We start from the raw sequence: 144,179 nt of genomic DNA, 5'->3' as shown, positions 1-144,179 counted from the left end.
TGCATAAGGTTGGCACAGAAGTTGCAGTTTGCAAATTGCCATTCATGATTGCATTTTGATTTTTTTTTTTTGTCCATCTTACATGCTGAGCAAACATGGCAGCTTTTGATACTTGCTGATTTGGATTTGCCAATTGGCTCCACCAGCTGCCAGTTCACCTTTTCCAGTAAGCTCCCGAAAACATTCTGAGTAGGATCAATCAAGGAAATTGTGCTTGCTCTCCATTATGGAAGACTGGTGTTCTCAAGTGCTCCTGTGCTATGGAATCCAAGTCTAGGCAATGAAACTATTGTTCATCTAACATTACTGTTATCAACAAATATTTTAATAGTAATTTTATTACAGTTATAATTACAATTGTAAAATCTAAAACAAACTAAAAAGGGATGGAAAGAAAGAATAGGAAGAGGAACTTTCTGTAGCTTATGGGTGATCCAAGTCCTCTCTTTGCTTCAAATTATTAAAGAACCAGTCTAATTGTTGGCTCTTCATTTCACTGTGGTAGTTTTGTCCCTTTTTTTGAAGAGCTATCTTCAGACCTCCATTTCTTCCTCCAGAGGTTAGGGGCATCAACAAATATTTTCAGGTTATAGATAAAAAGAAATAAAAAGACCTCCTCCCTCCAATGTAGAGAACACTCTGCAACAATAACTGAGATTCAAAGATTCTTTGAATTCGGTTTTGTGGTTCACCAAACAGCAATCGGAGGATAAAAACCAAGATCATGTTATTTTCTTTCTTTTACATTTGCACAATATGTATATCATACTTATGAGTTTTTATTAATAATTATTACAGTCTCAAATTTCTACATATGAGGTGGAGGAATGGAAAAGGTGTATTGCCTTTTGGCGTCACAGAAAATGTCTAAGGGCAGGTCAAGCCTTGTTGTACTCAGTTTCCAGCAAAGCAGATTGTCAGAACAAGGTGAAACTTACCTATCTCCCCTCCCACTTTGTGTTTAGGCATGTCTCAAATGTAATTACAAATGAAGAGTATTATATATCCATGAACAATTTTATTTATTTTTATTTATTTATTTTCTACCTTTATTATTTTTATAAGCAACTTTAAGCAGTGAAGAAACCTGATACTACTACTTCCTTCTATTTTCCCAACAACAACAAACTGAGAGATAGAGTGGCTGGCCTAAAGTCACCCAGCTGGCTTTCATGGGTAGCAGGATTTGGTCTCTAGTCTGATGCCTTAATCAAGTTAGATCAAACTGACTGCCAGGTGTGCCTTCTTCAATAACCAAGAAAGAAAACTCCCAACTCAATTTTTGTAGAGATAAAGATACTTTTACTGGTTATGAAAAGAAAGCAGCAAAAGGAAAGCAAGATCTGAGCCAAAAAGGCACAAACATGTACATATCAAACGTTGGTGTACTTGGTGAGCCGCAGCTAAGGCCTTGCAGGTCACAAGCCAGAAACATTGAAGCTGGTCACTCCACTCGGACAAGAACAAATTCTGTGGCTTCTCTTGAGGCATTTCAAGAATGGCCAAACACTACTTTAAAAGGGGTCATTCCAGTACTGAATTGTACTGAATTGTTGTATGCCACCTCTGCATGGGGCAAGAGGTCAGCCCAATTATTTTGCTGATAATTGACATAGCACCTAAGATACTTCTCTAGAATAAGGTGACCAGATTTTAACATTGGTAAAGAGGGACACCATTGATGGGGGGAGGGGGGGTTTCTTGATTAAAAATTAAAAAAAAGATTTTAAAAAATCCTATCCTTCAAATTGTCTTCTGATAACATTATGGACATGTTCACTAGTTTTCTAAGCAGAAGTAATGGCTTCTAGAAGTAATTTGCCAATTGTCTTCTCCTCCTCCTCCTCCTCCTCCTCCTCCTCCTCCTTCTTCTTCTTCCCACCATCTTCCCCCCCCCCCAGCTTCACTGCCCCAGCTTCCAATCTACCCTGTAATCCTGGGATTTTGCTCCTAGTCTTTTCTAGATATGGTTCTGCTCATTTTTCAAGACTAACCAAAGTTTGTTGACTTAGCATCAGTAAATGGAGGATTATGTTTGAACCCCCCCCCCAATTGAAAGGGATTGCTTTTAAATAGCAAGAAAAAAAACTAAAATCTCTCCCGAAGCCCTTGCTAAACTAGCTTTGATCCCACATAAACCACCAACGCAGTTTCCATGTGAAAATAATCTCAATTACAAAGAATGTTTCTATTGGCAGATTATACTGTTTACATGTTATTCAGTCTCAGAACATCCATTCACACAGTTATCATTCATGATATCAACCACATTAATCAAATACTTCTGCCGAGAGGTATATACCAAAAGTCATTTAATCACATTTTCGCTGGCAGAGAGAGGAAAATTTTTCTTTGCTGTTCCTTATGGTTTAGCTGAGACAGCAGCTTTTGATGATTGTTTTTTGAAACTTTTATATAAATGGGAGGGGGAATAAGGGACATTCTCTCCACCCTTTTTGCTTACACTGGGGCTTGGGGAGCTTAGCAAAACTGTGTTCTTCTTGCCTTGCAAAAATTTAGCCCCAAAAGGATGTGGGGGAGGAACGGACACATTAGCATTCTAATAATCTAATAACCCTCCCCCTGACTCCTGCTAGTGCTCGGCAGCGCATAGCCGACGCACAGCCTCCAACCCCGCAGACCGCCTTCCCGGCTCAAGTCTATAGACAAAGATAGACCTGGAAAAATGGGTGAAAATGTTTGCAAGAGGAAGCCATGTGGTGGAGCCAAAAAAGGGGCGGGACACCCTTTCTACAAATATCAGGACTTTTTAAAAACACCGCGGGACGTGGGACAAATTATTAAAAATCGTGACTGTTCCACCAAAAGTGGGATGTCTGGTCACCTTACTCTAGAACCAAGTTAGCCCTTTCACAAGCCCCATTAGTCTGTGGATGGTGGGTGGAGTTTAGCCCCTGAGTGGAGCCTATTAACTTTAGGAACTCTTTCCAAAATAGAGAGATGAATTCCCCCCCCCCTTATCTGAAATAACACATTGAGGAACCCCATGTAACCTATACACATGTAAAATAAACAGTTTAGCCAATGTCTTTGCCAATGGGATCTTGGAACAGGGGACAAAATGCACTTGTTTGGAGAACAAATCAGTGATCACCCAGATGACAGTATTTCCAAGACTTTCTGGCAGCTCAACAATAAAATCCATTGATATCTCCTTCCACGGTGCACCAGGACGGGCAACACTCTGAAGTAGACCTTGAGGTTTCCCTGGTGGTCTCTTTGTTGCTGCACAAATGGGAGAGCTAGCTACGTAGGATTCTATGTCTTTTTTCAAGGAAGGCCACCAAAACTGCCTTTTAACCAAATGCAATGTTTTCACAAAACCAAAGTGTCCCGCCATTCTTGAGTCATGGGCCTATTGAAGGACAACAATTTTCAGGCTGGCAGGAACATACAACTCAGCTCCTACCCATGCAAGGCCATCTTTCATAGTGCACTCATCTGAGTGCTGCTTGAACCAGTCATCAGATGCGAGACCTTCCTTCAGTTTTTCCATCAGATCAGTAGGTACCTCTAAATCCACTGATCCCTGGCTCCTAGTGACCATCAGGGCAGCTAGGTGTTTAGCTGGGATGACATGATGAATCACCACCAATTTGGTACTGTTGTACTGGGGAAGTCTGGACAAGGCATTGTCCATAAAGTTTTTCTCCCAGGGATGTATTTTAGAGTAAACTGAAGTCAGTTAAAATGTTGTGCCCAGCATATTTGTTTTGGTGACAGTTTTCATGGGGTTTTTAACTCTTCAAGGTTTTTATGATCAGTCCATACCTCAAATGGGTGTTTAGCCCCCTCAAGGAAATACCACCAGATTAGCAAGGCTCACCGAACAGCAAAAGCTTCCCTTTACCATATTGCATATCTTCATTCTGTTTCCGTTAGTTTTCGGGAGGTGTAGGCACAAGGTTGCAAGTTTCTATCTGCATTTGTTTGGAGCAATGCTGCCTCCACGGCTACGTCACTTGTATCTGCTTGAACCACAAAAGGGTATCCATGAAAGGGTTTTTAAAACTGGTTCAGCTGCAAATGGTCATTTCAACTTCTCAAACACTGCTTGACATTCCATAGTCCAGTTTAAAGAATTACCAGGACTAGGCTTAGCTTCTCCTTTTGATTGTAGGAGATTTGAGATGGGCAGGGCAATGCTAGAGAATGAGGGAATAAATTGGTGGCAAAAGTTAGCAAAATCCCCAAAAAATTGCAGCTGCTTGTGGATGCAAGGAGCTGCCCATTCAGTAACAGCCGGACTTTCTCTGGATCCATTTCGATGCCCTCATGAGAGATATGGTAACCCATGTAATCAGTTTTCTCTTGGTGGAATTCACACTTAGTCAATTTGGCATAAAGGTCAGCGACTCGGAATTTATTCAGTGATCTCCCATCTACATCTCTACTGGTTTGGTTATAAAATGCCCCCCCCCCCCCCCAGCCACTGACCCATCCAACTGGCAACCACTTCTGGGCTAATCACACATCGGGTGCAGCCAGAATCTAAAAGGGCCAGCATCTTCCCCTGGGCTCCAGTCGAGAGTACTTTTAATTCTACTGGAATGGCCATGGGGCCCGACCAGGGACTTACCAGGTGGTCGCCATCGGAGTTGAATTCACTTTCTCCTGGCTTGGAGGAAGGACATCAGCAACTTCCACGCCTTTCAGGACGGTTTCACAGCATTTCCCTAGCTGCCAGTCGGGTTTCTTCTCTCCAGCTGTGGCTGGTTTGGGGACAATCTTAGAATAGCAGTTGGCAGCCCGATGCCCCTCCTTCCCACATCAGAAACAGGCAGTTGATCGGGGATGACCACCCCTTTCCTGCTCTTGGATTCTCTTTTGGAGTAGGTGGGGGGATTTTTGGTTCTGCTGCTGCCTCCACAGTATTGATTTCTGGCTAAGTCAATTTCCACATCAGCTGTTAGTTCATACCAGCATTGCAGGTCATGGGGGGTGGGTACTATTCACACACCCCTGATATACATTATCATTCAGGCCATCCATGTGTACTCAGCCACAGACCTCCTCCCCTGGGTTAAAGTTCTCATCCTGGTTCTTGCCTTCCGATTTGCAAGGGGGTTATCAAAGCGCTTCCTCGGGACTGCCATAAACACATTGTAATGTCTCAACAGGGGGAAATCATCATTATGCAAAGTGACCATCCAGGAAGCCACTTTGTTCTCCAATGCCATAGTAACAGCTCTCACTTTGGCCTCCTCAGATGGGAAATCCTCCCCATATTGCTGCATGTAATCCCAAACCTGAACTAAAGAAATCCCAGATCTTTAGGATCTCCTCCATACTTCACTTCAAGAGGAGGGATTTTTGGAGTTTGGCGCCTTCTCCAAAGGAAAAGAGGACCCAGTCTCTCCCATATCCTCCTGGTCGCTGCAGGGGTTAGACATTTCTGTATGCACACCCCCCATGGAAGTTTTTAACTCTGGGATGGGTGTGAAGGAGAGATTTTGCTTAATGTCAGGCGTGCCTCCTTCAATAACCAAGAAAGAAAACTCCCAACTCCATTTTTGTAGAGATATAGATACTTTTACTGATTATGAAAAGAAAGCAGTGAAAAAAAAGCAAGATCTGAGCCAAAAAGGCATGAACATGTACATATCAAATGTTTGCCCAGCACTCTCCCCCTAATCACCCCAACCCAATGAGCAATCCGCAACTCCTTAAGGTGTCATGTGGGGTGCATCTTCAAAAAGCCTCATTCAGTTGGTATGCAGACAGTTCACCTTGACCAAGTCCAAATACAGGCCATCAGCATGCACAGAAGATGGCAAGAACCAAACTCCCTCCTGATAACTCCTCCAGCATCATAAATTCCTCATCCCAAATACCTGTAGCCCCCTCCCTCCCTGTATCCGAAAGCAAGCAAAGTAGAAGATGACACTGGCTTTTTATGCAAATCTTCTGATTTCTATCTATATGTTCTATATGCATGCATGCAGTTTTATACAGCACACATGAACCTAATTATTTCATTAATTATAATTTTTCTTAATTGTCTTTTTGTTAATTTGTTACTTCTGCAATTATAAAGAAAATCTAGAAAATAATATAATGAAGAAAAATAGATTAAAAAGAGATTTTCAAACATAATGACATTAACTAAAAATTCAAAAGGATGTTAATATAAGTCGACAATTTGAAAATTTGAAAGCATTGATATGCTGTTATATAAATGGGATTATTATGTAGTGAATAATAAGTATAGCTCAAATCCTAAATTATAAATTGCAATATTTTCTGCCTGACTTAAGATGTTTGCCATAGGCTAAGCCAAATGAGTATACTTTTATGGTAACATAAAAGTTAGTTATTTTTTTAAAAGGCAGCCACCCGTATTATTGGATTTTATAAAATTTATAACATTGCCGCAAATATGAAAAAAAAATACCATCCACCCTGGTTATTTTTATTTCTAACAATGCAATATAGGATGAATTGTTTAGTCTGGAACCAATAGCAGAGAAATGTACTAACAGTACCAGTAGCAATAGGACTTAGGCTTATGAACCGCTTCATGGTGCTTTACAGTCTTCTCTAAGCAGTTTACAGAGTCAGCGTATTGCCCCCAACAATCTGGGTGCTCATTTTACTGAGGGTCCTCAGAAGGATGGAAGGCTGAGTCAACCTTGGGCTGGTGAGACCCAAACTACCAAACTGCTGGCAGCTGATGATCAGCAGAAGTACTCTGCAGTACTGCATTCTAATCACTGCACCACCACATATTATACCAATCTTTTTCTGAATATAACATTGAGTGCAAATTTGATCAATCCAGCCATCAGAGGTTCTAATTCAATCTTTTATCCCAGTTGAACAACTAGCTTGGTAACATAACAGGCCACCTATCGTTATTTCAATGTTACAAATTGTTGAACTTACTCCTTGTTGGACTGTATAAAATGTGTTGCCAATGGCATAATGTCTTTTCTTCAATTTTCATTGGGATTCTTTGGAACAAAAATGTAAATCTTAGCAAGATGTTCATCCAACTGGAACAATTACAGCTTTTCCCAAGTTGTAACATCTGTCATTCTATTTCCACAAATCTGGGAATAATTGTTCCCAAATAAATCTTCTTTATTTTGCATGGGATACATTCCTATTAATATCAAAGCTCATTGTTTCTTTTTGGTATTGATTTTTAATTTCAGATAAGTTGCACAACAACTAATTTGTTTAATTATTCTTTCTGGGTTATTATTGCAATCAATGATTTCTTCAAACAAATAAACAAACACACACACACACATACATATATACATATATATATAAGTATTATAGAAAAAATAATATTGCTTAAAATGAATTAAAGTAACTAAAAGTTTCAAACAACTTTTTAAGCTAAGACCATACAGAATCGCATTATCCAAGACTGAGAAGTGGTGTTATGAACATCTTATATTTTATGAACGTGGAATGGCACAGGTTTTATAGGGCATAGCAGATGTTATAAACCCAGTTGCTGGGGTCAGGACTAGATCATCTTTAGATATTCCTAGGGGTGTCTGGAAGGTAAATTTCTGCAGGAGGCTGGTAAAGAAGAGGAAGAGCTCCATTTTAGCGAGGTTCTCACCTGCACATACTCTCCGACCTGGAAGAAAGAATATGTGGCAAAAATGTGATTTATTGGGTTTTTTAAACTGTTTTACATAGTTTCCCAATGTCATATGGCCATGAAGAGATCAGCAAAAAGAAACATTATGACAGAACATTGATACGAAAACAGACAAAAGTGGAACAATAAAATAAGAATTGATAGAATCAGAATTGTGCTAATCTTAAAAGAAGGACAAACTTTGATAAGTACCCTTCTACACTGATGCCCTGAAATGAAGTATCTCACTGTAGATGTCATGATTACAATTACAGGAATACATTTGTTTAACAGATCATTTGAGGTAGGGATTAGGGGAAAACATCTGTAAGATCCAAATGGCAATCAAAGTCACTAACTGTAATATATTTAAAGTGATGGAAATGTTGCAGTAGATAGGAAAAGATGGATTAAAATTCCATTAAATGGATGGGGTAAAATAATAATAATAATAATACTGATTATAAATTGCGGCACAATTCAGTAGCACAAATGATCCATTGGAATTTGTGCAAAAATTATAATATCAAAACAGCAACAAACTGGTGGGAACATCAGCCTGAAAAAGTCACTGAAAATCAGATGGTCAAGATCTTGTGGGATTTCCGTATACAAACCGACAAAATACTGGTGCATAATACACCAGACATCACACTGGTTGAGAAAAATAAGGTCACAATCATAGACATCGCAATACCAGGTGATAGCAGGGTCGCCGAGAAGGAACATGAAAAAATCGCAAGATACCAGGACTTAAAAATCGAAATTCAACGACTATGGCACAAACCAGCAGTGGTAATTCCAGTGGTAATTGGCACACTGGGTGCTATTCCAAAAGCACTGGAATTACATTTAAAACAGTTAAAAATTGACAAAATCACCATCAGTCAAATGCAAAAAGCCGCACTGCTTGGATCTGCACGCATATTACGAAAATACGTTACGACGTCCTAGGCCCCTGGGTGGGGCCCGACTAGTAACCAATGCCAAATCCGGCGAAACAACTGGCCGCTGTGATACAATTGTACAACAACAACAACAATTATTATTATTATTATTATTATTATTATTATTATTATTATTATTATTATTATACAATTGTATCACAGCGGCCAGTTGTTTCGCCAGATTTGGCATTGGTTACTAGTCGGGCCCCACCCAGGGGCCTAGGACGTCGTAATGTATTTTCAGATCCAAGCAGTGCGGCTTTTTGCATTTGACTGATGGTGATTTTGTCAATTTTTAACTGTTTTAAATGTAATTCCAGTGCTTTTGGAATAGCACCCAGTGTGCCAATTACCACTGGAATTATCACTGCTGGTTTGTGCCATAGTCGTTGAATTTCGATTTTTAAGTCCTGGTATCTTGCGATTTTTTCATGTTCCTTCTCGGCGACCCTGCTATCACCTGGTATTGCGATGTCTATGATTGTGACCTTATTTTTCTCAACCAGTGTGATGTCTGGTGTATTATGCGCCAGTATTTTGTCTGTTTGTATGAGAAAATCCCACAAGATCTTGACCATCTGATTTTCGGTGACTTTTTCAGGCTGATGTTCCCACCAGTTTGTTGCTGTTTTAATATTATAATTTTTGCACAAATTCCAATAGATCATTTGTGCTACTGAATTCTGCTGCAATTTATAATCAGTCTGCGTGATTTTTTTTACAGCAGCTGAGTATGTGATCAACAGTTTCATCAGCTTCTTTGCAAAGTCTGCATTTGGCATCATCAGAGGATTTTTCGATTTTGGCCTTAATGGCATTTGTGCGGATAGCTTGTTCTTGCGCAGCCAGGATTAGTGACTCTGTTTCTTTCTTTAATGTACCTGTTGTTAACCATAACCAAGTTTGTTCACTGTCCACTTTATCTTTTATTTTTTCCAGAAATTGGCCATGCAGTGCTTTGTTCTGCCAACTCTCCATTCTTGATTTTATCACATCTTTTCTGTATTCTTGTTTCGTCTGTTGGGCCTTCAGTAAATTTTTGTTCTTTACTTCGATTAATAGATGTTCTTGACTTTCTTTTAAATAATCAGCCAGTGCATGTTTTTCTTCTTCAACTGTTTGCTTCACTTGTAATAATCCTCTACCACCTGATTTTCGGGACAGGTAAAGTCTATTAATATCACTACGTGGATGTAAACTGTAGTGCATTGTCATTAGTTTCCTGGTTTTTTGGTCCAAAATGTCCAAATCAGCTTGTGTCCAGTTAACTATACCAGCTGTGTATCTTATAACTGGTATTGCCCAGGTATTTATGGCCTTGATTGTATTTCCACCATTCAATTTAGATTTCAAAATTTTCCTAACTCTGTTGGTGTACTCTCGCCTGACAATAGTTTTTACTTCTCCATGCTTGATGTTATCCAACTGCAGAATGCCTAAGTATTTGTAGGCTTCATTTTCATTTTGTTGTTGTTGTTGTTGTTATTATTATTATTATTTTATTTATAGTTATATATTATATAATATTATAATTATTATTAATAATAATATTAAATATAGATTTTGATTTACACCCTGTATTCTTCCCAGACACCACATGGTCAAGTCTTTTTTCTCCTCAGGCCAATTCTTCTTTTCAACCTGACAACCCTAATAACCTTTGCAGGAATTGCAAATAGCTAAAGACTGATACCTTTTACTATCCTCCTTTGAATAATTTAAAACCAGTTCAAGTCTTGTACCAGAATCATCAAAAAAAAGCCAAAATTATATCAAACTTTGTTAAATGAAGACCATTCAATTAAAGTTTTATTGTTATTGTTGTTGCTCTTTAAATGTTCCATGATCTTTTGTGAAGATTTCTTTCCAAAAAAAAGGCTGCTTATTACTAGACACAATCACACATGTACAAAGAATCTGACCTGCAGAGAAAGGCATGAATGCATCCCTTTTCACAAATTTTTCTTCAGCGTCAAGAAAATGCTCAGGGTAGAATTCATAGGGTTTCTCCCATTGGGATTCATCATGGAGCACTGATGACAGCAGTGGAACAATCTGCATTCCCTAAACATTGAAAGAGAAAGAACTATATTAAAGGTGTGGCTATTTAATACATTCCTTTAGAAATTTTAGAGGAGATATTGCAAATGAATCAGAGGTGGGTTGCTCCCGGTTTGGCCTGGTTCAGTCGAACCGATAGTAGTGGCAGCAGGAGGATCTACCCACTCACGCAAGCACAAGTGAACTGGTAATAAACCAGTTAGCAACCCATCACTGAAATGTATGGATTTTTAAATAATGAGGGGTGTATGCTAGTCACACGTTGAGAAGATTTTAACTACCATAGTTAGTAAAAACTGCATAGTACAAAAAACTACCTCACACTGTAAAAAATAGGCTAAATCTTGTATTATGTAGTGATTTCACACTGATCACCTTGGGGATGAAGAAGCCTTTGAAAGTTATGTCCATGGTGGTTGCATGTGGCAAATTGCTTGGAACAATATCAGCAAATCTTTGAACTTCATGAATTACTGCATCAGTGTAAGGCATTTTGAGTCGGTCTTCTGTCCTTGGCTGACGAATCCCAATCTCTTTTGCAATTTCTTCTTGGACCTTCTCTGGCAGAAGAAATCAATAATATAATGTATTTAAACAATCAGAATTGTGGACAACTTTTGATACTGGTTCCAAAATATGAATAAACGTGATCATATATCAAAGAAAAAAATAGAAGGTATAAAATGTTATTGTTAGTGACGATTTCTAACTATGGTAAGGTCTTTTTGTAGACATTTTAACCTGCTTTAGTGCAGTCAGAAATATTTCTTCTGCAACGTTAGAAGAGAAGGCTATGAATCCAGGAACTTTTAGTAGAGATTTGGTGATACTAATATGTGATCTGTGTTGATTTCTTTTTATTTATTAGAATTTTATCCCACTGTTATCATTTCATAAGTAATTCAAGATGGCAAACATTCCTAATACTCCTTCTTCCTCCTATTTGCCCCAAAAGGACATCTTATGAGGTGGGTTGGGCTTAGAGTGACAAGGTCACCCAGGTGGCTTTTGTACCTAAGGCAGGAATAGAACTCACAAACTCCTGGTTTTTAACTTGGTGCCATAACCATTGTACCAAACTCTAATTCTCAAGCCAGAATGAAATCTTGAGTGGACCATGTAGAGATGTGCCTTGATCATAGCTAAAATACATTATTGTTCATAGAAAAGTCTATCAGTCTTGGTTCATTGTAGGATGGAAACATAATGGATGCAGGATTTACAGGTAGTAATATATATGCAAACAATGAAAATATCAATAGAAAAAAAGAGCATCACATTTGATGAATGTGAATACAGAGAGAAACCTTGTGTTAGATGTTTTATCACTGGATTTTCATTGTGCCCCCAAAAGCTAAAATGAACACTTACTTCAAATTGTTCAAAACTTAATGATCAAGTCAGATCATTTTTCCATATTTAGTGACAATGCACTAAAGCAACCAATAATTTTTAAAACTAATTTATATTACAATAAAACATTTCAAAAGTTGAATTTCCTTTTCAAACTATGATATTTTTATTAAAGTTTCCAAACCATAAATTCCCATAAAGATTTTTGAATTAGTTCTGTATATGATAATTGCTGCAAACATATTTTATGTTTTTTATTGGAAAGGATACTTGATCCCATTTCCAGAAGTATCACTATTTAAGTTGTAGGAAATCATGTGAAAAGCAATAAAATAAAACATACTCTGAATTTCTGGGAATTTCATCATTAGGAGTATGGCCCAACGCAGAGTATTTGAAGTAGTTTCCGTACCAGCAGCAAATAAATTACTCACAACACTTCTAAAGTTTTCAAAGTGGAAATATCCCTCAGTAGTCCTCTTCTTCTCCTAAGAAAAAACACCAGCAAGGAAACTTAGTGTATTGATGTGATGTAAATTCCAGATGGCTGAGAGGCTACTTCTTGAATGGATAATATATTGCCCGTCAGGACAAAGGGTGAGTGATGGAGAAGATCTTTAAAAATCTTGGCAGTAGCACCTCATAAGGGCACCTTTCCAGGGTTACAGGAGAAGACGGTCAACAGTTTTGAAGGCGGAAGAGGGCTCTACGCCACAACGGCAGATAAAGCGGCAGAACCATCTTCTAGGAGAAAGGAAACTCTGATTACAAACCTCCACTGCCTTGTGGCTATTTCCACTACTGGAAAAGGCTTCAGGAGTCAACCTCGAGACAAAATCTGGAGCCGGAATCCCAGAAGCAGTTTGTGACCGTGTACACGTTCTGATAACTCCTACAACGCAGCTGGAACCAATTGCATCGGCTCTGCCATTCCATTGGACTATTTCAGCAATGTAAAGAGGGTGGATCTGCTGCTTGGGTAACTGTCTATCCTCCATATTAATCTACCCAGGCCTCGTGCTGGAGAGGACACTCCAACTTTGACCTCTTTCCAGAACACGTTACCATAGTCTTTTGAGATTGAAGGATGTCAGTGCAATACAAATATATTACTCTCCAAATCTGCTTCCTTTTACAAAATGATAAAGGGCTATTGAAGTTGTAGTCCCAAAACAAATTGAGAGACATGATGTTTCAAACATTAACTGGAATAAAAAAATTGTGAAGCTCTAGAAAAGTCATATTTTTAAAGGCAAAAATGTTCACATACTGCACTGAAGGGTTGACCCTAAGAATCCAGAATAGACCCTATCGTTCTGTATTGAGGATATTTTAATGGGGAAATTTAATTGGGTTTGACTTTAGTGCTGCAGACCATAAAACAAGAAAATGAAGCAAGAATGAAACTGCCAGAAATTAGTTTTTTCTACTTTCCTAAAGCAAGGGTCTTAAACAACCTGCATGAAGTACCTTTTTTAAAATATGTAAAAACAGATATCAATAATCAGAGACATTTATAAATGATCCATTACCTCTCTATGCCGAACAAGAAATGAATCAATAAAACTCCTCTGGTCATTTTCATCAAGATCATTGAGATGTTCTATAAAAGTGTCCTGTAGGAAAGTATGGAGTTCCTTTCTATTGTTCAGTCTTTTCTTACGAGAACCCAAAAGGAGCGCCAACTTGGGAAACATATTAAATATCTGAAACAATAATAGAAGAAAAATATATTAAGGAATTTGAAAACTTTGAGTTCATTTCTCAGGAGGACATCGAGTGAATACATGTGGTCCATATGTCTATAAAAATAAATCACAGTAATAAAAAACACATGATTGAGAGAGAACTATGGATAGTCAGTATTTCTAATCCATTGAGGCCCAAATCCCAATGACTGAAATTCCACACAGTTATTGGAAGAGGAAATGCATATTTTTAAACATACTATTGAATGAGCTACCCTTGCTCATATCCTTTTGATTCCCCAACAAGCAATGGGAATGTTCCAGGGACGTGCAGTCAGGGGAGACAGGGGAGGCAGAGCTTCACCACTGTCATCATGAAAAGAAAAAAAATGTAAAAGGAAAAAGGCAAGGCTGAGCTAGTTGCTGCCAGAGTCACCGTGGATGACTCTCCTTAACTGTTTAAAAAAGCCTCTAAAAAGCGCCCTCTACAGGAGGAGGCAGGAGAATGATGTGCCTCATCTAGTCTGGCTTTAAGTGTTTTATGATCACTCGAGCAGAGTTAAGCAAGGGTTAAAAGCCTAAAAATTCCTGACATAGGTGAGGCACATTGTTCTCCTGCCTCCTCCTGTAGAGGGCGCTTTTTAGAGGCTTTTTGAAACAGTCAAGCAGAATCATCCATGGTGACTCTGGCAGCAACTAGCTCAGCCTGACTTCAGCTCTTGCCTTTTTCCTTTTACATTTTTTTCTTTTCATGATGACAGGCAAGAGCAGAGTTGAAATCCTCTCTGAAACAGCTGGAAAAGGTACGTGTGGGTTGGAGGGAGGGGGAGGAATTCAAACTTCATCCTCAAGTGTAGATTCCTCCCCAAGTGTAGTTTGATTGCAGGCAGAGCCATGTTACCTTTTCAAACACACACACACACACACACACACACACAAACATGGATAAAACTATATAAGCCCAGCTTCACTGATTACAAGTTTGAAAAGGCAACATGGCTCTGCCTGCAATCAAAGACTCAGATCGGCTCCAATCCAACTTCTGTGTTTGTGTTTGTTTGAGAGAGAGTGAGTGAGAGAGGGAAGGGGGTAGGAGAGATAGTCCAATCCAACTTCTGTGTGTGTGTGTGTCAGTTTGAGAGGGGGAGGGAGGGAGAGAGGGAGGAAGGAGGGGGAGGGAGAAGAAAAAGAATGAAGGAAACTTTTTTGCAAAGGAGAAAAACAAATGCTGTCACTTTAAATTGGAACTGAGCATGCCTGGCTGTGGAATTCTGGGAGTTGAAGTCCATAAGTCTAAAAAAATTTGAACCCCACCACTGTGTCAGTGCCTCACCAGCCATAAACCTCACCGCACGTCACTGGAATGCTCAATATAAGAAGCCAAATTAAGTTCTGGTCTGTTTAGTACTTTTAAGGTTATGCAGTATAAAGAAAAAAAAAGATGGAGAAACTATTTTCAATGAAGGCTCCTGTCCTTCCCATCTGAGTGTATTCATAAGCAGGGAGAGGAAATGTTGAAGTGTGCATCATGAAGTTATGATGGTGAAGTTATTTGCATACTTCACTGAGAAATTTGCATGCAGCTACATAAGAGCGGAATTTGAATCCTGATATCATATTCATATCATCCTTTGGATGCAATTTTGCTGCAAACATCCATGACAAGGAATATGCTTTGTAATAATGAGATGATATTGTTATTTGCTTTATGATCTGAGTTCAAGGTAGCAAGCACTTAAGCATATACAACTAAAACGTATGCATAAAAAATCACATGAAACCAAAACAATAAAAGAAGAAGAAACCAGTCAGGCTAAAGGCATAGATAGAAATGCTGCTAGCAGATAGAGGTTCTAGCATTAATGCATGTAACAAAATAAAAGCAGTGATTTCTTCATTATGTGAGAGGAATTAAAATTTCTTAGAATTGGGGTTATGAATTCTTATTGCCTATGTGTTTATAGTGGATGTGTGATGTACAGGTATCTTTTTCATATGAGAGATTGAAATATACTCTGGGAGTATGGAATCCATTTGTTGACTTGCAACAAATATAAAAAATTATTAAAACAAACTTTCTTTCAACATGTTAAAAAAAACAAGAAAAAAGCAAATTATCAGTACAATAATGGAAGAGACTGGCAAGGAGGTGACAGGCAGCAGGGAGAAAGCAGAATTGCTTACTTTGCATTTGTCTTTCCAAAAAAAGTGGTGAAGGGGAATAGTCCAATCTGTTGAAAGCAGTTGTCTGCAAGCCGGAAAAGATGGTTTGCAGACCTGACAGCAGTACCATAAACTTACTTCTTGGTAATATAGAAAAATAGGGATAGACAGCATCACCACCAGATGGGGTCACAACTGTCTCTCAAAATCAGCATATAGTTCTCAATGGAACTACACCTATATGGAGGGAAGCATGCCTTGGCCTATTCCAAGGTTCTGTTTTGGCTCAGTACTCTTCATAAGCAAGTTAGATGAAGGAATAGGAGGAAAACCATTTAACAGATTATAACATTTCATCAGACAAGTGGTGGGTTTTAATTTTTTTTAGAACCTCTTCTGTAGGTGTGGCCTGCTTTGGGGGAGTGGCTTGCTGGCCATGTGACCAGGTGGGAGTGGCTTGCCAGTCATGTGACTGGGTGGGAGTGGCTTGCTAGCCATGTGACTAAGTGGGTGTGGCCAACTTGCAAAATGTGGTAAAACTCACTTAACAACGCTCTTGCTTAGCAACCAAAATGTTGGCTCAGAAACTCTGGCATTTGAAGCATGCAAGTCTTAAAGCTATCAAGTTACAAGACCCTTGCATCCCTAACCTTTAGGGAAAAAAACCCAGGAATGTTCAAACTTGACAGCTTTAAGACTTGTGGACTTCAACCCCCAGAATTCCTCCTCTCGCTCTTTATCTTGATGATGTGCGGTTGGGCGGGGGGAGGGAGCTAGAACCAGTTCTAAACAGCACTGTAGATTTCTGAAACCTCTTCTATAAAAGAGGTTAGAATTGGCAGGAACCTAGCCCTGCATTAGACCATAGTGTTCAGACACTGACGGCATTTGAGCACAGTCTATAAAAAAACATGGTATAAATATCTGCCATATTCTATAGTTTGCTATTTACTCGAAGAAATCTAATTAGATGATAATTAGAAGGTTCCACTTATCTCATTTTTATATATTGAGAAAATAATGGAATTAAGCCTTCTTTATGTATACATATAGAAATATATATGGGTGAAGAAAAGGGCTCAATGACACACATTATGCTGCCTCTATGTCACAGATTTGTTCTTCAAACGACAAATGAGATTACCAGAATATCAAGGGTTCTTGAAAGTTGGATATTTTCACTGAACAGCTTCAGCAGTCGTAGAAATGTGGCATCTTCATAGTCATATCGCTTGCCAAATAAAATAGAAACAATGATATTGGAAACAGCAGCTCCCATTATTGCTGTGATATCAATTGGTTTTCCTGAGCAATGAAAAATAAGTTAAAAGAGGACTGTGAAAAAAATGCCAGGATTAAAGTTGCTCTTCACTGTATTTAGACTCAGAGTCAGATTACAAAAAGGAAACATTCGCCATAAAAGCTTATAGCTGGTATTGATGAAATTAGAAATATTAGGTTAAGAAATGGGAAAAAGTATTTGAATGGCAACTCATTACTACAAAGGTACAATTGTAGTTTCTGAACATAGATTAGTAACTCTGGGGTCCTTAGTGTTGTCTAAGTATGGTTTTCTTGTAAACAATTATTTACCAAACTAGGTAACATAATCAGTGCTATTTAGGTCCTATCCTGACTCCAAACCAATTCTGGGCAACTTACCATATAATAAACGTAAACACACAATTCAAAAAAACCTGCACCAAGGTACAATCTGGTTGCTCAATATAAAAACACATTCCAAAAGAGACTCTATCCACTTTCATTCAAGGTCTGAGAGAACCAACCTCAAGGCCTTATGGAACACCAACAAGGTAAAACACACATGGATTTCAAGGGACATCTTGTTCCAGAGGGCAGCTGCTACCATAAAAGGTGTGCTTCCTGCATCCTAACAAATGGCACTGCTTCATTGAAGGAACTTGGAACACACCAACTCTGCTAGCACAAACTGGCATATAAGCAGCCCTTTAAATAACTATGCACTATACCTTATATATAGACAACCACTTCTGCTGATATCTGATATGAGACAAGCTTTTTAGAATGTTAACACCTAGAAGGCAGCTGGACCTGATGGAATCATGGGACAAGTTGTTAGGGACTGCAGTGCAGAGTTAGCTGGAGTGTTCATGGATATTTTCAATCTATCCCTGTTGCAATGCTCTATCCCTACCTTCCTAAAGACATCCATTATAGTGCCAATCCCTAAGCAAACAGTAGTGGTATCTCTTAATGATTATAGACCAATAGCTTTAACATCTCTTGTCATGAAATGTTTTGAGAGACTGGTGTTGAACCACATTAAGGCTAGTCTTCCATCTACTTTGGACCCATATCAATTTGCATATAGACGTAATAAATCAACTAATGCTATGTCCATTGTTGTCCGTATTGTATTGAATCATTTGAAACAATAGGGAACATATGTAAGGTTGTTATTTGTGGATTATAGCTCTGCCTTCAATACCATTCTACTCAACAGGTTGTTTCTTAAAATGTCCAATTTGGGTATAAATCAGAGGATTTGTTTGTGGATGAAGGATTTTCTGACAGATAGGCCACAGTCAGTAAGGATGGGATCTCACCATTCTTCTACTCGATAGTAAGCACAGGAGCCCTCAGGGTTGTGTGCTAAGCTCCTTCCTTTATTCTCTGTACACACATGACTGCACCTCATTGTATAACACTAACACAATTATTAAATTTGTGGATGACACAACAGTGGTGGGGGGGGTCATTAATAAGAACAATGAGTCTGCTTATAGGAAGGAAATACAAGGGCTGACAATGTGGTGTAAAGAAAAAAATATTATACTTAATACCAAAAAAAAACCTAAAGAACTTATAATTGACTTCAGAAGGAAGAGAGATGTACATTTACCTTTGTACATAATTGGCGAGGAAGTGGAGAGGGTTGGTAGTTTTAAATTTCTGGGCATTTATATCTTGGAGGACCTCTCATGGTCTATGAATGCTAACATGCTTGTGAAGAAGGCACAGAAGAGGCTGTACTTCTTGAGAATGCTCAGCAAGATATCCAGCAACTACTTCTGTTCTACTATCACAGCACCATTGAGAGTGTCCTGACATACGACATTCTTGCATGGTATGGGAGCAGCTCTGCAGCAGACAAAAAAACTCTACAGAGAATCATTAAAATTGCCAAGAATATCATCAGGCTCCAGCTACTGGCTCTGGACAACATCTTCACATTTTGCTGTTTGAGGAAGTTATACAACATTCTCAAAGACTCTTCCCATCCTGCTTACAATCTTTTTGGACTGCAGCCTTCTGGCAGAAGATACAGAACAACACATGTCTTCTGAATAATTTTTATCCCGGAGGTATAATTGCACTCAACAATGAACTAAAGGGCCACCATCAGTGAGCTATTAGACAGCATTACTTGGTCTGTATGTGGATGTTTGGGAGGTTTAGGGCGGGGAATTTTTGATGGGGGGGGTGTTTGGGGATTGTCATGTATGTTGGGCCTGGTCTCTGGGTGTTATGTGAAATTTGTTGTATGGGTATACTGTGTAAATATGTACAATGACAATAAAGAGAAAAAGTTTCTTCCTAGTTTCTCTGGTGTTCTGTGAGGCTAGGTTTTACCCCCTAGCACCACAAGCAAAATATTTTTAACAGTATATGCAGATGGAGCTAAACCCATGTTCTCAGGTTGTTTCTCATTTGTTCTCTTTCCACCCTTCTTCTTGACTCTTCCAACAGTCACGAAGTCACATCAGTTAATGTTAGGCCCTGTCGGGTTAGAACTTCAAGAGAAGATACAAACTCCATAGCTTTCATCCAGTGAAGAAAGAATAATGTAGACCTGGTGTAGCTCAGAAAAAATCAACTCCAGTTTTAGGAAAACTGCTTTCCTAAAGTTCAAATGAGCTAACATAAATGAGCTTTCCTAAAGTTCAAATGACCTAACATATCTCCACCTTTCTGGAGCCGTGTTCTGAACAGTTTAAGTGTAATATAAATATGCGCACCCACAGTGTCATGTACATAAATCCTCTTTAAAGTATCCCAACACCTCTCAGCTGAATCTTCACCACGAATATGAACCAGTTGTTAGTCAGCTAATGTTAGTTCAATGATACACATCGCTCGTTCATTGGCACAGTGACATTCCGCTATTTTCTTGGCATCATCATCATCCTGTGGATCCAGGCAGATACATCTGGCGGGTTCCGCACAACATCCCATAGCCCTTCTCTACGCAAGAGCAGACTGCACTTCGTGGACCAGAAAACATACTTTGTGCCATCCAACTGGGTGACCAACAACTAATTCATTGCTTGTTCGTGTGCCATCTTCATAGGGATAGGTGTTATCACGAACAGCGATCTGGATATGGTAGAGTGCAGCGACTCCACCTCCCCTATCGCTACTAATGGTACTCTGGGCCCATAACCAATGTTAGGTATATCTCCTTTTGGAGACTAGAGTTGAGTAGCAGAAGATAACAAGGAATGTGCCACTGAATAGTCACACTATCAATCACAGCCACCGAAGTTAAAACAAGGATAACTTTACTTGCCTTAACAAAAATAAAGTAGGATAAACATTCTCCAAAACAAGCGACAAGTAGTCTTCAATTATATACACAGTCTATGATACAACACGTTGATTTCAGATGCTCAACTCATGATTCACCATGTAGACAGGTAACTAACATACAGAATAGCCACTGTCCAATATACAGTATTCAACTCCAATAACAAGCATGGAGAACATACAGAACAACCAGGAACGAACAGTAGTAGTTCCTACTTCCTCTTGTGACTGATTAAAGCAACAGCATCCAATCACAACTCACTTGAGCATTTAAAGTGACAGATACATTATTTGAATCATGGTATATATATACCATGTATATATATACCAGGTATATATATATATATACATACACACACACACATATACATATATATATATACATACATACATATATATATGTGTGTGTGTGTGTGTGTGTGTATGTATGTATGTATGTATGTATGTATATATATATATATATATATATATATATATATATATATATATATATATATATACATACATACATACATACACACACACACACACACATATATATATATATACATACATACACACACACACACACACACACACACACACATATCTCCAACCCAAGATTAAGATTACATCCCTAACAAAGTGTGATGATGAATAAGTGAATCAATTGCAGTTTGAGCCTTATGACTGTTCTAAACTCAGTAATAGTCCAATATTGACAATTGAGAAGTGATACTTTTATTGGTGAATTTGGTAGGATATGAAGTATGTATTCTAGATCACTTAATAAAAGTAAATTATATGCTTTTCTTCCTTGAGAAACTGCAAAATGATTATCATTGATTCAAAGCAGGAGGAACAATATCTCTATTGTTCTAATATGTCTAAGCGTGCAACACATTTTCATGTTTATGTATAGGTATGCAAACCCAACATTCTTCAATTAAATTTTACCCAAAATTAAGCCTAGAACTTTTATTAAAAAGAAGGTGTTGGCGCATACTAGATGTGGTGAAATCACTGGCTAAAGAAAATGCAAAAGTTAAAGATGTGGCAATACAGAGTTGCTCCGAGGAAGGAAATATCATAGACCAGACTAGTGAAGACTTATCTGTTGGTTCCCAAGGGAATTCAGCCAGTCTGGTGAAATTCTTGTAATATAGGTATCAACAATAAAGAAACTGCTTTGACCTAGTCTTAAAGTTGTGCTGATTTCCTGAACCTTAGACTTTATTATTCAAAAGTATAGAATTAGACATTGTTTTTGATATGAACACTACCAGAATGATTTGACATGTGTTCGGTTTATAAAATATTAATTCAAGAAAAATCCTACTTAGCATACGTTAGACAACTAAGCCTATTTACGGGGGAAATGGATTTTAAAATTGTTAGAGGGAAAGTATTCCAAAAACAGTCCTTGTTAATATAACACAATGAAGCCATTTTTCATTCTACTTTTTGTCCTGAAAGATGCTCTATTAGAGGAGGAAACACCAACCCACCTGCATAGGTCTCAATTGTCTTCATTAAAACACTGCACTCTTCTGTGATTTTGTCTTCAATGGTCCTCTTGCCCATTCCATAGTCCCGTAATGTGGATAATGCGAACCGTCGCATCACTTTCCAGTTCTCACCATGAGAAAAAATAATACCTGAAGAATAATTCCTGAAGTTATTTCCAGCATTGTTACAGCCTCAGAAATGAAGAGTGTAGAAACCCGCATGTGGTGTTTATACCAAAACACTTATTCATCTCTTTCCTGATACATTGGAAATACTCTGTACTGAAGGTATGCTTTTAAAAAAAAATACTGTCTAGATCAGTAAGTGCTACAGTCCAGTGTGTAAAATAGCCAGGGGTCCCTTGCCAAGAGAAGTGGCAGATTCAAGTGGAGCAGAGTTTTGGGAGAAACACACCCGCGCACATGCACAAACAGAGAGAGAAAAATCCACAAATGAACCAGTTCCAACACTCACTAAACACTTGAAATAGGCATTGCAAATTCTCCATTCCATAGCTTGGGGCATTTTTTTTAAATGTCTGTGTTGTGCACATTGTACATGTTTTATGGAGAAATGATCCTTGAGAGATGGATAAAAATTAACAGAAATAAGCAAAACTATGTATACGAAGAGACATATACAGAAAAATGCAGACAAACCACCAGGACTTTCCACATCCCAAATTTGCAAAAGAAAAAGAAAGAAAGAAAGAAAGAAAAGAAAAGAAAAAGCAGAACCAAACCTGTGTGTTTGTGCCTGTGTATGACTCATGCTGTTAGTGCAAGTTTCTTGGCTTTTTATTCTCCAGCTCCTCCTAGTGACAACTAGGTATAGTTGAAATAGTCACTCCCTGGATTGGATCTCCACAGGTTTCCTAGTCCTTTTACATTACTACCTATGAAAATGTCTCCATGGCACTGATTGCACATCTGCAAGTAATGCCAGCTACAGTCCAAAATGAAACAACTCACCAAAGCCCTTTGTAAAATCCTCAAAAAAGGGGACGGAGGCTCTCTCTGCAAATGCATCTGCCTGATTCACTAGAGCCTCTTTGACCGTCTCATAGCCAGTCAGCACCACCATTTCCTCGAATCCCATTTTAAGACGAAAAATGGGACCATATTCTTTTGACAACTGGGATATAGCAGATGAACAACAAGATACAATTTTGATCAACAATTAGACTCACATAGGTAGAATTTCATTTTAAAAATAATGTATCACAGTTCCAAGATTGAGGTCACATTATTTTATTTTTTTATGGCACATTATGAAGCCATTATTATTTTGGTTAGTACCTTTATATGTACTATATATAATTATATAAAACAAATAAAAACACCTATGTAGTAAAAGGATGCTTGCACATGAGCTCATATCAAACTGCTACATTTTAACACTTGCAAGATTTAAAGGAGTCTAGACATACAATGAGATTTCTTAAAAGAGAAACTGGGCCTCTGCCAGGTTGTTGAAAGAATCACACAAAAACTTTCTAATTGTTCCTAATAGTTTTTGAAGTTGATTGTGACTTTCTTAAAGGAAGAACTTAAAGAATATGCTCATTTATATTTCCCCAAGAGTTCAAGGGCTTTTTATTCATCTCTTCCAATTTGAGTAAATTATTAGAAAAAAAATGGAACCTTTTAACAAATTGCTTTTCTTGGAATAATCCTCCTGTTAAATTTAAATGAATTTAAATAACAGATAAATTCTCCCTTTTTAAACATTTGCATAGAGATGAAAAGCCAACAGGGAACCAATAAGATTTAATTCAGTGTCTGCAAACTTGTGGCAAATAAACTTAGGCAAAGAACCTTCATCCTTCTTAATCACCAGGCTTTACCTCTATCATTGTTTTGTGAGGCCTCTTCAGATCCATCATGAGCAGATTTCCAAAAATGGGTACAGTCCTGGGTCCTGGGGGAAGGTTGGGGCAGCTGCTATTCCAGGAACTGCCCTTTTTCAAAAGGAACATAATTCCAAGAATAAATAGTAATAATATTAGAATGTGTCCAATCCAATCCATTTCCTTTCACAGAGCAGTTTTCAGTAGCAATTGCAATGACTTCTGCAAATTGAAATGAAACAAGCGTGAATTTCAAAGCATTGCATTAGACACATCCCAGCTACTTTTTCTACAGAATCATCATATTGACATATGTACCCAGCAACCTTTGCCTTACTTTAATTTGACTCAGAACTTCATGATCCTGGTTCATGGTCTATGTGGAAGTCTACATAGTTTAAACCCAGAAAGGTATGCAAATAGGTTTAAACTCCTTTTAACTCCACAATGTGCCAAATTTTAGGCAGATGTTAATAATCTGTTATAATTGCTTTTACTGAGTGCACAATGTACTGTGAACTCTTCATGCTTGACATAATAATTAACAGAATCTTCAGGGGTAAATGTTTAACTGTTTAGCCAAGGAAATGGAATCAACTTAACTAAGACTAGGCCCAGAATCAACACAGGCATACCTTGTTGAATAATTATTCAATCTTTTCACATTGTTGGGGATTCTGGTTATCTGAATGGGGAGCAGAATATATTTCTTATAGTCCATATCAGAGGTGTCAAATTCGGCGGCATCATGTTGTCATCAAATCATGTATCATGACTTTTCCCCACTTCACTAAAATGGGAGTGGGAATGGCAAGCGTGTGATGTATCCAGCCCGCGGACCGCAAGTTTGACACCCCTGATCTATATGATCTCTTATTTTAAGCAAACAAGTTTCTGTGTTGTATTTCCTCTTGGCTTGGGACACTTTAATTTGGAGGGTTATGTAACCTTAACCCTCCTTAAGGATTAATTAAGAAGAGTTATGTAACCTTAACTCTCCTTAAGGATTAAGTAAGGTGGGTTATGTAACCTTAACCCTATGTAAAAAAGATGTAGGTGAGAGCTGCTGCACAATTTTTTTTTAAAGGCCACATTTCTATGGGCAGTTTACTTTGCATTTGCCCATAAGTGCAACAAAGTAGTAATGATGCATTGTGCATCATAAATGGCTACAATTTGGTTCATTTAGGCTAACAAAGGGTATCACATGAGAAGTTCTGAAAAAGTTATTAAAATAGACATGTGATAAATCCCAATTTGATACATATATGATAGACAACACAGATCCGGGATGGCGAACCTATGTCACGCGTGCCACAGGTGGCATGCGGAGCCATTTGGCAGGGCACATGAGGGGTTGCCCTGTCAGCTGGCCAGTCCCTTCTGGTTTGCTCATAGGGTCATTTTCATCCTCCGGAGCCTTCAGGGAAGCCTCCAGAAGGCCCCTGAAAGCTCCGGAGGGCTTAAACTGGCCATATGAGCAAACCAGAAGTCCATTCTCGAAGTTCTGGTTTTCCCATAGGGCCATTTTTTTTGTGCTCCAGAGGCTTCAGGAGCTTTCCAGAAGCCTCTGGAGGGCCTCCGGGGGAGGCAGGGAATGCTGTTTGCACCCTCTCCAGGCTCCTCTAAAGCCTCTGGAGCCTGGGGAGGGTGAAAAAAGATGCAAAAAATGGGGAGGGTCACATCTGTCATGTGGACATGCATGCTGGGAGGGTCATGCATTGCATTGGTGACATAGATCTTGCATGGAGACACAAAAATGCTGATGAATATATATAAACTTGGATGTTGCAAAAAAAATTGGGGGGTGATAATCTTAATAAAGATTAAGGAGGGTTTGAGTTGCAAGTAAAGCTTTTATGACAGACATGTTATTTAACATAACAGAAATCTTTTTAAAAGATAAAAGAAAACAAGCAATTTTAGATGAGATAAAAATGAACAAAGTATTTTAAAAATCCCCAGAAAAATACTTTATAATAAATTAAAAATTACAGTTTCCATTGTTCTTATTAACAATAAGAGAAATGAAAGTAATAATAAATAAATTATTATTTATTTATAATTATATAACAAAATGATATAACAAAAATATTAAAAAAAATATAAAACCAAAGAATGTTGAATTTGCAAATAGGTCAGATAAATGATTGGCATATAAATTGAGGGAAGAAAAAGAGAAAAAATGATATTAAAATTAAAGGTGAAAACACCATGAAAACAGATAATTCAAAGATGCAAAGATATTTTACCAATATTACTCTTTTTAAAATATATTTTATTAAAGGTTTTACAGATAACATAACAAACAGAAACTATTACAGGGAGGCAGGGAGGGAGAGATATAAGTAATAATAAGAATAAGAATAATATGTAGGATGTCCTCTTTCCAGATTAAAATATTCTTTATTCTGAATATTAAAAAGGCAGAATATTATATTTTCCCAAAGAGAAATATCTTAACAAAGGCAGAAAGCAGCCCCCAGTATTCCTGCAATAGGAAAACATCTTCAATCCAAAAAGCTTGAAGAGTCTAATCTTTAGGAATGCAGATTTTGTATCCATTCAGGAAGAGTTGATGGAATTAAAATCTACATTCCCCCACCCAAATTCTAAGGACAGGACATGGCCTTTAGGACATAATCGGATTAATCCACCACTATTGAAATAGTAAAAGGCACAAGGTTTACTACTTTGCACAACCTCCTGGAGCATCTCAATCACAAACCTCCAAAACTCTATAAAGATCCATCCACTCAGCCATTTTGTCAGCCAACCCAGAAACATGCTGTTGTCACTGTTATTTGGTTTTGGAAACCAAATAAACAGAAACTTTCTTTCCAACCAGTCAGCTTCAATTTTATTTCTAGCATCTTTCTCCTGGCTTGGAACCAGACCAGATTTTTCTTCCCACAAATATAAATTTATAACTGCTTTCAAAAAGATTAGAAACAATTCTTTTTTTCTTTTTTACTTATTCACCATTCTTCTTTATTTTCTTCTTTAATATTTGCATTGTTTTTATTTTGTTAAAAGTACTTTAATAAAAATAGAAAGAAACAGAGAGAATGAATTAATTAATTATGCATTGATTTGTTCTAGGATCCATTTATTGTTTATTGTCTTAATTATCCATGGCATTCTCAGCAATCTTCTTCAATATCAAAGTTTAGCCCTCTTTATATTCTGCTTTTGCCAAATGCAATAATCTAATTGGAATTAAGCATTATTTTGGTATTGAAAATTCTTTGATCATGATTAAGGTTATTGGTTTGCCTATTAACAAACATTTTCTGTTTACTTTACCAATAAAACCAAAGGGATGGAAGGCCTGAAGCAGTGTGAGATCGCCCCTCTCCCCACAAGCCTTTCATCCATTTGCAAGAGATTTTGGCACGGAGAAGCCTTTGGGGATGTGGTCTTGTATTCCTTCAGACTCACCAGGCTGTCCAAAAGCAGACTGGGTGTCCTGCGCAGGCAGTCTTGGTGAGTGTCAGTGAAGCTGACCAGAGTTCGCTCGTCCCACTCAGCCTCTGCTGCCACCACTCCCCTTTTGGAGTATCAGGAGCAGGCGGTTTGTCAGCCCGGCATGTGGGTGGGAGGAGAGGGGAACTGGGCTGCATGAGTGGTGGGGCAACACACATGTGCAGCTCTATTCACTCAAGAAAGAAAAACCTTTGGGGCAAAGTGGAGCTGCACGCACGCGCTTACCATATTGTATGCACTAATAAATAGGGACTAGACAGGGGTGGGTTCCTCCCGGTTTGCTCCGGTTTGGGTGCACCCCTGCCGCTGCAAAGCACCCTTATGCCAGCGCGTCACAGCTCGCTCGCTCCCCTGCCTGTCTGCACTAAGCCCAGCCTGCCGCTCACTGATTGGCTGGAGTCCAGCCAATCAGTGAGTGGGCTGGAGGCAAAGCGAAGCATTTAAAAGCTTTGCGCTTGAACTCCATTTGAAAATTCCCTTCAGCCTTCGCCTTCCAGGAGCTTGCTGCTTCCCCCTCAGGTAAGCAACTAAGCCCCAGTAGCGGGACTCGGGAGGCTTCAGATGGGTGGCGGCGGCCCAGCTTTCGCAAGGGAAGGCCTTCCCTCGCAAAAGCCGCGGGCTGGTGCACGCCACGTAGCCGAAGCCGAGTGGGGGGCGGTAGCGGCAGTAGCGGCGGTAGCAGCCGAAGGCAGGTGGGGAGGTGGTGGCCTAGCTTTCGCAAGGAAAGGCTTCCAGGCCTTCCCCTGTGAAAGCCACAGCCTGGCAGTGAAGGTGGCCTACCTTTCGCAAGGGAAGGCCTCCAGGTCTTCCCTTATGAAAGCCGTGGGCTCGTGTATGCCCCGCAGCCGAAGGCGGTAGCGGCGGTAGCGGCCAAAGGCGGGGGGCAGCGGCCTAGCTTTCACAAGGGAAGGCCTCCAGGCCTTCCCTTGCGAAAGCTGTGGCTGGCAGCAAAAGTGGCCTACCTTTCACAAGGGAAGACCCTCGCCTCCCCTCTCCAGCCTCACCTGGCTGGCTAAGCCTGCCAGGCAACCTGCTTAGTGACCCTAGCCTCGTCTGAGGGTCCAGTGTCTTACCTGTTCCAGCTGCCTGCCTGCTCCCTGTTGCTTCCATCCATCGCAATGAGGATCCATCCATCACATCAGAATGCTGCTGATTCTGCCTGCTGGTAAGTGACCCGGGTTTTTTTCTTTTATTTTTTTAATGTATTTTAAAATAATATTTTATTTAATGCACAGAATTTTTTAAAATAGTTTTACTTAGAAGTATTGAGTGTAGAATATTTTAAAATGATTTACTTCAATTTATTGTGTGTGGATTCTTTTTTTAAATTGTCTTAGACTATTAAAAAAAAGATTCTATCCAAAATAAATTAAAATAAACCATTTTAAAAAATTATATACTCAATACTTTGAAATGTATTGTGCTCAGAATTTTTTTAAATAGTTTTACTTAAATGTATTGAGTGTAGAATATTTTTAATGGTTTCATTTTAAATTATTCTGTGTGGAATAGTTTGAAATGGTTACATTATAAATTATTGCTGGTGGATTGGACTAATGGTTACAGTATACTATGGCTGGTACAATAACTTAAAATTGTTACAGGATAAATTATTGCTGGTGGGTTGGATTGGGGTAACAGTTACATTATACTATGGCTGGTACAATAACTTAAAATTGTTACAGTGTAAATTATTGTACAATGGTGTAATACTTAACAATGGTTTTTAAGGATTTCTTTTATTTATAGAATATCTTTTTAAATTATTTTTGGAAAATTTTATTTTTTAATTGTTTATAAAATATATTTACTACAAGAAATGTTATTCCTTTTTGCAAATGTTTTCTTTGTGATGCAATATGTTGCTTTTAAGTGTTCAGACCAGATTTATGTGTCTCAAAATGTCTGCTTTTCTATGGGCAGGCCAGGTTTCTTGCAAGGCAGCTTTGCTAGATTTAGTGTGTTTCACCCTCATTGTTTAGGTAATTCTGAGGTGGTTGATGGTTCTGTGAGCGCCTGTCCTTTATAATTTTCCACATTGCCTTGATGGTTTTTATTCCAGTGACTTTGTCTTTCCTGTCCTTAGGCTTAGGGAAAAAAACTGGTTTCATTGGCAGTCTTTTGTGGGGGGGGGGGGATTCTTATTTTTTGGTGTTTTCCTGGCACTGTCATAGTTTGTGTGTGTGGGTGGGTGTGTAATGTCCCACAGTTATCTACGCATTAATAATGATCTTGTAATATTAATAATATCTAATTAGTAATATCTAGTAATAACATCATCTTGGCCACTCCCACCAGGTCACATGGGTGGCAGGCCACTCCCATCTGGTCACATGGGTGGGAAGCCACTCCTATCCGGTAACATGGGCAGCAAGCCACTCCCATCTGGTCACATGGGTGGCAAGCCACTCCCACAAAGGAGGCCATGGCCACAGAGTAGATTCGAACAATTTTTGAAACCCACCACTGGACTAGAAAAATTCTTCAGCCTAACCAATTCTCCATTTCATGTATGTAACCTGATAAGCACATACATACTTAGTATCTGCTGAGATTCAATAAACTAATACAACTGTTTTACTGTGTACTGTTGTTTCTTATGATTATGCCAGCTGGAGACCTGGTTACTCAGAAGAAGGAAAAAGTCCTCTCTTGTTTCCCTCTCATTTCTAAGAATGTTTGGTCATCAAAGCAACATCTGCAGCATCCATTAAGAAATACAAGTTTCACCAAAGAATTGATGAGCTGCAATATGACTCTATTCCATTATAATAATATGAATATTTGCTGCTTTTATTCCTCCTTTGGAGCAGACTGCTGACTAGTCTCTACCCCTCTTGGATCTGATATGTGATATTTAGAGCTATGAAAAATTAGATCTGAGAGAATAACAACATCTCACTAGGGTCTTTAAGACATATTTAATTTGGACAACTATAACCCAATTCCTTTTTGTCTACTGACATAATATCCTGTTAGCACCTCCAGAAAGCTGATTATGTTGATCCTTTTATGTCAGGGTTCAACTTCAGACCTGGATATGGGCCAGATATGGTATTGATTGCTTTTGCAGTTGATCTATCCTGTGATCTGGAGAGAAATACTGCTCCAACTCCTAGTCCCAATAGACCTCCTAGCAGCCTTTGATACATAGACTATGGTAGCCTTCTTCCTATGAGGTAATTTTCCAGTGATTCCACTCTTACCTTAGTGGGGAGTTCCAATTGATTGTGAAGGTGCAGACAATATGGATCTTTCCCCTCTACTAATTAACATGTTTGGATGAAATTGCTGGAATAGATCTTCTATATGTTTAGAGTAAATGATTATCATCTAGTTGATATTCAAGAGATGTCTTTGATGCCTTCACCCAGTATTTGGAGACTGTTAGCATCTAACATGACTGTTAGGCATGAAATTAAATCCCAGCAATACATGGTTGCCTGTTTGTAGAATGAAGTCATCCAATACCTCCAGGGTGGCTCCAGCCCTGGGTGCATATGGTGCACATGGTGCAACTTGAGGGCCTCTTGGATTTATTATACTCCTACCCTCAAAACGATGCTATAGAGCACTGCACACCAAGACAACTAGACACAAGAACAGTTTTTCCCAGAATGCCATCACTCTGCTAAACAAATAATTCCCTCACCACTGTCAAACTATTCACTAAGGCTGCATTACTATTACTATTAGCCTTCTCATCGTTCCTATCACCCATCTCCCCCCACGTATGACTGCAGGACTGTAACTTTGTTGCTTGTATCCTTACGATTTGTATTGATATTGATTGTTTCCTGATTGCTTATTTATACCCCATGACTATCATTAAGTGCAGTACCTTATGATTCATGATGAATGTTTTTATGTACACTGAGAACATATGCACCAAAGATAAATTCCTTGTAAAGGAGGCGGGATATTCTAGCAGATGTTTTGCATGTTTGATAGTCATGGCCTGAGTTATTCAGTGGTGTTGACAGAGGAATTAGTGCAATAACAAACAATAGCAGTGATGACGAGTCTCCTTGAAAAACTTCTATCTGGATATTAACCTCTCCCAATATATGATCTTTGACAAGCAACTGTGTTTTCCATTGGGCCACCAATCACAAAGCTTCTGATGTTTCTACTGACTCATGTTGTTCTTCTACTGTTATTATTAGCGGGGAATGTCGCAAGAACTGAAATCCATTTTTAAACTAGCTTTTTTCTCAATTCCACTTTTTATTGTGCTTTGCAAAGCAGCATGTAAGCTTTAAAATATTTCCACCAAGAACTTGGTTAGGAGAGAAGATTGAAAAACATCACAAATACACACAAGGAAGTAGAGGAATCTAGAAACTAAATTATGATTCATGTTATGGACGAGGCAGAGCACACAACTTATAAGGCATAGGAGGAGCTGTAAACCCAATTGCTGGTGTCAAGTCCAGATCTTCTTTTGATATTCCAGGGGGTGGCTGGAGAGTGAATCTCTGCAGGAGACTGGTAAAGAACAGAAAGAGCTCCATTTTGGCAAGGGTCTCACCTAAGCAGATTCTCCGACCTGTAACAATGAACAAAGACAGGGAAACTGGTTTCAGTGGTTCTTCAATAACAGTTCTTGCCATGAAATGGTGGCTCAGAGATGGCAAATCACATGCATGGAAATGAACTAATCCAAAATTCTACCATAGAGATTAATCATGTAGGAATAATGTAGTTTTTTTTAAAAAAATGAACCTCCAGTACATTTCTTCTACCCTGAATCCCTGAAAATAGCTTGAACATCTTATTATAGTTTTTGCCATTTTTAGAATGTTGAGTGGATTATTCTGGTGATTTCTTTACCAATTATGTTGCAAAAGGAAGAATCTGTTATTAAAACTCTCATTCACTATATACACATATGATGTAAGATGTTACCTGCAGAGAAGGGCATAAATGCATCTCTCTTCACAAATTTTCCTTCAGAGTCAAGAAAATGCTCAGGATAGAATTCATAAGGTTTCTCCCACTGGGATTCATCACGGAGCACAGACGTCAGCAAGGGAACGATGTGAGTGCCCTGCAGGTATTAATGAATTATTAAACAATTAGCACTCCTCTTTGGTTTACTCATTCATATGAAAACTTTAAAAGCCATTCCAAATTCATGAATTTCCCAATGTGTTGAGAATGGAACACCTTCCAAGTGAATTATTATGATCAGTTAAATATCTCTATGAATAGCTTTACAGAGACAGCACAACAGTGGACCTGCTAGCTAGGAGTCAGGTTTGACTGACAGAAAATTTCTTTGGAGGAAGAAGAAATTGGGAGATTATCACTGTGTGCTCTAGAAGAGCTGCTCCTCTCAAAAAAAAACTGCAGTAATTTAATTTATTGGGGGTGATTATGGGTTGAATCATGGACTTACAATAGTGAGGGGTCCTTGGTACTCCATGAGCTTGGTTTATTTTTTGCAGACAAGGTAACAAGGTAACATCATCAATGCTAGTAAGGAGTGCTGTTTGCTGTCAGTTTGCAGTATTGCTTTCAATACTATAGGTAGTCCTCAACTTATGACAATCAAGCCCAAAATTTCTGTTGCTAAGCAAGACAGTTGTTAAGTGTGTTTTGCCCCATTTTACGATCTTTCTTGCCACGGTTAAGTGACTCACTAGAGTTATTAAGTTAGTAACAATATTGTTAAGTGACTCTACCTACCTCACTGATTTTACTTATCAGGTCGCAAAAGATGGGTCCCTAACTTTGGGACATTGCAACAGTCAACAATACATGCCAGTTGCAAAGCAAAGTCTAAATACCGTGATCATGGGGCAGTCCTAAGTGTGGAAAAAGTCATTGCGTCAATTTTTTCCAGTTGTTGTTGTAACTTCAGTCCCTAAACCTAAACTTATAAGTCGAGGACTTGAAGGGAAACCAGTTTGCCTTAAGCAACTATTGGACAATAGGGAGTTTTCAATAAGTCCCAGATACAGCTTTTTTCAAACATTCTGCCAATTTCATTTCAGCACCTAAGGATTAAGGCTCAAAAGTTTCGGTCAATTGGCAGACTGCTAAATTTATCTGAAGCGGGTTTTCCGGGGCTGCCTTTAAAGATGCCTTCCCATATTTTCAAGGCGAAGCAGGATATGCTCCTGCTTCGCATACAGAGGTTAGGGGGACCCTTTGCCTCCCTTCTCCTCCAAGGTCGAATCATTTGATGGGGCTGGTGACGATAATCTCTGCGGAGACAGGGGGCAAACTCTGTGGCAGTCAGAGCTGTGCCCCAGACCAGGACACATGGCAGCCGCAGAAGTCCTTCAAGTAATGGTAGATCCCCGAGGAGGCGGACACTCCACTGGAGCCAGAGACGTTTATTGTGTTTGGCCTATTCAAGCTCAGCCGGTATGTGTCCAGACCGCCAGGCCCGGTCAAAGACCGGTTTACGGATACCATGAAGGCAGAAGCTGCCCTCGGGCCCAAAAGCCGCTCCAGGAGTTTCCGCACCACTGTTGCCGGGCTTCTTCCGCCTCTGGCTGCAAGTGAGCCATCGCTTCTCATTGCCACAAAGGCCGGGAATTAGCAGCGGCTGCGGCAGCCCAAAGCAAAAGCAACAGCAGATGTGACATATAAAGGGACCCCAACGGGAAGTTAGCAAAGCGGGGAAGTTCCAGGGAACGATCTCTCCCGAGCACATTGGCCAATGGCTGCCGCAGCTCCCTTGCAGGCCAATTGATTTCCTCGCCACACTTCTACGACAATCACGGGATCTGCTGCTGGGTGGGAAAATCCCAGCATCCTTTTTATTCATGCACGTTCTATACAATTCTCTTCTGTGAAATGTGATTCTGAAATGTGTTGTGAAAAAAAAATCAGGACTTTTTAAAAATGACGCGAGACACGGGACAAATTGTTCAAAAGCAGGACTGTCCAGCCAAAAGCGGGACATCTGGTCACCTTATACTTGGGGCACCAATGAGCCTTAATCCGCCACTGTTTGTACTTATAACTGCTATGAAGAATATTAGAAGCCACTTCTTTAACTCCGCCGCTCTTCTTGCACTTTTTGCTTTTTGTGTGATTTTCTTCTTTTCTTTTTACTTTCTCATTGTGTACCAGTTTGTATCAGCTTTACCTTCCTATTTAAAAGTTAAAAATTATACTGTGATTTAAATTTCATACATCTAAAAATGTTGAACACTGATAATTTGATATATCAAACATATCAAGGATGATCTGGTTGGAGATAATAATTAAGAGGAGATTCATAAACCATCACTGAATGAACAAAGCACTTATATGAGGCTAATCACCTTTGGAATGAAAAAGCCTTTGAAAGTTATATCCACTGTAGTTGCTCGTGCTACATTTGCTGGAAGAATATCAGCAAATCTTTGAGTTTCATGGATAACTGCATCAGTATAAGGCATCTTTGCTCGATGTTCAATCCTTGGCTGAGCAGACCCAATGATTCTTGAAATTTCTTCATAGACCTTACCTAGGAAAATAAAACAATTATAAGATGTTTATTAATATTTAATTTTGCATTAAACCCTAGGTACATTTAACTGTGAAAGATAAGTATCATGAAAAGTTCAAAAAATGTGATGCCATAAACCAAGATTTTTTTTAAAAAAAAATGGCCATGCTGCATATTATATTAGAATATAAGGGAAACATTTTTGCTTGAATTTGGTTAAAATTCTGTTGTGTATATATGCTGTTAATTTTGCCATTGCTGCATATTCTCCAAATTTAAAATCCAATATTGTCAGAATTGTTTCTTTCTTCAAGTGTTGGTCAAAGTTTATTTTTGCTGGTATGAGTATATTATGGTACTACAATGTTGTTGACACTTGAACAGGCCACCTCATGCTGTTCTCTAAGGTTCATGGGGATTGGGGAATGGCACAATTGTCCTTGTGGCCTAGCACCTCAGGATTTGCTGTGTGGCATTTACCTTCATATGGTGGGGTTTTTCTTCTTCTCTTGACAGGCTCCTATGGCCTAACCAGGGCAGCTTGAGTTCCATGAGTCCTTTATTCTTGAAGTAGCTCTTCTTCAGACTCCCCAAATCACACAAAAGCATGCCCTGTTCTCACATGATTTCAGAGGCTCTGGAGGCCATGCAAGAGCAGGTCCTTATTTTCACATGTCTCCACAGCCTCTAAAACTTCTGTAATAATGGGACATGCTTTGAATAATAGTTCTCAGGTGTTGGTAAACGTTGGTATGTCATCCAAAACATCATGGCATATCACCTTTGACATGTATTGTCATAGGTTCTCTCTCAATGGCCTAGCTAAATGAATGTTGCAGGTAACAAAGGATATAGACAAGGGGGGATTTCACCCCATTCAACACATTACTCCTTGTTTGACAACAATGGTCAGTCATGTAATTTTACTTTTGTAGATCACATGTTTCATTGCATTATACTTTAATTTAACAAAATATTTGAATATTGAAATCCAACCAAATGAAAAGTGCTTACTCTGAATGTCAGGATATTTCATCATTAGTATTATGGCCCAGCGTAATGTGGTTGAAGTCGTGTCCATCCCAGCAGTAAATAGGTTATTCACAACAGCAATTAGGTTTTCATTATGAAAATACCTTTCTGCTTTGTTTTTCTTCTCCTGCAATATATAAATAGTCTATCTAAGCATATTCGATATACTCGCATCAAATAAATAACAGAAAGCTGGAGAACACTGAACAATAGGAGCCAGAATTTTGGATTTCAGTCCCCACCTTTCTAAATCAATAAAAGGGATTGTGGGAATTGTAGTTCTAAACACCATAAAGTACTGAGTTCCCTATGATTTATGATTAAGAAATTCATAGAAATGGAAATAATTAGCATGAAATTCTATAAAAAGTCTTTTAGAAATTCATATTTTCATAAAATCATAGGATTGGGAAGGACCTTGAAGATCTTCTATTACAATCCCCAAGGAGGAATCTTCATTTTCTTCATTGTTTTTCCTGAAAATCTCAAGACTAGCTTACAAAGATGAATCAGTGAGTTTTTGCTTTAAGTCCAGTTATCTCAAAATAAATCAGAAAAGGGGACAAGCAACCAGCATCCACCTCATTTCTAAGAACTGGAAATACTAGAATGGCAAGGTTCCAACACTTCCCAGTCAATTGATAGAATAATTACTGATGCTGACACCCCCAGTAAGAGCTAAAGGAAGCATGTTTCATCAGAGAAGCCAAGGAAGACATCTCCTTCCTTCTTTTCCCTATGTTTTGAAGCCTCAGAAACTCAGTAAGTAAAGAAATGGAATACTTCCAGAGAGAGAAATATCTCTGGTAAGCATTTTTTTTTTTTGGGGGGGGGGGCTACTTCAAACATGAAAAACAAGCCAAATGTTCAACAATGTTTACAAAAGACTCCCCCCCTCCAATTGAGTTCCTACATGATCAAAAATCATTATTTCATAATTGCCCGGCATTGTATCTGTGCCTAAATAGGTCTTTCATTAACTAAGATCATTACAACTACTTCTGCTTTCAAAATATGTGTTGAAAAAAAGGCATGATTTGAGAGGTAATTATTTTTAAAACAGATATCATTTTCATTGTATCTCAATCAAGGTATAGCAACAGACAGCACAACTCATATGATTGTGCCAAATTTAAATATATTATTATTGTAGTAGTAGTAGTAGTGGCAGAGGTGGGTTCCTACTGGTTCACCCTGGTTTAGCTGAGTAGGTAGTAACTTGGCCTGCCACACCCCTGAACCAGTTCTCTTGGCAGCAACATCTTGCTTTTTGCTTCTGTGCATGCACAGAAGCATTTTTAGCACTGCGCATGTGCGCTGCGCACACATGTGCATGCGCAGTGCATCCCTCAGCGAACCAACAGTAGCAGCAGTCAGAACCCACCTCTGACAGGGATGGGTTGCTCCCGGTTCTAACCGGTTCAGCAGAAGGGGTTCCTGAAATTTACCATGTCTTTTAGAAACTGTTCCTGTGGTGGGACAGTACCGGAATGCCTGCCCCGGCCCTCTTGCTCACCCCCCACCTGTCTGGTTGCCACTTGCTCACACTCCCCCCACCTGTCCGCACCATGCTTGCCCCGGCCGCCATGCTCATTGATTGGCTGGCTCACCAATCACCCCGCCTGCCTCTAAGAACCCAATTAAAACTGCGGCATGAACGGCCCACTTACCTCTTTTCCTGTTTGGCTGTTGCATCATCACTTGCTGATCGGGTCCTCCTTCGCTTCATTTTGGCTTCCCTGCTGCTATTTCTGCCTCCCTCAGGTAAGCAACTAAGCGCAAGGGGCAGCGCGATGGTGACGGAGCCTATGGTTTGCAAGCCTGGGGCGTTCACAAAGAAATGCTTTCCTTCGCGGAAGCTGTGGGTGAGCATATACTGCATGGCTGAAAGGAAGTGTGGGGTGGGGGTGGGTGGCAGCAGCAGCTTACAGTACGACAGCCTGGGACCTTTGCAAAGGAACGCCTTCCTTCGCGAAAGCCGCACACTCGTGTACATCCCATGACCAAAAGGAGGTGGGGGATAGGCAGTGGCAAGGGGAAGCCAGCTGGTGCAGCCTGCCGCATCTCTGTGCTCTGGGTGAGTCTGGGGATCCTTTGGGGCCTTTGTTCCAGCAGATCCCTGAGCTCGCTTAGACCCCAGGCCCGCATTTTAAAAAAATGTTTTTTTTTTAAATTTATTGTTGATAGAATATTTTCTCAAATGGTCTTTTTAAATGTATTGTGTATAGAATATTTTTAAATGAGTTTTTTTAAATTTATTGTTGATAGAATATTTTTAAATGGTTATTTAAAAAATTAAAAAGACAATTTAAAAATATTCTATGAACAATAAATTAAAAATGCATTTAAAATATTATCTCAACAATACATTAAAAAACCATTTAAAAATATTCTATACACAATTCATTTAAAAGTATTGTGTATAGTATATTTTTAAATGAGTTTTTTAAATTTATTGTTGATAGAATATTTTTTAAATGGTCTTTTTAAAATTTAAAAAGACCATTTAAAAATTATATCAACAATAAATTAAAAATACATTTAAAATATTCTATCAACAATACATTAAAAAAACATTTAAAAATATTCTATACACAATACATGTAAAAGTATTGCTCAGAAAAAAATTAAAGGAACATTTTCAATCAAAAGCACACCTTATTTGTAGAGAGAACAGTAAACAACAGGAGCAGGATGCTTTAACCAAATCCATAGATAAGTTAACTGACAAACATTTATCCAGTACTTGCAAAATATTTTTTACTGTTTACGATCTGGCACAAAGATGCAATCCATTCTCAGACATCGAAATGCACTAACTACAGTTGGCGTAGACGTGGGAGTTGGCTTGCATTCATGGAGATCCGCGATGAAAATAGTTGAATTCATTGCAAACGAAATTAAAACCACTGTGTTTTCAGGATTATTGCAAAGAATCTAAAGGTGTGCCTAATAATTGATGAAGCCTCAATGCTTTCAATGAAAGCAGTTGTGATAGTTTTTGTTAGAGTTGAGGATCCAGAATGACCAGCAACCATTTTCATTGAGCTGTTGGAATTAGAGAAACAAGATGCGGAGACCATATGTTCTGCAGAGATGTGAAGCTTGCATAAAGTTGGGTTTACCACCGAATATTTGCAAAAGAATTTAATAGCTTTCTGCTCCGATGATGCCAACATTATGCTTGGGAGAAAATCTGGAGTCAGCAGCAGAATAGCTCAAGACTTCCCAAACATCATAATCTGGCACTGTTTGAACCACCACCTCCAACTTGTGCTGGATGATGCAATAAAAGAAATAAAACAACTCAACCACTTCAAGATCTTCCTTGATAAAATACGCACCACTTTCCAGAAATCCTTCAAGAGCCAGAATGACCTTTTCCAAATCTCTGAACAATTGGGCATTGAAATTGTGAAGATTGGCAGAGTTTTGGGACCAAGATGTGCTGCCTGTAGTTTAAGGGCAACCATAGCTGTGTGGCGTGCTTATCCAATGCTACATCAGTTTTTTTTCTGGGCAATGAAAGATTCCCAGGCATGGCTTCCTCTTTTGAAAATCTATTTTTTTTTAAGGATTTGGCCCTCATGATTGATATTCTAAATATAGATTTCTCTTTTGTCAAATGCCCTGCAGGGGAGAAACACAGATATCATCAAGGCTGGAAAATTAGTATTGCAAACAATTAAAGCATTTGAAGTGCTTAAACAGGGGAAGGGCACCTATGAAAAAAACATTGATGCAATGCTAACTACACAAGCCTTCAAAAACATAAAATTAGCTCCAAATCAATGATTTGTTGCCCTTCCTCATGAAAACCTTCTGCCAAGCATCATCACCAATTTGAAGAAAAGGCTGATGGATTGTGACCATCTAAAAGCAGGTAGCCAATTGCCAGCCACAAACAAGTTACACTTTTATCACATATTTGGAGCCAGATTACTGGATTATTGAAGATGTAGTTGTTCAATGGTCAGAAGGAGAGGCAGCATTGGTTGAATTTGGTGAAATTTTTAATTACAAAATTAATTTGAATGACTACAGAAATTTTTGGGAAAATGTGCTCAAAAATCCAAACAAGTACAAAATTGCTGATGGTATCAGAAAAGCTAGAGATATTGTCAGCACAATTACTGTTAATTCAGCAGAGGCGGAAAGAGGGTTCTCAAAAATGAACCTCATATGTTCAGAACAGAGAACCAGGGGTGGGTTTCAAAAATTGTTCGAACCACCTCCGTGGGCGTGGCCTCCTTTGGGGAGTGGCTTGCCGCCCATGTGACCGGATGGGAGTGGCTTGCCACCCATGTGACCGGATGGGAGTGGCTTGCCGCCCATGTGACCGGATGGGAGTGGCTTGCCGCCCATGTGACCGGATGGGAGTGGCTTGCCGCCCATGTGACCGGATGGGAGTGGCTTGCCGCCCATGTGACCGGATGGGAGTGGCTTGCCGCCCATGTGACCGGATGGGAGTGGCTTGCCACCCATGTGACCGGATGGGAGTGGCTTGCCGCCCATGTGACCGGATGGGAGTGTCCAAGACGATGTCACTGAATTCTTTCCCCCAACTACAATATGATTAAAATAAGTACAAAAACAATAAAAGAGCTACTTACAGATGGAAGATGCCTGTTCTTGCTAGTCTTCAGAATCACGGACTCCAATGAATGGGCTGCACAAAGAAGAGACACAGAAAGCAAGACTTTAATTGCATGGACTGCATTGGGATGAAACCAGCACACAAAATAATAGAAAAGGAAAATTACTCTCCTTTTTTGCGTCTTCTGCACCACCACCTCACCATCTTCCTCCAAAAACCTGCACAAAGGACAGACACAGAAAGAAACGCCTTAATTGCATGCACTGCATTGGGATGAAACCAGCACACAAAATAATAGAAAAGGAAAATTACTCTCCTTTTTTGCGTCTTCTGCACCACCACCTCACCATCTTGCTCCAAATACCTGCACAAAGGACAGACACAGAAAGAAACGCCTTAATTGCTGGCACTTCACTATCTCAAGGAGGAAGACAAGACAGAGCACACCACACCCAGCAATAAAGACAGGTACTTACAGGGGAAGCATCTCTGGCTTGCAGCTAGTGGTGCTGGTGCAGCTGGTGGTGCTGGTGCAGCTGGTGGTGCTGGTGCGGCTGGCGGTGCTGGTGCAGCTAGTGGTGCTGGTGCAGCTGGTGGTGCTGGTGCAGCTGGTGGTGCTGGCGGTGCTGGTGCAGCTGGCGGTGCTGGTGACTGCTTTGGATCAGCTGATTCATCAACTCTTGGCTTTTTGCAGAAGAAAGCGGTCAAACTCTGTTGCCTCTTCTTCATTGTGCTAAGTAGATCTAACTGCTGCCAAAGAAATAAAACAATATTGGACTCAATTGTGGTTGTAAGTTGAGGACTCTGTAGGTAACAAGAAGGGACCTCTGCTTTCAACCAACAATGTACAGTCTTTTCAGGAAGGATGAGAAACAGGAAAGATATAAACAAACAGGAAAGATATAGTCTTTCATCCAAGAAGATAGTTCAAGAATGAATGTCATATTCCCAGAGCAATACAGATTTCCTTTTTCTGAAATTTAGTTCTCAGTTCCAAAAGACAGGAATATATGAATGCATATGAAATTATGAATTAGTACTTAGGTCGGTCCAAGAAGCTATTCAGAAGTTAGTGGTTAGAAGAGCAATCGTAAAGGTAGATTACGTGGGATGTGTTTGCACAACAGTGGAAAAACAGAGATATGTAAATGAATAAATATTACAATGTGCAGGAATAAATAAATTGACAATTAAAATCAAGAAGGCTTTGAATACTTTTTCACGTGGGATTGGTTTTAGCTATTGCCAACTAACGGAAACAGGAATTAGAAAGCCAAAATATGAAAGAAAAGACCAATTATGTAAAGAAAGGTCCCTAAAATGTATAAGGAAATATTACTAGATCATTATTAATGCGTAGATAACTGCGGGACATTACACACACACACACACACAAACTATGATGGAAAACACAAAAAAATAAGAACAACCCCCCCCCCCCCAAGACTGCGAATGAAACCAGGTTTTTTTTCCCTAAGCCTAAGGACAGGAAAGACAAAGCCACTGGAATAAAAACCATCAAGGCATTGCGGGCAATTTTAAAGGACAGGCATTCACAGAACCATCAACCACCTCAGAATTACCTAAACAATGAGGGTGAAACACACTAAATCTGATTTTCTAGGATACATACACTTAGCGACCATTTTCACACTTAGCGACCATTTTCACACTTAGTGACCGTTGCAGCATTCTCATGGCCACGCGATCAAAATTTTGATGCTTGGCAACAGATTCGTATTTATGCTGTTTTCAGTGTCCTGGGGTCCTGTAATTGCCTTTTGTGACCTTTTGACAAAGTCAAATGGGGAAACCAGATTCACTTACTTATGTTAGTAATTTGTCAGCTGCAGTTATTCACTTAAGAACTGTGGCCAGAAAGGTGGTATAGTGACCAAAGTTACAATGGCATTGAAAACAGTGACTGATGACCATGTTTCACACTTAGCGACCATTTTCACACTTAGCGACCGTTGCAGCATTCTCATGGCCACGCGATCAAAATTTTGATGCTTGGCAACAGATTCGTATTTATGCTGTTTTCAGTGTCCTGGGGTCCTGTAATTGCCTTTTGTGACCTTTTGACAAAGTCAAATGGGGAAACCAGATTCACTTACTTATGTTAGTAACTTGTCAGCTGCAGTTATTCACTTAAGAACTGTGGCCAGAAAGGTGGTATAGTGACCAAAGTTACAATGGCATTGAAAACAGTGACTGATGACCATGTTTCACACTTAGCGACCATTTTCACACTTAGCGACCGTTGCAGCATTCTCATGGCCACGCGATCAAAATTTTGATGCTTGGCAACAGATTCGTATTTATGCTGGTTTCAGTGTCCTGGGGTCCTGTAATTGCCTTTTGTGACCTTTTGACAAAGTCAAATGGGGAAACCAGATTCACTTACTTATGTTAGTAACTTGTCAGCTGCAGTTATTCACTTAAGAACTGTGGCCAGAAAGGTGGTATAGTGACCAAAGTTACAATGGCATTGAAAACAGTGACTGATGACCATGTTTCACACTTAGCGACCATTTTCACACTTAGCGACCGTTGCAGCATTCTCATGGCCACGCGATCAAAATTTTGATGTTAGATCCCAAGGTTTCAGTAAAACTATTCAATCATAATTAGTTTCATGCATTAGGATTATTTCAAAGCACAAGCAATAATTCATATTTCATTTCAAACTATGCCAACACACAATAACATAAATGAAACCATTACTAATATTCCACACACAATAGGTTACAATAAAACTATTATAAAAAATTCAATGCACAATACATTTCAAAGTATTGAGTGAAGAATACTTTAAAAAGGTTTATTTTAATTTATTTTGGATAGAATCTTTTTTTAAATCGTCTAAAAAATTCTATGCATTAAATAAAATATTTTAAAATACATTAAAATAATAATTAAATAAAACCGGGCCACTTACCAGCAGCAGGCAGAATCAGCAGCACTCCGATGCGATGGATGGATCCTCATCGCGATGGCAGGCAGCAGGAACAGGTAAGAAACCTGACTGGAGGGACAAGGCTAGGTAAAGTCACTTAGGTTGCCTGGCATGCTTAGCAAGCCAGGCGAGGGTAGAGGGGAGGTGGGGGGCTTGCTTCCCTAGCGAAAACTAGACGGTCGCAGCCACGGCCACGCATAGTACGCGAGGCCGCGGCTTTTGCAGGGGAAGGCCTGGAGGACTTCCCTTTCGCAAGCGAGGCCGCGGCGGCGCCGGCGCTGCCCGCACCACACGGAGGCAGCCACGCGTAGTACGCGAGGCCGCGGCTTTTGCAGGGGAAGGCCTGGAGGACTTCCCTTTCGCAAGCGAGGCCGCGGCGGCGCCGGCGCCGCCCGCACCACACGGAGGCGGCCACGCGTAGTACGCGAGGCCGCGGCTTTTGCAGGGGAAGGCCTGGAGGACTTCCCTTTCGCAAGCGAGGCCGCGGCAGCGCCGGCGCCGCCCGCACCACACGGAGGCGGCCACGCGTAGTACGCGAGGCCGCGGCTTTTGCAGGGAAAGGCCTGGAGGACTTCCCTTTCGCGAGCGAGGCCGTGGCGGCGCCGGCGCCGCCCGCACCACACAGAGGCGGCCACGCGTAGTACGCGAGGCCGCGGCTTTTGCAGGGGAAGGCCTGGAGGACTTCCCTTTCGCAAGCGAGGCCGCGGCGGCGCCGGCGCTGCCCGCACCACACGGAGGCAGCCACGCGTAGTACGCGAGGCTGCGGCTTTTGCAGGGGAAGGCCTGGAGGACTTCCCTTCCGCAAGCGAGGCCGCGGCGGCGCCGGCGCCACCCGCACCACACGGAGGCGGCCACGCGTAGTACGCGAGGCCGCGGCTTTTGCAGGGGAAGGCCTGGAGGACTTCCCTTTCGCAAGCGAGGCCGCGGCGGCGCCGGCGCCGCCCGCACCACACGGAGGCGGCCACGCGTAGTACGCGAGGCCGCGGCTTTTGCAGGGAAAGGCCTGGAGGACTTCCCTTTCGCAAGCGAGGCCGCGGCGGCGCCGGCGCCGCCCGCACCACACGGAGGCGGCCACGCGTAGTACGCGAGGCCGCGGCTTTTGCAGGGGAAGGCCTGGAGGACTTCCCTTTCGCAAGCGAGGCCGCGGCGGCGCCGGCGCCGCCCGCACCACACGGAGGCGGCCACGCGTAGTACGCGAGGCCGCGGCTTTCGCAAGGGAAGGCCTGGAGGACTTCCCTTTTGCAAGCGAGGCCGCCGCGGCGCCGCCGCCGCCCGCACCACACGGAGGCGGCCACGCGGCCTACCCGAGGCCGCGGCTTTCGAAAGTGAGGCCGCCCCCCCCCCAACGACCAGAAGACGGCCATGCGTAGTACGCGACGCCGCGGCTTTCACGAGGGAAGGCCTGGAGGACTTCCCTCGCGAAAGCTAGGCGGCTACCGGCGCCCCCCCACCCGAAAGCGGCCACGTGGCCTACTCGAGGCCGCGGCTTTCGCAAGCGAGGCCGCCGCCGCCGCCACCCGGAGGCGGCCACGCGGCCTACGCGACGCCGCGGCTTTCACGAGGGAAGGCCTGGAGGACTTCCCTCGTGAAAGCTAGGCGGCTACCGGCGGCCCCCCCACCCGAAAGCGGCCACGTGGCCTACTCGAGGCCGCGGCTTTCGCAAGCAAGGCCGCCGCCCCCACCACCCGGAGGCAGCCACGTGGCCTACGCGACACCGCGGCTTTCACGAGGGAAGGCCTGGAGGCCTTCCCTGGCGAAACCTAGGCCGCTACCGCTGCCACCCCTATCCCCCCCAGCTTCCTACCGCCGCTACCACCGCTGCCGTCGCCACCGCCCACCCGAAGTCCCGCCGCTAGCGTCCCGAGTCTTGCCGCCAGGGCTTGGTTGCTTACCTGTGGGGAAAGCAGCAAGCTCCTGGAAGGCGAAGGGAAGGCGTGAAGCGCGAAACGAGGCGTCTCGGCAACAAACAAACCCTTTGGAAAAGACTCTTTGAGAGAAAGATTCTTTTCAAAAGAGGAATGTTAGCCGTTGGCGCCACACTTTTAAACGAAGCCAGCCCGCTCACTGATTGGCTGGACTCCAGCCAAACAGTGAACGGCAGGCTGCGCTTAGTCCAGACGGGCGGGGGAGCGCGCGACAGGGCCCAGGACCGGTACCGGCGTTCCCGGAAGTTCCTTACTTCCGGGTTCACCGACGAACCGGATCGTGCGATCCGGTGCGAACCGGTAGGAACCCAGCCCTGCAGAGAACCCACCTAATTGTTCCAAATGTAAGTAATCTGATGATGATAAGTGTTGTTGGCATGCCTGTTGAGAGATGGGACCCAATTCCTGCAGTGAAAAAGTGGCTCAGAGCGCACCATCACATGGCTGACAATCCATGAGTAAAGAGCAAGAAAGGTGCAACTGAAGAGTCTGGAAGCCTAAGAACAATATGGAAATACCTTCAACCAAAAAACCAGTAACACAAGTAAGTACTTGAGTGTATCTCTTTCATTGTGTTATGTAAGGTGTTTCATTATGTAAGGTGTAAGTGCATACAATTAAAGTTTTCCTTTCTGTGTCTCTTCTTTGTGCAGGTTATTGGAGCAAGGTGGTGACGTGGTGGTGCAGAAGACCACCAAGGCGATCATCTTCCCTCTGTAAGTAGCAGTTTTATTTCTTTGTGTGCTGGTTACATCCTTAATGTAGTAGTGCATGCAATTAAAGTCTTCCTTTCTGTGTCTCTTCTTTGTGCAGGTTATTGGAGGAAGGTGGTGAGGTGGTGGTGCAGAAGACTGCCAAGGCAATTATCTTCCTTCTGTAAATAGCAGTTTTATTGCTTTGTGTGCTGGTTGCATCCTTAATATAGTAGTGCATGTAATTAAAGTCTTCCTTTCTGTGTCTCTTTGTGCAGGCCATTCATTAGAACAAGTGTGATCAGTGATGTAGAAGACCGGCAAGGACAGTCAACTTCCTTCTGTAAGTAGCTGTCTTTATTGTTTTGTGTGTTTGTTTCATCCTAATTCAGTGCATGCAATGAAAGAGTTCATTTCTGTGTCTCTTCTTTGTGCAGGCCATTCATTGGAGTCAGTGATATTGAAGACTGGCAAGGACAGTCATCTTCCTTCTATATGTAGCTCTTTTATTGTTTTGTGTACTTATTTTAAACTTATTTAAGTAGTAAGTGCACAAAATAATAAATTTCCATTTTTATATCTTTTGTAGAAAGTCAGAAAGTGTAATGTAGGGGCAAAAATCTCCATGGCATGGCCATAATAAATATTCGGGCATTAATCTAATGTTAAAGTGTTTAATATCATTTAGGCTTTTTTTCTCTCTTTTTCGTTATTTAGAATTGCTTTGCAAACTTTGTAAACTGTTCTGAAAACTATCGTTGACTTAATAAAATTAATGCATAATTTCCAGTTTCAGTCATGAAGTTGCAGCCCTATGTACAGTTAAATGTCTGTATATTTCAGGGGTGGGTTTCAGCCGGTATGGACCGGTACGGCTGTACCGGATGGTAAAATTTAGCATATTTTCCCGTACCCCTTCTTCCGGTGGCCCGGTACCAGAACTCTCCCTCCCCTGGCCTGCCCCACCCCCCTGCTCACTCCCCCTTCCCCCCCCCAGTTCACCACTTGATCTCTCTCTCCCCCCCCCCGCCTGTCTGCACCATGCTTGCAAAGCTTGGCACGAGGGGCAAAAGCCCCCGAACCCAGTGGGGAACTTAAGCAAAGGATGAGGTGGAGAGCTGGGTGGAAGAAGGTGGAAATCCTAGTGAGGGCTGCCTGCCGCCAACTCAACTCCATGCAGAGCGGGCTGTAGAGGCTGCCATAAGGTAGGTTGATCCAGGTGGCGTGCTCCTGCAAGAAGCTGCGCTGCTACTGCTGGAGCTGTGTTGCCCCACTGGGTTGGGGACTTCTGCCCCTCGTGCCGCACTTTGCAGCTGCCAGAGCCCTGCATGGACCTCTTCAGGGTGCTGGGCAAACTGGTTCTGGGGATCCCCCCCCCCAAAAAAATACCGACTGCATGTCTCTCCAGATTGTGCGGCTTTTCGGGGTTTTCTTTTTAAAAAAAACACCTCTCCATATGATTTTGAAAACCTGTGAGGTTGCTTTGGGAGGGGGCAGATGGGCAACATCCCTCCCATCCCTGGGCACCTGCAGGCTCAGAGCCAGCGAAAAGAAAGAAAGAACTTATGACCCCAAATTTTGGTTACTAAGCAAGAGGTCATTAAGTGAGTTTCACCACATTTTCCAAGTTGGCCATTCCCACCCGATTACATGACCGCTGAGCCACTCCCACCCGGTCACATGAGTACCGAGCCACTCCCACAAAACAGGCCACATCTACAGAATAGGTTCTAAAAAATTTTGAAACCCACCACTGACCCCTGAATAGTAGTAAGAGGAGGAGGAGGAGAGGAGGAGAAGCAGCAGCAGATTTGTTTATATGGGCTTCGTTTAAATTGAGGAAATTAATATTTTAAAGAAGTGCTTTGCAACATATTATTTATACTACATATAGCACTTTAATATAACCCTCAAAATGTACTATTTGGGACATTTTTTAAAGGAAACTCCCTTAGTTTTCAGTTTAGAAGTTTCAATTGTCAGTTAAAAATGAGTTTTTATTTCCTGCTTTAAAGGTATGAATATGCTATGAAAATATCATTTGGAATTAACAATAAAGAAGAATATCTGTAGCTCAAGGTTGAAATGAGGGGTCCTTGGTGCACTTTGACCTTGGTTGTTTTCCTTGCAGAAGTTTCATTATTAGGTAAAATAATCAGTGCTAGTTATCTAGTTACCGAGTTTGGGTGATGAAACATATGCAAGAAAACCACCAAGCTCAGAGATTACCAAGGGGCCTTTACTTGGAATTCCTGGAATAAAACACTTCCTTACCTCTGCCTGTTGGACAAGAAATGAATCAATAAAGCTCCTCTGGTCATTTTCATCCAGAGCTTTGAGGTGTTCTATGAAAGTGGTCTTTATGAAACCAAACAATTCCTTTCTATTATTCAGAATTACGTTACGAGCACCAAAAAGAAAGCCAAACAGGGGGAACATATTGTAGAACTGAAAAACACAAAAAGGATAAAAAGAGTCACAAAGAAACCTGAATAGTTTTTATGTGGGCAATGTGGACATTTTTATTAAAACTATTCATATTTCATAGGGGGAAATGGTTGCACACAATATGTAAGATATCAGGGCTTTTCTGTCATAGTGAACCTTAAAACATATGGAATGTTTATTATAAATCCCACACTACATTAAGGATAACATAGTGAATACACAATGAACTCCTTTTAAAATTGAAAAAAAATTTCTTTACCAAAACAGGAAGGCTTCCTGCAAGCCGGACATTTTCATTGATTAACTTTAGTAGTCTTTGAAATGTGGGGTCTCCATACTCATATCGCTTGCCAAGTATAATAGAAACAATGATATTGCCAACAGCGGAATTCATAAGTTCTGTATTCTCAAATGGTTGTCCTATATAGCAAATATTAAAATTAAATGAATTTATTAAAATTAATTTACAGCTATGAAAGACCATCAGATTTAAAAGACTGTTCAATGGCAAAGTATCCCCACCTTAGGCACAGTACATTTCTTTAGGAAACTGATAGCCAGTGCTGGAGAACATGGAGATATTGGGCAAAAGAATATTAAATAGGATTTGAGTGTTTGAGGAACTTGGCAGCTGTAGAGGTAGACTGTTAACTTTTCTGCAATAAATCTGTGAAAGTTTAGCTCCAGAAGGAAACATCAACTCACCTTCATAAGATTCAAATGCCTTTGTCAGGAGCCTGCACTCTTCAATTATTTTATCCTCTATAGTCCTCTTGCCCATTCCATAGTCCCGTAGTGCAGATATGGTAAAGAGGCGCATCACTTTCCAATTCTCCCCATGAGAAAAAAGAATACCTAAAGAGAAAGTCCAAGACTAAAAGACATATTTTGTTCTGACCCATTTCATTCACAGTGAGCAAGGCTTGGCAAACAGTCTTTCAGAGGAATATTTATCAACAAGAACCTTATCTTGCTTGGCAAGCTGCCAGATAACTAGTTTCCAAATGCAGGGCAAAGGCAACACTTAGCACATAATGTCTTATAGTCACAAACAAAACTTTCCACTTTTGAAACGACTGAAGGAATGAATTGTTTCCTGCAAAAGCCCATTCCCCATTCGCTCCACTTTTGTTTCCTATTGGAGGGGCCAATCACCTCCTAGGTGTAGCTTTACTCCCAAGTCGACCCTACTTTCTTAGTTGTTCTTGTCTTCTGGCAGCTTTGGGAACAGGCTCCAGCTGTTCCTCTACCTCACTGCTGTCTAGCTCCCTCTCTGCCACCAATGCCGAGCCCTCTTCTGAGCTTTCCTCAGCCCCCAAGTCTGGCCCATGTTCCTTCCCAACCTCCTTACTGTCTGACTCTGCTGCCAGCTCCACTGGCCACTGGCAGGCCACAAAACATTTGTACTATGCCATTATAATGAAGAGAATGTTATAGCAAATCTGCTATAACAAAATAGTATCAATGTTGAGAGAAAATGTGCCCACTTTTAATTTATTGCATTGTATTTGAGTAATTAGTGTGGGGTGTGTTTGAAGAGAGTGTTTAATTGGTAAGTATGGTAGGACCGGGGATGTGGCCTGGAGTCCCCTCCGATGAATGCAGAAGCAGAAATGGAAGGGGCCCAGACAAACATCCCGGCCTGGTATGAATGGAATATATGACCTGCCAGGAAGAAGGGGGGCCGTGGGGGAGAGGGAGTGGTCTACGGGGATAAGGGAAAGTTGGAGCATCCCGGTCATGACTGGGAGGGGCAGATATGGTGGGAACTGTAGGGCTAGCCATTATTGGAGAACAAGGACTCGCTACATTACAGCGATTGCTTGTTCTGGCCCCGCAGGCTCAACTCAAGGATCTGGTGTCAGAAGAATACCGGGTCCCGGTCTCAGGTTGTTGTTGCTAAATGCCAGGTCGGTTGTGAACAAAGCTCCCCTCGTCCGAGATTTAATATTGGACGAGGAGGCAGACCTGGCATGTATAACCAAAACCTGGCTGGGCCCTCTCAGAAATGTGCCCAGATGGGTTTCAGGTGCTCCACCAACCACGACACCAGGAAGGGGTGGGGGAGTGGCAGTTATCGTCTGAATGTCATTAATTCCTCGCAGGATCCTTGCCCCAGAGATTGTGGGGTGTGAGTCTCTCCTCTTGAAGTTGGACCTAAGGGTTCAATTGGGCTTGCTGCTGATGTACCTGCCTCCCAGCTGCATCATGACAGCCCTGCCTGTGCTACAAGATGCAGTAGCCAGGTTGGGGGTGGAGTTCCCCAGAATTATGGTATTGGGGGACTTTAATCTGCCGTCTCTCGGTGAACGCTCAGATGGGCACAAGAGTTCATGGCTTCCATGACAACCATGGACCTGACCCAGGTATTTAGGGTTCGACTCATAGGGCGGGACACATGCTTGACCTTGTATTTCTCTCGGGGGAGTGGAGACGTGATCTTGATTTAAGGGGAATAGAGACCTTGCCCTTGTCATGGTCAGATCACTCCTTGCTGAGGCTTGACTTCAGGACACTACCCCCCCACTGCAGGGAGGCGGGGCCTGATGGACCCTGAGGGGTTTCAGAGAGAGCTTGGAGAGATACGTGACTCCCTTGTCCGCAATCCAGCCGAGTCTTTGGTCACTGCCTGGAATAGTGCGGTGGCTGGAGCATTGGATGGGATTGCACCCTTGAGGCCTCTCCGCGGCAGCGGCTCCAGGAGGGCACCTTGGTTTACCGAGGAACTCCAGGAGATGAAGTGCCAAAAGAGACACCTAGAGCAATGCTGGAGGGCTAGTAACTCGGAGTCTGATCAATCACTACTAAGAGCCTTTATTAGCACTTATCTAGTGGCGATATGGATGGCAAAATGTGCACATTTTTCTGCTCTTATTGTGTCCGCGGAATCTTGCCCAGCCACCCTGTTTAGGGTGACCCGCTCCCTCCTGAAAGGTGAGGAGGTGGGGGAATCCTTCCAGGGAAGTGCTGAGGAGTTTGTTCAATTTCTGTCGGATAAAATCACTCAGATTCAGACAGATCTGGACTCTGGGCAATGCCAGCCGAGATGCCAAGGGCCAGTCTTAATCGGACTTTTTGGGATGAGTTTGAATTTGTCACCCCAGAAGAAGTGGACAAGGCCATGGGAGCGATGAGTGCCTCCACCTGTTTATTGGACCCGTGCCCCTCCTGGCTGGTTTCAACCAGCAGAGAGGTGACACGAGGCTGGCTCCAGACGATTATCAATGGATCTTTGCAGGAGGGGTTTTTCCCGCAACCATTAAAGGAAGCAGTGGTGAGACCCCTCCTCAAGAAGCCTTCCCTGGACCCAGCTGTTTTGAAAACCTATTGTCCAGTCTCCAACCTTCCTTTTTTAGGGAAGGTTGTTGAGAAGGTGGTGGCACTTCAACTCCAATGGACCTTGAAAGAAACGGATTATCTAGACTCCTGTCAGTCCAGTTTCAGGCCCAGTTACAGCACGGAAACTGCTTTGGTCGCCCTGACCGATGATCTCTGGTGGGCTAGGGATAGAGGACATTCCTCTATCCTGGTGCTTCTTGATCTCTCAGCGGCTTTCAATACCATCGACCATGGTATCCTTCTGCTATGCCTGGGGGAGGTGGGAGTGAGAGGCACTGTATTATGGTGGTTCTCCTCTTACCTCTCTTACAGGTCACAGTCGGTGTTGGTCGGGGGGCAGAGGTTGACCCCTAGGCCCCTCGAGTGTGGTGTGCCACAGGGTTCGGTCTTGTCCCCCCTCCTATTTAACATCTACATGAAGCCGCTTGGTGAGATCATGCGACAGCACGAGGTGAAGTATCATCAATATGCGGATGATACTCAATTATATCTTTCTGCCCCTTGCCAGCTCAGTGAAGCGGTGGACATGATGTGCCGATGTCTGGAAGCTGTTAGGGTCTGAATGGGGGCAAATAAACTTGTGCTCAATCCCGATAAGACTGAGTGGCTTTGGATGTTGCTCCCGAAGAACTGTTTGGACAGTCCATCCTTAACCCTGGGGGAGAAAATTTATGCCCCTCAGAGAGGGCTTGCAATTTGGGAGTCCTCCTGGATTCACAGCTGAAACTGGAACATCATCTGTCAGCTGTGACCAGGGGGGCTTTTGCCCAAGTTCGGCTGGTACACCAATTGTGGCCCTATTTGGATTGGGATGTGCTTCTAACGGTCACTCATGCCCTTGTCACCTCAAGGCTGGATTATTGTAACGCACTCTACATGGGTCTACCCTTGAAAAGCATTCGGAGACTGCAGTTAGTTCAGAATGCGGCCACGCGGGTGATAGTGGGTGTGCCAAGGTACACCCACATTACACCTATCCTCCGTGAGCTGCACTGGCTGCCTATTGGTCTCCAGACTCAATTCAAGGTGTTGGTTATCACCTTTAAAGCCCTACATAGCTTAGGTCCAGGATACCTTCGAGACCGCCGGCTGACACATACCTCCAAGGGACCAGTAAGATCCCATAGATTGGGCATCCTTTGGGTGCCGTCGGCCATACAATGTTGACTGGCGGGCCCTCGGAGGAGAGCCTTCTCGGTGGCTGCTCTGACTCTTTGGAACCAGCTCCCCCTGGAAATCTGGACCATACCCACTCTGATGGCCTTCAGGAAAGCTGTAAAAACGTGGCTGTTCCAGCAGGCCTGCAGCTGTTGACCTCACTATTGAGGTCCGGCCCCGACTAGAATGAATTTATGATGGATGATTGTTGTTTTAAACTGTACTGTTTTTATGGTTTTTTTATATTCTGCTTTTAAGCCGCCCAGAGTCCTTTGGGATTGGGCGGCATATAAAAGTTTTAAATAAATAAATAAATAAATAAAATGTTTATGGCAGTTGTTTTTCATTGTACAGAATTGGAAAGTTAGTGTGGGAAATGCAAGTTTAATGTGAAGCTTCTCTGTAACTCAGAAAATTACAGATATTCCCTTATTTACAAACTCTGTTTTTTCAACCATCCAGTGTAGAGACCAAATTGTCCAAGGGTAGTTGAAAGAAATCAGGAAAAGTATAGGTTAAAACTTTGTAGAAGTGACTTCAATTCTCTTTCTCTGCTTTTTAGTCTTATCTTAAGGCAGTCAGGTTCTTAGTTTCTATCTTGTCTCCTATATTCTCCAACAGAAATCTCCTATGCCATCTCCACACTAACTTTTTTTTAATGTTCCACAACTTTGGACAGATATTGACAAGGTATACCGCCTGATACACAGAATGAGAAAAGTTTACCAAAGCCCTCATGTATTTCATCAGAAAGCTGGACATTTGCCCTCTCTGCAAATGCATCAGCATGATTCACAAGAGCTTCCTTCACTGTTTTGTATCCAGCCAATACCACCATTTTCTGGAATCCCAGTTGAATCCTGAAGACTGGGCCATATACTTTTGACAACTAGAATTGAACACAAAGAGGGAAAAATAGAAGATCACCATGAAAACCCTTTATGCAGAGTAACAGACATCAGAGGCACTCATGTTTCACAGATATAAGAGTAAAATCATGTTCTCTTTTTTAATGTTTGAAAGCAATCTTGTGTGCTGCATTTGCTATTCATAAGATTGCAAACTGAAACTAGGACAAGCAGTGACATGTTTTTGAAAATGCCTGTTCAATACTAAAAGTTTTGTTTTGTTCATAAACTTTTCCATCCAGGGATCGTTTGTTGTACACGGAAAGCGCTCTACATATTTGAGAGAGCTGTGGATTCAGTTTAGTCCTTTGTAGACTACTATAACTGCCTTGAAATTTTTATTTATTATTTATTTATTGCAACTGGGGCAATAAAAATCAAATGAGTTAATTTTGTATCTTTTTGCTTTCATCTAATGGTTTTCTACCACAAATCATAAGAAGGTGAAAGGAGACAATATATCAATATTGGTTAAAATTCTAGTAATTTCTGTTTTCAATATGGCAAGCATATTTGGCTTTTGAAACAACCTTCCTTTTAGGTAGATAAGGTAGTGGGAGAGAATGGGACTGGAATAATGTAAGAGAATCATTATTCCAGAAATGGAGATATCAACACAAATCCAAATGCATCAGCAGTCATCGTGGTTAACATTTCAACTTTTAGTCTAAAAGAAAAGTTTCCACATTACCCATAATGGGGAGAACAAAAAGCCATTCCCTTCCTTACCAATGAAGGCTTATTTATTTAATTGTAATGGCAACATCAATTCAAGGGTGGAATCAAAGGAGAAAATGTTCTTTTTCATGTTTCATCAACATCTTCCTGATTCAGATACTTTACTGAATCAGCAATCCAAGGATGAAATCAAGAACCATAAACAGTCTGTGTTTATTTCAGACATTTAGTAGCTAAATTTATAAACATCAAATGGATCGATCAGCAGTGCAGATCAGTATTGTGTTCCACCATATCCATAACGTCTCAATACCTTGCATCTTCCTGAGTTTGCTGAACTTTTAACAGACATGATGAAACCATCTAGTCAAATTGCCATGGAAAAGTCATTTGCTAATAACCAACATAGAAAAAAAAAGAATGTTGACTATTTGTTGCTGCACTTGTTCATTTCTAATGGCCATAAATATATTTTAATGTGTTTCTTCCCCATTCCCTCGCAAGATCTCTGCCCCCAAATCATAGTATTCCTAATGTAGGAACCAGGTAAAATTTTAATACATTGTAAGACCACTGTTCCCTCTAAGGTGTGCAGCCGCGCGGCCGTGCACTTGGAAAGAAAACACCACGCAACAGTTTCCAACTGCCGCGCAGTGTCATTTGCCAGACACAGACTGCAGCCTGCAGAGCGGCTGCACAATCGCGATTGAAACCCCCTCCAGCTAAACAGGTGTCTTGAGGTGCAGCAGGGCAGCAAAGTGACTAGGTTGAGGGCTTGTGGTGGCTCAGGCTTCTTGGAGCAACTATTTAGAGGGGACATTGCCCATAGCTGCCTTCGCACGAGTTTAAGAGGGCTAAATTTGTCTTGTTGGGTGGGGGGGAGGGAGTGATTGGCTGAAACTCGCTGAAAGAAAGTTCCATGTCTTTCTGACCCACGTGATTAATTCAGCCTCTGAGATAAGCGTATTGTGTGAAAGCAGCTGGCTTCCCTTCCTCTCCATCATCCATGCCTCGATTAACACATAAAAGCCCACAAGGGGTGGGGGTGGGGGCTGGTCGTGAACAAAAAATGAGCTAACTAAGCCGAGCGTGGGTTGCTCCACAGGGAGCAACCCACGCTCGAGAGAAACGGCGGCAGTGAGCCTCCTGCCTTCGCTTTCTACCTCTCCGCAACGAGGTAGAAAGTGAAGGCAGGAGGCTCACTGCCGCCATTTCTCTCAAGGCTACCCACCTGAGATTCGCATTGGCAAATCCAGGGCGGTGCGGCAGTGATCCTAAACTCCCACCTAGAGCGACTGTGCCACGGAATCCAAATGCAAGAAGCAGAGTCTGTTTCACGCATCTCTCTCTTTCAAAGAAAGCCTTCCCTGTTCTACCTCTCCTGGCTGCAATCTCAGCTATCTTTGAGTCTCCCGCCAGCCAAGTGACATCACATGATATTTGATAACTGATTGAGATTTTCAAAGTCATTGAGAATAGTTTTGCTTTTAAGCTAATTAAACTTCCTATCTGTCAGTTTATCTGTGCAATTTTGTTGGATATTTTGGGTCACTAGTTACTATCACTAGTTATATGCAGAATTGTCTCCCAGAGTTCAGTAGTAGTAGGTTACTGAAACCACCTGTATAGAGAGGAACAAATTGCCACAATTTTTTAAACAATCAGCAAGCATTGTTGAACAGACAGGCAATAAATCCTTGAGTTTACAAATTAATGATGGAAGAAAACTGTTAGATGTGAATGAGACTTTATGCATTGGGATTTTAATCATTTTACTCATTTAAAATAGCAAATTGCATATAATACAATAAAATGAAGTGTATCAAGTGAAATTCATTAAAATGAAGTGTATCAAACATTTACTATTTTAATATTGCCAGTATTAAGTGCCATTTATATATTCATTTCAAAGCTCTTTTTTATTTAATCCAAAATGAATTTGAAAAGATAATTGTAGTGAGTTTGCTTTTGAACAAATATTTCTAAATTTATTTGTTTACAATTTTATTCGTTTTAAAATTTTATTAGTTTGATTTGATATAACACTATTTTGTTGTTGTCTTGGGTGACATCTGTGAAAAAAATTCAGGTGCTCAGGCATGAAAATGTGCCGCTCAAACACTATACTTTTCCACCCACACTGAAAAAAACATTAGAGGGACCATTGTGTAAGACCATCTTATTCTACCACCTCTTGCAATTCATTAACTTTAGAAAAAGATATTAATCCCACCCACCCCGCTAAAAAAACAACCAAAAACCTCTCTCAATTTATCTGTTCATTGATAGGATTATGTCCACAAAATGAATATAAGTTTTCCAAGATCTTGTAATTCTATGCATACTATAGCAAGTTACAATCACTATTAAACAATAACAAAAAATCAGAATATCTCCAAAATCTCTTGATCCAATTTTGCCTTGTTGGTTTAATTTCTTTCAATCATTACCTTCAGCATTGTTCTGTGTGGTCTTTTCATATCCATAATAAGGAGATTTCCAAGCAAAGGTAAAATTCTTGGTGCTGGTAGAAGATTTTTGGAGTTGTTATTCCAGGAACTGGAATTCATTTTCAAAAGGAATATAGTCAGAAGAATAACAAAGATTGATATAGAAACAAATTGAGTCCAATCCATTTTCTTTCAGTAAACTTTCTATAGTATTTAAAATGGAAAATGCAATACAATTTGGTCAAATATAGTTCCTCCCCAATATAATGTCTGCACAAATACCTAAAAATGTTGCAAATGTTCTCCTTATCTCAGTGAATCATTATCTTTTCTGTCTGATGCAATTGGTTTTTCTTTACTTTGTAAAAGAATTACCATATTTTTTGGAGTATAAGACGCTCTACCTCCCAGCAATTTGCCTCTTGCAACAAACAGTAAAACAGTACAGATAATATACACTGTTTATGGTGGTTTTTTATGCATATGTGCCTGACCCATAGAAATACCAAAGAATTGGAGAAATGTACATTATGGCAGTATACATTAATGGCAGAACGTTTTCTTAAATGTAGTCACACTAACTCCCCTCAATTATTTAAATAGCTCTACTCCAAACAAGATTAAATCAGGGTTTAATTAGACAACAGGACACTGTTACATTTCAGACTATACTTGTACAGAAGCTGTTAAAATTGATGTGACTTTCTGGAAGTATAGGTTATTCTCTGCTATTTAAAGCTTCTTCATTTTGTTGTCTAGAACAATAATAAAGCAGTCTTTAGAAAATAAGTCTAATAATGATGTTGCATCACACGCATAACATTATGGGTGTGGGCATGGCCACGACCGTGCACGACCCACCCTGCGCTCCCCCCCCCACTTTTGGCATGCAATCCAAAAAAGGTTAGCCATCACTGCCATAGACTATTGCCATAGACTATTGCCACCTCTGCAAGCCCTATTTTCCCCATTTGCTGCAAGGAGGTAAATTGTTGGGAGGCAGAGGCCAAAGAGTGGGGGCCGGTGGGTGAGTGTGGCTACATTCAGTGTATAAGATGTACCCAAATTTTCACCCTCTTTTAGTGGGGGAAGGTGCATTTTATACTCCAAAAAATATGGTACTTTGTAATTGAGATGAATGATATCTTCTCCAAATAAAAAAGTTCACCTAGTCCAGTGATGGCAAAACTTTTTTGGCTGCTGTGCCAAAAGTGGGGAGAGCACAGGGGAGTTGTGCACTGGCGTACCACACCCATAATGCTATGCATGGAAACCCTCCCAGTTCATGCACACAATCAGCGACCCCCCCTTTTTTGCCATGGTTTTTTGCCTTTGCCAGGCTGCAGAGGCTTTCTAGAAGCCTGGGGAGAGTGAAAACAGCCTCCCTGCCACCCTGGATGCCCTCAATAGGCCTCAGGATCTTCCCTGAAGCCTCTGGATTGCAAAGAACTGACCAAACTTGGAAGTTCGGGAATGGTGACTTCCGATTTGTTCGTGGGTTGTGGTAATTTGTGACCTCCAGAGCCTTCAGGAGGCTTCCCTGAAGGCTCCAGATGGTGAAAATTGTCCCTACAGACACCATTTCCGAATTTCCAGGTTCCCCATAGGCTCAATTTTCGACCTCCGGAGCCTTCAGGGGCCTTCAGGAGGCTTCCCTGAAGGGTCTGGAGGGCAAAAACCGGCCCTATGAGCAAACTGGAAGTCCGTTCCTGAACTTCCAGTTTGTCCATAGGGCGATTTATTTGCTCTTTGGAGACTTCAGGAAAGCCTCCGGAGGGTGAAAAACAACCTCAAAAGAAGGCTGAAGTTTTGATTTTGTCCTGACAAATGGTTCCACGTGCCACCTGTGTCACGCGTGCCATAGATTCGCCATCACGAACCTAGTCATTTGGGCCATAAGTAAGCCAATGTCCAAGATTGTTGTCAATATTTATTTGCTGATTAAAGGGAATGTTGTGGAATTCATTTGGGTAATTATTGAACTTCAACTTGTGGAAGATTTTTGAAAACGCATTAACACTGATTTTGATCCAATTAAATTTGCATGTGCCATGTCCATTGTCCCAAGGCTTCACCTTCTTGACCATCCAATTCTTTAGGCTACGGCTTTACTTCCCAGTTGTTCTGGATAAGACATTTGTCTCCCTTCTCTAGAAGGAGCACCATCACCATAGGTATCACTTTGTGTACCAACTGCTTATTTTTCCCTTCAGATGACTCTCAACCTCAACTTCAAATATCTCCTTGGAAATGTCAAGAGAATCTTAAATCAGAAAATAGTATTGTATCGCTGATATTGAAATCTGAAGATTGTCATAGCTTTACAAAACCTAAGGCATAAGGCAAGAGTATTCCAAAACATGACTGTCAAGATTTGCTTGACTATTAGAATTAGAATTAGAATTGATTTTATTTGTAGGCCGCCCTTTTCCCTGAGGGGACTCAGGGCGGCTCACAGAAACCAGGGAGAGGGGAATACAAAACAATACAATACTAAAACAACAACACATAATAAAATAATACACAACATGCATACAACATTCGGGCGGGGCAATGGTCCTTATCCCCAGGCCTGACGGGCGAGCCAGTTCTTCAAGGCTATGCGGAAGGCCTGGACGGTGGAGAGGGTGCGGATCTCTACGGGGAGCTCGTTCCAAAGGGTCGGGGCCGCTACTGAGAAGGCCCTCCTCCTTGTGGTTGCCAGCCGGCATTGGCTGGCCGATGGGATGCGGAGGAGGCCTAACCTATGAGATCTTATAGGCCGTAGGGAGGTAATTGGCAGAAGGCGGTCTCTCAAGTATCCAGATCCACTGCCATGTAGGGCTTTATGGGTGGTCAATAGCACCTTGAAGCGCATCCGGAGATCGACAGGTAGCCAACGCAGCTCGCGGAGGATAGGTGTAATGCGGGTGAATCGAGGTGCACCCGCGATCACTCGCGCGGCTGCGTTTTGTACTAGCTGAAGTCGCCGGATGCTCTTCAAGGGCAGCCCCATGTAGAGCACATTGCAGTATTCCAGCCTAGAAATCACGAGGGCCCGAGTGACAGTTGTGAGCGCCTCCCGGTTCAGGTAGGGTCGCAACTGGCGCACCAGGCGTACCTGGGCGAATGCCCCCCTGGTCACAGCCGCTATATGATGGTCGAATGACAGCTGTGGATCCAGGAGGACTCCCAGGTTGCGAACCCTCTCTGAGGGGTGTAGAATTTGACCCCCCAGCCTGAGTGTTGGATTAATGGCCGAATTTTTGGGAGGAAAACACAACAGCCACTCGGTCTTTTCTGGGTTGAGCACAAGCTTGTTAATCCTCATCCAGTCCATGACGGCTTCGAGCCCCCGGTCCATTACGTCAACCGCTTCATTGATTTGGCACGGGGCGGACAGATACAATTGAGTATCGTCCGCATATTGATGGTATCTAATCCCGTGCCTACGGATGATCTCTCCCAGCGGTTTCATGTAAATGTTAAATAGTAGGGGGGATAAGACCGAACCCTGCGGCACCCCATATTTTAGGGGCCTTGGGGACGATCTCTGCCCTCCCACTAACACCGACTGCGACCTGTCCGAGAGGTAGGAGGAGAACCACCGTAACACGGTGCCTCCCACTCCCACCTCCCGCAGTCTTCGCAGAAGGATACCATGGTCGATGGTATCGAAAGCCGCTGAGAGGTCAAGGAGGACCAGGATGGAGGGATGTCCTTCATCTCTGGCTCTCCAGAGATCATCCATCAATGCGACCAAGGCGGTTTCAGTGCTGTAACCGGGTCTGAAGCCTGACTGGAAGGGGTCTAGATAGTCTATATCAACCCAGGGAGCATATCACTTCTCTTTATCCATTATTGAACTGCTCCTATAATTTGAAAGTTTTCTGTGGTTTTCAAGATTTGTTTCCATTATCTCATATGGATGAAAAGGCATGCCCATGTTCACTGAGAGAAATATAGCAGATATGGTACAAAAGTTGATTTATCTGTCTCAGCTTAAAAAAAATAGCCACTTGAGAGCCAATTGAAAATTTTGATTCCCTTTTCTAGGTTTATCAAGCCTTGAATTCACTTGGAATTTAGAACTGGAAGATCAGGGGCTAAGACCTCAGGGTTTCAGTCCACCTATATGAGCACCTGGCACAATAAAAATCACATGAGCAGCTAAGAGCTGAATTGTCTAGCAGGTTGGCTGGCCAATCTATGGAATCCTATGGTCCATTCATCATGGGTTGTGGTCAATGTCCCGCCTTCTTGTTTGTTCAGCAAAATGATAACATCTCTCTCTCCTCCTCCCCCTCCCCTTCTAAAAAGCCCCACTACTAATTTCTGGCTTATGTTGTAGCCTCAACAAGTTGCTTTATTATGATGATTATCCAAAAGTCTTCATCAAAAAAAGTAGACAGGAGGAGACTGCTGTGCTTTTCTTTTATCAGACAATTTTCTTCACTATCATTTCTGAACTGGGGTGTTCTCTGAAAACCAAACAGCTATAATGGGTACAATTATGAATAATGTAGTATTCAGACATGAATTGAGTAATGCTTGCATGAAAAATCTAAATCTGGAAGCAACTTGCACAATTTACCTAAAATTATCTTTTAAATCCCTTACCCTTATTGTAATTGCCTTTTATTTCCTATCTTGCTGTCATGGCAAGCTCAGACTCACAAGGGACAATGAGGAGACAGGTCCTCTAGTTGCTGCTGAAGAAACCATGGCCTGAGGAGTTGCACACAGATGAGGTCGGGCTGTCTGGTAAGCAGCAGACACAGCTGCCACGAGTCCCTGAAGATGAGGAATCTGAACTATCCTCATCTTCAGGACTCACCCTATGAAGAGCAGAGCAGAACAGAGTCACTCTGCAGGGATCCTCTTCTATTGAAGGAAGAATTAATAATTGCCTATCGAGAAACAGCAACCTCAAACCTTTTTGTGGATGACTGGTTTCATTCATCCAATCAATGCACCTTCATTCCTGTTTTGAAACCTCATGACTTTTACTCTAGATCTGCCAGCTGATTACCCTTTTGCAATGTTTGGACTTTTGGAATTCCACTGTTGTGTCTCCTATTCTGAATTGGAATTCTTATTGCGAGCCTGCTGAACTTTAGGGGACTTGTTTGTCTACTGTGTGTGTGTGGAGGGGTGTATGCATACACACACATGCATTTGTGCTCACATTTCCTTTGCTTTACTTCCCAAAACTTATCAGTTAATTTTGCAACTGCCTCTCAGTATATCTCTGTGTGCTTGGCCTGGGACTTGACATTTGCTATAATTATAGTAGCAACCATAGTTCACCTCTCTCTTCTTCCAGTTTTTCTTATTTAGTTTTCTTTACCTAAAATCATGAATGATTAGAGTTCTGAAATCTAATTAGTGGAAAAGTACTCATGGACTTCAGGATCCTTTGTCATTTAACAGAACACTCCCACTCATTGGTTATGATTGTAATCCTACTTAAGAATCAGAAGGAGTGATTCAGAATCAATGAGTGGACAAGCATTATACACAAGCGCATACACAATACCTCCAAGAGGCTACTATTTTAATTAAAAATATCAGGAGCTTAATCATGAACATGATATATTAAGAGAGAAGCCAAGGTTGAGTGAACAAAGATCACTGTTCTGTTGTTGCATAGGACTCCATTACTGACTAACTAGACATGTTTAACAACATTTGACAAATTCTTTCCTTTCAGCCATTGCTGTAAAAAGGTTTTATCTAGTAAAAGATTGTGAAATGTGTGACTTGCATATTTAGAAGCTGGAGATGCAATGCAAGAAAGATAGAAGTCATATTTGAAAAGCAGCTGATTTTATCTGTGGGTGATTGCATAAGTGGTTGTCTTTTGGAGTAATACACTAATTATAAAAGTAGAACAGCTTAGAGATACTTTTTGTTTGCTTATAAATAATATTAACACCTCCTTCTTTTAACCTAGCTGTCTATGAATAATTCCTCTAGCGAAACTCTGTAGCAATAGCAATAGCACTTAGACTTATATACTACTTCATGGTGTTTTACAGCCTTCTCTAAGTGGCTTGCAGAGTTAGCATATTGCCCCACAATTTTGATCCTCATTTTACTGATCTCGAAAGGATGGAAGGCTGACTCAACCTTGAACCGCTCAGAATTGAACTCCTGGAGTGAACAGTGAGTTAGCCTACAGTACTGCATTCTAACCACTGTGCCACCATGGCTCTTGTACATGTTACAGGGTGTGTGGTTTTTTGGGGGGGGATGTAGCCCCCAAAATTAAAACTGTATCACAAACCTAGTTTCCTCTCAAAAAAAGGTGGGGCTTGGCTTGGCCTCTCTGACCCAATTTCTAGAGAAAAGCTAGGTCTTCAACGCCTTATGGGAAGAAGAGACATATAGGCTCTCCATCATATTTCAGGCAAGAAAAGGTTTACTTATGAGGTCTCACCAGAAGACATAATAGAGTAAACCCAGAATGAACCCATGTATACAATTCCACTGGATTGTACAGTATATACTTTAATCCCTCAAATAACCTGGTTCATGCCATCTAGGACTTTAAAAGTGACAATCAGCATCTTGAATTGCCTCCAGAAAGAAACTCACACAGCAATAACGTAACAAGAAAAATCTTTGGGGCCTATGTGTGCTGCTGTGTTCTTGCTCAGTTAAAGTTTCTAGGTGACCTGGGGAAGTTGGCTCTGATCCATGAAACCCTTGTGACTAACAAATCAGAAAGATTTTAAGACAGCATGAGACCATTATATTTGATTTAAAGGTTTAAAGACATATCTTCTATAATCTTTCCCAGTGTGTCAATAATTATTCAAGAACTGACACACTGGGCAACTTACTCAGGAAGAAGGTAATTATAGGAAGGAAAAAGAGGGGGAAGGAAAATATGAGGTGGAAGAAGGGAAGAAAGGGGAAAAAAGCATTGACTTCCTATTATTTTTTGTACAGTACATTACATTACAGCCTCAAGTTTTTTACTTTTATACCTTAGTATATAACAAGCCATTCCAACAACAAAAAAATCTATTTAATTGGCAAGACCAAAGTCAAAGTTTCTTTTTTTTTCACCACAAGCACACAATCCAGTGATATCCAAATAAAAAACATAAGTAAATAAATTATCCTCTTTGAATAAAACAATCAATTTAACCATTTCTGTTCTATTTGTACTTAATAATCTTTATAAACCATCACCATTTATATTAACAAAGTTCACTGTATTCTTTCAGATACTTTAACCGTAAAGGGAAAATACTTTTTTCCATCCATTTTTAAAAACACTAAACTTTTCTTTAAAAACATTTTTAAAATCAAACCACTTTAATACATCTTTTTTAAAAACTTCCTCTTAACATACATTCTTTTAAGGTCACTTTCAGACCAGGGGTGGGTTTCAAATTTTTTTACTACCTATTCTATGGGTGTGGCCTATTTGTGGGCATGGCTTGGCAGTCATGTGACCAGGTGGGTGTAGCCAACTTGTAGAATGTGATGAAACTCACTTAACAATGCTCAGATGCAGAGATATAGAGACAAAGGATGACCTTGGATTCTAGAAAGGAATTTTATTTTGACATTATCACATTCTACTCCTTACTATTCCCCCCTCCCAATTCCCCACAAATGAAACAGCATAGTAGAATAGAATATTAGTGTGGCAGGCCAAAGATCCCAAAAGGAACTGGCTGCAGGCCTGACAGATGGCCTCTCCTAGGAAGAAAAACATTTCCTGAAAAGAGAATAATATAGGAGTTAACATAACAGAATTACCATATTTTCGGAGTATAAGACACACCTTTTTCCCTCAAAAGAGGCTGAAAATCTGGGTGCATCATATACACTGAATACAGCATTTTTGGCTTCCTGAAACCCTGCCCCCTTCACCAAAATGGCCATGCATAGCTTGTAGGAGCTTTCAGAGAGCTCCTGGAGGCTGGAAAGGGCAGAAATGGGCAAAAAGGGCCATTTTTGCTCAATTCCCCCCACCCCAGCCCCCAGGAACACTCTATAAGCTTTCTAATGCCCTTTTTGACAAAAAAAGGTAGTGAGGTTTTTGGAACTCACACTCGACAACTTTGCGTATAGCTTGGAGGCTAGACGTTTTTCCAGGATTTGCCATATCAGCTTCACATGTTCTTCCAGGGTGTCAGAGAAGATCAGGATGTCATCAAGATAAATAAGCACTCCACGGTACAGGTGCTCATGTAGCTCATTTATGTACTGCATGAAGACTGTGGGTGCACCTTGTAGCCCAAATGGCATGACTTTGAATTGAAAGCTGCTGAGGGGGCAGTTAAAAGCAGTCTTCCACTCATCTCCCTCTCTGATTCATATGCAATAATATGTCTCTCTCAAGTCCAGCTTGGTGAACACCTTGTCTTTAGCCAAGTGGTTCAACATATCTTTCATGAGGGGGAGAGGATTGGTATTCTTCACACATACTGTGTTCAAGGCTCACACATCAATACAGAAACTAACACCGCCATCTTTCTTTTCTCTGAAGAACATTGGGGCCGCTACTTTCAACTTCACTGGTTCAATAAAGCCCCCTTCAAATTGGTGTTGATGTACTTCCTCAATTCAATTATCTCCTTGGGAGTCATGGAGTACATTTTCGGTTTTGGTAGGGTAGCCCCAGGTTTAAATTCTATTGCGCAATCCGTGGGCCGGTGAGAGGGAAGATAATTGGAATCTTCCTCACTGAAAACCTCCACCAAGTCTCAGTATTTTTTGGTAATTGTTGGGTCCCTGGGGTTTTTGTGTCTGCTGCAGGTGCTGCAGGTTCTGGTTTCTTGGATTCAATCATCCCTGGGTAGCCCTTTGGCTCTACCAGTGGTAGTGGCCCAAATCCAATAATCAATTTCCTAACATCGTCTTCCCACTTTATCGTAGGCATCCACTTGTCCAGCAATGCAAGTGCCAAGATAATTAATTCTGGCATCTTTGGAGCCACAATGAATCTGAGGAGTTCATAGTGGCGGTTTATTTGTAACTTTACCAGTTCAGTCACTAGTGTGGCTGGGGTCCCCCCAGTTAGCATTCCATCTACCTGCTGAAACTAAATGGGATGGGCTAGAGATCTTGTGTGTACGCCTAGTTGCTTTACAATCAACATGCTGATTAAGCATTGGGTGCAGCCGGTGTCCACGACTGCTTCAACTTCCCCTTCAACTCCCATTTTGGGTACTTGGAGTTGGCTTGGATGGCGAAGGAATCTCACCATCGGGTTGTCTACACTATTCTCTTCCTCTGAGGTTTCCCCATTAGTTGGACTTTTCATCACCTTAGGTTGGGGGATCAGCTTTCTGAAGTTCTTGACTCAGATGACTCTTTTCTGATGGTTTCCGGGGCCTTCTCTTTACTGTGCTGGCAGTTGGTGCATGCGTTTCTGAGATTGGGGCTGGAGCCAGGCACTCTGATGCTCTTTGGCCAGATTGACAGCAATGCTGGCATTTTATTGCTCCCTCCCCCCCGAGGGAAGGAACCCAGTTGCATCTCTAAACTTAGGAGGCACCTTGTCACAATGCTCCACTATCCATCCTGCAGCTTCCTCCTCATTCATCCCTTCTGTCATTGTGGAGATTATTTCTCTGTCAGAAGCTGGGGTAAGAGCCTGTTGGGGCATTGCAGGTGGGACTGGAAGGTTGGACTCAGTAAGGGGGGGGGGGTGTCAATCTCTGGGTTGGCACCTGCCCAGTTATCTGACATGGTACCATCAGCCGAGGTTGCAAATTCGCAAATCCCAAAAAACTTTGCAACTGTTTGTGGGTGCGGGGGGGTGCACATTCAGTGACAGCTTGGACCTTTGCTGGGTCCATCTCGATGCCATCATGGGAGATGCGATACCCAAGGTAGTCAATTTTCTCTTGATGAAATTCACACTTAGACAATTTCGCATAAAGTTCTGCTGCTCAGAGTTTTTTAAGCACTGAGCGGACTAGTTTCATGTGTTCTTCACGCATTTCTGTGTAAATAAGGATGTCATCAAGATAGACCATCATGCCTTTGTAGAGATGGTCATGCAAAACATCATTAATTAATTGCATGAAAACAGCTGCCGTCCCCTGTAGGCCAAATGGCAGTACCCGGAATTGAAAACAGCCAAGAGGGCAGTTGAACGCAGTCTTCCACTCATTACCCTCCTTAATTCTGACCCTGTAATAGGCCTCTCAGAGATCTAATTTTGTAAAAGTTTTTCCCCTACCCAACTGGGCCAGCATGTCCTTCATTAACGATAATGGGTAGAGGTTCTGTACACAGATCGCGTTAAGGTTCTTGTAATTAACACATAAGCAAAAGGAGCCATCTTTCTTTTCTCTGAACAAAACTGGAGCAGCAACTCAGGGTCTAGCAGGCTCAGTGAATCCCCTCTGCAAATTTTTGTCAATAAACTTCCTTAACTCATCCATTTCATTGGGGGGGGTGTCATTGAATAAATTTGAGGTTTCAGGAGTTTTACTCCGGGAAGAATATTAATGCTGCAATCAGTGGCACAATGTGAGGGTAATTTATCAGATGACTTCTCGCTGAAAACATGTTTCATGTCCCAATATTCCTTTGGGATTTTCTCCTCCTCCTCAATTTTTTCTTGTCCCCTGGCTGCTAGGTTGGGGTCAGTGTTACTCTGCTTGGGAGCCTTCCCCTCTCCTTTACTCTGCTTGGGAGCCTCCCCCTCTTCTTCAGGGGATGTAGCAGATCAGATGCGTATCCACCCTTTCCTCCAATTGATGTGTGGATTCCATTTACGCAACCAGGGTAAGCCTAATATAAGAGGCCGATCCATTCCTGGGGCCACAATAAAACTTATTGACTCTTGGTGAGTTCCCATCCACATGTCTATTGGCTCAGTCACAAAATGGGCCGGACTCCCTCCAGCTATCGAGCTGTCCAACTGGCAATTGGGACCTTCAAAGTTTTTAGTCTTAGGCCCAATTTCGGGGCTAACGATGCAACATGTGCAACCAGAATCTAAAAGAGCCAGCATATTTTCTTTCACTCCAGTAGAGGGCACTTTAAGTTCCACTAGGATAGTCATAGGCCCCAATCAGGAGCTTATTAGACAATTGTCATCAGTTTCAGTTTCACTTTCCTCCAATGAAGAGGGTGATTCCTCTTCCCCTGGGGCAGGGTGGATTTGGGGAAGAGCCTCCAATGCTTTCATGGCGGTCTCCCTCCTCCTCCCAGGCAGTTTCTCTGGCCTCCTCTCCACCCTAATAGAGGGCCTTGGGCTCAGTTTGGGGATGAGAAATCTGAGTTTGCTTGCAGAGCCACTTTTCCTTTCATTTGGAGCTCCTTGGGGGGTGGGGGGGCAGGATAGCCTTCTCTCTCCCACTATCTTCGCTATAATTGTCATGGACTAAATCACTTCCCATTTCCACAGCCAGTTCATAGCAGAGCTGCAATTTGGGGGGGGGGGAATCCCCCTGTTTACACAGTTCTTGTATCCTTGGGTAAGGGATGTAATTTTAGCTTTTGTTTGTAGCTCCGTGAGCGAATCATCAAAGTATTTATTCAAAGCAGCCATAAATCTTTTATAGTCTCTTGGGGGGGGGTCAGCATCATGCGGGGCCTCCATCCCAACGGCTGCCTTACTTCCCAAAGGCATAGCAATTTTTCTTACCTTGGCTTCTTCAATGAAGAATACGTCTCCAAACTGTTCCATGTAATTCCACAGCTGCCTGAGGAAGAACCATAAATCTTTTGATTGTCCCCCGGCCTCTCTCAGGCAGAGCAATCTGTTTACAGACCTCTCCTTTGTTCCATGGAGGTCCACTTTTTTTCCAGGGTCAGGACTGGAATGTTTCTTTTTCCAAGCCTCTGTAAATTGTTTCATGAGGCTCTCCTCATTCTCCCCCTGGTTGCTGCCTTGCTGGGACATGTTCCGGGGGGGGTGTAGGAATTGGGTGCACTCCCCTCGGAAGTTATCAGCTCTGGGATGAGTGGGTGTCTGAGACCTTGCTTACTGTTAGGGCTGCTTCAGTAACCAAGAAAAAAACCACTCAACTCCATTTTGCAGAATTAAGAGTACTTTTACTGGTCATGAGTAGATAGTAGCTAGGCAAAGCAAGGTCTGAGGCAAAAGCGCGCATAAGCATAGATATCAATATGTGACCCAACCCCCTCCCCCTGGTAACCTCAGTGCATAGTCCAATCAGCACACCCCACAGGTGTCATGTGGGAGATGTCTTCAAAAAGCATCATCAGGCTGGTATGCCAGACAGTTGGCCATGGCGGCAAATCCTTTATCTGCAGCATGCGCAGTAGATGGTGAGAACATCTCCTTTTTACAGTTACTCCTGTGCCGATACTTCCCCACCCACATACAATGTCCCCCCCTCCCAGTTTCAATGGCAGCCGAAAGCAAGCAGCAAAGCAGAGGCTGACAGGAATTTTATTTTGACAACATCATATTCTATTCCTTGTTATTCCCCCTCCCAATTCCCCACTAATTAAACAGCATAGTAGACTAGAATATTAGTGTGGCAGGCCAAAGATTCCCAAAACAATTGGCTGCAGACCTGACAAATATTGCTGCTCAGATAGAGGTGTCAATGTTGGGAATGAGTCCAATTTTCTTGAACATTTGGGAACCAGTTTTCTTCTTGGAAATAAGTGTTCACACCTTTCCCAATAAAAAGTAAAATATATTTTCTCTATACAGCTGGGACTTCAATGCTTTGTCCAAATCAGATGTTTGCTGGGTTTCATCTGAACACATAGATTTAGCTGAAAACAAGTTTTTTAATGCTTTAAAGACAAGTGTAAATTATACAAAAACAAGAGAGCAGTTTTTTTTATTGTCCCTGTGTAGTGGTTGATATAACAACTGAAGACTAATTCTGTTGTATCCTTTGGCTGCTACTAATAGTACTATTCATTTGTGAACTGGCTTTTCTTCTTGGAAGTTGATGTTCATACATTCCAATTTAAAAAATAAATGTCAATGTTCCTACTATGAATTTTGATGTATCCTTGTCTGATCTACTGATCTTAAGGGATTCAGATATGTGGTATTCTTAACATTTAAGAGACAACACACACACACACACACACACACACATACAAGCATATATACATATATATGCACATATATATGCATATATATACAGTATATGTGTATGTGTGTGTATATACATACATACATACATACATACATACATACATACATACAACACACACACACACACACACACACACACACCAGCAAAAGATCATATTCAAAACTAGATGTTGCAGGGGGAGGGGGGAAAGGCTCCAACAAGAGAGACAGGTACAACTGAGCAATTCAGACTTATGAGTCTTTGAATATCCCTAGTTTTTAGAAACGTGGTATAGCACATAACATATAAGTCTTGGGAGGTGTTGTAAACCCAATGGCACGGGTCATGTCCAGGTCTTCTTTTGATAATCCAGGAGCTGGCTGGAGGGTGAATCTCTGCAGAAGACTAGTAAAGTACATGAATATTTCCGTTTTGGCAAGGATCTCACCTGGACATACTCTCTGACCTGTAACAAGGAGTAGAGAACAGATGATTTGGGTTTATTAGTTTTGCTAATAGTATTTTACTTCACCTTCACATATCATATTGGTCTCAGAGTTCACTGTAAAATTCAGAATAACAAATCCAACCCAAGAAGACAGGTTAGAATGTAGCAAGATCATGCTGACTAATGATATCGAAGAATAATGCAAATTCTGAAAGACTGATGTACTGCCACTGAAAATACCCCTATAATTTGTCTGCAAAACTAAAGTATATCATGAATCGCATTACAGTGCTGAAACAGCAGGTGTAAATATTTCTGTTTCCCAGAGTGATTATTTAAAAAATCTTAGGATGCCACACCGATGAAATTAAAAGTAGAGATGTTCACATGTACATGCTGGACCCTCCAATGCCTGTGGCTAAATATTTTTCTAAACTGTGATCATATAAATTTAATAAATTATTATTATTGTTACTATTATTGTCACATTCTTCACAGAAAATTTCTAAGTAAGGAATGATCTGGAAAAATAACAGCTAAAAAACTATTGCTATTAACTTTTACTCCTACTAGTCACTTTGGAAGAATTTAATCAAGGAGAAAAGCTGAATATTATTTTAATATAATTTAAAACTAGCTACTACCTGCAGAGAAAGGCATGAATGCATTTCTTTTTACAAATTTTCCTTCAATGTTGAGAAAATGTTCAGGGTAGAAGTCATAAGGTTTCTCCCACTGAGATTCATCATGGAGCACAGAGGTCAGCAATGGAATAACATTTGTGCCCTATAAAGAGAAAGCAATGGGTGATTTAGAAATCAAGATCCTACATAATCCACCAAATTATTGTATAATCCTGATTCCTGGGATTTTGTTTTTAATAAAAAAATTATTTTCAGACAGACACAAACAGACAACACATATAACATAAAAGCCTGTTGATTGGTTACAAAATCTTTCTGTGTCCTTTCCGTAGTCATCACTTGAATTTTATCAAAATTCACATATTGACTATCAAGATATCTTTATATACATTGTTATTATGCTTCCTCCTATTCTAAGTCATTCAATCATTTTAGCATTGATACTATTCTCTAATAATTTCCAATTCCATGTTTTTCCCCATTATTAGTAACATCAATCTAATATACATGTATACAAATTGTTATAATTATTAAACATCCATTAAGCCTGGCTATTATTACAACCTTTCAACATAAGGCATATTAAATTTGAAGTAAATGTATATTATGACATTTCATTACATCATCCTGAAATCATCCAATGATATTACATCTTTATATTCTATTCTATATAGAATTGTTTATCTTTTATAAAAAGGCTTTTCAACATCATCTCCATGATCCTCAAATACAGTTTGTATAAGATTTCATATTATCTAGTATATATAAATGCTTTGTTATCTATTAATCATTTATTTCACTATAGCTGTTATTATGTTGTAGATAGCACTCAAAATGTAACCATATTTAACTAAATTTATTGTGACATCATTCTATTATTTTAGCATTGATAACATTCTCTAATAATTTTCAATTCCTGTTTTTTCCCATTATTAGTATCATCAACCTAATATACATGTATGCAAATTGTTATAATTATTAAATATCCATTAAGTCTAGCTATTATTACATCCTTTCAAGATAAGGCATATTAAGTTTTAAGTAAATTTATATTATGACATTTTATTACATCATCCTGAAATCACCCAATGATATTACATCTTTATATTCTATTCTATATAGCATTTTTTATCTTTTATAAAAAGGCTTTTCAACATTATCTCCATAATCCCCACATACAGTGTTGTATAAAATTTCATATTATCAATCTAATATATATAAATGCTTTGTTATCATTATTAATCATTTATTTGAATGCTTTGTTATCATTATTAATCATTTATTTGACTATAGCTATTATTACGTTGTACATAGCACTCAAAATTTAACTACATTTAACTAAAATTTATTGTGACATTTCATTTCATCATCCTGTATCCTTCCAGAGATACTGTAGTCCAATATCTCTTGCCATTTGTAAATTCTGTATTCTAAGTGTTTTCTTGATAAGTCTTATGTGGACTTCTCTTAAGAACTTGTTGTTCATTGCATGTCTTATAAAAATTCGAAACCCTCTATCTGGTCTTTTTATCAGCTTAACTTTTGTAATCATTAATGCTTCTGCCAAGATTACTCTCATTATTTCTGCCAAATTTTCTTTCTTTTCTTCATCTATTTTCTGACATCTGAAATAAAGTTCCGGTTCATCAATTTCTCCTTTTCGTATTTCACACTTGTCATTTCCCTCCACTCTCAGTTTGCTGTCAGTGTCAACAATTTTCTTATCACTTTCATATTTCTCTGTTATTTTTTCACCTCTGTCCTCAAACTTCATCACTATCCCCATACCTTCTGTATTTTGATCTATAATTTCAAGTCTCTTTTCAATTCTCTCTGTAATTATTAAAACTTTTTGAATTTCTAAGAAAATTCTTTGCAAAGTTAGTGCCTTTTCTTCTTCATGTTGTGCAATTTTCCAGGTTATAAACACTGCCAAAACATCTGAGACTTTTTAGGTCAAACAAATTTAGTGGAGTTTTTCAGATCAAAGCTTTCTGTTTCCTTCAAAGGATCACCTGTATCAATAAAATGTTTTCCACTGAGCCTTTCAGTAAACAAAGCTTATAGCTTTATCAGATATTGCCAAGCCTCTAGCCACTAGATGGTAGCGTTACCTCTTTTCCATCTGTTTTTGTCTCTCTCTGTAAACACCAAGTTCCGAGAGAGGAAAAAAAAAGTGTAAAAATTATGCTCCATCCAAGCCTTACGAGAGAAGAAGCTTTTAATCCACGAATACAAAAAATGGAGAAAGTATAGAGGAAGAAGGAAAAAAGAGACCAGTCCAGTTTAAAAGTAAGAGGCACTTATAAAGAGTCCATCCATAGAAAACAAACACAGTTAAGGTAGAAAAGATAACATGATCATCTTAAACCAGTTAATTCGCCCCTTATTTTCTTCTGTCTTCAATTTTATTTTAAATTCTAATTCTTTTGGGGCTTCCCTTCTCTAATAATAAAAAATTTCCTCACCAATTCAACACAACTCCTGTACTACTTCTGTTTCAGAGGCTTGTCCCAACCTTCTGCAGCCATTTTGACTGCTTCTCTTATAGCTGGCAAAAAAGAGCTTTCTCCTGGATCAATCAGGGGCTTTGCGATGCCCCTGAGATCAGCAGAACATGCTCTTCTCTATCACTGTTCCTTCAGAACAGTTTAGGTCCAAAAGGATCGTCCAGGAACAGAGATATCAACAGCAATCCTGGAGTCCCAAGATTGCATGTCGTGTCATTGCAATATCAAGCCCCGCCCCCTTCCTGAGATTTTCAATGTGGTTCACAGATGCATTAATCTGCCCAATCACCTACACTGGACTGTATAGAGAGATTTTTGAATTTTTGAACTACATTGCCCCTTTGTTTCTGTTTGCAGCCATAAAATTGAGTTATAAAAATATTTTTCTGCTGCACTGCAAATAAAAAAAAACCCTTCAGATGTAAACAGCACTGAGTTTTATAGTTCTTAGTCTTAGGGTGCTAATATGCAATAGAAAGCCTCTTAATCCAAGGAAACTTCAAAAATTAAGACTTCAAAGTCTTCATTCTTGTGCTTATTCTTCATGGATAAAGGAGTCCTTACAAAGCAGATTCTCATATGTTACTTGTGGATGACAAAACTAAAAGGGTCAATACATACAATATTCTATGAGAATGCATTAGGATCTATAAGAAACATCATCACTTAATTATTCTTAAGAATAACTTGCACTCCCATTTGATCATTATGGTGATATAAGCTCGGATTTTTTTTCCCGCTGTCATCAACTAATATAGCTCTCCCATGCAATATACCTCCTACTCTATCTGTTTGCAAGGTTGTGACTCCATAGAGTTTGAATAAAATCAAATATGCCAGATTACTATATTCGTAAAATTAATAGAGTCTGTGGCAAAAGATTTACGAAAGCTTTTGAAGACTGTTTATTGTTGCACTGTAATAAATGGACTGAATGTAATTAGCTAGGACGAGAAAGAGATCAATACAGATACATCACCTTTGCAATGAAATAGCCCTTAAAGTTAACATCCACTGTAGTTGCATGTGGCAAGTTTAAGGGAATGACATCAGCATATCTTTGAACTTCATGGACTACAGCATCTGTGTATGGCATTTTTGTTCGGTGTTCGGCTCTTGGTTGAGCATATCCAATAACATTTGATATTTCTTCTTGGACCTTTTCTGAGATAATAATAATAGTAACATCCAGTAAGATAATCTCATTGTGTTGGTTATGGCACTAACTCTTAGAAATATTAAATTGCGATAACATTCACTAGTTCAAATTAAAGAAGATACATGGAGAAAAAACTAACAGAAGTTTTAATTTTATATATGACTCTTGTGCTTTTACACATAATACTGTGATATATCAGACAGATATACCTTGCCAGAATTGTCAGGATTCAACCTGGCTATCCAGTTTGGTTATAAAGAGACAGTCTGTTGCTGGTTCCCCTCTTAAATAGGTGGCTGGAGGGTGAACCAGCTATCAGGCCTTCTGAGTGGCAGACCCAGAGGTGGGTTTTAGGGGGTATGGTCCAGTTTGCAAGAATCAGATCCAGAAATCCAGTGTGTATTTGTGTACTGGGTCCTCCGGAGGCCGCATACCGGAACGCTAAGTCCCCTGGCCGCCCCCCCTCACTCCCCCTGACCGCCTGGCCGCCTCTCTCTCTCCATCTCTTTCTCCCACCCCCCCTTTCCCTCTCCCTCCCTCCCTTCGGGGAATAGGGCGGCTTACAAATCGAATAAATCCAATCCAATCCAATCCTGTCTGCACCATGCTTGACCTGCCCACCCACTTCCTTTGTCCACCCAACCAGCAGGGCTGCAGCGGGGCCAGCCAAAGGGGCATCGGTGGTGAGCAGTAAGTGAAGCGAGTGCCGGCCAGCATCCCTGCCTGAGAGCAAAAGGTCTTTGGAAGCTGAGGCTGCCCCCTGCTCCTCCCTTTTGCAGAAACTCCTCTTGCTGCACAATTGGGATCCCTCCATCTTTCCTGGCTTTCAACTTCTCTTGTCCAATTACCTTTTCCTGCCCCCCCTCCCCCCTGCACGGTCTCAGTTGCTCCTTGGAGGGGGGATATTTCTGGATTTGCAGGGCTGAGAGGAAAAGGGGAAGGAGGAACAGGCCCTCCAAGGCTGCCCCTCCTTGGCATTTTTGCATGGCTCCATAACTGGGCAATATGTGGAGAGGCTGCAGCAGCTCCACTCTGAATGAAGGGATAGGGGAAAAGTTGGGATTCTCCCTGCTGCAGCCCTTAAATAGCAGAGAGAAGCTGAACGTTTTCCCCTCCATTCACAGAGGAGCTGCTGTTCCCTTTATGCCCCCCCCCGGCCCCCTTCCACCCAGGGGTTGAAGCACCTGCAAGGAACAGGCAGGCTGCCACAGCTCCACTGAGAAGACTTTTCTGAGAGGAGAAAGTGGTCCAATCCAGCTGCACCTGAGCTGGTGGAGCACCCGCAACTGCCCACCCGTCGCCAGGGACACAGCCACTGCAGGTGATCCCCGCGGTTGCTCCAGTCACGTGACGTGGGTGCTCCACCAACTTGAGTGCAGCCCAATCAGAGCACTTTCTCTTCTCAAAAAAGTCTTCTCAGTGGAACTATGGCAGCCTGCCTGTCCCTTTCAGTTGCTTCAACCCCTGGGAGGCCAGCACCCTGAAGAGGTATGTGTGGACAGGGTGATGGGGAAGCAGAGGAGAACTGGAGGGGATTCCCTCAATTGTCTTTCTTTGCTCCCCGCCCTGGAGGGAAGACCAACAGGAGGGTCTTTTGGGGGCGGGGGAGCGGGCTGCATGGTCTCCGGCCTGCACCAATTGGTTGAAGTTGGGCCTCCATTCCTCTTAGAGCTCTGTGTGTCCATTCACAATAGATTGCCAGGAAAAAGAAAAGAAAAAGCAGAGAAGGAAGTCTGCAATACAGTGGCAATGCTCTTAAATTGTTTAAGAAAGGAAGATCTATCTGGGGAGCAACTCCGAGGTCTGTTTTCTTTAAGGCACCCACCAGCACACCTTGGAGACAGGTGTGTATGTGTGTTTTCCCCAAAAGGCCATGGGAGGGGGGGTTCCTATCCTTGGCGCGCATTTTTCCAGATGCTGCAGTGGAACAAAAGAGAGGGCAGGAGCGGAAGGGGCAATTGTCCTCTATCAGGCTTGTGCATGAGGAAGGAGAAGCTGCTTCTCTCCCCCAAATGGGCTGGCCTGTTAATTTGAAAATGAACAATAAAAGAGAAACATATTTCTGTACATAACACTGAGAGGGGTTGAGGAACTGAGGGGTGTGTGTGTGAGCCAGGGAATTCCACACCGGAAAGATTGTTTTGTATTCCAGTTAAATTAGAAATGGCTTTTTGTGAAGGATCTTTGAGAATTTTGAAATATTGCAATAAGGCCCAATAATAAAAATAAAGCAGAAAGATTTAATTAAAGGAGAAGAGAAAGAAACATCCACTAAAGGCCTTTCAAATGTGTTTTCAATTGTAGGATTGGAAATATTTGATTTACTGTAGGATTTAATGTTGAAAAAGAATAATCTTTATCAGTATAAGCAGAGGTGTATTCTTCAACCTTTAATGCAGTTTGCAAAAATCATTGTAGTAAACTGAATACCACTGTAAAACATCATTTCTCACCAAAAATGCAATTTAATAGAGAGTAAAGTAAGGTTTTACACAGGCAAGAAAAAGTGTATAGAATAGGTGGTGCCTGGCTTAACTGGAAGTAACTATGAGATGGATCTGTGAGATGGAAACTTATCAAACAGATCCAGACTAAAAATGAGAAATTTCTTGGTAGAACAATTAGAGAAATGAGATGCCTTCAGAAATTGTGAGTATACCATCACTGGAGGTTTTTAAGAAGAAATTTGTCCATAATAGTATAGGGTCTCATCTCATGCTTCCGCAGGGGTTGGACTAGAAAACCTCCAAGATCCCTTCCAACTCTGTTATTCTTTATAAATCTCTCCACTCAATCTTACCAAGAGAATGGTGATAAACAATATTTGGAAATGTACAGCAGGCGGTCTTTTGACAGCAAAATCTCATCTTATTGGCTAGTATCAAGGGGAAGATGACTTTGAAAATACTTCCGCTCCCACCATAACATGCAAGGCGAGGCAAGAACTGGCTGGGAGGGGAGGGGCAAGGAGAAGCCAGGCCAGGTGCCCCTCCATATGAGTGACATCGAGTTGGCCATGCCCACCCATGACATTACCCACCTAGTCACGCTCACCTGGTCACATGATGCCAAGCCACTCCCACAAAACAGACCATACCTACAGAATAGGTTCTAAAAAAATTTGGAATCCACCACTGGGCAGACCCTACAATACAGAATAATCTCCTTTGGAGCTACAAATTCAACCTATTCTATTGATACTTCCTAAAATAGCCAAATCTGTAGTATATCAGCCTAAATCAAAGACACAGAACTCATTACTAAAAAGATTTTCCAACAAAGTGTTGCTTAAGCCCATCAGGCTGATGACCTCTTCTTTATCTTCCAAGTCTGAGCTGGCCAGTCCTGTTTCAGCAGGCATTGAGGTTCTAAGATAGCTTAAGCCATTGAGTACTTATCAAGATTTTTATTATTTACTGGGGATTTTAAGGATTCTGGTTTGTGTGGATATGACTTCGTTGTGTGCTGCCTGGAATATCTGTTGATCTTACTGAGCTTACATATTATAAGTAATATAATAGAGTCCAATGATTCACACTATCATAGCTTTCTACGGTAGTAACTAATAACATGTATTCACTAAATTCTAGAGCTACACCATTCTTTGGATTTGGTGTCCAAAACATGTTCTGGAGCATACACAGGGATGGAAAAGAAGCAGTTCCTTTAAAGCAGGTTCTCCATTTGTGTTTTTGCATGATTCAAGTCAGTACAGAAAATTGGAAATGGAATTCTTTGACTTTTTTCCCTCCTTTACTTAGATATTATTCAGAGCCATTGTCACTTATCTTAGTTACTCCACATTTAACACTGTTTACCTGAAATCAAGATAGTGAAATAATGGAAGCTGTCAAATTGTAAAGCACTTACTCTGAATTAAAGGGTACCTCATCATTAGAGTAAAGGCCCAAAATAGAGTGCTTGAGATTGTTTCCACACCAGCAATGAATAGATTTGTCACGGACTCTTCTAGATTTTTATGGTGAAAATATCCATTGCTCTGGGTCTTTCTTTCCTAAAGTTTAAAAAAAAGAGCCTGCTTTTAAAATTGGTGTTAAAAGGGTACACTCCTGGGCGTATTGCAAAGAATGTGCAACCTTCTCTACAGCAATCTCTAGTTGCACCTATAGAAATCAGCAACTTTCTATCCAGATATCTTTTTTAAAAAGGCAGATTCCCACTCTTTCTCAGTGGAAATCTGACTTGTGCAAAAGGTAAACTAGTAGCATGCAAAATGTTTTAAGCTTTGAAGTAGTCCACCTTGAGTTCAAAATGTTCTGACTTTACCAGTTTTTCAACCATTCTGAAAATGTTCCAAACTGAGATCAGTCTGGGTTTGCAATCACTTGTATTTGCTGGCGACCTTTCTATCAACCGAGGTTTTGACCTGAATAACAATGGGTAATCTTGTCTGCTGGTCATTAAGATTTAATGGATATTACCTATTGACAGAATCTTCACAGGACTCTACAAATATGGCATTCTCAATACAGATGAGGTTTGGGTTCTAAAATGCTCTAGTTTAAATCCTATTTGATACAGTCATCCCCACTTTGGGATTGCTACACATTTTATAAATAATTATTCACAGGATAGTTATTATTCAGGAGGTTACAACTCTACACACTATGAGGGTTTTTTAAATCTTCAGTTCCATAACCATCATTGGAAAAGATTAATTCTACTCCTTCTCTGAGTGTGTGTGAGAGAGTATATCAGTTTCAGTAGGTGGATTGTATCTGTGTAGATAATTAAAGTATGTGTGTGTATATGTAAGTAGAGAGCCAGTTTAGTATAGTGATTAAAGCATCAGGGTAAACCTGGGAGACAGTGAGTTTTAGTCTTTCATTAGCCATGAAATCAGCTGGGTGACCTTGGCCAGTCATTCTGTCTCAGCTTTAAGAAGCAGGCAATGGCAAACCACTTCTGAAATCTTCCCAAGATTTCACCCTGGTGGGTTGCAGGCGGTACGCCACGGTACAGGTGTACCGGAGCCAGCCCGGAGCACCGGATACCATTCCAGTACGGTACTCCGGAGGGCCCACCCACCAGCTCGCGCTCCCTACCGGTGTTTAAAGGCTTCTGCACTTCTGCGCAGATGCATGGCGCATACAGCGCCAGCACAATGCTCCGTGGAGCATCGCTGTTGGAATGGGATTTGCAACCCACCACTGATTGTACATCTCCAGTGACATTTCCTAAATGAAATGCAGTGTACAAAGACCTGCATCTCTCAGTTAATTATGTTGGATTAATCTATATCTGTACAATTTTAATATACTGGTATTCATAATTTATTTATTGTGTTTTAAATAAGTTTTTAAAGAAACCCTATTACAACAATTAGTAGGTGTTGTTGTAACAGTCTTTGAACATGCTTTTTTCTTGAAATGCAGTATATTACTTTCTATGCAAATGATGTAACTACCCAATAATGCTCTTTTTATATGCCGCTATCTCTCTTTTGTGCAAATTTTCTAAGAATCAAAACAAAAACATTACAATTAAATATAATACTTCCCAAATGTGTGCCAACTTGTAGGCATTCAAAGCAAATTTTTCTTTATTGATATCCATATAGAGGAAGAATTTATTATGGGGGTTCTAACATTGTAATGTACAATAAATATATAAAAAGATTATTATGGATGATTACTTTCCTAGAGTTCTCAATTTCTTGGAAGTTTAGGCTAATTAGATGAGGATCAGTGACTACAATAATGCTGGTTAGTGATTATAATACAAAACTTTCCAAAGAAAGAAGTGTACTGAACACTAGGCAGAGTGAACGATTGCTCAATATTTGGAGACCCTTGCCAATTTGCTAGATTTGCTCTTTTCCCTGTAATAAGGGTTCTTGCCAATTGCAGGTGCTTCAATTTGCAAAATTTTATGGAAAACTTCAAGCTGCCATTTCTGCACATTACATTACCTGTTGCTGTTGTACAAGATATGAATCAATAAAGTTTCTTGTGTCATTTTCATCTAGATTGTTAAGACACTGGATGAAGTTTTCATTGAGAAAAGCACGTAATTCCTTTCTGTTCTTCAGGACTTTCTTACGAGCGCCAAAAAGAAAGCCAAGCATGGGAAACATGTTATATAGCTGAAAAATACAAAATAACAGAGATAATAAAGAACTCACATACCTAGAATATCATTTTGGAAAGACTTTACAAATGATATCTTTTTATATATTACACCAGAAAACATAATAATATAGAGCCGAGGTGGCGCAGTGGTTAGAGTGCAGTACTGCAGGCCACTTCAGCTGACTGCTAGCTGCAGTTTGGCAGTTCAAATCTCACCGGCTCAAGGTTGACTCAGCCTTCCATCCTTCCGAGGTGGGTAAAATGAGGACCCAGACTGTGGGGGCAATATGCTGACTCTGTAAACCGCTTAGAGAGGGCTGAAAGCCCTATGAAGCGGTATATAAGTCTAACTGCTATTGCTACTGCTAGAGCAATTAGACGTCCTTTCAGTTTCCTTAAACATAGGGTTTGCAATATGTAGTGTCCAGGAAATTTTTCCACTACAAATTTGGTGGGGAATTTTGGAGGTAACTAGACAGCTCTAGTTAATATTGTGTTGCTCTCATTAACATATAAAATTTTCATCTATTTGTTCTTAGTAATTGAAATACATTTGAATTAGATTGTAGTCTTTTTTATACTGTAAATTGACTGGAAAATGGAACCAGAGTTGCACCAAGTTCCCATTGCAAAAACGATTGATATAGGATATAAATATTTGACCTACCTCCATACATATTTGTATGCTCAAGTGGAAGGACAATGGAAATATTGGGTCACTTTTAAAGAAATATTTTGAGTTTTTCTACACTACATTAGCTCTGGATTTTGCAATGAAAAATGTACATTGTGTTGCCTACACACTAAATGAGATTTTAATGCTTTTCAGATGAATAATCATTACCTGCACTCCTGGGCTTCCTATAAGCATGGCATTTTCTGTTGTCAAGCTCAATAATTTAATAAATCTTGGATCTTCATAGTCATATCGCTTCCCAAGTAAAATGGATACTATGATATTGGCAACAGCTGCAGTCATGATTCTTCTGAATTCAAATGGTTTTCCTAAACAACCAATATGGATTTTCAGCAAAATGTTAATATAATATAAACCTATCATAACTACTATCTTTGGATTTTCATTGCCTTGATTCTAGCATCAATTGGATTCTTTGATCAAAGTTAAAATATTAATTAAAAAAACTTCTGGAAACATTTATGGACCTTTTGCTGACATTTGGACAGAAATCACAATGAGTTTTGGATTTGTGAATGGATAAGGAGGGGTAGTTATGGGAAGAGGTGAACCATTATGTAATCTCATCGAGAGTGAGACACTATTAATCCTGTATTTGTTGCAAGAAATTAGCCACTTTTTAAAATAATATTTTCTATCTTTCTCTTCTTTTCTTTTTTATTCTTCTTCTTGAGAGATTGTTTGTCTCTGATCCTTTCATCTCTCCTCTTTGCACTTTGTGTTTCTTCTATTTTATATTTTTTTCTGATATGAGTTTTTATTATCTTTCAGCATTGTGAATATCCTTCAATAAAAACTATTTCAAAAGAACTAAAGTTCTGGAAGTCTGGAATGTGTCATGAAGAAATCTCTACTCCTTCAAGATAACATAAGATAGATAAGTTTTTGAGCCCCAGAAGAAACATCAACTCACCTTTGTAAGATTCAAACTTCTTTACCAGGAAACTGCACTCTTCAGCTATTCTGCTTTCCATAGACCTCTTACCCATCCCATAATCCCGTAATGTGCTTAACATAAAACGCCTCATCACCCTCCAGTTCTCACCATGGGAAAAAGCTACTCCTGAAATAACAAAGAATATGCAAAAATTTCAACTGATTATGAAGAAAGGCATTCCCTACAGTCATCCAGTTGGCTCTTCCAATCCAAGGAACATTTCTTAAACATTCAATTAAGTTTTCTAATTTTGCTACCTTAGTGTTTGTCTAAATCAGAGTTTCTCAACCTTTTCAACTTTAAAATGTGTGTACTTCAACTCCTAGAATTCCCCAGGCAATTCTGTGAGTTGAAATACCCATGTCTTGCAATTGGTGTGTATGGAAATACTGATCTAATTCATGCATGGGAGAGAGCCAAATAATTCTGCCCCAAAATATCCTGCCAATTGTTAGAGGAAGAGTTTGAGGAAGATGTCTATAGTCCCTTTTTAGAGAATGATTACAAAGACCATCCCAATGCAGAGAACTGACTAGTGGCTTTTTAAAGAAAGCAAAGAAAGATATCATTTCTTAAAGAAACCTACCCTACAGCATTGTTTATTCCAGAATATACAATTATCTAACTGACAGCACTAAATCTTAGCAAGAGCTATACTATATTGTTCTTCTGTAGTTGCTTCCTATATTTAGTTTCTGACATGGCTTTTCCTTTTTTTCTGTTGCTATGTACCATTATTAAAAAAACCTTTCATTGTTCCCTACATTCCTTTATATCTTTTTCAGTTATTATTTTGGAAAGAGCTGAGTTATTTCCAAATTAAAAACCAGTTTCAGTCAATTCAGTTTCAGTCAATTCTAATTTGTTCTGCTTCTGTGATATATTTGGCACAGAGTCTCAATTGTATAGTTACAGTATATGCTTGCAAATTGTATTGACATGGAATGAGGGTCCTCACCAAAACCCTTTGAAAACTCCTCAAATATGGGGACAGAGGCCCTCTCAGCAAACACATCAGCCTTATTCACCAGAGCTTCCTTTATGGTCTCATATCCTGTTAGCACCACTATTTTCTGGAGTCCCAGTAGGAGTTTGAACACAGGTCCATACTGTTTTGATAGCTGTAAAAAAGAAATAGAGAGAGATAGCTATGATCAAAAAAGTGACCCTTCATAAAGCACAATGAGAATATAACTTACATCTCACAGATTGCAATATAAGTTTACAATAATAAAAATATTTACCTAAGAAAAAAGATCATTTATGAAATGTACAGGACAAGTAATAAGACTTTGCTGCAGATTCTATGGTAGATTTCAGTAATACACAATAGAAGTAACTGTGCTTTGAACTGAAAAGAAGTTATTAAGAATATCTTTGAACCACAATATCCATGGTTCACTGTACTTCAGCACCATAATCATTTCCTTTTAGCAGGAATGGAATGGAATGGAATAGGATAGGTTAGGATAGGATAGGATAGGATAGGATAGGATAGGATAGGATTCTTTTTCGGCCAAGTGTGATTGGACAAGGAATTTGTCCCCAGTGCTTAAGTTCTCAGTGTACATGAAAAGCAACAAAGTAATATGTATAATCATAAAATACCAATAGGAGATGATAATAAAAAAAGATGAGAAGGATAATAGTATGGCAGGACTACTACATGGGTAAATACATTTAGATGTAAGGCAGTACTATAGTAGATTGTTGTGACTCAGCAGAAACCTCCAATGAGTTGTTTTGGGATGCAGGACTGACAGGCTCACAGGGGAGGATAACAAGCAGCTATGGCTCATTAGGATCTCCTCCTGCAGATAAAAGACTGATGGTGCCACGCCTTAGTTGCAGAAGTCAATGTTCCATTCCGTTCCATTCCGTTCCGTTCCTGTTCTAGTCAAGTCTCTGTTTGTTTGCAATCATCGAGAAAAAGCACTTGGATAAGTGATTTGATTTATATAAACCTGTTTTGCTGTAGTTTACTTTTGCCAGAGAATTTATCTGTGTTTATTTTGGGCTCACAGCCAGCAAGAACCGGGACTGATAAAAACATTCCTTTGCAAGCTGTGTGTGGCTGTAGTTTCTGAACGGGCAAGGTGGAGGTCAGAACAGTTTGACTTCTGCCCAGACAAACCTCCATTCATAAATTATGGAGCAACTTTACGCTGAGAACGCCAGACTGGCCCAACAAATAACAGTATTGGCTGATCAAATTTCTCAATTGCAGAGAGCTGCAGCCACCCACCCCCCCCCCCCCGCCCCAGCCAAGGAGAAAGTGCCCTGTGGCTATGCCGGATAAATTTGATGGAAATCAAGTCATGTTTGCAGTGTTTCTGGAACAATGCCAGCTGTTCCTGAGTTTGAGAGCGGAGGATTTTTCCACAGCACAGCTGCCCGTTGGGCTACCCCCTTGTTAACCCAGCCTAGCCCTTTGTTGGATGACTTCCAGGGATTTTGTCAGTATTTTAGGTGAATGTTTGAGGATCCCATTAAGGGGGAAACAGCATCCAGACGTCTTAAGTCACTGCAGCAGGGGAGTGGTTCATTGCAAGACTATGTGAGTGAATTCAGGCTGCGTAGCCAGGATTCACCGTGGAATGAACCAGCTCTGATGGACATTTTCCAAGACAGGTTGTCTGATGCCTTGCAAGATGAACTGGTGAGGGTGGACAGGCCATCGACGTTTGATGCGTTGGTCCACTTGTGCCTCCAGATAGACGCCTGGCTGCAGAGGCGGAGGCCTCGCCATGCATTCCAGGAGACCACTAGCGTGCCGGTTCATCAAGAGACTGCAGTGGAATGGGAGGAGCCCATGTAGTTGGGTGACCTCGAGTGTCACGTACAGAGATGGACAGATGACGTACTGAGGAGTTGTGTTTCTACTGTGGGGATCCTGGACACCTGGCGGGGAGTTGCCCCAAGAAGAATAGAATGGTTGCACAGACTGCGGCCGTCCCTCAGCAACGAACTATCATGTCAGACAACTGGCATGTTTGTGCGGCTTTGATACCCCGCTCGCACAATGTAGTGTGCATTTGTGGGGTGTGGAATCCAAGGGTGGATGCCCTGCCTAGGAGATCGGAGAACTCTGACCCTGTGGACTCACTTCCACCCTGGACTGTTCTACCCGTTGCATCCTGCGCTGCAGTTTATCATCCCATGAGCATACAGTCTCTGATACGAGATGCGCAGTGGGGTGACGAATGGGTGGAGCAATGAAAGGTGGAAGTAGGGCCGACTTCCCCATGGACTTTGGAGGGGGATCTTTTGAAGTATCGGGGCTGGTTTTATGTTTCCGCAGGGCATATCCATAGACGGGTGCTCTCTCAGGTTCATGGCGCTCCTGCAGCAAGACATTGGGGTTTTTTCCGGACATTGCGCCTGGCATCCCGTACGTTTTGGTGGCCCTGCTTAAGAAATGATGTGCAGAAGTGTGTAAAGTCATGTGTCCAGTGTCAATGGGCCAGGTCTGCGAGAAGGGCTTCTCCAAGATTACAGCCCTTGCCGACCTCGGTCCCTGCAGCACAGGACTTCGTTTCTAGGATCCCAGCAGGGCACCAGTGTCTTGGACAGTGTTCCATGGAGGCCGTCACCCACCCTTCCAGGCCGCATCCCAAGCGTCGGAACTGGGGGACGGGCCCTGCGGTGGGGGATAGTGTTGTGGGCCGGCAGGAGTCGTTGGAGCTGCCGCCAGACTCCGACGGCGAGTGGTCTTATGAGTTGGCCTTGGAGGAGGTGGAGGACCCTGGACAGGGTGTTGTGGCCTGGCAGGAGCTGTTAGAGCTGTCGTCAGCATCTGACAATACGGGGGCTGGTGGGGTGGCCTTGGAGGAGATGGAGAACCCTGGACAGGGTGTTAGGGCCCGGCAAGAACCATTGGAGCTGCTGCCAGAATCCGACAGTACGGGGGCTGGTGGGTTGGCCTTGGAGAAGGTGGAGGACCCTGGATGGGGTGTCAACGCCATGCAGGGCAGGAAGAGACGTGGTGGCCACCGGGTGCCAGGGGATCATTGGATCAAGGGGAATGTTCCTGAAGGTATTTGGGAGTTATATCAGGAGGCACACATGCTGAGGTCTGCGCAGTGTAAGGAACAAAGAAGGAAACACAGGAGATGATTATGAGCCTATCATACAGACACCCCATCCCGACCGCATCCGGACCGTCAGACCCGGGGGAAGGGCCCTGCGGTGAGGGATAGTGTTGTGACTCAGCAGAAACCTCCTGTGAGTTATTTCGGGATGCAGGGCTGACCGACTCACAGGAGAGGATAATGAGCAGCTGTGGCTCGTTAGGATCTCCTCCTGCGAATAAAAGACTGATGGTGCCATGCCTTAGTTGCAGAAGTCAACATTCCATTCCGTTCCGTTCCTGTTCTAGTCAAGTCTCTGTTTATTTGCAGTCATCGAGAAAAAGCACTTGGATAAGTGATTTGATTTATATAAACCTGTTTTGCTGTAGTTTACTTTTGCCAGAGAATTTATCTGTGTTTATTTTGGGCTCGCAGCCAGCAAGAGCCGGGACTGATAAAAACATTCCTTTGCAAGCTGTGTGTGGCTGTAGTTTCTGAACGGGCAAGGTGGGGATCAGAACAGTAGATGTAGGTGGTACTGTGGTAGGTATAGGTGCAAGTTTGATAGATAGGTACAGGGATGGTAAATGTAGGTAGTAGGTGTTGAAACAATGCTTCAATACCCTCTAACGTTTTCCTGCAGTTTTTTTCACAGAATGTCTGTGATAAACGTTTCCCAGTAGCACACACGACACAGATATATCTGCTTCCAAAAAATCATTAATTTGGAAAGCAAGATATGGGAGAATGAGGCCAAGAAGTTTGTGGAGAATGATTGAGAAGAGATGATGAAAGTAGAATTCTCTGTGAAAAGAGATAAATGGAGGGAGAAAGTGATGGAGGGAGGGGTATTATGAGAAGCAGTCCCAAACCTCTCCAGCTTGGTGGACTGGTGCGGGGAAGAGGGAATGGTTCCAGGTGAACAGCTGACCTGCATGTGAGTTCTTGCAAATGGAGCTTCGTGCAGGAGTCCAAGCACCCATCACTCATACAAATTAAACTTTGCATGCAAGCATGAGCGCCCGCTGCTCACACAAATAGAGCTTCATAAGCAAGTGTGAGTACCTACCACTTGTGCAAGTGGAACTGTATGTGCACATGCTTGCCCAATATTTGCATGGCACCCAGTAGTGGGCCATAGCCCAGGATTGGGGACTCCTACTAGAGAGAGTATGAGAAAGTTAAGGATAGAGAGGAGAGGACTGGGGAGTTTTAGGTATTGGTTGAGTTTCAAAAGTTGTGATTGAATTATAGCGGGCATGGGCACTGTCTCCTTTTGTTATCCACCCATCTTTTTTTAGAAGGCATTTGATCACTTGCTTTCATTCATGAAATTCTTTGAATCCTCTGAACATTAAATAAATGAATCTATTTTGGTTTCCCTCAGTTAACCAATTTTAAAGATAGGCTTAAGATACAGAAGGATCTTGACAGACTTGAACATTGGTCGCTATCTAACAAAATGAAATTCAATGATGAAAAAAGTAAGGTTCTACATTTAGGTAAGAAAAACAAAAAGCACAGATACAGTATATGGTACCTCACTCAATAGTAGTAACTGTGAGAGGGATCTTGGAGTCCTAGGGGACAACCATTTAAATATGAGCCAGCTGGGTGCTGCAGCTGCCAAAAAAGCTAACACAGTTCTAGGCTGCCTAAACAGAAGGATAAAATCAAGATCACATGAAGTGTCAGTACCACTTTATAATGTCTTGGTAAGGGCACCCTTGGAATACTACATCAAATTTTGGTCGCCATGATATAAAAAAAATGTTGAGATTCTAGAAAGTGAAGAGAAGAGCAGCAAAGATGATTAGGGGACTGAAAGCTAAAACATATAAAGAATGGTTGCTGGAATTGGGTATGTCTAGTTTGATGAAAAGAAGAATTAGGGGAGACATGTTAGCAGTGTTCCGATATCTTAGGGGTTGCCACAAAAAAGAGGGATTCAAACTATTCTCCAAAGCACCTGATGGTAGAACAGGAAGCAATGGGTGGAAACTAATCAAGGAGAGAAGCAACTTAGAACTAAGGAGAAATTTCCTGACAGTTAGAACAATTAATCAGTGGAACAACTTGCCTCCAGAAGTTGTAAAAATAAGTTTTTAAGAAAATACTGGTTAACATTTGTCTGAAATGGCATAGCAATAGCAATAGCAATAGCAGTAGACTTATATACCGCTTCATAGGCCTTTCAGGCCTCTCTAAGCGGTTTACAGAGAGTCAGCATATTGCCCCCAACAATCTGGGTCCTCATTTTACCCACCTCGGAAGGATGGAAGGCTGAGTCAACCCTGAGCCGGTGAGATTTGAACCGCTGACCTGCTGATCTAGCAGTAGCCTGCAGTGCTGCATTTAACCACTGCGCCACCTTGGCTCTTGGCATAGGGTTTCCTGCCTAAGCAGGGAATTGGTCTAGAAGACCTCCAAAATCCCTTCCAACTCTGATATTCTATTCTATTCCATTCCATTCCATTCTATTCCTTGTCCAAATATACTTTTGGGGAGCAATTAATTTTTGTGTACCTTTCTGAAAAATGCATTTTTGTTTTTACCCCTAATAAACAGTTTGGGAAACATGGTATTTCTAATATAATGTATTTACACATTATTTATATGTATATAGATAGTTGTTTATTGAAAATTATACCATGTTTTTCTTTGAACATGAACTGAAAATTATTGCATACATTTTAAAGCCCTGATCTCAAAACTATCCATTTTGTCTTTCTATAGTAATATATTTCATTGATGCCTATCAAGATCTATCTAGGGGATTAGATTAGGGAAAAAAGAATGAATAGGGCATTCTTTTATTTGTCAGGAAATGACAAATGAATGAGCCTTTTTTTCTAATAAGAGCATTCCATCCTTCTCTCATTTATCTTTGGTGGGAACAAGTTGTCATTTTCCTCACCTACAAAAATCACAAAATGATGCAATTTTGCCCTGCAACAGAAAGATGGAAAAGTTACCTCTAACATTGTCTGATAAGGTTTCTTCAGATCCATTATGTGGAGGTTTCCAACAACAGGCAAAGGCCTGGGTCCTGGTGGAAAATCTTTGGAGCTCTTCTTCCAGGGGTTGCCCATCTTAAAAAGGAGCATAATCATAAGTGTAGATAGGAACAGTACTGAAATAGAAACAATCCAATCCATTTCTTTTTAATTGGCAAGTTCTTTTGTTCTTGTAAGAAAAAGTTTGCCACGCAATATGATCAAGGAGAGTGTCTGCCAACTGAAAAGGTCCAAATAGGATAGAAGTATTAAATTCTTGTCTTAAGCTTAAAGCTAAGATTAATTGAAGAAATGGACCTCTTAACGTTAGTAAGGCAGATAGAGTATCTCACAGTCATCCTTGTTAATGATTAAACTAAAGTTAATAAGATATTTTGGAGACATACCAGAATTTTCCTGGCATTCTGCCATTTAATTATTTACAGGTATGGAACTGTGAACACACTGAGGTTTCTCCTCACGAAGTCCCAAAAAAGGAATGAGGAGAAAAATGGTCTTTTACTTGAGCCATTTGAAAATCATGTCCTCTGCATTGATCTTTCTCAGATTTTTCCCCCTATATATGCAGGAACTCTCATCCTCTATTTCTGGCTGTATATTTTCAGACCAACTTCAGAGTTATCCAGTAACAACTCCGTTTTGCTTCTTATATGTTTAGAGGTATTTGGTTTATGCAAAAAAAAAAATCCTTGGCCTACACAAGAGATTGCCAGTCTGCTGGGAGGAAGATATCTGTGAATCTCATTGGTGGCCCAACTTAGTCGGTCTCCATAGGTTTAGACTTTAATTTCCATACTCTCCTAAACAGAATTAGCATAGATGTATCAGATGTGGGGTGGTAGAGGAAACTGCCCAATTACACATATTTACATACATTCTTTAATATAAAAATGGTGGCTGATTGCAATTCCTTTTTTTCATTGGAATGAAGGCCAAATGTGGTTTTTAGGCTCGTGTCTCAGCATGCATATTTTCCAATCAGATAGACCAAGACTGGAAGATCGTTTAATTACAATTTATTACAATATTCTGGTAAAAGGGATTCCTCTCATTCAAAGAGGGAACCCAGATCCTTAGTTTTCATTCAATTTCATAGATAACATATCAAATAAAATGCAAGAGAAAAGGCCAGGATAAAAGGAACCCCCCCTTTGCACATTAAATCAGTTACATGTATATCCATTTAAATGAGGTCTGATGACAGAAGGGGCATACATTTTAAGATGTTAATAATGAAAAAGGTGGTTTGGAGTTCACAAAGACAAAGACCAGATGTTAATTAGCACTAACAAGCTTCCTCTTATCAGAAGTACCTAAAATGCAACATAAATTGTATAAATTAATATCCAGATATATCAACATCAACACATGAACAGTGTGGTCTCTGGGTATGGTTCATATTAATACAAATAACAACAGTCAATTGTTACATTAATCAATTGTTACATTAAAATAATCAAGTACATTAATATTAATGTACTTGATTATTTTAAAGTAATTATTCAATATTTCAATGTTCTATTCTAATGTCAATGATCTTCTTAAACATACATAGTAATACCATCTTTCAACCTCTCATCTTCCCATTTAATTATAGCTTATATTAGATTTATATAGAAATTATAACTACTGATATTCCCCCTAATTCTTATTTCTACCTCTATTCTGGCTTCTAGTCAGATCACCCTCACTAATCCTAATGTTAAAACAGATATTTATGTTAAGACATAGTCCTTTATAGAAAGGTGTATTTCTACCTCTATTTCAAGTTTTTAATCAGGCCATCATTAGAAAAAAGAAGAAAAATAAAAAATAGTTCTATGCTATCCATCATCTCTTACTTGTTTGAATACTTCAATTCTTATTTGTTTTTTTTACTTTCCTCCCATACTCCTCTCTTAGAACTTTGTCTCTGTCAACATCTGTATCTTCGTTATTCCATTTAAATATTTCTCCCACCTCTATTCTCCTAAACTGCCAATCTCCAGATTATCCACCCATACCCCTATCTTCCTTTCAAAAACATCTTCCAGATTATCCAATTCCATTTTTATATCTCCCCGCCCCCCCCAAAAAAAATTCTCACCCTCTTGTTTTATTTGGTGATTTGTCCTTGACCCAACTAGCCTCCATATTAGGGTACTAAATGCCCCCTTGCAGATTAGTAATACAAGCTGATCCTTTGGTTCTCCTTTAGGTATTTCATTTTAGAATCTCTCAATCTCTGACTGGAATCTTCGTTGTACTACAAAGCATTCTAAATTCTTTCTTAAGCATACAGCAGAGATTGAGAGAGCCATTGAAGTCACTTTCTGTGTTATGAATACCAGTCCCACACTGTACGTTTTCCCAATTTCAGTTAATTCTAATTTCCATTGCTCCTGTAGTGATGTTAGCACAGAGTCTCCATTGTATAAATTAACTGTATTGACATGAAATGAAGGTCCTCACCAAAACCCTTTGAAAACTCATCAAATATGGGGAAAGAGCCCCTCTCAGCAAACAAATCAGGCTTATTCACCAGAGTTTCCTTTATGGTCTCATATCCTGTTTAGCATCACTATTTTCTGGGGTCCCAGAAGGATTAGGTCCATACTGTTTTGATAGCTGGAAAAAAGAAAGTATGAGAGAAACAGAGATATTTTGATTAAGGATATGTTCTAACTTAATTATTTTTTATTAAATGTATTGGCTGCCTATCTTATCAGAGGGTGACTCAGGGTGGCTTATATTATTAAAAAGATAAAATTATACACCACATATAAAAATACAAATAAGATATTATAAAAATACAAGGCAATACCTCAGTGTGTCAGGCCTGCAATTATATTCCTTTTAGAATTTTGGCCTGCCACACTTACTCTTATTTCATTATGCTGTTTCATTAGTATAGTTGATGGGAAGGGGGAATAGAAAGGAGTAGGATTGTGGAACGTGTTGTTTTCATTCTTTACTAGAAGCCAAGGTCGTCTTTTGTCTCCACACTTTTACACCTGACCGGAAGCAGCTGAGTGGAGACCCCAGGGTGGAAGAAGAAGATTGGACCATGTGATGGATTGTGGGTGTGGGGACAAGCTCATGAACTTTTAACTGGGTGAGATTCTGATGTAATTTCCAGAATTGGGATGAACACAGATGTGCTAAGATGTTTGCTTTATTAAATTAGAACTTTAAGGATCATTTTGCCTTGGACTCTGATGTAATTCTACATGATACTTGGAACGCTGACACAGTGTTTATTTTAGAGACGAATGTTGCTCCACTGGCCAGACTGACTGTGGTTGCTATTCATTTGATTATCAAGAAGCTGATAGACACACATTTCCTGTCACTGATCTAGATGGTATCTGGAGAGAATGAATGAGCCACTTGGTTTAATAAGAGCATTCCATTCTTCTCTCATTTCTCTTTGGCTGAAGCAGGCTTTCATTTCCATAGCTTACAAAAGTCTCAGAACGCTTCAATTTTGCCCTTCAATGGATAGGATAAAAAAAAATAATTACCTCTAACATTGTCTGGGAAGGTTTCTTCAGATCCATTATGTGGAGGTTTCCAACAATAGGCAAAGGCTTGGGTCCTGGTGGAAAATCTTTGAAGCTCTTCTTCCAGGAGTTGCCCATCTTGAAAAGGAGCATAATCATAAGTGTAGATACGAACAGTATTGAAATAGGAACCATCCAACCCATTTCTTTTTAATAGGCAAGTTCTTTAACAATTCTAATGTAACGTTTGCAACACAATTAGATCAGAGACCTTATCTGCCAAGTGAAAAGCTCCAAAAAGGGCAAAAGGATTAAACCAGTGGTTCCCAAAGTTGGGAGGGCGGTGGGATGACTTAGGGGGGCACTAAGAGGAAAGGGGGCAGCGGGGGGCGCTAAGAAGCAATGGGGGACAGGGGGGTGCCAAGAAGCAAGGGAGGTGGTGGAGGAGTGTTGGAGGTGGCCCCTTCACAGGGTGCAATTCTGCCTGGGGCTCTGTTGGCCACCAGTCAGCTGAGCACTTCCCTGCAGGGGTGAAATTCAGCCGGTTCTGACCGATTCTCCTGAACGGTAGGACAAATTATGGGCAATTTGGAGGACTGGTAAAATGCACCACTGACTGGCTCCGCCCTCACCTCCCGCTCATCCCACTCACTCCTTTTTGTACTTAGCCTGCCTAGAGGCACAGGTGCTGCTGCTGCTGCTCCCTGGTTCCCTCGCTTATCTCAACCACACAGCCCAGCAGATTTCTGCCTGGTGAGTCTTCCTTTGCTTCTATTCTAGCTACCTCCCCCATGCCCCAGCCAAGGTATCTATTCTTTTCCCAAGCTATTTTCCTCCATCTGGGCTCTCCCTTGCAGAACTGAGGCTAGCATTCAGTTTAAAATCCAGGGGAGGGGAGGGGGCAACAGAACAGCCAGGAAGAGGGGGGAAAGTTTTTCTTTTTTGCCAATCTTTAAGACTCCTGCTAAGTTACTTAAAACCAGACATTAGGAAACCGGTATCACTTCATCAAGCCCATCCATTGCATTAAGAATTTACTGAAAAGTGAAGTAGTTACTAAATTTTACTGAGTTTACTACGTTACTAGTTACTAAGGTTCTTGATAAATGACTATCAGACTTTGAAAACCTGGTATCACTGGATCATGTTCAATAATTTTGTTGAATTAAAATTAACTAAAAAGGTTTTTAAATTGGATTTTGAATAAATGTGCAATTAATTGTTACAGTTTTGAATTTTACTGTTACTATTTTCTTTCCGTCATGCAAACCGCCTAGTTACATGACCCCCCCAGCCACACCCACAAAGCCACGCCCACAGAAGCGGTAGTAAAAAATTGAATTCCCCCACTGGGTGGGGGGCACTGAGGATCAATTTGTAGCACCAAGGGGGCAGTGGACTAAAAATGTTTGGGAACCACTGGATTAAACTCTTGAGCCTAGCTGAAAATGAAGATTACTTATAAGAGCAGATCCTTTAATGTTAGAAAGGAAGACCAAATATTTCATAGTCATCCTTGGCAATCATTAAACTGTAGTTAGCGAGATATTTTGAAGACATATTAGAATTTTCTGAGCATTTTTCCCATTGAACTCTTTACAGGTAGAAAACTGAACATGTACAGAGATTTGTCCTCACCAGTAAATCCAGACAAAGGCATGTGGGAGGAAATGTTCTTTTACTTGAGCCATTTGAAAGCCCTTTCTTCTGAATTTAATTTTGTCCAATTTATTCTTATAGTAGATTCAAAGACACTCTCACACAGTATTTATGACTATACATTTTCACATAAACCTCTGAGCTATCCAGTAACAATTCAGTTTTACTTTTTATATGTTTAGAGGCTACTTGGTTTATCCAAAACAGATCCCTTCTGCTGAGAGGAAGATATATGTGGATCTCTTTGGTGGCCCAACGTATTTGCTCTTTATAGGTTTAGACTTCAATTTACCACAGAATTATTAGAGATGGTATAGTAGAGGAAATTATCCAGTTACAGATATCTATGTAATGGCCTTTGGGCCATTCATGAACTCCACAAATATTCCTTAATATAAAAATAGTGGATGACTGCAATTCTTTGCTTTCTTTGAAAGCACATCTACTTGTCAAAAAAGATAATTTGATATAAAAAAAACATGCTCAATGCCAGGGAACACTACCCTTTTTTTTTTAATTTTCCCTAAAACGCTTTTAAAATGTGCCTATCCTTGATTTTTTCTCAATTCCAGTTGGCTATTTAATACTAATTTATTGTTACATTTTATATACTTCTACTTTGTTGCATGTTATTCTATATTTAATGTAATTTTTAAAAACAAACTGAGATCCATTATATCACAGGCAATGTATAAATATTTTAAATTGGCATTAATACAATTTTGCTGGTATTGGGCAACTTTTGGATACTTATTCTCCCATAACAACAGAATAAACTATATCACTTTTACTGCTCATTTTGATGAGAGTGGTAGTGTTTTATCATTCTGCAAAAATCCTGCTTTCATCATTCAAATCTATGGACAATTCATCACACCTCTCCATATTTTGCAGACTGAAACAAATAAAATACAAGGTCTAAAGAATCAATCAATCAGACTAAGGCTAGAAGGGATCTTCTATGTCTTTTAGTACAACCCCCTGCTCAAGCAAGAGACCCTATATCATTTCAGACAACTGATTGCCCAGTCTGTTCTTAAACATCTCCAGTGATGAAGCACCCACAACTTCTGACAGTAAGCAGTTCCACTGGTTAATTATTCTCACTATTAGGAAGTTTCTCCTTAATTCTTGAGTGCTTCTGTCCTTGATTAGTTTCCATACATTATTTCTTGTCTTACCTTCTGGTGCTTTGGAAAATAAGATGACCACCTCCTCTTTGTAGCAACTTCTCAAATACTGAAATACTGCTATTATGTCCCTCCTGTTCCTTCTTTTCTCTAGACTAGCCAAACTCAAATCTTGCAACCATTTTTCATATGCTTTTGTCTCCAGGCCTTTAATCATTTTATTTGCTCTTCTTTGCACTTTCTCCAAAGTTTCAAAACCTTTTTGTAATATGGTGACCAAAACTGGTTACAGTAGTCCAGGTGTGGCCTTACTAATGCTTTATAAAGCAGTGCTAATACTTTTCATGATTTTGATTCTATGCTTCTGTTTATACGACCATGGATTTTATTAGCTTTTTTTTGGCTGCTGCTGCACACTGCTGGTTCATATTTAAGTGATTGTACACTAGGAATCCAAGGTCTCTCTTACAGTTAATGTTTTTGAGTCAAGTTTTACCCAGTCTGTACTCATACCTTTGAGTTTTCCTACCTACACGTAAAACTTTGCTTTTCTCCACATTAAATTTCATTTTGTTGGCTAGATCCTATTGTTCAACTCTATCAAGATCTTTTTGGATCCTGAGCTTGTCTTCTGTTCACTATTCCTGTCAGCTTCATATTACCTGCAAATTTGATGAGTTCCTCATCTATTCCCTCATCTAAGTCATTTTTGAACATATTGAAGAATACTGGGCCAAGACAGAAGCGTTTGGTACCCCACTGCTTACTTCCCTCCATGTAGATGTAGTACCATTAAGGATGACTCATTGAGTATGGTTTGTCAGCCAGTTACAAATCCATTTGATGGTGCTGTTGTCTATCCCATATTTTTCTAACTTACCAAGATGTAAATTGTGGTCTACTTTGTTGAATGGCTTTCTGAAGTATAAATATACTATGTCCACAGCATTTTGCTGGTCTACTAATTTAGACACTTTGTCAAAGAATGAAATAAGATTGGTTTGGCATGATCTATTTTTAACAAACCCATTCTGGCTTTAAGTTATAACTTTGTTTCTAGATGTTCGCAGATCTGTTTTTTGATTATCTTTTCCAGTATTTTCTCAGGTATTGACATTAGGATGATTGTCTATAGTTTCCTGAGTCTGGTTTTTCCTTCCTTTTTTGAAGATGGAAACCACATCAGCTCTTTTCCAATCCACAGGTAATTCCCCATTTTTGGATCCTGAGCTTGTCTTCTGAGGTATTAACTATTCCTGCATAACCTTCAGGATTTTTGAAAGATATGATACAATAACAAAAAAGCTTTGAAAATTCTCCCCTAGTAGAACATCATTCATTATACCAGCCATATATTCTTCTAGGGAAGGCTTTCAATGTCCCTCTAAGTTTATTTAGACTCTTATTATTCCTGACCTCCAAAGAGATTATTTACCCAAGCACCCAACTGGGGAATTTTTTCCAGTATCCCTTAAAATCCCTAACCCAGCTGAGTTCAGAGGGCTTCTGTGTGCTACAATCAATTCAGTCACTTATTCAACTTTTTAAAAAAGAAGAGTGAGGGAAAAATATGTTAGTTCAATATTTGCATATGGTCAGATGCAAGAGGAGATAGAATGGTATAGTACAGTTTTAAAACAGGATAATGATTGATACTTCAGCTTAAAAAGAAAGATTCTTCAGGTTAGTTGGCTTGCTCAGCAAATGTTCTGACAGCCCTTGTCCACTAAAGGATCCATTAAAATGGATAAAATAGAGCTAGATTAAAAAAGCATTAAAGATATAGATATGTCCCAATTGGTGCAATTAATAAATCCTATGAAATGGTCACATTATTCAATTCACATTATTCAAAGTGATATTTCTATAGAAAATAAGGTAATTAGTTGCAGCTGAACAGAAATAGGCAATTAAAATTGTAATTATAATATTTATATGCATGTGAATAAAATATTAAAATAAGGGATAAAAATAATCAACAATTTACAGTACACAAGTCAAGAATAGTTATGGAAAGCAAAAGAAAAAAAATGTTTTACCATAGATTCAGGCATTCCAACATCTGCTCTTATTATAGCATTCATGTTCAATTACATATTTTGCTTTTATATAATAACAAGCCTATTCTTTTTAAAATTTGTATAGTTTTCCTCTGATGGACTCTTCTTTTTCTTCATTCTGCACACACAAGAATTAGCAGAATCTAAAACCCCAATCTTGACTACATATACATGAATCTCACAGAAACTTAATTTTAGGTTGCATTAAAACCAGCCTGGTCTCAATTTACAATTCACACTGTTAAATATCACATTATTTGAACTCATACTAATCATAATCTAACTTTACAGTACTAATATGTACCCTTAGTACAAAGGCAGTGGTGAGTTTCAAATTTTTTTAGAACCCATTCTGTAGATGCGGCCTGTTTTGTGGGAGTAGCTTGGCGGTCGTGTTACTGGGTGGGTGTGGCCAAGCTGGAAAATGTGGTGAAACTCACTTAACAACGGTCTTGCTTAGCAACCAAAATTTTGGGCTCAGTTGTGATCATAAGTTCTCTTTCTTTTTCTTTCTTTCTTTCTTTCTTTCTTTCTTTCTTTCTTTCTTTCTTTCTTTCTTCCTTCCTTCTTTCTTGTGTCTCTCTCTCCCTCTTTCTTTCTTTCCTTCCTTTCTCCTCCTCTCTTCCTTCCTTCCTTCCTTCCTTCCTTCTTTCTTTTGTCTTTCTCCCCCATTTATTTTCTTTCTTTCTCTTTCTTCCTTCCTTCTTTCTTGTCTCTCTCTCCAACTTTCTTTCTTTCCTTCCTTTCTTTTTTCCTTCCTTTCTTTTTTCCTTCCTTCCTTTTTTCTTTCTTGTGTCACTCTCCCCCTCTCTTTCTTTCTTTCTTTCTTTCTTTCTCTTCCTTCCTTCTTTCTTGACTCTCTCCAACTTTCTTTCTTTCCTTTCTTTTTCTTACTTCCTTCTTTCTTGTCTCTCCCTTTCTTTTCTTCCTTTCTTTCTCTTCCTTCCCTCTTTCCTTCTTTCTTGTGTCTCTCCAACTTTCTTTCGCTTTCCTTATTTCTCTTTCTCATTTTCTTTCTCTTTCTATCTCTCTCTCTCTCTCACACACACACACACACACGCACATACACACACACACCATTTCCCTCATATCTGCCACTGACAGCTCTCAAAGAGTAGGAAGTATAAGGACTCTTGCCTTGGGAAGGGGTTGGACTAGATTACTTCCATGTTCCCTTGCATCCCTCTATGTTCTCTGTTCCATTTAGTCACAAACAGCCCCATTCACTTTGAAACTGGTCACAAACTCCACTCATCCTGCATGCGCAATGGTCCCACCCAAGGAGGTAAGCTGTGGAGTGGGGGAAAAGGGGGGAGTCTGTGGTTCCATGTCTCTCGTTCTTCTTCCCCGCCTTGGTTCTGCGCATTCAGCACAACTGACTGCCCCACTTTGCCTTTCTCTGGCGGGCAGGCAGGGACTGCGCTGGGGTTGTCTGCCTTGGAGCTGGGCGAAAGAGCAGCTGATGCTCGAGCCAGCCAAAATTGGTGGGACTTGGCTCCCCCCATGCCCCAACTCTGGGTGCCGAACCTTCAGTCCTGCCTCCATGGGCTTCAGGCACCAAAGGCACCAGGTGAGGTTGCACAGGCGCCTGCTACCTGGCCTGGGTGCCGGGATGGAGGGTGATAGAGAAGCGGCAGGCAGAACAAGGTCCACTGCGGTCCCCGGCCCTTCCCCAGAGGATCCCAGGACAGGGAAAGATCCTCCTTTGACCCCACTGTTTCTGGGAGGCACAGAGCCCTGGGGGAACCTGGCGTGGCAAGCAAGTCCTCCACTCCTGTTCCTTCCTCAGCTGTGGAAGAAGCCCCCACTTCCTTCTTTTTGAAAGCTGCCTCACTTCCAATTGGGGGGGGGAATCATGCAAAGGGAAGAAAAGCATAGATTCCTTCCCCCCACCCCCATTGGAAACCAGGTGGCCGTCAAAGAGAAGGAGCGCGTGCCACGTGGACTTTTCCTTCCAAAGAAGGAAGAGGAGGGGAGTTCGACTGTTGGAAATGTCCACATAGCACGTGCACCCTTCTCTTTGACAGCCAATTGGGTGGGGCAAAATCCATGCAGAGAGAGGAAAAACATGGATTTCTTTCCCCTACCCCCATTGGAAACCAGGCTGCTGTCCAAGAGAAGGGAGCATGCCACTCATGGCTTCTTCCAACAGGCGAAGAAGGAACAGGAGGGGAGTTAGGCTGTTGGAAAAGCCCATGTGGTGTGCGTGCTCTTCTTTTTGACAGCTGCTTTGTTTCTAATGGGGGGGGAATCCATGCAGAGAGAGGAAAAACATGGATTTCTCCCCCCCACAATTGAAAACCAGGTGGCTGTCAAAGAGAAGGAACGTGCTCCTCATGGGCTTCTCCCAATCCTCCACTCTGGCAAAGGAAGTGGGTGGGCGGGGCAAGCCTGGGGCGGACAGGCAGTGAGTGGTGAGCAAGTGAGTGATGACTGGGCAGGTGGGGGGAGCAAGGAAGGGGGCAGGCCAGGGGAGGGAGCATTCCAGTACGGGGCCTCCAGAAGAACTGCTATGGGAAGACACACTAAATTTCACGAATGGGTACAGGCGTACCAGTGTGTACTGGCTGAAACCCAGCCCTGTACAAAGGGTACTAATTAATACCAAGAGCCGAGGTGGTGCAGTGGTTAGGGTGCAGTACTGCAGGCCACTTTAGCTGACTGTGATCTGCAGTTCAGCAGTTCAAATCTCACTGGCTCAAGGTCGACTCAGCCTTCCATCCTTCCGAGGTGGGTGAAATGAGGACCCGGACTGTGGGGGCAAGTTGCTGACTCAATTTGCTAAAAAAAAATGTAAACTGCTTAGAGAGGGCTGAAAGCCCTATGAAGCGGTATATAAGTCTAATAAATAAATAAATAAATAAATAAATACCATTTCAATACTAATTTGAGTTTGAAAAGCAGTGTAGCTGGCTGACAGAGTAAGCCCAGAAAATGGTTGCTTGTCAGGTGCACATACATTTTTCTTTAATATTTATTATGAAATATTTTTGAAAAATGAATGAAAAAAGCAAACAATAAAAGGGGAAGCCACATAACATGTAAATATCAGTGCTAATGCTACAGATGACATTAAACATTTAGTAGTTTTAATATGAAATATGTATGTATGTATGTAAAATACATATGTAAACTATGAAACATTCATTTAAACATACAGTCTTAAAGTTATTCACTTACTGGTAGACTAGTGGAGGTAAGGGAATAAGAAATGATACTAAATTCTATTTGGGTTGGTGGAAATACCATCCCAAGGAACATAAACTGAGTTTTGAAATATACATCAACAATAATAGAAAAAGAAAGGGAGAGAGGAGGAGAGAATGAAAGGAAGACGGGGGAAAGAAGAAAGAGGTAAGGAGAGGAGGATGGAAGGGAGAGAAGGAGAGAGGGTAGGAAGGGGAAGAGGAAGAGCAGGAGTAAGAGAAAGAGAAGGGAAGAAAGAAGGGGAAGGAGAGGAGGAAGGAAGAGAGAAGGGAGGGAGGGAGAAAAGAAAGGGAAAACAAGGACGTGTTACAAAAGGAGGAAGGGATGGTAAATAAAGCAACCCAAACTGTACATTATAACTTATTAAATGAAATAATAAATGTATAAGAATGATAAATGTAAAGAAGAATAACGATTATGTGAATGTATACTTAAAATGATATGTAAGAGAAAACAAATGCTTTATAACAGGCAAAAGATGATAAATATGTGATTTTTTTTTACTACACCCAAACTTTCAATATTGCTTACTGTTGCTTAATTTCTTAAAAGCTATTTCTGTAAGTCCAAATGTATTTACGCAAGCTCTTCTCCTTCCTGATACAAATAGCATAATTCTAACTTTTAAAGGCAGTTAAATGCCACAACTTTGCTGGCTCTCTACCAATTAAAACTGATATAGGTTTCTTCAAGGAATCATAGAAATGAAATTTTGCTCAGAGAGGTTCTCTCTCCTCCTACCTACATTTCACTGAGTAGCATAATAATCTGCCTTAAAATATTTGGAATTCATTTCACTGTGATAACAGTAGCAGCAAACGTGAGAGGTTTTTGCTTCCACTCACTTCTCATGTAGTTTTGATGCTGAAGCTTCTGTCACACTGGTAGTTCTTGACTTACAATGGCAGTTGGCCCCAGAAGCATGGTGTCACGTGATTGGGTCACTTAACAACAGCAATTTTGGCAGTTTCAATTGCCATCATTAAGGGAGGACTGTGCAGGCTGATAAGCAAAAACCTCTCAGGACTGTAACTTCCAAGTTCTTGTTGGCTTCACAATCGACTTTGCTCATGAGTACCTTGAACAGAATGTTGAAAATCACAATCGTAACCACATGGACACTGTAACAGCTGAAAATATGAGGATTTGTTGTAAGTAGAAATAGCAATAGCACTTAGGCTTACATACCACTCCACAGTGCTTTACAGCCCTGCCTAAGCGATTTACAGAGTCAGCATGAGGACCCAACAATCTGGGTCCTCATTTTACCCACCTCGGAAGGATGGAAGGCTGAGTCAACCTTGAACCAGTGAGAATTGAACTGCTGCAATGCTGGCAGTCAGCAGAATTAGCCTGCAACACTGCATTCTAACCACTGCATCGCCACTTGTTATTCAGTGTTATTGTAACTCTGTCTGAAAACTTTATGGATTAAAGGTCAGGTTTTGAAATGACAGTTGATGCAGAAAGTTTTCTAGCAACTTTGCACTCCAGCTATAAATACTTTAGTGCAATATACATAAAGTAAGTTATGCACTGTGAGCTGCAAAATAATTCTCAGAATGTTTGCCTGCAAAATATAGGATTGTGATTTGTTCTGGCTTTTTTTCCCTTATTTTTTAATAAATTTTTATTGAAGATTTTTTTTACAAATTAACATTTGAAGAATAAAGAAAATAAAGTAAGAGAAAGGAAAAGAACAGAAGAGAAAAAGACAAGGTATTTTAAAAAAATAAGTTCTAATCTTCTTCAGAGCTGTTTTTAGATGCATTTGGACTTTATCATCTGTCTTTAAGGCTATATTATAATTCTCTCCTTTCCATAATCTCTTATTTCTGACCATCAAACCCATAAATCTCAAGCATATTTTCCATATTCAGCAAAAATTCCATAAAAGGTTTTTTCTGGCTTTATTTTTCAGCAACAAGATAAAAATAGAAAGAAAAAATAACATGTGATGGATATTTTATCAGATATTGAAAACATCATATGGAAAAAATGAGCATATAATCTTCCTATGCTTCTACAGTGAGTTTGCTGGGATCCTCTTCATAATCTGTATTGCTTCCAAGAGGTACTCCTCCTTCAATGGGAATCTAGAAGGAATAGCATACAGAGATTTATGCAAGCAGGCGATACTTAACTATCTGACACAATTTTACCCCAACTGAATTTAACTGAGGCCTCTTTCTTTCTCCCCTCCCCCCTCCCTGTCTCTCTCTCACACGTCATAATTCATTGGGAACTGCCATTGTTAACTTTATAAGCCCAAATTAATTGAATGAGAATTTGCTGAGGAAATGTCCCACTATGACTGTACCTCTTTTATACCAGGTTGGTGATTTAATATATCAATATATCAAAGTAACCATAGTTGCACCATTACTCATGATACAGATGAAGAATTGCCTCTCATGTTTCTGGTCTATATATTTTGATCATTTGTCAAATTGATGAAATAAATTCTTCTCCATCCTTTACTCCCTTTTATATCCATCTCTGTAGGAACATGGTTGTCATTAGAAATAAACATTAACTTAAAGTTTTGGAAACATCTCAAGAAGAGATAGACCGTTGCACTATGCAACCCAATCCTCTGCATACTTATATCTTCCTTGGTCTTGGTCTCCCAAAACCACATTGTTGAAAAGTTGTGTTTTAAAACACACATATATCAATTTAAACAGCAGATACTTATGTTAAGCCTCCAGGAGGTGTAATTAAGCTATTTTCTTGGTATTGATAAAAATACAGCCCAAATTATAAAATATTTATTTAAAAGTAGGCCAAAATTTTACCTCATCCCAAAACCTGATAATATCATACTACTGGTGACGTAAGTCTATTTTATCCAGAGAGAAATAGCTGGCCATCATCTAGAGCAGAGTTTTATGTTGCAAAACCACATAGATTACTGTTGTGGCCCAGCAGGTGCCGTTGGAGCTGCCACCAGACTCCAACAGCGAGGGGCCCTCTGAGTCGGCTCTGGAGGAGGTGGAGGACCCTGGACAGGGTTCCGACTCTGAGCAAAGCGCAGAGAGACTGGTTGGCCACCAGGTGGTGCCTGAGCCTTGGACCAGTGGGGTGGAGACAAGGGAGAGTGATCCAGAAGCCAGCAGTGAGTTCTTCCTGGATGCACGCCATCGAAGAGCTACTAGGCGTCAGGAACAATTACGCAATTACAGGAGGTAATTGCGCTCAACTGGTGGTTATTAGGCTCCTCTCCAAACTATAAAAGCTACAGCCCTCTTTGTAGAAGTCAATGCAGGATTGAATGTCGGAGGACAGTACTGAGAGCTTGGCAGGCTGGATTGCTGCCAAGCCTTATCTGTGTTTATTGCTGCCTGAGTTTGTCTGAGTTGCTGCCAAGGTCCTTATCTGTTTGTTCTGCTTGGCTTTCAGCCACCGAGGTTTTGGTATCTTGCTAATTAAAGTACATTCCAGTTAAGCTTGTCTCGGCATTCGTTACTGGATGGAGGAGGGGGTCAGAACAGATTACTAGATGATATATGGCATTGAGCCACATACGCCATTGTTGATGAATTCAGCAAGATCAGGAATGAGGAAGTATAGGAAAAGAAGGAGAGCAGGAATACTTAAAGACAACAAACTCCATATCCTGTTCCTCATATCATTCATATGATGTTTCTGTAGTTAAGGAAGAGGAGTACCAGTGGTGAAGTGCTGCATGGTTACCTTTGATTGCTGGCTGGGCCCGCCCACCTGCTCTTGTGTTAAGCTATCCATTTATAACTAACTTTCTGGGTCGTTCCCTCTGCCCTCACTGAGTTTCGTGCCACCCCTGCTTTACTCACTGGAGCTGCCTGAGTTGATTATCTACTTCTTTGAAGCTCCATTTCACTAACAAAGGGGCATGTGTGAGCAAAGCTTGCGTGTACACACATGCTCACAACCAGCAAACCGCTTGTGAACATAAGTACAGCCCACCTCTGAGTAGTACCAGTAGGGGGAAAACAGGACCTGACATGACACTTGGTATACAGAGAAGAAAAGTTTAAAACCCCTCCACCCTTCATGCTACATTTGAAATGTAAAAATGTAGTTTGCAGCTGTAGGGAAGCCAGTGTGTTCATTGATTCAAGTCTCTGTGTGTATATAATAAATAAGATGATGTGCATGCTTTGAAATATAGTTCTGTGAGAAATGGAAAAAGTATATTAAGAAATGGATTTCTGAAAGAAAACAGAAAAATGAGACAATGGGAAAGAGAGAAAAGCAGTTGGAACAACCTTGAAATGAACAAAGGGGCAGAATAGTAAGGAATAAGAGGACTCTGAAATTGGGGGAAAACATATGCTAGAAGAGACAGAAAAAGAGAGAGAGAGAGGAAAAAAAGCATTGATTATAGAAGATCTATAGTACCACATCTGTGCTGTCGAAATCTGGATGAACATGGCATAACAGTAAAAACATTTTAAAAATTTGACTCATCACATTGTTTTCAGCCCAGAATAATTCTAGCAAAACTGTGAAAAGAATATAACTATATAGTTGATCCTAACATAAGCAACTCTTCATCTTTCCAATTCTGCATTCAGCAAAACAAAAACTGGAACCAATTCTAAGAATCAGGTGATAAAATGTGATTCTATGTGATAACAATCAGAAGCTAACAGACATCCTAGTGGAAAAAAATGTGTATATGTTCCCATAAACTGCAATTCTTCTCTATTGTTTGAAATGGGTCCTACCTCCCAATATACAGAGTCATCATAGCAGTTCTGATCAGGTGGCTGTCCCAGGAAAGGCAAGCTTATTATTAATCCTGTATGATGAGGAGGAAACACATTGAAGGTTATCAATGGGAAAATTTTCTATAATAAGAGACATAGATTGCATAAAATACAAAAAACAGAAGAACAACTGTGTTCTACTCCTGCAAATAATGCTCTATTTTTCTAATAAAAAATGCATTACTTGTAATAGCATGTTACACTATATTGCCAAAAGTATTTGCTCACTCATCCAAATAATCAGAATCAGGTGTTCCAAACACTTCCATGGCCACAGGTGTATAAAATCAAGTACCTAGGCATGCAGACTGTTTTTACAAACATTTGTGAAAGAATGGGTCCTCTCAGGAGCTCAGTGAATTCCAGCACGGAACTGTGATAGGATGCCACCTGTGCAACAAATCCAGTCGTGAAATTTCCTCGCTCCTAAATATTCCACAGTCAACTGTCAGCTGTATTATAAGAACGTGGAAGTGTTTGGGAATGACAGCAACTCAGCCACGAAGTGGTAGGCCACGTAAACTCGTCCAACATCAGTGTGTGACCTCACAAATGCGCTTCTGGAAGAATGGTCAAAAATTCCCATAAACACACTCCTAAACCTTGTGGACAGGCTTCCCAAAAGAGTTGAAGCTCTTATAGCTGCAACAGGTAGACCAATGTCATATTGAACCCTATGGATTAGGAATGGGATGTCACTTACAGTAAGTTCATATGCGAGTAAAGGCAGGTGAGCGAATACTTTTGGCAATATAGTGTATTTCATTAAGTAAACACCTAAGAAGGAACAGTTCCAGTGGTGGGATTCAAATAATTTAACAACTGGTTCACCCAGGGTCAGGTTGGCTTTCGTGGGAGGCGTAGCCCATCCTCATCCTCCAGCTCCACCGCACATGCAGGACGAGCCTCCCGTGATACCAATCTGACCCTGGGCGACCTGGTTGTTAAATTTCTACCCTTTGCCAAAAGGGTGCTTGTCTGCATGTTGGTCTCACAGCTATTTCAGCCTTCTGGATGACTCCTTTAAAAGGCAAGGTTTCTGAGGAATGAGGAGGGGGTTACCATAGAAATAAGGAGTTGATCAAGATCTCATGTGGGCAGGTGAAGAATTGGGAGGAAGAGGAGGGAGGGATTCCCCCCTCTCCATGGAGTTATTTGCAGGGGGAATTGATCAATCTGCGGGCAAAAGTGAGAGGGGCAAGGAATTAAGTTGGCAGCATGATTGAAGCTGGGCCCAATGTAGGGGAGACTGCGGGGTTAGTTTGGCCAAGCAAATTATCCCCTCCGCCTTGCTATCCAAGTGAATCCTGGGCACTGCACTGAAATGGAGAAACAAGCAATGGAGCAGCCGGCACAAAGAAAGGAGGAGCAGCAGGGAGAAGAAAGAAGGAAAGCAGCCTCCATTGCCCATACTTCCGTTGCAGCCCAATGCCCAGGATCCACTTTGATAGTGGAGGGGTGTAATTTAACACCCACCTGAATGGGTGTGAACTGCCTGAATCCCACCACTGAACAGTTCTGCAAATTCTTATTCAGTTTTTTAAAAAGATGCTATATAAGTCTGCATTTTATCCATCCATTCATCTACAGAAGTGTGATCTGCATGAAGTTCCCCATTTCCTGGAGATGTCTTTATTTTACTGACCTGTAAAAGCTCCTCCTACCATAGCAATTGCAACAGAGCAGCCTAGAGCAGCAGCCTGCATCCCAACAGATATACTGTAAAGAGAACAAATGATCTTTGTGTCATCTGGAGACCTCATGAAGACTTCTTTGATAGCTATGTCTGGTTATTCAGATGTATGTGTACACACAAAAATCGGTTCCACCACAAATCCGCGAAGCCCTTATCCGCGGAGACATAAGCGCGAAGACTAATTCGCGCCGTACTAAGCGCTAAGGAAAAACGCAACCCTACCACGATGACATAATCGCGGAGGGCAAATTCGCGCATTCCCAAGCACTCAGTACCCTAAACCTAACCCTAAACCTAAACCTAACCCTAAACCTAACCCTAACCCTAAACCTAACCCTAAACCTAACTCTAAACCTAACCCTAAACCTAACCCTAAACCTAACCCTAAACCTAACCCTAAACCTAACCCTAAACCTAACCCTAAACCTAACCCTAAACCTAACCCTAAACCTAACCCTAAAACAAACCCTAAAACAAACCCTAAAACAAACCCTAAAACAAACCCCTAAACCTAATCCTAACCCTTACCTTAATTGAAGTCGGCTTTCTGCCGCAGCGCCGTTTTAAAGCGCCCTTCTGTTGCCGCGCTATTGTCACGGAGGTGATGACGCACGGTGATGACGTCGCGGCTTTAGCGCCGCGATTTTATCACCGCGATTTTGACGAGCGCGGTTTTGTCGTGCCACGCAAAAATCACTCCTACTTAACCCAGCCACAAACAGCTGTGGAAGTGCATATCATATGCAGACTACTAGGAAAGACTTTGAACACCGCTTTAACACTTTGCAGAGAGCTACTTTGTTTCTGCCAATGTGTTTTGCCAAACAGCCCCGTTCAAGTGTTTTTTACTCCTCTAAGAACATGCTGTATGAGCAAGGCTGATGAATGGGAAAGGATTGCAAATCACAAGGGACTTTCTTTCATTTCTACTTTCCTCTTCCTACCATTTTTTATTCCTCAGGACCTCATATAGTTCCAGTTCCCCTCCTGCCTAAAGGACTGACAGACACTGCTATGCTGATGTTACTGAATGATTAATGACCTACAGCAATGCTTTCCAACTTTAGCAACTTTAAGATGATTGGACCTCAACTTCCAGAATTCCCTAGACAGCCACTGTAGTTGGGAAATTCTGGGAGTTGAAGTCCACTCATCTTAAAGTTGCTAAATTTGGGGAACACTGTCCTAGGGCTTGGTAAAATTCCAGTACCCCTGACTGGCCACTTAAACAATAAACTGGTTACCAACCAAACTTAGTTATTCTTTTATGGTTGGAGTTATTTTGAGCCTTGTTCTTTAGTTTTGCCAAGGCATCACTATCAATCTTGTTATACAGATTGTTTTACTGGCAGAGTATAACTGTTTAAGATCTATTGCCAAATGAAATATTTTTGCAATCTACTTGATGGGAATGTCTCTCTCAAGGTGATCTATAAATCTGTCTAGTCAGTTAAATGACAGTAAAATAGAATTTTAAAAAACTTACTTGCTGTTAACCTGCACAGCAGCTGCAATGATACTTGCAATGCCTCCCAAAAGCCCAGGTAAGCCATGTAGATTATGGACACCGCAAGTGTCTTGAATTTTCAGTGTGGCCAGCAATGGCTAGAAGAGGGGGGAAAGGGTTATTTTTTAATAACCTTTAGAAGAAAATAAAGCTTGCTTGTCTTCTTTTTCACTTTCCATTCTATACAAACTAGCATGCTTTATAAAATATATGTAAGTATATTGCAATGCAGTTTCTTGATTTGAGAAACATTGATTTGAGTCTGCTGGCCTACAAAGAGATGGGATGGGATGCAAATATTCTGTCTTTCACTGGAATAATAAAATAGGCTCAGAACCCAATACTCACTTAAACAGACATGAATCAGGGTCTTCCACAGATGTCTTTCTGATTGACAGTGCATAATATTAATATTACATGTAACTATAATTCAGAGATACTGGTTGTACTGCTTACTAATATATTTACAAATGCAATTATTCCCCATAATGCCAATATAGCTCAGGGTTGGAGTAATTTTAAGATAGTCTATCCAGTATAGTTTTTGCCTATCCCACCCAAGGGTTCAGATGCTTGCTGAAGAAGCCAAAGAAGCCATCTATCAAGTGTGCCTTGAAAGTAGCTCTTCACTGTGTGGGGTCTCTGTCCCCAACACAGCATGCTTCCTATGATAGAAATCTGACAAATCCTGGGAAACAGGAGGAGAGAGAAAGGCAATTTGCAGAAGAGATTCCTTAATACCCATATGCAACTATCATGCAACCATGTGCAAATATCAAGGCTGGTATCTATTAGTTAAGCCTTCCCTAACAAGGTGTCCTAGTAGTAAATTACAACTGCCAGAATTCTAATAAAGATGGCTTAGAATAATGGAAATATAGAAAATGGAGTTTGCTAGGCAGGGGAAGCTGTATTAGAATTACTTTTCTTTAAAAAATACTCACAGATAAATACTTATATCCAAGAACTGAGATGATTCCTGCTATGCTACCAATTAATAAAGCCCCAACAGGCAAGATGTCCAGATCAGCACATGAACCCACAGCAACACCACCTGCCAAGGTGGCATTTTGAATGTGTACCTGTGGGAGACATAAAATATGACCAGTAAGAGGAGATCCCTAATGCCAAGGGAAAGGATTTTTGGCTGAAGCACAGGATATCAATTTGCTTCAAATGATCTGAGTGTACCATAGGAATTGTGCAGCAGTTCATGATGGCCTCTATGTATGACCCTTGAAATAAGATACATAAGAACACTGCCTTATAAGAACCAGGTCAACCCATGGACCTCCAGAACCAAAAATCTGTATTTCTACTGACGAAGTTTCATTTATTAGACAAGCAGCCTGGAACTGATCTATACAGAATATGTGACTTGCCACTAATTTAAAATCTATGAATACATGCTCTCTTGGCAGTGGCTCATCAACTTTATATATAATTTGTTTTCTGATTTAACTCTTATAAATGAAACTTGGGAGTTTCATATATGTTAAATATGCACAGACTTAAAATAATGAAATCTCATTGTCCAAGTGATATCGTTGTAGTAACAATCCTGTTGATTTGTAATCGGTGGTCATTGGGATTTGGCTATTCCTATCCCTGTGATATCTGTATGGTCGCTAAGAATCAGGCTTGACTTGATGGTATAGAATCAATCAATCAAATCTGTGTAATTGCAGGGTAGCCACTATTATGATCCTTGTTATTGAAGTACAAGAGCTCTACTGTCAGACCTGCCCCAATCCGATTCCTTAGGGGGGAAAAGGCCCTTGACTCCATTTGGTTAAAGCAAAGGGTTCTTTTTTCTAAAGGTGTAGGTTGCAGTAAATCAAGCCAGCTCTGAATTCTGCCGTGTTCGCAAGACACACACACACCACACACAGCTCATCTCTCCCCTGTGACCAGTCCATTTCTAGTTAACTGGAGCTTGCCAAGTCATTTTGAGAACACTGAGATGTTTAGGGGTAATCTACATATTTCTCATGGTGCCTAGCTGTGGGATGCTGCACCTCCTGTTCTCACCTCCTGTTTTCCCATCATGTACACACACAGTTTTATTTATTGCCCTTTCATCCTCCTCCTTCTGCCTGTACTTCAAGCCTTTAATAGCAGGGTGCCTGTGAGGCACCAAACCAAGTCCATTCTTTTACAAAGAGTTTTGAAAACAAAGGGGTTACCATAAAATAATAATAAAAACACTACTTGAAATAAATAGCACAGAAAACAAATGTAAATATATAGTAGAAATAAAATGAGAAATAATAAATTAAAACAGCAGAAACTACCTTCAATTGAAGTTCAGTAATCACAAAACAAAAGTGCAAACATTTGCTTGAACCTCCTTCAGAAAGCAATCAAGAATTAAGGTGCCATCACCAAGAAGACCCCGTGTGTGATGTATTACAGAAGCATCCACATAGACCAATCTTAAGGACTGGGCAGATTCATATTGGGAATGACAATATTTTGCAAAAAATTGTCATCAGTAAGTATACTTAAAGAACTTGGTCATTGCACATCTTGATCCAATGTGCAGACTGAAACTTATTTGCTCAAGCAGGTGTTGTTTGTTTTTGTTGTTTTTAGCCACTTCTCAAATGCTCATGTTTCTATCTGCTTTGAAGATGATACTTTCAGAAATTAGTGTTTTGGGAGAAAATGCATTAAAATGCACCTTTTTTTCAAGCTTGCATGAGCTATGAAAAAGTGCTGCTTTAATTATTCAAATTATCAAGTAGTGCATTATTAATGCCACATTTAAAGCAGACATATTTCTTTTCAGGCTGTCCAGGAGAGAGATGCTTTGCTGATGCAAGATATGAAGCACTTTACAAATACAATAGCAGAGTTGGAAGGGACCTTGGAGGTCTTCTAGTCCAACCCTCTGCCTAGGCAGGAAACCCTATACCATTTAAGACAAATGGCTATTCAACATCTTCTTAAAGACTTCCAGTGTTGGAGCATTCACAACTTCTGGAGGCAAGCTGTTCCACTGATTAATTGTTCTAACTGTCAGGAAATTTCTCCTCAATTCTAAATTGCTTCTCTCCTTGATTAGTTTCCACCCATTACTTCTTGTTCTACCCTCAGGTGCCTTGGAGAATACTTTGACTCCCTCTTCTTTGTGGCTACCCCTGAGATATTGGAACACTGCTATCATGTCTCCCCTAGTCCTTCTTTTCATTAAACTAGACATACCCAGTTCCTGCAACCGTTCTTCATATGTTTTAGTCTCCAGCCCCCTAATCATCTTTGTTGCTCTTCTCTGCCTGTTTCCAGAGTCTCCACATCTTTTTTACATCGTGGTGATCATAACTGAATGCAATATTCCAAGTGTGGCCTTAGCAAGGCATTATAAAGTGGTATTAACACTTCACGTGATCTTGATTCTATCCCTCTATTTATGTAGCCTAGAACTGTGTTGGCTATTTTGGCAGCTGCAGCACACTGCTGGCTCATATTTAAATGGTTGTCCACTAGGACTCCAAGATCCCTCTCACAGTTACTACTATTGAGCTCCAAATGATTTTCAAAGTACCCAGATTTCTATCAACACATTAGCAAATCATATATATATATGATTTTTACAACCCCTGGTAAGCCCCAATTATGGGAGGAAGCTAACTGCTTCCATCATCTGTCAATCGGCTCGTCACAAGAGTCCATCACGACAGAAACCCAATATTTTTACTGTTGCCTTTGTTATATTTGTGTTTTTTTTAATTTGTGCTGATAAATAAATAAAGGGAGACTAGTATAGATCTATTTCAAGCTATTTAGCTCTCATCAGCTAGCCATACCCTTACTGGGATTTGAAATAGATCTATACTAGTCTCCCTTTATTTATTTATCAGCACAAATAAAAAAACACAAATATAACAAAGGCAACAGTAAAAATATTGGGTTTCTGTTGTGATGGACTCTTGTGACGAGCCGATTGACAGATGATGGAAGCAGTTAGCTTCCTCCCATAATTGGGGCTTACCAGGGGTTGTAAAAATCTAATAGATACCTTCCACCCTGGCTTCGCTGATAACGGATAAAGAGCCTGTGGCCTAATGGCTAAGATCTCTGCCTAGTATGCCTAGTATGCAATATAGCCCAGGTTCAAATCCCAGTAAGGGTATGGCTAGCTGATGAGAGCTAAATAGCTTGAAATAGATCTATACTAGTCTCCCTTTATCTATTTATCAGCACAAATAAACACACACACACACACACACACACACACACACACACACACACACACATATATATATATATATATATATATATATATATATATATATATATATATATATATATATATATACACACACATACATACATACATACATACATACATACATACATACATACAATTACTTTTTGAGCCTAATGTACCACACAGTATTTTTGTAGAAGACATATGTTCTCATGTGCTTTTATAAAATTCAAGTTGGAACAGCTTGGCTTGGATTAATAAGATGTAGTAATCTTTTGAGGAACTCTATTACTCTGCTATAAGGCGTGTTGGTTAGTTCAAGTAGACCTCTATTACAGGAGTTCAAGGCAATACTTACCATGTCCAGTTTGCCTCGGTGTTCAACCAGAATAGAGAAAGCAAATGTGGTGACGGTGCATGCTGCTAAAGAGAAGTATGTGTTCATGATTGCCCTCTGTTGCGCCTCTGCTGATTTTGCAATGGCCGAGTTAAAACTGGGCCAAAAGAGCCAAAGGAAAAGAGTACCTGAAAAAGGAAAGGTGTCAGTCTTGATTCCTGGCAACTGCCTGGCTTGGTGCCTCTTTTCATGGCAAAATTTTGGAAGTGGTTTCCCTTGCCTGCTTCATAGGGCTCAGACAGAGGGACTGGCCCAAGGTCACCTAGCTAGCTTTGTACTTAAGGCAGGACAAAAACTCACAGACTCCAGGCTTTTAGCCTAGCCCTTAACCACTACACAAAAATTAACAGGTTCGTATCTAGGGAGTCCTCAGTTTATGTAATGGAATCTGTCCATTGTGATTATGAGTTGTGATGGTTGTAAACGGTTTGGTTGTGTGATCAACCAAATGTTATGACCTCTTTTGTGTCAATCATTAAAGGAATGCTATGGTCGTAAAACAAATGCTGCAGTTGTTAAACAAATGCTGTGGTTGTTAAACAAACCATTGGTTCACTATGGTTGCAGTTTTGCCAAAAAATGGAAGTAAATGCTAGTTTATAGCAAAACTGCTGTAAAACAGTTATGAGATTGCAAGATGTTGCAATTGGCCATAGATGTAGCTTGGTTAGTGAACACCTGAAGTTCGGTCATGTGATTGCAGGGTGAATCATTGTTACTTTGAATCTGGGTTGTAAATAGCCCAGTGATACCTTTGAATGGGTGCTAAATGATTGGTCATAACCTGAGGACTACCTGTATCACTTGAAATTGGGCAGATATACAGTAGATGTAGAAGCAAAGCAGCTTTGACTTCCTGCTGTAAATATAAACAGTCTGAGTATTCATTTTTATAGCTTTTGGGGAAAATTTTGCTGCTTACATTACATGCCATGTTTTCAATCTTTAACACAACATTCAAACGATAATGGATCTGTGTCAAAGTTACTTTGAGATCACTTATTAAGTGCTGATGTCTCATTTAGGACAAAAGGCATCTACTGGAAGAATGAAGAGCCTGTCTAATTAGAAGAAAACAGGTAAAGTTCAGAAAAACATAACCTATATACGCACATGGAGTGCATGACACCACCACCCCTTGCAATGTGGCAAAACTCCATAGAAGTAGCAACTGAGGCCTACGGATGGATGCGAGGTTTTCCTCCCCTCTTCTTCACTTCCTTCTACCAACATTTCAACACGAAGGGCTATACATGCTGCTTTTAATTGATTGATATTTGATTGTTGCTATTACAGTCATTTTTATTTTGTGATTTGTTGATCAGTTCAAGATTATTAAAATGTTATTAAAAACAAGTTAATTAATTAGTTAAAAACAGCTCCATGGAATTTACCAAACAATGTGCACACTCACCAATCATAGCAAATAGGTCTGAATGGTAAACAGAACCTTCTTTAGGATGTCCATTTTTCAAGCCTGGCCGGTAGAGGAGTCTGGCTACAGCCAACCCAAAATAAGCTCCGAAAGCATGAATGGTCATGGATGCCCCAGTATCTGTGGCCTGCAAAACATTAGTGTGAAGTTCAGCACTTAGCTACAATGAATCACTATTCCACCATAGCCTTCCAAACAAACAGCGGACAGCACATTTCAATTTAAATAAATAACTAAATTCACACTAGCAAATATTTATTTATGTATTTATTTATTGCATTTTTAGAGCCACCCATCTCAGTCAATGGCTCTGGATATATGCCTATATGGATTTTAATAAACAAATATGTATTTGCATCTGTGTGTCAGTGTCTGAAGCAGGGGTGTCATTGTACCAGAGCAGTTATGCAAAAAGGTGTGTAGAATTTGCTTCCTTTTCTCTTACTCTGCTTAATGCCAGGCTGGTTTTGGATATTAGATGATATCAGTTATATGTACAGTTTACAATGTCCTTCTTTAGTAAGTCAGATTGTTTGTTTTTTTTCTTTATCACATCCGGCATGTTAAAGGTACGTAATAGGTTCATGATAGAGCATTGGTGCCATCTGTAGGTCACTGAAATTACTGGAATTCCTTAAATGAATAACAGAATAACAGAGTTGGAAGGGACCTTGAAGGTCTTCTAGCAAGAGACCCTATACCATTCTGGACAAACGGCTGTCCAATCTCTTCTTTAAAACCTCCAGTGATGGAGCACCCACAGCTTCTGAAGGCAAAGGGTTTCACTGGTTAATTGTTCTGTCAGGAAATTTCTCCTTAGTTCTAGGTTGCTTCTCTCCTTGATCACTTTCCATGCATTTTTTTCTTGTCTTACCTTCTGGTGCTTTGCAAAATAGGTTAACCCCCTCTTCTTTCTGACAGCCCCTGAAATATTGTAACATTTTTATCATGTCACCCTTAGTCCTTCTTTTCACTAGACTAGACTTACCCAATTTTTGCAATCATTCTTCATTATGTTTTAGCCTCCAGCCTCTAACCATCTTTGATATTCTTCTCTGCACTGTTTCTAGAGTCCCAACATTTTTTAAAAATTATGGTGACCAAAACAGGATCCAACATTCCGGTTGTGGCCTTACCAAGACCTTATAAAGTGGTATTAATACTACATGTGATCTTGATTCTACCTCTCTGTTAATGTAGTTCAAGATTGCACTGGCTTTTTTGGCAGCTGCAGCTCACTGCTGGCTCATATTTAAGTTCACTAGGACTTAGCTTTAAATTGTTAGAGCTAACAGTTAAAATTAAAGACCAGACCTTTATTTCTGCTTTAAATTGACATAAGCTATCCAGAAAATATCAGACTTGGAAGAGTCAATTTGGTTAGACATTGGAGGAACATGAGTTCTAAGCCCAGCTTGTGCACAAAGTTTGATGGGTGAACTTGGGCCTGTCACTTTCTCTCAGCTCTAGGAAGGAGGCAATGGCAAATCACTTTTGAAAAACCTTGCCAAGAAAAATGCAGTGACTTGTCCAAACAGTCTCCAAGAATCGGACATGATTGAACAGGGGAGAAAAAAACCAGATGGAGATTAATTGAAATCAAACTGAAATGTTTGAAATATTTGATTGGGTTTACTATGTTGAAGCAATTCAATTAATTTATTCAGCTTTCATGATTGTATTGTGTGTAAGTTTCTCCTATGGTCCTAATTATATTTATGTTGATTTGTTTTAATTGTTGTTTTATATTTATTTTTATTTTTTTCTATGCTGTGCAGGGTCACATTTGTGAGATAATATAAATTTGATAAGTAAATAAACTGGGAGACATATTGGTTGGTTGAGAGAAGATGGGTTAGGAATTACTTAGCAAGTTCTAGAGTTATCCATATCTTGGATTTGTTGGAAGTGCCTTTTTTTGCTGGAAACACTTGGCATGGAGAGGGCAGATTTGTAAAGAGGAGAATTGTTTCTTTAATTTAGTCTGTAGAAATGTTGATTCTTTCTTAATGCATTCTATTATGAAATGAAAATAGATCGTGGATATTTTTAAAAAACTTTCTGGTGATTCCCTAATCCAGAGTGGAATAGACCTGGTGGACTTTTAATCTTCATCCCCCTCTTATTGGTTAATTTTCACCCAGTGGGGTTTGTTTTTCATTAATGCTGGGGGTGGGTTTCTCATGGGGAAAAAGACAAAACACTCATACAATTTCTCAGAACTGAGCATTTCCTTTTCATGGAAATATAATGCAGCACTTAAATCAAAATGTTCTTTCAAAGCAAGACAGACAAGAATGTAGTCATTGTCAGAGAAGGTCTTAAAGCCCAACACACCAAAAATAAAAAGGTGACTAGAAGACAGTGTCCCCTTATAAAATGACATATAGATCACAGTAAAATAGAAGCCAGAAAATTCCTACCTTTAGCACATTCACCACAAGATGTTCATTGCATACAAATATAGTAATTTCAAATATTGTTAAAATCAACATCTGAACTGGACTTGTTTTCCCCAGGATGGCTCCAAATGAGATCAGGACAGCTGCTGTGCTGAAGTCTGCATTTATCATACTTTTGATTTAATGAGGAAAAAAAATAAAAACATATATGTTATATATGTATTCAGATAACGACTATTAATAAAGTACATAAAGATGCAAAATAAATGTTATTTATCCATGTTTTTTTATTTAAAATGGTTATCCTGGCTTCATGAATTACTGCTTTTATTTGTTTTAAAGTCATAAGAAATCCATTCGTATTATCTCAAAGTGATAAATTTTGTATGTTTGCTATTCATTGACTGAATATATTGATTAACATATAAGTAAACTCAACCGGAGGTAGAGAGAAAGAAAAGAGGAGCTAAAACTTAATGAATAAATTCTGCTTTCAGGAAAGTTTTGTAATTGTGTATTCTAAGACAGAGAATCATGAAAACCCTGATGGGTCAATACTGTCCTAGTTACTTTTCCAAGCCCTGGTGTCATACTACATAGGGAGCCAAGGTGGCGCAGTGGTTAAATGCAGCACTGCAGGCTACTTCAGCTGACTGTAGTTCTGCAGTTCGGCTGTTCAAATCTCACCGGCTCAGGGTTGACTCAGCCTTCCATCCTTCCGAGGTGGGTAAAATGAGGACCCGGATTGTTGGGGGCAATATGCTGACTCTGTAAACCGCTTAGAGAGGGCTGAAAGCCCTATGAAGCGGTATATAAGTCTAAAAGCTATTGCTATTGCTATCTACTGTGACTTCAGTTAGCAGGATGCTCCTTAAATCGAGCTTGGTGTCTCTAGCTCAGTGGTTCTCAACCTTCCTAATGCCGTGGCCCTTTAATATAGTTCCTTATGTTGTGGTGACCCCCAACCATAAAATTATTTTTGTTGCTACTATGTAACTGTAATTTTGCTACTGTTATGAATTGTAATGTAAATATCTGGTATGCAGGATGTATTTTTATTGTTATAAATCGAACATAATTAAAGCATAGTGATTAATCACAGAACAATATGTAATTATATATTGTGAAATATTTGTTTCTAATTACAAATAAATGAAATTTTGTCTTGAAGCATGATGTAGCACAGGGGTCGGCAATCTTAAACACTCAAAGAGCCATTTGGATCCGTTTCCCAAAGAAAAGAAAACACCGGGAGCCACAAAATCTGTGTGTGTGTGGGGGGCCAACTCAACATCACTCCCACCCAGTCACATGACATCCCCCCCCCAGACATGCCTACCCAGATTTCATGGCTCAGTGTTTTCTGTGGGAATAGGGTCTCTCTCTCTCTTATCTCCCCCTCCCTCTCATTTCTGTTTTTCTCTATTTTTCCTCTCCCTTTCCCTTCTTCCTTCCTTTCTTTCTTTCCTTCCCTTTCCCTCTTTCTTTTTCTTTCTTTCTCATTGAATACGATAGTAAATCCAGAATAAAGTTATTAATTGTAGGAAGTTGCTTCTCTGTAATCTTTTTATAGTGAACTCTTAAGTTGATAGAAGCTGGCAAGATTGTACTAAAAGCAATAGGATATATTTTTTTTCTTTTGAGTTTGACAATATAATATGTTATCCAAAATTATAAATAATCTTATTTTCAGATGCATTTTTTTGCCATCTCTATTATTATTATTTTTTTTAAAAAAAACAGACTTGCTTCCAATTTGTGCCTTCTGGCAAACTGCAGTTTTCTTGGCAAGAGATCTAGCTTACCATTGCTTTCGTCATAGGTCTGAGAAAGTTAGTTTCTTTCTTTCTTTCTTTCTTTCTTTCTTTCTTTCTTTCTTTTCTCTTCATTTGTTTCCCTCTCTTTTTCCTCTCTCTCATTCTCTCCCTTCAGCTCTCTTTCATTTCTTTCTCCCTCTCCCCCTTCTCCCTCTAATTTGTTTCCCTCTATTTTCCCTCTCTCCAATTCTCTCCTTCCAGCTCTTTCATTTCTCTCTCTCTCTCTCTCTCTCTCTCTCTCTCTCTCTCTCTTTCTCTCCATTTCTCTTTCATCTCTTTCTTGTGCATGCAAGCAAAATACCATCCTGGGCTGGGATCACAGCAGTGGGGACAGCGACTCCTTCCGCTGCCGCCACTGAGAAGTGAGTAACTGGCTGTGCTGCGCAGGAGAGCCATGCTGCACAGGAAACCCCTGGGTGCCAGACTCAGGTCAGCACCAGCTGCGGTCCCCTTCATGTTGACTCAGGAAAGAGCCAGAGCAGCCATCTCTGGATGCAGAGAGGGAAGAGCTCCAGAGCCCTGCGCAAGGAGAGCCCTGTGCAGCACAGGAGAACTGCAGCTCTCCCCCCACCCCTGCACCCAACCAGCTACTGCTGCTGCTCCCCATTTCCCTCCTTCCTGAGCCTTCCTTTCCCAGCGTCCTCTGTGCTGCGTGCGTCTCTCTTTTCCGCCTCCTCGCCTCCATTCCAGCTCCTACTTTCCTCCCACCCACCACACACACATACATGCACACTCTGATCTTGGACGCTCGGCCGCCTTCAGCAAGAGGAGCAGCAGACCCATCAGTCTTCTGGCACCTCTCCTTCTGCCGCACGAGGAACCTGAGCTGCTCCTTCCCTTCAGGCTGGCTTCTCACCAGCCTCTCTGTGGGAGGCTCCTTGGAGACCCCTGTGAAAAGGTTGTTCGACCCCAGAAGGGGTCGTGACCCACAGGTTGAGAACCGCTGCTCTAGCTGGTTTTATATTACTTTCTTTTCTGATGCTGGCCTTAGATGCCAGCTTTCTCAAGAACTAGATGATGGAATTCCTGGTCTGAATCCAAATTAAAAACAGTTGTTGACTCAGTATCATTGCTGGATAAAGAGCAGAGGTGCGTTCCTACTGGTTCAGACTGGTTTAGCTGAACCAGTAGTGGTTTGCTGACCTGGGTTGCTGGAACCAGCAGTGACCCAGGCCTGCCACCATGTCACAGGTTGGCGCAGCATGGTGTTTTTTTCATTTTTTAATGTTTTGCGCATGCGCAGACCTATTTATGGGCAACTGTGCACATGCACAAAATTGCACACACACCAAATCAGCAGTAATGCCGGCAGCAGCCCACCCCTGGTAAGGAGCTCAGGATCTTATTCTTAGGATGAGTACTTTTGTTCTTATTCATTATCTGATGGTGTATTAAAGCCATAAGAAAATGTGTAAATAATACATTCTTAACAAATAATGAGCAATTTGACCATAAAAAAGTTGGATGCCAAAACAAGTTATTATAAAAAGTACAAAACTGCCTTCTTTCTTTTTTTATTCTCTTTCTGCATTTCTCTTATAAAGTGCTTCTTTGCCTTGGAATTTACATTTGAAGAGCCATGATGACGCGGTAGTTAGAATGCAGCATCACAGGCTGACTCTGCCCACTGCCAGGAGTTTGATCCTTAATGGTTCAAGGTTGACTCAGCCTTCCATCCTTCTGAGGTTAGTAAAATGAGGACCCAAATTGTTGGGGGTAATATGGTGACTCTGTAAACCACTTAGAAGTGGTTATAAAGTACTATGAAGCGGTATATAAGTCTAAGTGCTATTGCTAATAGTGTACTGCAGAAGATATTATAAGGAAAATTTGGAAAAAGTTGAGGTGGAACAGCAGCAGAAAAAAAACTGTTATCATGTTTGGTCTGCTTCTGAACATCTTGAAAGAAAATCAGTGAATAGAGATTTAAAAATACCATATGTTGGCTTAATAAGTGATGACAAGGCTCTAATACCTTATTAAAACAGGTTTTTAATAATTGCAAATAATCTGATGCAGAATTTTTTCTATTTCATTGTCTTTTTAGAAAAATGAAGCCCTGAAATGTCTTCAATTCTTTTTATTCACTGGAAATTTATTGCAGAATACTGTATAGTACACTGATGGCTAACCTTTTTTGGGTGGCGTGCCAAAAGCAGGGGGAGCGCAGGGGGAGCGCAGGGGGGGGTCATGCGTGGGAATGCCCACAGCCATAATGCTACGCATACAACCAGTGCTTTCCCCCACTTTTGGTGTGCTTTTTTCACCCTCCCCAGGCTCCAGAGGCTTTCTAGGAGCCTGGGGAGGGCAAAAACAGCCTTCCTCCCCCTACCACCACCACCCCCGCTAGATCCTCTGGAGGGCAAAAAACAGCCCTACAGGCAATGAGGAAGTTTGGGAACAGTGACATCCAGTTTGCTCATAGGCACATTTTTTGCCCTCTAGAGCAGTGTTTCTCAACCTTGGCCACTTGAAGATGTCTGGACTTCAACTCCAGCATTCGCTGGCTGGGGAATTCTGGGAGTTGAAGTCCAGACATCTTCAAGTGGCCAAGGTTGAGAAACATTGCTCTAGAGCCTTCAGGGAATGCTCTTGAAGGCTCCAGAGGGCAAAAAATGGCCCTAGGGCCAAACCAGAAGTTCGGGAACAGTGACTTCCGGTTTGCTCATAGGGACATTTTTTGCCCTCTAGAGCCTTCAGGGAATGCTCTTGAAGGCTCCAGAGGTTCGGGAACAGTGACTTCCGGTTTGCTCATAGGGACATTTTTTGCCCTCTAGAGCCTTCAGAGAAGCCTCCTGAAGGCTCCGGAGGGTGAAAAACAACCCTACAGCCAAACCGGAAGTGACTTCTGGATGGCTTGTAGGGCCATTTTTTGCCCTCATGAAGCCTCCGGAGAGCAAAAAAGAGCCCTACGAGCAAACCAGAAGACTATTCCCGAACTTCTGGTTTGCCCAGAAGGAAGGAAGCCTTTGGAGGGCAAAAAATGGCCTTAAAAGAAGACCAAAGTCAGCTGTCCAGCATGTGCATGCACACTGGAGCTGACAGGGCAACACCTCATGTGCCCTAACAAATGGCTTCACATGCCACAGGTGGCATGCATGCCATAGGTTCGCCATCATGGGGATAGCGTGTACCACCTTCCAATAATTAACTTCAGGAAAAGTTTTGTGTAAACTAAGAATGCCCTTATCTGGACATGCAGAAAGGGTTGACTGATGTTTTTAATTTAGAAAACTAGGCAGGTTTTTTCCTTACATGATATGACAATATCAACAGTACATTGATGATCACAACACTACCTCTAAATGTAGAAAGCAATAACTTGCTTTTAAAAAATGCATGAAATAGTCAAAGATAAGAAATAAGTGCTTATTGCTAATATATGTGATAGTCATAACAGTGAAATTACTAGCTGGAGATAACTGCATTCTGCATTTCAGTTTCAGAAAATATTTTTTCCTGACAAAGGATTTGCTTTTTTTTTTTTTTTTAGCAAAAACATTGTTGAAGTTCAATGAACATAGCACCCCCTTGAGGAAAGATACCATTTACACTCCTTTCAGCCGTGATAGATTTGAATTCCAAAAATAAAAAGCATTAACATTTCAAGAAATTCAGACAATCACATTAGAATACATAATAGACACCCCCAAGTGAAACTAATTTTAGCTGCTTATTGAAGAAATATACTCTTTCATAGATTTTATACTTTTAAAAAAAATTGAATTGCACAAAGCTATTCAATCCATTATCAAGAATTAACATATGAATCAATGCTGGAAGACCTATTTGCTCTCTAACATTATTGTGAAGTCTCATGTGAAATGTGAGGGAAATATTTTAGTTCTTTCCATAACATTATGGGATGCAAAAGCCACCCTTAGGGCTGAGCCCTTTTCCTGACCTTGCTGTGGTTCATGGAAATGATATGGAGAGATAGGCAGAAGAGCTGCAGACTAAGCAACCATCATGGGAGAGTTATCTCAGCCCACAGAAACAAAAGAGACATGGGAAGCATTTCAGGAGGGACTCTCACTAGTTTTCTGGAAAGTAAAAGTAAAGGAGGGGAGATTTGCAAGATTCATTTTCACAAATTACAGATCTGAACAGAACAATTCGTCCACCCCACAAAAGTGACAGGTTGAAATTGTGGACCTAGTGAAGGGTAGGCGTTGGCTCAAGGAGGGGGAAAGATAAGCTGCAATCAATAAGGTGTCAACTGCTAAATTGCCAATTGAAATTCTCTGCATAGTCAGGATATATGCATTCTAGCTTTCGTAATACAATTTCATTCACCACTGAAATTTCTAAACCATAAAGTCTAATGAAACAATTGGGCTGTAGCCAAACCAATGAAAGGCTTAAAATGTGCTACTTAATATTAGTGTTGTTTCTATTTTTTGTTGTTTGTTTGTTGTTTACCTACTTAGTGTTTAAATTAGGGGTGGTGAATTTTAAGGCCTTCCTGATATTGCAGAAGTACAACTTGCTGTAACCCCTGCTATGGCTTCTAGGAGATATAATTCAATACAGTAATGTCTGTGGAGTCAGAGCTTTCTACCCTTGCTAAAAGCCAAGAAGTATAAGGAATATTTCTTTAGAGAATGTGTTCCTTAACTAGGGTTCCTAGATTTCTTTAGATACCACAGGTTCTATCTCAGATGGAGGAAATAAGTCTAAAAATCCTTAGAAGGACTGAACATCTGAAGAGGTTGGTATGGGACATAGTGTTTTTAAGACAAATATACTTGGTAATCTTACACCATTCACCATCTCTAGCTCACTATGATTTATACCACAGTGCTGTCTGTAGCACAACACTTCTGGTAATTCTACTAGAAATTCACTTGTAGGAAACTCTTGGTAACCAATCTTAATATTCAAGTCACTTGTGCTTCCCAGGGTATGCTCCTTACCTTTCAATGGTATTATGGACATTATTTGATACCATGTGCCAAAATCCTTGTAAGAGGATGCCCCACTGAAGGCCCAAGGCAGCAATGAGGAAGTTGATGCTAACACTGCTGAAGCCGTATTTTTTCAGGAAGGTCATCAGGAAACCAAACCCAATAAATATCATCACATGAACATCTTGAAAGACTAGGGGAAAAAATATGAGGAAAAATATTATGATAGGCAGCATTAGTAAATAAATTTCTCCTGGTAACTTCATTCCAATTTTTTCAAAATTTTAAATGGGACAGTTCTTTCTGGTAACATTATCATGAAAGAAAGAAAGAAAGAAAGAAAGAAAGAAGGAAGGAAGGAAGGAAGGAAGGAAGGAAGGAAGGAAGGAAGGAAGGAAGGAAAGCAGACAGGCAGGCAGGCAGGCTGGCAGGAAAGAAGAAAGAAAGAAAGAAAGAAAGAAAGAAAGGAAGGAAGGAAGGAAGGAAGGAAGGAAGGAAGGAAGAGGGAGGGAGGTTGCTTATGTAGTACAAATGTTCACGAAGTGCCTTTCCTCATCTATTACAAAAAAAAATCTCTCATAAGAAACAGTTACATTCAGTGGCCATGAAGTGATGATAGTTTCAGGAGCAAATGACGGGGGTAATAGAATGGAATGGATTATCCTGAAAGAGGGTGGTGATCTTAAGTGGGTGTAATTTAAGAGCAATAAAAACAATTTCTTTCCCTTTTAGAGATATCGAGTAAGGGGGAAAAAATCCCATTTTCAAGTGAGAACTTGGTAGAGTTTTATTTGCATTATTAAGAAACAGCAAATAGGCAATGAAGAGGCACAGGAACAACTGTAAACACATTGGGCTATTGAATGACCCACCTTAGAGGTGCAGAATATTTTTAAATGCCATAACAAGTTTATACAGCCCAACTGTAACTGCTCCCTTCGCAAATAAGTTCACTGTAATTGCCTTGACACAGAGTCTTGGGTAATACTTCTCCTCTCCCATCCGACGTCTCGTTTCTAGTCTTCAAACTGCTTCTCACAACTTCGACTCTTCTTGACCTTCCAAGCCATCATTAACATCCAGTGGTGGGTTCCTAACAGTTCGGCCAAACCGTTAGTAGTTTGGCAGCCTGGGTCGCTGGAACCAGCAGCAACCCAGGCCTGCCACATCCACGAACCAGTTCTCTGGGTGGCGCCATAGGTGCTGCCATCTTGCTTTTCAGGTCTGCGCATTCACAGAACAATTTTAATTGTACTGTGCATGCACACACTGTGCTCTCATGAGCAAACTGGCAGTAGTACCTGCCGGAACCCACCCCTGTTAACAGCATCAAAAAGCACTGGGAGATTCCCTCAGAAGCAAAACTTCCAGCTTCTCATGCTCCATATTGGCCAAGCTGTTAACTGATGGTCAGGAGTTCTTTGCACAAAATTTGTCTTCCCTTCAGTGGCACTTTTTAAAATCATAAGTAGTCTTCCTACTACCAGAGCTTTCTGCTGCCTTGATTTCAAACATCATTCCTGTCTTCTTTCCCTTCTGGCTTCCTACACAGAATGAAGATACTTCGTATATTTTTGAGTGAAATATCTGCAACCTCCGCAGAGCTATCTTCTTTTCTCTCCATTCTATGCCCCCCTCCTACTATTTGACTTACATAAGAGTAATTAAATCATAACTGGAGCCAGCAAATGGTATTATATCTTCCCACATGTTCAGTCACATTTATCTTCATCAGCATCAATGTAGACTGCAACTTTATAATCTCTTCTGCAGTTTCATATTTTGGATCTCTTTGGTAAACCACGGTATTTCCTTGGTATAGTGAGCAGAATTTGAAATAATCCCCAAATAATCTTTGCAAACCCATTTCACTATGCATCTGGGGTGGGTCAATCAAATAGGTCCATCCTTCCTATAGAGGTCATTGGCATTGGCTGACAGCTAAACCAGAGAATGATCTGATTATGACAAGGGATTGTGGAAAATATCTCTTGTCACATTTCAGTTACTCTGAAATATGTTGATCCCATCATAATTTGAGCCCATGATCATGGAAGACAAGGTTTGTAAGTTCATAGTAACCATGAGACATCTTGACTCACCCCTCAAGATGTCTGTCAAAACCAATAGGGTGGGCACTTCAATGCCAGCTCTATGATGAGGTTCAGCAACTCAGGCAGGGATGAAGCTGTGCAGCAATAAGGCCAGTGCAATTTCAACCCATGAGGCTAAGTGTAAAGTACCCTAACGATGCCTGCTTCATAATAAGCGACCCAATATTGTAATACAAAAAGCAGTGATTTATTAACAGCTTCATTAGACATTCTTCATTAGGCATTCCTTTTTCGCAGCCATCCTTTTAAGCTTTCTTTATCTGCTTTTGAACTTTGCCCTGTGTTTCTTCCTTCCCTTCAGGCTTTGTCAATAAATCATGTTATCCAATAGCTTCATTCATCTCAACCCAGCTACTGTAACCTGAGATCCGGCTCCACCGACGCTCTACATGGAATGTCAACACAGAGAGTTGACATTAAGCTTATGAGTAAGAATTCACAGCCAATTATTTACATATCTATTTTCATGAATTTGTTTAGTAAATGTATGTGGTCACTTATCTCACATGAAGTGACCCTAGGCAGCATAAAATTTGACCTATCCCAGATCAGAGTCATACTTATCCATCCTTCCTTTTCCTAAAGTCATGGCTGGTTCAGTGCTTGGTAACAAGAGGAACACATTTCAGACAGTATAATACTTCCTCCTCACCTATCCAGGCTCTGTTGTACATACCAGGTTTGCCATCAAACCCAAGACAAGGATGATCAAATCAGGTAGAGTTGGAATTCAGAGCTCACTAAATCCCCACTACCTTGTTGCCAAGATGAGAACTAGAAGGTTGGAAGCATTGATTGGCCTCAAGTTTCAATGCACCCTTCTTTAGGATAACATTTCTGCTTCCCACATTATCTTTTCATCACTCATACTATTTCTTCTCTCTATTTCCTTACTTCCCTACACCTCCTACTTTTAGGTAACATATAGGGATGCTTAACTTATTCCATTTCTTCTCATCCTCAGCATCCAACCCCACCAAATCTATTTATCCTTCCTGTGATCTTGACAAAGTAACTTCATAGCCACTATTCTTTTCCATCCACATCTCCTTGTGTCAAGTTGCTCTAATATATTCAAACATCTCTATGAATCACCATTCTTCCAGATTCCACTTGTCCTCAGCTTTGAAGAGATGATATTTCACAATTCTGATGCCTAGGAGGAAGCATCTGCAATCACTCTCCATCATTCTTTCAGGGATGGTTGTTCAAATCCTCAAGTCATCCACTTCATCTTTCCGCAGTCAAGTCTACCACAGTATCTTCCCAAATCAGCTTATATCATCTACTTCTCCTCTTTTACATTTTGTCTTTGAGCAGTCCTTTTCCTGTATCCTGTATTTAATTATTTAGCTTAACTTTGTCCTTTTTACCATGCACGAACTTCATTGCAGCCACTGTATTACATATGGTTTTTTAAAAAAAAAAGATGACAGGAAAAAAAAACCAGTCGACCTTGCTTTCAATAAAATGTGTTGAAGAATCAGCTAAAAGATTTGAATGAAGAAAATTTGTTTTAAATTACTGGGCACTTTCTTTTTTCCTTCATTTTTAAACTATTTTTTGAAGGCAGGTAGTTGTTCACAATTTCTCATTTCTTCCAGTGCCTCACTGCATATTGGTAACATCTGTAGGCCCAAACACCAAATTCTCACTAAGGTGTGCAGTTTCACACAGTGGCAATTGATGGTCATAATCATCTGCATTGTAAAGTATTTAGATAATAGTTTAGACCAGGGATCTCCAACCTTGGCAATTTTAAGACTTGTGGACTTCAACTCCTAGAATTCTGAGAGTTGCATTCCACGAGTCTTAAAGGATGGACAATCTAAATCTGGTTTAGAAAATCTAAACATATACAAAAAAGCGAGGTTACGGTATACGCTGTAAACACCATAGAAAATGAGGCAACATCTATTATATTTAAAGAGAAAGAGAGGGAGATGGCTGCAGTGGCTTCAATTTAAAGAACTATGAATAGAAGCAGAATATGTCTTAATATAAAAACCTTACAGAGCATTTTCTTTATCAGAAATTATCAAATTGTGTGTGTGTGTATGTATACAATCTACACGGGAAAAGACCCGAATACAACAAGACCAGCATATGTGTGTATGTGTGTGCGTGTGCGTGTATATGTATGTATGTATGTGTGTGTGTGTGTGTATATATGTATGTATGTGTATGTATGTATGTGTGTATGTATGTATGTATGTATGTATGTATATACATATACATATACATATACATATACATATACATATACATATACATATACATATACATATACATATACATATACATATACATATACATATACATATACATATACATATACATATATATATATATATATATATATATATATATATATATATATATATATATGTTTTTGTAGATTTTCACGGGTACAGGTATGCAAGTTTTGGCGTATTCGGGTCTTTTCCCATGCCGACGTTTCTACGAGGTCCACTCGTCATCTTTAGACTGGTGCCTTTGGCTTCAGCACAGGACTTCGGCTTCAGCACAGGACTCAGGATATCACTACAATAGAGCTCAGGATGTCATCACACAGCCCATTACCCAGCCCTTACAGCAGCAAAGCCAGCACTCCGCATTCCACATACACACACATACACCAATATTTTTAGAAAGACAGCAGCTCCAATCATGCTTTGTTCACACAAGCACGAAGCCGAAGGCACCAGCCTGAAGATGACCACTGGGATCTCATCGAAATGTCGTCAATCTTACATGGGAAAAGATCTGAATACGCCAAAACCTGCATGTAGGTATGTATGTATGTGTATATATATGTAAAATAGTATGTATATATATATATATATATATATATATATATATGTATATGTATATGTATATGTATATGTATATGTATATGTATATGTATATGTATATGTATATGTATATGTATATGTATATGTATATGTATATGTATATGTATATGTATATGTATATGTATATGTATATGTATATGTATATGTATATATACACACACACACATATACACATACACATACATACATACATACACACACACATGTATATATGTGTTTGTGTGTGTGTGTGTGTGTGTGTGTGTGTGTGTGTGTGTGTGTGTCTATATATATTTGTTTTCATAGGCATGCTGGTCTTGTATCAGTATTTGAAAAGATCCAAATTCAACAAGACTAGCATATATAGTGTAGTGTGTGTGTGTAGGTATATGTGTATGTATGCATGTATGTATGTGTGTGTATATGTAATTCCAGAAAATTACAAGATGGTTTGTACATAAAGTCTTGATGATAAGACAAGTCTTAAGCAATCATTACCACATAGAATGAAACTTGTTAGATCTGAGGTCATTTGTTCTTGGAAGAGTCATGCATGTATTAATGCAAAAATAACACTTCCACTTTTTTAACAATGATTTTAAAAATAGTGAATTTGGGAGTTTTATATTTAATAGCCAGTTTGGTGTAGAGGTTCAAACTTCAGGTTTAAAAAAACTGGGAGACCATGAGTTCTAGTCTTGCCTTAGACACTAAGCCAGCTGAGTGAGTCACTTTATCTCAGGCCCTAAGAAAAAGGGAACAGCAAACCTTTCCAAGAGAACTGCAAAACTCAGAGACTTCTCCAGGCAGTCTGAGAACTGGATACAATTGAATGGAAGTGGAGGGGGAGGGAATGAAAAATATATATTTTAAAACAGAAGAATGTATCTTCTATCTATAGTTTCTTCATTTAGAAGGAATAAGTAGCAAGAAATTTAAAAAAGGTTTGGGTTGAGATCCTGGTAAGGCATCATCAAACAGAAAAAATAGTTCTGGGTTTGATACAGGGAATGTCTCATTTCATATAAGGTAACTTCTCAGAAAAATTGCAACCTAAACCCCAATCTAGGTATGTCAGATACATAAAATTTATTATTCCAGTGTTGGCTGGTGATGTCTGAAGCTACTATATCACATGTAAAGGTGGGGAAATTGAAAAAAACATTTCCTCTAAAGTGTTGTAATTTAGTTTTTTGTATGTTCCTGGATCAATGAGAACTTGTTTAGGATAAATGTCTTAATTACACTAAAGTTTTGGTTTAATTAATTAAACTTGGCCAACTTTAGTTGAAAAACTAAGCAGAGTCAAATTTTGTTCATATTTGATTGGGAAATCAGTAGGACGACCTAAGACTGAAAATAGTTTTAAAAGAAGACATGGCAAATTATTTATTGAATTGATTGAATTTATTGAATTTCTATGCCGCCCTTTTCCCCAAAGGGGACTCAGGGCGGCTCACAATCCAAGTCAAGGGGGGGGGGGTACAAATAAGGAATAAAAAAAACGAACAGAACAATACACAATTTAAAAGCACACAACAACCATGCCATTCGAGGGGGGGACAAAAGCTCATTAGCCCCAGGCCTGTCGGAACAGCCAGGTTTTAAGGGCTTTGCGGAAGGCCTGGAGGGTGGTGAGGGTTTGAATCTCCACGGGGAGCTCGTTCCAGAGGGTCGGAGCAGCCACAGAGAAGGCTCTCCTCCGGGTCGCTAGTCGGCACTAGGCAGCGGATGGAATTCAGAGGAGGCCTAATCTGTGGGATCTGATCGGTCTATTGGAGGTGATTGGCAGCAGGCGGTCTCTCAAGTAATTTATGCCTTGTTGCCAAGCAAACCACATATCCATATAGATTGACTCAAAGGGGAGTTTGCCTACAAATGGCTTAAGTGCTGTTCCTTCCATTCAAAAGAGAATTGTACCAACTATAAGTACAGTAGGTTCATCCTTCTTCACACAATGAATCCCCATTCAACAAAGACAACAACAATAATAAATCTGAGTAGTAATATCGTAAAAACATATGCAAAGCATCCTGGAACATTAACCCTAAATAGTAAAAATTTAGGTAAATATTTATCCTACCATATTTAATGACTAATGGCATACATTAATACATAGACGTGGTGCCAGACTACAGGAGCATGAAGTTCCTTCAATATAATTTGTAAGAATTTATTTGTGGATCTTACAGTTTCAGAAATAAAGAATTCCCCTGATCCATTGTGCCAAAAACACATGGGACACTTACTCCAGTAAGTGGTAAGATATCCTTGCTGTTTTAATCTGCAAGTCAGCAGATGTCTCTAAGTAGGTGGAAGATAGGAGTCCAAGGCGGGCTATGAGATGTCAGAGAAATTCAAATTCCAACACATACCCTCTCATAAAATTCTGTGAACTTCCTGTAATGGGAAATTAAGACATATTCAGAAAGAATATGTCAAGTGGCTAGTTAGCTAACAACAAAATTAGCAGAAGCATTTTCCCATTAGAGTATTTCATATTTGCATGTAAGCATTATTTTGCATTATACCGCTTATTCAGAATGACCTGCTTGCCTCAAAAGGAAACTTTAGCATTTGAATGAGACTTGTGCCTCCAAGTATAGGATGCACAAAGTACACAGTGAATGAAAGTGCAAGAAGCTCCTAATTAAATTATGCAGAGTGTTAGAACAACCCAAAAGACAGCTAAATTTATATTAGATTGATAATATAGATTACTATAGATTATTAACCAATGGCATCACTTACTTGGATACAATCCCATATTGGTTGATGGCTGGGTCCATCTGTCCGCTGGTGTATATCTCACAAATATTCCAAATAAAATGATAATGATCACTTGCAAACAAATGGCAAGAACAGGGAATCTGATCCGCATATTGGTGGAGAAAGAATTTGAACGGAGCATCCTTGCTGAAGTTTGGCAAAAAATGATAAGGACAACTCTAGCAACTTGCTGTTTGTTTTAAGCTGGGTTGCATCATAATGACATAGCATAACCTCCTGCTTGTAAAACGTCAAGCCTACTGAAGGAGGTACTTAAGTTTACTAAACGGTTCCTGCTTAGAAAACTTTTTTCTTATTCATCTTTAAGATTTATATCCATTCCTTCAAACGTTTCCCAGATAGAAATTTTTATATTTATATAATGCAAGGAAATGATCAAACAAATCAAATGACTCCAACTTGTATTGTTTTAATATCATATGTTTGAATACTTTCTCATACATCTTGTTTAAAATATATAACAATTTAAATTAATACATACATTTGTGTCTACGTGCAAATTCCAAAAAGTCTTTCAATAGTGGTAAAACTACACATTGTGTCCACAACCATATGTTTTCAAAGATAAGACAAAAGTACCACTACAGACAGATAACACTTTTTAAAAAGTGTAAGCTTCCTTTTTTATTTTCTAATATACAAGTGTACAGAAATATACACATAAATATAAAATCAGACTTATTACAGCAGAAATAATGTTTGAACCACTTCTTTTAAAATATTTTGAGGCTAAAACATATGAAGAATGGTTGCAGGAATTAGATATGTCTAGTTTAGTGAAAAGAAGGACTAGGGGTCTAAGTTCCAACTTTTCACCCAAGTAGCTTCAGACAAAGGGTACTGTCAGGGCAGTGGTGGGTTTCAAATTTTTTTAGAACCTCTTCTGTAGGTATGGCCTGCTTTGTGGGAGTGGCTTGCCAGCCATGTAACCAGGTGGAAGTGGCTTGCCAGCCATGTGACCGGGTGGGAGTGGCTTGCCAGCCATGTGACTGGGTGGGCATGGCCAGCTTGTAAAATGTGGTGAAACTCACTTAACAACGCTCTTGCTTAGCAACCAAAATGTTGGCTCAGAAACTCTGGCATTTGAAACATGCAAGTCTTAAAGCTGTCAAGTTACAAGACCCTTGCACACCTAACCCTTTAGAAAAAAACCCTAGGGATGTTCAAACTTGACAGCTTTAAGACTTGTGGACTTCTGTTTCTTTGCATCTCTTTACAAACAACTTTTCTTTTGCCAGTCAAATTTGTCTTCTGATTGTTTTCTGCAATGCATTGTATTTTTCTTTGTTTTTATTTTTATAAGAGCTTCTTTCATCCGTGAGATGAAGAATTTCATTCGTTGTCCATTGTTGTTTTTTCTGGTATCCCTCTCTCTGTTTTGAGTTTTTATCTTTTAAATTTATTCCATTTCACTTCTACGTCTTCATTATTTAGATTGTTGGTGTTTTTTAAATGAATTTCTAATTCTTCTTTTATCTTAGCAGCCTAGTCAGTAACTAGAAATCAAGTAGTCTCATGATTAATTTCAAATAAATAGACAATGACACTTTTTTTTCTAGGCATTTCAAATTCTTTTGTTTTAAAACAAATACTGACAACTTGCAGAGGGCTTGGGAGGTCTGCAAAGTGTTCCTGGGGGCTGGGGAAGGCAAAAATAAGCAAAAAAATGGGGGTGTTTTTTGCTTGTACCCCCCCCCCCACTAGCCCCCAGAACCATTCTACAAGCCTTCCAAAGCCTATGCATGCTGTTTTTTTGCAAAAAAAGCAGGCCCATTTTCACAAAAAAGGGACTTTTCTTTGCTCATTCTTGCTGCCCCCCCTCCCCCCAGCCTCCAGGAGCACTTTGCAGGCCTCTCAAACTCTCTGCATGCCCAGTTTTTCACAAAAACAAGGTATGTAGAGGGTTTGGGACGCCTACAGAGTGCAAAACCTTTTTTTAAAATTTACCTCTTCAAAATCTTGTTGCGTCTTATACTCCTCTGCATCTTATATTTCAAAAAATATGGTATTTATTTATTTAGTTAGTAATAAAATTCAGATGGGGAATAAACATGACAGACAAAGAAGAATTTAAATATTCCCATTTCCCAGCTTAAACAATCAGTGCTATACTTTTCCAGAGCTCTACAATTCAATTCCAGCACCATTTTTTTTAAAAAAGCATCTACTCTTGGAAGTCACATTAAATAAAAAGCAAAGAAACTTTAGAATAGTACTGTGATATATAGGGCGAACTCTTCATCCTGGTTCTCCTGTACTGTCCCACGTCATTAATGTAGTTTCAAAAAGATTCATGCTACCTGTGTTTTCAAAACACACTCATTGTTTCAGGCTAGAACCTAATCTATACAAACTCACTCAGAATGGTTTGCAATATAGTTGATGTGATGTGCACCTCTTATCATATTAGACTGAGACACAAAAACTGATAGGATTATCAAATTTAAACTAAAAAATAGTTATTGATTTAATCTATTTAGAGGCTACTGATTCCTAATAACTGTGACTTACAGTTAAAAAGAACAAAACAGTAAAATAAAAATAATTCATGAGATACTGTATATACTCAAGTATAAGCCTAGTTTTTCAGCCCACTTTTTGGGCTGAAAAAAGCCGCCTCGGCTTATACTCGAGTCAGTGAAAAATTTGCCTGAAATGGAGGAGAAAAAGGGGCGGGGCCATGCCTCTGGGTGACACTCGTGAATGGCCCAGTGCCCCTGTGAGTTTCCCCTCCCTCTGTGTCAGTTTGCCGCGCAGCGCGCACCGCACCATCCCCCCTCCTCACGTTCTAATGTAATGCAGGGCTGTCTTACGATTCCCCTTCCTCCCCCTCCTGCCGCTCTGCAACGATGTCCCACCTCCTCCTTGTTATGGCAAGCAGCCACATAGCGATGTCCCACCTCCTCTGGTACAGTGATCCAATGATAGGAATCACTGTGCCGTGTGTCATAGGAGGCGGGACATCGCTCCCGCGGCTGCACGGGACATCATCATCACAGCGGGACATCAGCATCATGAGGTGAGTGAAGTATTTCATTGAATACACCGCTAGTTTACTGTTTTTCTTTGAAATAAATATTCAAAAACATTATTGGTATCTATTTTTATTTTAAAAATTTACCGGTAGCTGCTGCATTTCCCACCCTAGGCTTATACTCGAGTCAATAACTTTACCAGTTTTTTGTGGTAAAATTAGGTGCCTCGGCTTATATTCGGGTCGGCCTATACTCGAGTATATACGGTACCCACAAATGGATATAAGCAAAAAAAAATAATTAAAAAATAAATAAGGGTTCAACCATCAACCTTCCCAAGGCCTAAAACAGGTTTTTAATAACTTCCTGAATGCCATCAGGATAGGAGTCATGTGGATTTCTGGGAGGATATTATTGTGGAGCAGAAGTTCTGTGACAGAGAAGGCACACTTCCTGGGTCTTGCTAGATGTTATTTCTTAATTGACAGGACCCAAAGTGCATTGAATGTTGAATTTAGTTCATTTGCAGGGAAGATAAGAAGGATTTTCCAAGTATAATGGTAAACATTAGAATTACAGATCTGTTTTATGTAAAATAGTATGTCGCATGAGTTCCCTATCTGTTGTTCTTAATACAAGATAGTTACTTACTTTGTTAGATAACCTTTCTTAGAGATCTATGAAACAGTTTGAGTGAACCTGAAAGCATAGGAACTTGTTGAATTATCACAGTGAAAGGTGTTGCCAGTTTTGCCCACAAAAATCCATTCCTGATTTCTACATCTTAGTAGTAAAATCTGGAGGAATAACACATTTTCTAGAAGAGCTAGGATGAACAAAGGATTTTGTCTAATGTTGTAGGGCCATTGTGAATTGTTAAGTCATTTTTGAACAACCACCACCCCACATAAACACACACACAAACTAAGTTAAGGTCTAAACTGACTGCATATAAGTCTCTAGATACCCCAAATATATGTTGTGTAGTGGTTGGCAGTATGACAACAGTAAAGTCTCAGGGTCAACTTCAGTGCTTCCCTTTAACCTAGAACATAATTTGGAGGGTCAGCTTTCCTGTTCTTTAATGACTAATGGATGTTGCAAAAAGAGTCTGGAAAATCAGTTCCTTTTAAAGTGAATGGAAAGGCATTTAGGATTTATATTTATGAAATAATATTAAAAAAATGTCATGGTACATATTTTCTGTTTGTTAATGGTTTTCAAATGTGGAATAAAGCACTAGGACTAAGGAATAGGGAATAAAATCAGAATTAATAAAATATTATCTTTATGTGGTAATAAAGAGAGATTAGCAATACTGCAGCTGTATTTTGCAATCTCCCACTGAAAAGGACACAGTTTTGCTGCTGCCAATATAATTCCTGCTACCAACATCATTGTGGATATCACTGGAGGTTTTTAAGAAAAGATTGGAAGCCATTTGTCCAAAATGGTATAGGATTTCCTGCTTGTGCAGGGGTTGGACTAGAAGACTTCAAAGTCTCTTCTAACTCTGTTATTCCGTTTTACTATTTCAAAGCTTATCAAAGTGGTTGCTTTTTGAAGGGAGTCCTTTGGCAAATCATCCACATCATAAGTAAGAAACTTATGTGTGTGTGTGTGTGTGTTTATTTTTTTTAAAAAGCAAAGAGGTTACAGATGAGTAATTTAAAGGAGTGTAAGACTGTTTTCCTAATTTATTTTTTCATAGAATTACAATAGGACCTGAATGGAAAACAGATGTGAAATGTATTTTGGCATAGAAAATAGAATGTGAATATCCAGTATTTCTCAGCTAAGCAGCCATGTTACACTTTTACAGATCCTCATAGCTTCAGGCAAACATTTAACAAACAAAACTAATAAAAAGCGAGCTAACTATACAATAGTTCTGTCATATATAGAGAAATCTCTTTTCCTTCATCTTTGATTACATAAATTCAAATACTGAAGGAAAACTGATGATCAATCTTCTTCAAAGACTCTCACTTTGATTGATGACAACATCAATCAATCCAAAGTCATCCAGAACTGTTTGGGATTCAGCTGAATCTGAAATGCACTTTTAATCATACTTTGAAAAAGAAGTGCTGCTAGTATTTTATTGTCTTCTACTCAAAAGAAAACAGTTTTTGGCCCACTGCCATCAAACTATTAGAATCTGAGTCATAGGATCAGTTTTAGATGGCGTTCAAAACCATACCCCAACTACATTGTCAGAAACAACACTATCTCAGTTCCTGAAAACAGTATTTCAAATTCTTGAGTGTATGTCTAAAACAGCCTGGCAGCTAGAGGTTGGTCCAACTAAGGAGGAGATTGCAATGGTTTCCTCAATATTCTTGCTAAGTTTAATTTGATCTGGAAGCAGGTGCTACTGGATGAACCAATGACTTATGGCTTCTTCTTAACTAGAGAGTTATGTATAACAAAATAAATAAGGTCCTGGAGCTTCTGCCTGGTTGCAAAGTATTTCAGTCCATTCAAGATTTTCTTAAGCCTTCTTACAGTTGAGTTGTCATGAGCACAGGATATTAGCAGCTTAAGTGTGCAGTGACAATATGCCCTAAATCTAAGCCTGTAGTCCAAAAAAAATCATAATAATTAGTTCCAATAGTTCCAATAACCTTGGAAGTGTCTCATGATTATGGAACCTTTTCTCAAGTTAAATCCCCTATCTGCTTTGCTGGAACATAAGTTTACTACAACTCCTCTGAAAAGCATCCCTGGGCATGCTGCTGCACCAGCCCCATGGCAGAGACGCTGGAGAGGAGACAACTTGCTTGAGGAGAGAGACATAGTGGTCGGCCTGTTCTGGAACTCTGGATCTTCAAAAGATAAGTGAGTGATTGGTAACGGGGTGGGGGGAAGCCGGTAGGCTAGCATAGCAGTACCAGTGCCTGTTAGATCCCTGGAGGGAGGGGAATGGGCAGAAGGAATATTGCAGTGTCTCTGCGGTCAGTGGTAAGAGTGAATGAATGCCATTGTGCTGCAACATTCGTAACTTCGGGACTGTGTCATAAGTACTTTTGGGAGGGGTCGTAACTTTGAATCATTGCTAAGTGAACTGTCATAACTTGAAGACTCCCTGTATTTGGATTGTGTTCCAAGTCTATAGGGCCTCTGCTCTTCTTCTTAAGCTCTTGGTGTTTTTTCCTTGTTCTAACTTTTCAAGTCATAATTTTATAACAACTATTGTTATAATTCTATAACAACAAGCCTATCTAATTAGCAAAACTTAAAATCAAAGTTTCATTTTTTCACCTCAAACACAAAGTCCAAAAGTGATTCCAAATAGAAACAAAACTAATTGTATTCTTTTCTTTAATCAAAGCAGTCAATTTAGCCATCTCTGCTAACTCTATCAAGTTTTGCAGCCATTTGTCCATTGTGAGAACCAAAGTATCCTTCCATTTCTGTGCATAAAGTATTCTTGCTGATGTCAACACATACAATATCAATGTTCTAATTTATTTTCAAGTTCCTTATCCATTAAGCCTAAAAGAAAAGTCTGTGGTTTTATCTTTATATTCACTTTAAGATGTGAATCCTGCTCCAATGTTTCTTTGCTTAGTCACATGTACACAGAAATGGCCAAATGTTCCTTCTTTACCTTTACGTCTCCAACATTTCTTTTTAGTATCTTTATACATTCTTGACCATTTGTCCAGTGTTAGATACCAACAGTACATCATTTTATAAAAACTTTCTTTTAGATTATAATTTAGTATAAATTTAAAAACTTTTGTCTACATATTTTCCCATTGTTCAAGCGTTTTGCTATATCCCAAGTTCTTTGCCCACTGAATCATACAATGCTTTGCATACTTGTTCATTTCAGATAAAAGAAAGATGGCTCACAGATGGTAATAGAAAGGGAAAGGGGGTTCTTTCTTATTAGCAAACTATCCACTATTTGCATTATTAGTCATATTAATTGTCTAGACACAGAAACATGTGCTGAAGCTAGATATTTCATCAAAAGGACAAAAGGTTTAACTTAAAGTTGTATAAACTCCAGCACTTACTGGAACATAATTGCCTGCAGTGTTGCAACACACTGACAAAAGGGACAGAGTTTGCATTATAACACATTGGTTTTTCTCACAGACACCCATATCTAAACAGTTATTTGCAACTAAACAAGTAATGAGACTCTGTGTGTATGTTATATATAAATTCTTGGTAGGGATGAATTGAAACCTCAGAAAATGAAGGGACATGTTTGTAAAATCTGTCATTTTTCATAGACATATTGTTGAGGGTTCTATTCTCTCAACTGATCTTTAGTACTACTCCACCTTTCCAGAGTAAAGATTTATACCAGCACCATTAATTGGTAGGAGAGTTAGAAATAATAATATTAACCTCAAAATGGGATAACTGAATTTTAATGTAGGTTATTTATGAAGAGGGGTACTGCACTATGGGCTTTCAATTTCACACAGCCAACCACTAAGCCCCATTCTGTTGGATGATCTCTGCTAGAGCTAATAGTAACTAACAAGTTTCTAGTGTAGATGGATGACATTAAAAACTCTCATCTTTGACTGATAAACCAGGTTTCTTCTGCTTTTGGAAGAGATAAAATGACTCTTATGAAATGAATTAATGGAGAATTGAAGTATGACATGGCTCTCTGGATTCACCTGTTTTCTTCAACTGAAGAGGCACAAACTTAATGACTTGCCAGTTACATGGGCCTCTCGGCTTCAACTTTTTCATTTTAATAGGATCAATAAAACTGCAAAGCTTCTAACTGCCATGGGAGTGGCATATAATAACCGAATTCATGTTGTAATCTTTCAGATAGTTAACAAAACTTCTTTTGTCTGCTGATTCATCCACAGGCTGATAGAAGTTGAATAACATACCAGGTCAATAGCATTTCTGCTATTTGTGCAATAATTCCGAAGTTTCCTCCTCCCATCCCCATGCATCCCCACCCTTGCCCCTTCATATCCGTCGTGATTCCTGTCTGTATAGCAGTGGTGGGTTGTAGGCGGTACGCCCCGGTACAGGTGTACCGGTGCCTGGGGGAGCACCAGGTACCGTTTCGGTACGGTGCTCCAGAGGGCCGACCCACCCACCTGAGCTCCTAACTTGTATTTGAGTTCTTCAGTGCTTCCGCGCATGCACATGGAGCATACAGCACCTGCGCAATGCTCCACCAAGCAGTAGTGGAGGTGTCATAGTGATAAGGATGTGTGTGTGCGCATGTTGCACACATGCATGTAGGGGACACCAGGCCCCGTTGCACTGTACCAGTTGCAACGGGATCCAGAACCCACCACTGCTGTATAGACAAATTCATGTGGTTTTCCCTGCAACATTTTTGAAATTGGTTAGCCTTGTTTTCTTCCTAGGGCTGAGAGAGAGTGATCAGCCTAGAGACCTCCCATTGGCTTCCATGACTAAGTAGGACTAGGACAAAACCTGCCCACTCCTGGTCTATCACTTCATCAAACTAAATCCCAAAGCTACTTAGGAGTTAAAATCTATTTTAGTTTCTTTTTCACTCCAGTTTCCAGAGATGTTTCCATGTTCCGTTCTCCCAGTAGGCTGGTCAGCACTTCTTCCTTGCCCCAGGAAGCAGAAGCTACTCACCCTTTCAAGATAACAGGAATGCATGACATCCTCAGTGCTTCCCTAGTCTGCAGCAAATGCAACTGAGGCTTTCTTGCTTTGCCTCAAAACTAAATGTTTTCCACTTTATGATGGTAGAAGAGATGACAAACGGTAAATGTTAGTTAATATCTCTGCTCCAATTGGCAAGTGTCCCTAAACAGGGGCAACCCTTTCCTTTCAATCCTTGGTCAATGCCCTCCATAGTGCTTTATTTTCAGCTGTTAAATTAATTGCCCCATTCAGAAGAAATGCACTGAAACACTGAACCATTAACTACCCAAATTAAACAAGCTCATATCACCTGTCAGATGATTAACTGAACTGGTTATGCATATGCCTTGATTCCATTCTCTTCTTCACATGGATGGTTATGTTTACGTTTACGTTTATTAGGATTTGTATACCGCCCACTCTCGAGAAACTCAGGGCGGAGTTACATATTGTCAAAGCAGCCATTTACTTTTCTGTCTTAGATATGATTTTTCAAAAACACAATGGTTTTCACCAAGTTAAAGCATTAAAGTGCAATATATGCAAATACAACAACCAGCTTTACAATTAAAGTCCCTTTCTTGCTTTCTTCCAGCTTTGGCTCCCAATCTCTGCTGCAGCTCATTATCATAGGAGGGTCTTGGGAGTTCAAATAGCAAAATTTTGCTGATTTGAATTCAGACAGAAACAAGTTTTCTTCTATTACTACAGTATTTATTTTCTTGCTATCAGCTTTTAACCTGGTGTTATGGGACTGCATCATAAATAGAAAAATAGCAGAAATGCATTCGTGATATCCATTCATTTGTTTCTGGAATAAATTGTCATAATTAAATTAAATCCCCAGATTTCTAAAGGCCATATTCAGTTCTAATCTAGATAATGAACCCATTCCCATCAGTAAAAAAAAGTATGACAGTAGCAGTAATGGTATTTCAGGATCAATGGTCCATCTCAGGAAAGTGAAATCAGTGATTTAGGCATTTTTCTCATCTCCTGGGAGGAAATAGGGAGCTTTGTTCAAAGAAATAATGTAGATAACAGCTAGATAAAAATAAACCTGCCTAGTTCACATAATTCTTGAAAGCTTTTAGTGGATACTTAGAGTTTGAAACCAGATTGTTCTGATGAACTTTCAGAATTGTCTACAAGATTGCCCTGCCTCTCAAACTAATATTAAATGCATACATCTGATGTATTGTTACTGTTCATGATGATTGTGCCAGTACTACTCCTACTGCATAGACTGAACAACTGTTAAGAGAACTGCTCTGGACTGATAAGAACATTCTTCCTATACTTCGCAGAATAGAGAAGGCATTGCTTCTAAAACAGACATCACCTACTTTGACATGTGGGGAGAGTAACCCAGAATGGCTAGACTGAATGGAATTTGGGCAGGTGTAGTTTCATCTTCGGTAACTTCTTTTTCCAGCAGCCAAGTTGAAAATTGAATTGCTATGCTTTCAGTCTTGCCATAGATGAAATTCTGAAAGGGAAAAAAATGATTGGAAACTTCTTATAGGTGTTCCTACTAAAAGCAATGAGCAGAAAAATTCATACAAGAATTGGGACTTGGAAACTATCTGAAACCTATGATAATGAGAGAGTTTTCTTTTATGAAATTTGAATTTAGCCTATATGCCAATGAAGATGGAACATGTTAGAAAATAGGAAAGAAATACCAGATTAGGGAAAAGGTCAGAAAGGAAAAATCGTACAGGAAGGATGCAGAAGCTCAGAGTTTGTGAAAGGCCATAAAACATTCAAATTAAGTTCAAGTTTAAGGTTATTTATGAAATCTTCCCCACTTTTTTCATGAAGGGGCCCTATTTCTTCTCATTTGAATCTGGCTGGCCTACTTGAAAGGGGATCTTCCAGGTTCCTTTGGTTCATGAGGTGAAACAACTATCTGGTAGTGCCGTGACTTCCTGGAATGGTTCTCTCCAAGGTCCATCTTGCCCCGACTTTAATCCCCCTTTGGAAAGAAGTTAATATGTGGCTTTTCCAACTGGAGACTAGTATCTACACTTCTTATCAAATGGGCAAGGAACTCATTTAGATATTATAGTTGTTTTATGAGTTATAATGATGTCAGCTTTTTTAGATTTTGTTTTATAAAGGGCCTAGAGATGTGAAGTTATGATCACATAGAAACTCTGCAAATATGTAAGCAAACAAGTGAACAAGGAGGGAGAGAGGGAGAGAGAGAACACTTCATAGTGTACATGCTGCATAACACTGAATGGATTGATAAGAGTCTTGGGACTTCCATATTATATACATCAATTGTAGTTATTTCATGTGACCAGAAATGTACTTGGGACATGTGCAAGTCCCAGATTTGAAGATAGAACTTTAAAACCCTGACTTAAAGTCTGTAACAGAAAACTGTCAGCGACAGGCCTACTCTTCCATTAAATTTGACCCAAGTGACTCTGGCACCCAAAAACAGTTGTGGATGGGTTTAAAGAATACAAACTTTGGGTTTGCACATAAACATTAATGTGAACAAACTAAACAGCTGTCAGTCTTTCTTATCTCTCTCCAGAGGGCCAAAGGGGAAAAAAAGCCACCCTGATGAAAGCAACTCTGAACACAGAAATTCCTTCCCAGCTCTGTTGGTCACAGCTAAAGTTTGTAAAAACAAATGTACTTTGAAGCGATAGGTTGTTCCAATGAAAAATGCCTCCTTTCTCAGTGAGAACAGAGCTGGTTACGTTTTCTGATGGTATTTGAACAACAGTGAAAGGCGCCTCTGGGATTACATCTTCTTTCTAACATCTGCTTTCATTTTGAATTTTCATTTTATGTACCAAAAAGCATATATTAAATAATTAAGACAAGATTCCAGTGTTATTAATTAGAATGAAAATGTGAAGATGTCTGAATATGCACAATCCTATGTGTCATTTTGTCCCATCAAATTTTGGGTTGTTGTTGTTTTTTCAATATATGTTGAAAGCTGGTATTTTGCTATTGTTTGCACTTTTGCCTAGTTTAGAGTTTTATACATAACCAATGTAGATTTTTTAAAACATAGCTTCCCATAATATGTACTCTTTAAATATAACCATCCCTAGTAAGTTTTTAAATGTATATTTTAAATCACTATTATTGGTTCAAAACATTATTATTGGTTCAAAACACTATTATTGGTTCAAAATGCGATAGTGCAGACCTTGGTGTACACATGTGTCACCTCTCCTGCTGGAGCTGCATCCGTTGCCAATTTGCTTCCAGGTGCAATTCAAGGTGCTGTTTGCCTTAAAAGCCCTTCATGGCTTGGAACCAGGTTATCTGAGGGACCGTCTATTGCCGGTCACATGCAGTGGGCCTGGGGAACTCAGAATGGATTGGAGCCCATCAAATGGCTTATTTGACTGTCTGTTGTCCCTGGGAGTGGCTGGGTATATTGTATTTTTATTGTTTATAAGCCACCTAGAAGTGGTGTGAATGAGTAGTATTAGTATTAGTATTTGGTTTATTTGTATGCCGCCCTTCTCCAGGGGGGACTCAGGGTGGCGAACAACTCAAAGGGGAAAGGGAACATAAACAACAGTACACATAATTAAAATACACGAAAATCACACAGCCATACCAGTCGAGAGGGGAGGGGAACTCATCGACCCCAGGCCTGCCGGCACAGCCAGGTTTTGACGGCTTTCCGGAAGGCCTGGAGAGAGGTGTGGGTCCGGATCTCTGCGGGGAGTTCATT

At 40.3% G+C, this 144,179-nt stretch overlaps 4 protein-coding genes and 1 long non-coding RNA gene across 10 annotated transcripts; all 5 read right to left on the bottom strand.

Annotated features, from left to right (window-relative positions):
- Positions 1 to 6,889: 6,889 nt before the first annotated feature.
- LOC116505853 (cytochrome P450 2K1-like) lies at positions 6,890 to 24,182 on the bottom strand. Its single transcript, XM_032213293.1, has 10 exons — positions 24,077 to 24,182; positions 23,737 to 23,961; positions 22,862 to 23,024; positions 21,890 to 22,039; positions 16,978 to 17,138; positions 13,515 to 13,688; positions 12,326 to 12,470; positions 11,005 to 11,189; positions 10,491 to 10,632; positions 6,890 to 7,618 (listed from the first exon to the last, which is right to left on the bottom strand). Exons 2-10 carry the CDS (start codon positions 23,917 to 23,919, stop codon positions 7,431 to 7,433), a joined length of 1,491 nt encoding a protein of 496 aa, XP_032069184.1. The 5' UTR covers positions 23,920 to 23,961; positions 24,077 to 24,182; the 3' UTR covers positions 6,890 to 7,430.
- A 7,257-nt stretch (positions 24,183 to 31,439) lies between these two features.
- On the bottom strand, positions 31,440 to 61,717 carry LOC116505553 (cytochrome P450 2K4-like). Of its 6 annotated transcripts, none has more exons than XM_032212841.1 (10): positions 61,518 to 61,717; positions 56,862 to 56,970; positions 53,552 to 53,714; positions 49,034 to 49,183; positions 48,588 to 48,748; positions 48,155 to 48,328; positions 35,690 to 35,834; positions 34,509 to 34,693; positions 32,134 to 32,275; positions 31,440 to 31,774 (listed from the first exon to the last, which is right to left on the bottom strand). In XM_032212841.1, the coding sequence occupies exons 2-10, from the start codon at positions 56,895 to 56,897 to the stop codon at positions 31,587 to 31,589; spliced, it is 1,344 nt and encodes a 447-aa protein (XP_032068732.1). In that variant the 5' UTR covers positions 56,898 to 56,970; positions 61,518 to 61,717; the 3' UTR covers positions 31,440 to 31,586. The 6 variants fall into 6 exon arrangements, with proteins under 6 accessions (XP_032068732.1, XP_032068731.1, XP_032068733.1 ...); XM_032212840.1 differs by having other exon boundaries at positions 61,461 to 61,549; XM_032212842.1 differs by lacking the exon at positions 61,518 to 61,717 and adding an exon at positions 57,144 to 57,171.
- Positions 39,278 to 40,360, bottom strand: LOC116505556. The gene is made up of 2 exons (XR_004254959.1): positions 40,321 to 40,360; positions 39,278 to 39,337 (listed from the first exon to the last, which is right to left on the bottom strand). It is a non-coding gene; the product is annotated as an uncharacterized LOC116505556 (long non-coding RNA).
- An 8,261-nt stretch (positions 61,718 to 69,978) lies between the features above and the next one.
- On the bottom strand, positions 69,979 to 89,759 carry LOC116505555 (cytochrome P450 2K6-like). The gene is made up of 9 exons (XM_032212846.1): positions 89,422 to 89,759; positions 83,335 to 83,497; positions 82,353 to 82,502; positions 81,587 to 81,747; positions 80,583 to 80,756; positions 78,521 to 78,665; positions 74,471 to 74,655; positions 70,982 to 71,123; positions 69,979 to 70,355 (listed from the first exon to the last, which is right to left on the bottom strand). The coding sequence occupies exons 1-9, from the start codon at positions 89,602 to 89,604 to the stop codon at positions 70,168 to 70,170; spliced, it is 1,491 nt and encodes a 496-aa protein (XP_032068737.1). The 5' UTR covers positions 89,605 to 89,759; the 3' UTR covers positions 69,979 to 70,167.
- Positions 89,760 to 102,894: 13,135 nt separating this feature from the next.
- RHAG (Rh associated glycoprotein) lies at positions 102,895 to 132,044 on the bottom strand. Its single transcript, XM_032212487.1, has 10 exons — positions 131,829 to 132,044; positions 124,139 to 124,322; positions 117,427 to 117,577; positions 114,983 to 115,130; positions 113,530 to 113,696; positions 109,903 to 110,040; positions 108,938 to 109,056; positions 107,401 to 107,474; positions 105,714 to 105,787; positions 102,895 to 103,097 (listed from the first exon to the last, which is right to left on the bottom strand). The coding sequence occupies exons 1-10, from the start codon at positions 131,986 to 131,988 to the stop codon at positions 103,017 to 103,019; spliced, it is 1,296 nt and encodes a 431-aa protein (XP_032068378.1). The 5' UTR covers positions 131,989 to 132,044; the 3' UTR covers positions 102,895 to 103,016.
- Between the last annotated feature and the right edge of the window lie 12,135 nt (positions 132,045 to 144,179).

The sequence above is a fragment of the Thamnophis elegans genome, chromosome 3 (genome assembly GCF_009769535.1).
Source record: "Thamnophis elegans isolate rThaEle1 chromosome 3, rThaEle1.pri, whole genome shotgun sequence".
In the NCBI taxonomy this organism is placed as follows: domain Eukaryota; kingdom Metazoa; phylum Chordata; class Lepidosauria; order Squamata; family Colubridae; genus Thamnophis; species Thamnophis elegans.
The sequence above is the reverse complement of the archived record's forward strand: the minus strand, read 5'-3'. Positions and strand labels throughout refer to the sequence as shown.

Bases quoted from the DNA above. Each gene is read 5' to 3' on its own strand.
- LOC116505555 (XM_032212846.1), bottom strand. From the start codon at position 89,604: ATGGATTGGATTGTTTCTATTTCAGTACTGTTCCTATCTACACTTATG. The intron at 82,503-83,334 runs GTGAGGACCCTC...TTGTTATTTCAG, and splicing joins GGAGTTTTCAAAGGGTTTTG to GAGTAGCTTTTTCCCATGGT. The intron at 80,757-81,586 runs GTAATGATTATT...TGTATTTTTCAG, and splicing joins TAGGAAGCCCAGGAGTGCAG to CTATATAACATGTTTCCCAT.
- LOC116505853 (XM_032213293.1), bottom strand. From the start codon at position 23,919: ATGGATTGGATTGGACACATTCTAATATTATTACTATTTATTCTTGGA. The intron at 23,025-23,736 runs GTAAAGCCTGGT...GCTATATCCCAG, and splicing joins CTCACAAAACAATGATAGAG to TTGTCAAAAGAATATGGTCC. The intron at 11,190-12,325 runs GTATGTTTTATT...TTCTTCTGCCAG, and splicing joins GAAATTCCCAGAAATTCAGA to AGAAGGTCCAAGAAGAAATT.
- RHAG (XM_032212487.1), bottom strand. From the start codon at position 131,988: ATGCTCCGTTCAAATTCTTTCTCCACCAATATGCGGATCAGATTCCCT. The intron at 113,697-114,982 runs GTGAGTGTGCAC...TTCCTTTTTCAG, and splicing joins AGACCTATTTGCTATGATTG to GTACTCTTTTCCTTTGGCTC. The intron at 105,788-107,400 runs GTCAGTAAAATA...CTCATCATACAG, and splicing joins GGTAGGAGGAGCTTTTACAG to GATTAATAATAAGCTTGCCT.
- LOC116505553 (XM_032212839.1), bottom strand. From the start codon at position 57,047: ATGGATTGGACTCAATTTGTTTCTATATCAATCTTTGTTATTCTTCTG. The intron at 53,715-56,861 runs GTAATGATTGAA...GTTCAATTCTAG, and splicing joins CACACAGAACAATGCTGAAG to TTGTCAAAAGTATATGGCCC. The intron at 32,276-34,508 runs GTGATTAGCCTC...TAATACCTGCAG, and splicing joins AAGGCTTTTTCATTCCAAAG to GGCACTCACATCGTTCCCTT.